The 144,179-nt window shown below is 38.5% G+C and overlaps 2 protein-coding genes across 2 annotated transcripts; one reads left to right on the top strand and one right to left on the bottom strand.

The window, feature by feature from the left end:
• Positions 1 to 47,761: 47,761 nt before the first annotated feature.
• Positions 47,762 to 122,100, bottom strand: LOC114248298 (uncharacterized). Its single transcript, XM_028181503.2, has 9 exons — positions 121,933 to 122,100; positions 87,824 to 88,104; positions 74,776 to 74,876; positions 70,249 to 70,457; positions 58,906 to 59,046; positions 54,395 to 54,597; positions 52,451 to 52,635; positions 50,790 to 50,913; positions 47,762 to 49,696 (listed from the first exon to the last, which is right to left on the bottom strand). The coding sequence occupies exons 2-9, from the start codon at positions 88,004 to 88,006 to the stop codon at positions 49,589 to 49,591; spliced, it is 1,254 nt and encodes a 417-aa protein (XP_028037304.2). The 5' UTR covers positions 88,007 to 88,104; positions 121,933 to 122,100; the 3' UTR covers positions 47,762 to 49,588.
• A 9,240-nt stretch (positions 122,101 to 131,340) lies between these two features.
• LOC114252577 (uncharacterized) lies at positions 131,341 to 133,515 on the top strand. The gene has a single exon (XM_028187108.2). The coding sequence runs from the start codon at positions 131,341 to 131,343 to the stop codon at positions 133,513 to 133,515; it is 2,175 nt and encodes a 724-aa protein (XP_028042909.2).
• Positions 133,516 to 144,179: the final 10,664 nt, after the last annotated feature.

Below are 144,179 nucleotides of genomic sequence, written 5' to 3'. Positions count from 1 at the left end.
TATTTGCTGCTTCTCAGACGTAACTATACTTAACCCGTGATCGATGCCACCAATATTCGGCTGCCAGTTGATCTATTGGGCGGTAGATTTAACCAAGACTATTTGGCGGAATCGTAATATGTTATACCTCTATCTATATTCGTGTTTTCAATAATCAACTTTATGACTCTTCCCGACATCTATTGGCCAATAATAATAATACTATTTTTCATAATTGAGAGCAACTAACTGCTTTAAAGACACAATAACACTAAAGCTATTTCAGCAGATGGCGTTGTTAAGCCATCCGAAGCCAATGAGTGTTTGGTTTTAGGTTAGACCAAGAAAATGAATTGTTTATTTATATTATTTGTGTCTTTTTAACTCACGAGTTCACATAAAAATGCCTAAACGATCTTGGAATATTTCATCATTTTATCAATATATAATTCGTATTTAAATATAATTTCTAAAAAACACAATTAATCAACAACAAAAAAATACCGAGCAAAGCTCGGTCGTCGTCTAGTTAAATTAAAATCATATTTTTGTTGTATCAAAACAGTTTTGTGGTATTGTTTACTTTATTACTGAAAAGCAATGACATTAATCCTCTTTTTTAAATTAGTAGTATTAACGTTTAATTTATTCCGACAGTAAGACATTTCTTAACTTGGCATGTGTAAAATTGACACTTTTCGCAACAATATGTTTACTACGTCTACCAACAACTTGGTCATATCTTTGATTTTCGGCCAAACTTTTTCGGCATCTCCAGTGAAAGCCCATATAACTATTCCAACGTTTAAAGCTACAGGAATCAACGTAAAACAATACATAAAAATGTCTTATTAATGATATAACAAATGAAATCATCGTGGCTTAGATTGAAATCACATAATATTCATACGAAACAATTCTACAGGGATTTGTATGCAATGTTGCTGCTTTCGTGCCGCGTTCGACATGACCGGATGTGCTTTGGTTTCAAATTATGTTATTATATCTATAGAAACAGCGTCAGTGTATCTGATTGGAAATTATTATGGATCTAGCATAGGAGAGTCAGAAACACCTATAAAGATAAAATTTAAACCAAAATTTATCAATAACTGATGAAAATGGCTCAATAACTGATGAAAAACTATCGGACCCTAAGCCGGCTGAAGCATAAAATAACTCAGGTTGGAATCGAAACACGTAATTCTCAAACTCGAATGGAACAAAAGACGCAGTCCTACATATATGACTGTAATTAAATATTATTGTTTGGATTTATTAGAGTAAGTGGACATTAAAGAAAATACATCGATTGATATTTCATGCAATACGTAAAATAATTGTTTTTGGCGTCTACCTCTGTCTATGCTGGTTAATTATATATTTGGTAATAATGTGTTCGGTTAGTGATTAATAATTTCGAGATAAATATCTTTAAATGCTAGGAGATGAAAGAATTATGAGTCTAAAGACCGGACCGGACCTGAGTCTAAGATAAGTCTAAGTCTTCTAATAAGTCTTCTTTCTTTCCTGTTACTCTCGGCTGGGGTATAGGGCTCGATCAAATTTTTCAAAAGTGATATTAAGTTTAATAATTAAATTGTCTTAAATAAAGTAATAGGTACCTATGAAGTTGTTTTACAATCTTGACTATTTGAAACGGAATTTATAATATATGGCTGGCATTAAATACTAATATCAAATGAGTTTATTTAAAAAGTCTGGAATTCTAATTTCATATTCAGTCATTTGTTTATTGTTTGTTCCCAACAAATTGGTCTACTATCTTTTTCATCAGTACAGACACGATAAAAATTCGAGTAATTATAAAATATGAGTTCCGTCGCGATAGTAATACCGCATAAACGGCTCAAAACACTAATATACGCGAACACTAAAAACGAACGCACTACTTCTGATTGGTTTTAAAGCTTTCGGACATGTAAATTTTAATCTAAAAAGTGAACCCCGTGATCGCCCCAAAATTAAAGTCAACCACAACGAATTAAAGGAGACAGTGGAAGCTGACGATATTACTGCTGAGTTAGCGGCGGTTTTTACTTTTAGCAACAAAACATTATTGGTTCATTCGTGTCAAATTGTCAAGGTAACAAAATTTTGATATGTGGATACCGCACGATTTGTACGATCGATAGCGCGACTAGCGCATTGAAGTATGTGGTCTTGCGTTGCACCAGGAGGATGGGCAGCTGCGATCCGCGCTTCCATCGTCCTCGGATGTACTGTTGAAGATCAACCCCGTAGGCGGTGTATCGCGTTCCAACTCGATAGACTGGTGCTATTACCAGCTAACCAGCTAACCCAGCGGGGTATCCCAGAACACCAGCAGCACCGTCTGGGTGGCCTGATGCGCTGCCGGCGTTGGTGGTTGTCGACAATCGCCTCGACAAACCGTCGGTGAGTGGTCCTTGGGATGGCGCCGCGAATTTAGTTGTGGTGTTGACCGCGGGAACTTCCCTACGCTGACGAGAGTTCTGACCCCGAGCAGAGATCGGACGTTGGTTGAGAGACTGCAAGGGGACTTGTTGTGGTGATCTACCAAAATAGACCAAGCCTTTATTTAAGCACATTATTTAATGATGAAGAAAACAAATACATATGTATAAACAATAAGTATGTACAAACATATAAGTGCGTATTTCATTTAAAAAAGGAGAACTTGGCTGCGATACTTGAATACTACTATAGTTACATCGGTCAGTAGGAATACACCAGGGGTCTTCTACTTTAGAGCCACGAAGACCAGACTCTTCCAGTACTTATGTTTTCTGGTAACATTAAGTGGGCTTCCAGTCGTCTGCTCAAGTACACTAAGATAGGAGCAAATCTGATCTCTAATAGCGCCCACATTCCAACTTTGCAAACTGCTCGAAGTAACGTTCAATACTGGTGGTAGGACCTCTTGTGAGTCCGCACGGGTAGGTACCACCACCCTGTCTATTTCAGCCGTGAAGCAGTCATGCGTTTCGGTTTGAAGGGTGGGGCAGCCGTTGTAACTATACTGAGCCCTTAGAACTCATATCTCAAGGTGGGTGGCGGCATTTACGTTATAGATGTCTATGTGCTCTGGTAACATAACACCAGGTAGGCTGTGAGGTCGCAGGCCTATAATGCACCGATCCGTGCAATAAAAATAAAAATAAAGGCCCAATTTCGAATCCTAACGCTAAAAACAAACAAAAAAACTGAAAATATTCATTCGACAGTCACGTCGTGGTACTCATCGCGGACGGTTCGCCTTGCTATCGAAAGCGTGAGCGGACTCACAAACACATAACAAAGGAACATCAGTCACTCAACTCAACAACTCAACTCTTACATCACCTTTGCTACAAATTAAAGATTTTTTTCCTAATTTGGTTGCTAATTACAAATATCCCACAGTCTGTTGTAGACACCGAAACGGGAATGTCGTCTTCCACATTTCTGACACATGGTCAAAGTGTGCCATGCAATAATGAATGTTGTACCAATGGAGCTATTGTTACCAATGGTAGTGTTTTTGAAATAGGGAGAATTGCTTGACGACTTAAACTGATAGGACTTGGAGGAATTCGTATTTGTAACGGGTAGTAACACGTGCATATTACATGAACAGCGAGAGAATTATGTTTCAAGCTAAGGCTAGAGTTGTACTACTGCAAGCCGATGGTAGGGACGAAATGATAGCTGCTAGCTTGGATTTAACTCCCATTTTACAATAACTAGACAGACTTTACCATTATCAAGTATTCTGGCTTCTAATTTTAGAAGAACGCTTTTTTTGAGGAATTTTAAAATGACTACAAAAAGACATGACATTAGTGTCAATTTAATGACTCCGAATTCAATGAACTGTGTCAGAGCAAGTTACAGGACATCATACTTAATAAAATGACTTAATGATACTATTTTTTATTCGAAAACAAAAATCTAAGCATTTACAAAAAAAAATGTTTAATTTATATACATACAGTGATGATCACTGATCGCCTAACTTTCAAAATAAAGGTACGCCAACTTTTTCTGGAGAAACTAAAAACTTAACAATTTGACCTGCAATTTGTGTTCTGTGCAATATACTATTTTCTTGTACTATATATGTATGTATATGTGGTTCTATTTCTTTGTTATATTTTTAAGTTGTGTTTAAGTGTGTATATGAATATGTGAGTATATGATAGAGATTATATATAGATATATGTGGAAATTTTATATTATTATCATGATATAAGATTGTGTACGTTATTTGTGTGATTATATATATATACCGTGTATGTGTTTGTATATTGTATAATGTAGTTTGGTTGTTTCACATTAAGTTATGCACCTACCACAGGATTCTCTACACCACCCTTGGTTAACTGGTAGAGAATGCCTCAGGCATTAAGTCCGCCATTGTACTTATGTGCATTAAGTTGAATAAATAAACAAATAAATACAGGGCTTAAATTTTAATTTTATTGTTATAGGATTTTAGATGTTCTAGGTGTTTTCGACCTTTTTGTGGACATTGAACATTCAATTTTAAACAGGCTTCTGAAGTCGAAACAGGAATAAACTGCTAGCTACCAAAACGAAAAATAATCTTTACCTACCTATTGTAGCTAAACAAAAACACCTGGAATATTAGTTATTTTGAATTTTGTTAACCCGTAATGTGAGGCAAAGCAACTGTCAATCAACCACAGCGTTCCCCCAAGAGCTAAAAAGCCGCGCGTCTGATTCCTAATTGTAGTACACTGCACGCCATAAAAATTGCATAATAAATAATATACTCTGTATACTATAATATATACTTAATATATACTACTATAATAACATAATACTATACCTGTTTCTAAATAAGGTGGTGTGTACAGAAGAGATTTTAATCGTGTCGAAAAAGATGAAAGTTTTATGTTACGTGTTGACGGTAATATTAGCCCAGTGTCTTGTTGTACATAAATTATTTGTGTTGATTTCATTATTGTAATGATTGTAAAACGAAAGATAATTCAAAACAATCTCATGCCTTTATCACAACACCAGATGATAATCAACATAACTTCAACTATCACAGCTTATCTTAATTTCCACTTCATTATATCCGATGTTATGAAAAATCCAGTTTTTGTGCTTGGAAAGGACTAAAGGGCCTCCGTTGACATTTTAATGATTTCAATAATCTATACTAATATTATAAAGAGGAAAGATTTGTTTGTTTGTTTGTTTCGAATAGGCTCCGAAACTACTGGACCGATTTGAAAAATTCTTTTTCCATTAGAAGCCGACATTGTCCCTGATGAACATAGGCTACTTTTTTTAATTTTTTTTTTTATTTTTGGTGTCATGTGTGTTTTAATGTTTCCGAAGCAAAGCGAGGGCGGGTCGCTAGTCATAGAAATAAAGCGATAAAAATAGTTTAAAAACATGTTCATAGCTTGCGAAAACCGAAGAATACCTACGCTAATAGTTAACAATTTAAATAAAAAACGGTTTGCCGCGACCGTATTTTAGAACCGAATTAGAAAGAACTGAAAGATTAGAAAAAGATGGCGAGCTAGTTTTATATGCAAAGTCTAGAATTCGAACACATTAACGTATTGTTCAAACTCAAATTGAACTCGAGACAAAACTAATCTGCAGAAACGAAGAACACAGAAGCTGTAAAGCCATTATCATTAAAGTTTTGCCAGTGAAAGCTCCGTGCCGGATGTGACCCGGTCTTACTCATACGGCCGTAATTGAATCGCACCATACAATTGAAGCGAGCTTAATTTGAATTCGGATAGACCTATTACTTAAATTATTACACACTGTTGCAGTTCTTGTTATTGTCATATTATTAAATTATGCACGTAATATAAACCAATTAAAAAATTAACAGGGAATCAGTCACGAGTTTTCGTGAGTACATTTTATAATAGTTACTAGCGGACCCGACAGACGTAGTTCTGCAAAAATTCATTCAAGTCGATCCAGCCGTTTAGTTCTAGTATCGATAAATAAACTAGATACCGACTGCAGCACCTTCTGCTGGGCTGATTGTGAATCTAAACGATCCAGGGTGCCACCCAAATACATACTAAAAATCATTCAAATCGGTCCAGCCGCTTAGGAGGAGCTCAGTGACAAACACACACACAGAACAAATATATATATAGTATAGTATAGTATAGTATAGTATAGTATAGTATAGTATAGTATAGTATAGTATAGTATAGTATAGTATAGTATAGTATAGTATAGTATAGTATAGTATAGTATAGTATAGTATAGTATAGTATAGTATAGTACAAAGATATTATTCCTATAATATCTTAATAAAAATGCTAGAATTAAAAGTTATCAATTAATCGCTGCTTACTTATTTATATTTCCGCTTAAAAACATATGCATTCTGCAATTAATAATAATTAAATGGATACGTATGAATACAAACTGAATTTATCGGTCAGCGTGGAGCGGGCTGAATTCCAATCGACTACGTTCTAAATATTGCAGGCTACATTGCTAATTAAACCGTTTACTGTAAGTATCTGCGCTAACAAAGTTAATATTACTTGGGTCAGTGCACTTTCCTCGCTCGTATAGAAACGATATCAATAAAAACTTACGTTGAGTTAAAAGAAAAATAACGAAATATACATGGTTTTTATGGTGTGACTTTTACTGCGAGATAAAAACACAGCTGGTACATTGTTACGACAATTTGTTGCAATATTGTTCTATGATTTGCTATTGCACATTACGACGACATACGACGTTATTCTCACATGGTACACTATTATCACCCTTAACTCTGTTCGTGTTTACGATAGAAGAGCGTAAGTGCCTTGTTCATATAATTTAGACTTTAAAAATAATTTAAAAAATTAACATTTGAAAAAAATTACTAAGTTTTTAATCAAATATAATCGGTATCGAGTGTATTGTTGCACATCTTTTAGTTATTACTGTCGAGACTACAAGCTTGTAGACGTCAACAGTTCCATGGGAATAGCTTGAATGCTGGTAGGTATCGGTTCAACTATGCTTCTGGCCCTAGATGGATACTGGTTGTACCGTCTTTGTTCATAAAGAATTAGGTAGTCGTTTTTTTATTTTTTTTATTGCTTATATGGATGGACGAGCTCACAGCCTGTCTTGTGTTAATTGGTTATTGAAGCCCATAGACATCTACAAGGTAAATGCGCCACCCACCTTGATACATGAGATCTAAGGTCTCAGTATAGTTACAACGGCTGCCCCACCCTTCAAACCGAAACGCTTAAAAATAATAATAGTAATTAATTTTCACCGTTAGTAAAGCTGCAACTAACTAATATTAATTTGCTAATTTAAAAATGTCTTGACTTTATTCCGCTTAATAATTAAACAACGTAGGCACGGGTTATTGTTTAAATATCGATGCTTCATTGCCTTTTAAAAAAAAAAAGACGTGTGGCAAAAGCTATTGCAAAGCATTTTTTATCAACTTATGCAAATACAATGAAGACAATAATAATTTAATATTAAAACAGTAATAAAAATAAGACCACGCTATATTTAAAAACATTAACAAAAGCAAAACATTAACTGTCCCCTTCACACTCATAAGCTAGACCGCGTGAGAGATAGATGGGAAGACTTTTCATGATGTTCATGCAGTGCGACTTCACGCCGCGCGCTTATTCACAAACACTACACCAGCGCAACGTGTGAATGTGTTGAACGCGAGCTACATAGTAGGCGTAGTGGGTGTGTCAGGTTATTTTCGTTACGGAATTTCTTGATTCAGTCGCCGCGCTCAATGCCCGCGATAAAAGCTATGCAATAGCTTAACTTGATATATTTTTTATAGTTAAAATGTCTTGCTCAAGACGCTTAAGACACTTCCAGCTAGGTATGGGAATGGCCATATAAAATGAGGCACCATGTGGCGGAACATGGTTCGTTAGTAGTTCTTTCTCGGTACTGGGTACAAATGTCATGATATACAGCCGATTAGAGCGTCTGACATTGTGAACTATAGAATACGTTTTTATTTCCTTACAAGAAAACTCAGATTACATATAATAATTTTAGAGATGGAGTTCGACCCGAGCCCAGCCCCTCGTGGCAGCCTAGTGCTCCGGAAATGTATGTATTTTCTTAACAAAGTATTGGCTTATCAGTCGTCAGAACCGATGACCTCGTCGAACCACACCGGACACGTGAAGTTTAAGTGATAACTTAGGATAGGTGGCTTCAGGGCGAGGATGCGGTAGGAAAAATATGGGATAGCGAAAACGAGTCCGAGAAGTAGTGACAGATGTCAAATCGCGACCAATGTTGCCGTGGTAAAAACTTAAAAACCCACAGATTGGTTTCGAACAGATAGAATTCCTTTATTCGCCGATATCTGTCTTACAAAGAAAACAGCCTCAAGCTCACGTGTTATGGATACCGAAAATACATAAGAGACAATACGTGTAGGTTCTAATTATCTGAAATTTCTTTACCAACTAAACATGATAGGGAATCAAATCAGTATCGCTTCGTTTATAATTCAGGGACACTATCACAAGAACCAGACGATCTATTGTGGTATTTTATGCAAAGGCGCTATTCACATAGCGGCGACGATCTTTTCAGTAAGAAGGGTAATGATAGCTATTAAGCAATGAATTTGATGATGATTTCATGTCACAGGGTCTATTGGCTGGAAGCTTGTCATAAATTAAGAGATAGCTTATCATGTTTAAAAACTTACTTTGAAAACATTGAGAAACATCCCGTATGTTGGGCACTGGCAAATATATACGAATATCTGAATCTTTACTTATCGTAAGAAAAACATTTGTGAAAATTCCATTTTTTTGGTTCTCTGTTCAACGGTGTGTCGCATTTTCTACATAAGAGCGTACGCCGCCATATAAAAATATTTGGCCTCACTTCATTATTTCTCTTTGACTGAGACATTTTTACCGAATAAAATAAATTCGCGAGCCCCATAATTCTCTCGGTACGAAATGTATTTTTGGCGCGAAAGCAACGTTACGAGGTGACTGTTTCCGTTTTAAAATGGATTTGCGTTTCGTGAAAATAAAAAAAAAAAAAAGTGTGTGTGTCCGCTCCGACGCACGACTGGAGTTTACTGGATATAAAAAATTAAACGAAACAATACGAGAAATAGTTCTATATTACGACAACACGATACACAACAGATTATTAACAAATTAACGAGACACAAAACAAACGACTAACAAATATATGAAAATACAATAATGAGAGAAACGCGCGATCAGTACGAGGCTTTGTGGCGGACTGCCGGCGCAGCAGCCCGGCGTCACCTGCGATAACGCGGCCGCGCGTTGGCTCCTGATTGGCGCGCGCACGCATCACGCAATCAGGAGCCAATCAGGCGCATAAAGCATTTCGTGTGACATGCTAGGCGCATAACGCATTTCGTGTGACATGCTAGTACGATTTTGGTCCCCATAATTTTCATACCCCGGGCCTATATATGTAAATCGATTCTAAAGGAGTAAACTCCAAAAATACATTTTAAGGGTGAGCTTTAATAGTTTTTGCCTGTATTTGTAAGGCTTCTCTTCGTATTTATAATAACTTATACATTAATGTATAAGTTATTATAGTATTTTAATTGATATTCACCATCGAAGGTCTGTAATATGTAAGGAACCTTAGAAATATTTTAACTGTTTGGATTTTTCAAATGAATTGAAGTTTTCATACAGGATGGTAGCTTACATATTGCATCTACCCACCAAAATTAATTTATAAGTGTCAACAGTCTTGAAGTTAAACGAAATACAGACAGACTTGACTATAATAATATTATGAGCGCAGTGTGTCCCTGTTTACTCAACAAAATTTTTTTTTATATTGTGCAATTCTCAGAAATCCTAGTGGAAAATCGAATCAAGAACAAAGAATGAAGAAAAACTTAAAAACTAAATAATAACGCTTACAATTCGTTTCCCGTTCATTGTTTTTAATGAGGCAGTGAATCAAACAAAACTCATTGTAACCACGGCTCTATAACTGACATTGAATTCGTTTAAGGAATAATAGTCGTCATTGTATTCGACAATCTACTCTGTCATTATAATTAGTTTTCTTTTTTTCTTTCTCTTATTTTAATCGTCTTCCTCTGTTCGTATAATTGAATGAAACGTTTTCTTTTTATTCGATGATGTCGTCGTCGTGGCCTAAAGGATAAGACGTCCGGTGCAATATTCACTATTGACTTCCACGGTGAAGGAATAACATCGTGTAATAAAAATCAAACCCGCAAAATTATAATTTGCGTAATTACTGGTGGTAGGACCTCTTGTGAGTCCGCGCGGGCAGGTACCACCACCCTGCCTATTTATGCCGTGAAGCAGTAATGCGTTTCGGCTTGAAGGGTGGGGTAGCCGTTGTAACTATACTTGAGACCTTAGAACTAGCAAAGCAATAAAAATAAAATAAAAACATTTTCTTTTCATTGCATGACTTACTTATTATTATTAAAACAAAATCGTTTGACCTTTACGTATGTATTTTCTTTTTAGGGTATTTAGTTTTCCCTTTACCTTAAGTACAACATCGCTATTATTAATAGAGAAGTCTGCTTGTTGTCAAACATATACTGGTACCGGATATCACAACATGAAGGCTTCTGTACACCTTGAAACTAGACACTGAATGCTCAATTAGAATAATATAGATTCTGCCTTTGAAATCGGAATGCATGATTGCTTTACCGCATGTACTCCAAGTCTTGATTCTCTCCAAGAGCGCCAAGAGTACCTCAATGGATTTGAAACGACAAACAATGGTTAAAATAAGCGAAGTGAATAGTATTTTTGTGTAATTTAGACCCTATGGAATTTGAATGCCAGTTCGAATTGTAAATTATGTTTTTTAGATTGATAGTTATTTTAATACCATGCGCTTTCAAGGAGGATTCCCTAGATTCCAAACGCCTACCTTAAAATGAAAAACTTGCAATTAGAAGTAAGCTCTTCACAAGGATACACAATCTAAATTGATAACCCTTCCAAATAGTTTGGTTACCATAAAAATACATTTGAATGACGAAGTTTAGGTTAGTTGATTTTATTAAGCTTTCGAACTAGCTTTTTTATGACATGCAGTGCATTGAGAGCATAGGTACCTAACTGTGATTTTTTTTGATAGAATGGTTTTCTTTATTAAATAAGGTAATCTCAAAAAATGAAATTAAATACACATTCCTGGTATTATTATGTTTCTTACAAAAATCATCATTATACACATATCACGGAGTACAGTCGCTAATAAAAGGAGAATATTATTTAGTTTATTACTTTTTTTTTGCGTCAAACCTAAATCTCTGGCAACAGTCCTTAGTTACGTATACGACCAGCATGAATATAAATCAAATCGTACACAGTTTTTGCGATGGCGTGCGGCAGTCGTGAATTAGTAGTGTGTGTGATTTTTGGTCTGGACTGTACATCTGTCTGCAATGTTACGTAACTTTTTTTTAATAATTAATTATATTTTGTTACTCTGTACAGTAAATACTTACTAATAGTTAATTCGACTCCCACGTATATTTTCGTTCCAATGGACAAGGTTACATACATGCGTGAGTGTTTCTGGTATCAATCAATAGCCCATAGAGACAGCCCATTGGGTTTCTCGCCGGATCTCCTCAGTGGGTCGCGATTCCGATCCGGTGGTAGATTCTGCGAATCACTGCTCTTGCTAGGGCTAGTGTTATAGTTAACAAATTCTTTCAGGTTGCGCTCGTGAGCTCACTGCGTACTGCGGGCGTGGCTGGAATAGCCTACTTAGGGTACTCACGAATAGTTGGGAAAAAATTAAATCAATTTATACATAATATACCTATCCAATATGTCAGAATCGTGACGAAAATACTCATGTTACGTGAACCGCTTATTCTTGTGTTTTTTTTTTAAATTCACGAAGATTTAATGTCTTTACACTTGGAAGGTTTAGCATTGTATTATAATGAATCGGGCAGCTTAGTAAGCTTTGTCGAGCTTTATTACACTTTAACTAATGAATTGACCTTATATCTAAAAGTTTGCGCCTCATTGAGGTTATGACGTCAAGGTATTATGTGCATCAATGATTAAATACCGATTATTTTAAGTAGTCCTAAAAAAGCTTAAGAAATGATTTTTTGGTTTCTTATAAAGTTTTTTTAATCTTTATAAAATCAAAATAATTTTAATTCAATTAAACTTTTAAAGCTACTTTGAAACAGACGTTTACAACCGATCCGGAATACAGTTTACCGACAAAAGTCGGCTCGAAACTTAGAACTTTCGCTGTCCATTCCCAAATATGGATATAATTTTTTTTATTTTTATTGCTTGGATTGGTGGACGAGCTCACAGCCCACCTGTTGTTAAGTGGTTACTTGAATTACTCGGTCGGATGGATCCCTTTTGATTATTTTAAGTTTATTTTATACAAAAGTTTAGGTCTTTTATTTATCGATTGAGGCACTACGAAGTCTGCCGGGTCAGCTAGTACAGAATAACGCAAATGCTAGCAAACGCATCAGGCGACAGTTAACAAGGACGTGATCGCGAATCTTGTTTTATATTGATCTCGATGGCATCTAAAGGCCAGCCACAAACCTTGTACTACCTATAGTAGCTTAGTCCCAACAAAAAACTATTCGATATTCAATAAACGATTCGGATGAAAGCCTTTTTGAACATTTTCCGAGTACCGCTTGCCTCAATTCGTCAATTCAATATAATCGAGTTTTGCGATTCAAGAGGTTTTTGCTCTCTCTAAAATGGCACTAGACTTGACATACATTTATTAGTATTTGGACGATGGGCCACTTCATTGTATGGTATCAAAACTAAGTTTAATCAGGGTCATCTAATTTTTAGTGAATAACGTTGATGCTACAAACAGTATTTTGATTGCTAGTACTATTAAATGCTTACAAGCAGTATGAAATGGGCCAGAACAGAGAAGAAGTGGTAAGCACAAAAATGGGCGGATCTGTAATACTGGGATAGAAAAATCATGGAAGCCAGAGGAAGTGGAATGAATTTTCCTCCCTCCTGCTTCTGAATACTATGACATGTCCTTCTTAATTTGAAGAGGCTCACGACCACCAGCCCTCTCGGTCAGCAGGCTATCCGGAGCCCACCTAGATGGCGCCGGTTAGAATGGGTTATCCTACGGAATACCCCGCTGGATCAGAACCAGCGTGGGTCGATGATAGCCGGCCTTCCATCACCCGGATGCTCTTGCGTAAAACGCGTGCAGAGCAGCTTGCACGTCGTCTTCTTAAGCCCCCTTCGCTGGTTCCCAGACCGACATGTGAAGGGGACTCGAAACACTTAGAGGGCCAGGGCTTGGGCGAGATCCGCCTACCCGGCTCCCACTCGACGGCGGCGGGACGCGTCTCTCACGCGCCCCGCCGCCTCCTTCTGCGAGATGATGCACTCGCAGAAGTCGAGCATCGCTTTAGAAGTCGAGCATCGCCTTTAGCCTTGCATAAGTGATAATGAAGAACAAGAGTGACTAATCACTTGGCCATTTGGCCAACATTTGGCCACACTAGATGGCCATTTGATCGCTTAAAATTTGTTGTATAAGGAAATAACGACGACAAATAACTAGAAATGTCCGTTGACTTTTTAAGTAGCTGATTTATCCAGTTTATATCTGAACACTTCTAGAATACATAAGTTTGATTTATCCGTTATTAAGCTGGTGAGTATTATTGATACTAAGCAGAAGACTAGTCCAATAATCGGATTATCTTATTGAAAACGGAATATTAAATTTTATTGCTACCTACTCTTGGAAAAATAAAATCCAATTTAACAATTCCCGGTGCAACGGTTCAAGTGACATTATGTTGCAGATTAGAAAACACACGGGGAACAAATTTGTTTATTTAGACCTGTTTTAAAGTTTTTAATGATATTAATAGATATATTTATGAAGGCATTAGAAACGATGACCGATTCCGTGGTGCAGTAGTTGCCGGCTCTGACTGCTGTGCCGAGGATCGTGGGTTCGATCCCCATATCGGGCAAGCGTTGTGTGATTAACAAGTTTTTTTGCTCTTTGTCTGGGTGTTTATTATCTATATGGCTATATATTTAAACATATATAAGTATGTTTGTCAGTCTCTGGTACCCATAACACAAATAATTCTAAACCGGGACCGTATGACCGTGCGTGATTTGTTCTCAGAGAAATAAAACATGAATAAGCTACCACATCTATACTGGAATGACTGAAATCTTTTCTGATTACTCTTTTGTTAAATGGTGGTGTGGCAGAAACGAGTGGGCCACAGGGATTTCGAAGCTATAAGCAAGTCCCCAGAACAGATAAAACCAAACGGGCTTGGGCACTTTCTGATTTGACGCCTAACATATTTAAAATTTACAGACTGGTTATATAAAAAAACTCGTCATGGCCTTATGGATAAGACGCACAGTGTATTTGTGGCAAGCGGTGCAATTATGCATATGATTTCTCCGTTAGAGAAACAACATCGTGCTATAAAAACCAAATTCACAAAACGAATTTTATTTCTGCTGCAAAGTTCTATGAGCTTCGGGAATCAATTGATACTAGGTGGAGCTTAAGTTTTTGCAGACCACTATAAAAATCTACAATTAAAACTACACCAAGAAACGTACCAAAAATAAGACATCTAAACGTTTATGGCCTAAAGCTTTATCAGAGAACTATAATTTTCACGGACACAGACTAAATCGGGTATTGAGCACCCACTATCCGAATATGAGGTCGTATTTTCACAAAGTATCATAATTGTTAGTCTCAATCGTCCTACCTTAGGCGAGCACAATTATACTTAAACCGTGTGAAAACAACTCCCCGGACTGAACTGTCGCTTTTACCTCCACACAACTTTATGCAAACTGTGGCCTATTAAATTACTTTAATTAAAAGTCATAATGCGTCCACAGGTAGTTTGTGATGTAGGTTGTATTTGAAGATATAATATCGAAGATTCGTTTGTAAAACAACTGTTAACTCGCCAAATTAACTTGCTATGCTAAGAAAATGGCTGGGATGGTCTTGAAGTCGTCGTGGCCTAATGGATAAGATGACCGGTGCATTCGTATATAGCGATGCAATTTTGTTCGAATCCTGCAGGCGGGTACTAATATTTCTAGTGAAATACGTACTTAACAAACATACTCATGGCTTGGAATACGACCTACCATTAATAGGTAATAGCGTAAATTTCTCGCCGTCGTCTATGTAGTGACCGATTCATTAATGACCAAACAAAATAATGAAGGCTTAATTCTTTGATTGTCAGATTCCGATGTCAAATACAGGCAGGATAGCAGAGCCAACTCACATGAACCGCCAACATGCCAATTAAGTAGCCGAGACGAGATGAGCTTTAAAAAGCTTAATTTTTGGCTAATATCCTTGCAGTGGTTGAGGTAGTAATGATCTTATAGTACATTATCCTATTTATTTCTAATTAGTTAATGCTAATTGATAATATTTAAAAAAAAAATGTATATATATGCATTTGTGTGTATAATGTATATATCTATGGATATGTATTTATTGAAATACGAGTATTTGTATCTATAAATATTATGTATGTCATATATACACATATGTTCAAGTAATATCACTATCACACTACATCTACCAAGGTTCATCTCTGCACCCCCCTAAGGTAGACTGTTAGAGAATGCCTATGGCATTAAGACCGCCTTTATACTGTCTAGTATATAAAGTTATAAATAAATAAACAATCTACTTAACCACTAGTAGTCGAGGAGGGAGGCATGCTGACAAAGCAAATCAGGCTAATTTTGTAATACTAAAATGGCCCAAGTACTAAGTACATTAAACGGAAGTTAGGATGTAGTGATCACCCTATTAAAACCCCGATGACAGAATGGAATGGTATAATCTCGATAGTTTACGAGTAAATGTTAGCAGTGAGCCGTGAGTCTGTCTCTCGATCAAGAAAGAGAGAAAACAAACTAATTAATGCGTATATTGCATTAAGATTAACTGTTCAATAAAGATAAATATTGCAAGCTAGCGGCTACAAAATTTTATAATGCATCGCGTTGGTGATTATTTCAATTTTAAGTTTATAAAGCCATCTAAGCAATACAAAAAAAAAACATACGAAGCAATAAGACACATTATATTTTAAACGCATTATCGAGTTATACTCGTATGTAATAGATGCATGTATGTGTTAAGATTCGGAGAATCCTCGTAACTTTCGTCTTTAGATTTAGCTGATATCAGAAATTGCTTTTTTTTTATTCTGTATTAAAAATTAAATTTGACTCAGCAAGAACTAAATAACACAAAATCTAACGACTAATAAAAACGAACACAATATCTGAAAGGTTGAATGAAGTATACATTTTTATTTAATTAACTTTGTTCACGTCGAAGTTGGACGCGTTTCAATGACTAGAGTTGGAAGAGAATAAATAAAAAGTGTCATTTCTGACAGAGATAAATGATAGTTTGTCTCGTGAGGGGCAAAATGTGAAAATAAAAGGAGAATCATGTTTTAATTTTATATAAAAAATATATAAATTTCTTACTAGGCTCATAAAAGAAGCGGATTAGCAGGGCTGTTACTTGATTTAAAAAAAAAAAAAACTGTTGAAATTGTGATGCGAAAATCAAAATATGCGACTTCTTTAGAATTATAGATAAGAGAATTATCGATCAGAGAAATATGAAGAATCATTGAGAAAAATTATTTGATATATCAAGCCTAAAAATATGTTAAGGGTAGTAAAGTTGAAGAAACGTTTATTAAGCATTGATTTTGTAAATATTGTTATACTCTTTAAACTTAATATGATTTTATATCTGACGGTGACATACGAAGAACTTGTACGAGTTAGTACCACCTTCTTACCTATTTCTCCAGCAAACCAGTCATGCGTTACGTTTTGAAGATTGCGACAGTTGCTAGAACAATTAAGACGACAACCCCAATTTTTGCGGTGGGGGCGTTTATGTTGCGGCTTATTATTGCTTAGATGGGTGGACGAGCTCACAGCCCACCTGGTGTTAAGTGGTTACTGGAGCCCATAGACATCTACAATGTAAATGAGCCACCCACCTTGAGATATAAGTTCTAAGATCTCAGTATAGTTACAACGGCTACCCCACCCTTCAAACCGAAACGCATTACTGCTTCACGGCAGAGATAAGCGGGGTGGTGGTACCTACCCGTGCGGACCCACAAGAGGTCCTACCACCAGTGAGAGGTGAGAGGTGAGAGGTTCCGTAGTCTATGGTCAATATATATCCACTATTCGATGGCATTAAGTTGGAGCTGTGAGCTCAGTTAGCCATCTTGTGCTTATTGATTTAGTAATTAGACGAGCCATAAGGCCCACGTGCTTATGAGTAACTAGCGACCCGCCCTCGCTTCGCTTCGGAAACATTAAAACACACATGAAACCAAAAAAAAAAAAATTTTAAAAAGTAGCCTATGTTCATCAGGGACAATGTCGGCTTCTAATGGAAAAAAAATTTTTCAAATCGGTCCAGTAGTTTCGGAGCCTATTCGAAACAAACAAACAAACAAATCTTTTCTCTTTATAATATTAGTATAGAATAGATGACCGATGTGCATGAATTTCAGCAAGAAAGGAAACAATTGAGCCAATTGAAACAAACAATATCTCTTTTTTAGCTTGACTTGAAGAATGTTATATCTTAGCGATCAGAAAACACCGTGCGGGGAGGGTCTACAGCTGATATTTACAAGACCAAAAAGATGTGAACTTTTGGCCGTCGAGATTGATAAACGATTTTTTATTTATTTTTATTGCTTAGTTGGGTTGACGAGCTCACAGCTCACCTGGTTTTAAGTGGTTACTGGTGCCCATAGACATCTACAGCGTAAATGCGCCACCCACAGCAGTTTGAAGTCGTCGTGGCCTAAAGGATAAGACGTCCGGTGCATTCGTCTTGAAGCGATGCACCGGTGTTCGAATCCCGCAGGCGGGTACCAATTTTTCTAATGAAATATGTACTCAACAAATGTTCACGATTGACTTCCACGGTGAAGGAATAACATCGTGTAATAAAAATAAAAAACGCAAAATTATAATTTGCGTAATTACTGGTGGTAGGACCACTTGTGAGTCCGCGCGGATAGGTGCCACCGCCCTGCTTATTTCTGCCGTGAAGCAGTAATGCGTTTCGGTTTGAAGGGAACTTGTATCTCAAGGTGGGTAGCGCGTCTACGTTGTAGATGTCTATGGGCTCCAGTAACCACTCAACATCAGGTGGGCTGTGAGCTCGTCCACCCATCAAAGCAATAAAAAAAACCCACCTTGAGACAAAGCTCTAAGGTATAGTTACAACGGCTGCCCCGTCCTTCAAACCGAAACGCATTACTGCTTCACGGCAGAAATAATAATAATAACTAAGTTATATTTCACTGATTTCCCCAAAACAGATGTTCGAAGAATATGAAATTAAATGTTTTAAACTCAAACCCGATATTCAAGACAAAATCAGATTATCTATTGAATTATAAATAGCTGAAGGTTTCTGTTTAAATTAAAATGTAACATTTTAATATCCGGCTCTTTTGATTAAAGTTTTTTTTTTTTATTATTATTATTATTATTTTTATTGCTTAGATGGGTGAACGAGCTCACAGCCCACCTGGTGTAAAGTGGTTACTGGAAAACGCATTACTACTTCACGGCAGAAATAGGCAGGGTGGTGGTACCTACCCGCGCGGACTCACAAGAGGTCCTACCACCAGTATTATACTATATTAAAGCGAAAATATTTTTTCAATAAGCGATTCAAAAATGCCTTGGAAAATCATGGAGCCCAACCGCTTCAAGATCATTCTAAGCCAAAGTCGTAAACTATTTTTACCTTTTCATTTATTACCAAAACTTAATATTTAATTTAATAGCATTTTGGCTTTATATAACCATTTATATGGAGTTGGAAAGTTCCAGAACACGAATCGTTTACATATACATCCCTGCAAAACGAATGATCAACAATTCTTCAAAAAAGAAGAAATTACATTTTCTTACCTACACCAGTTTAGTTTAGAAATCCAATAACACTCCGCATATGGCCCTGCGGTTCCCATTTTGTGTATGCCATATTTATCTCTCCGCGTTTAGCGCACGTTTTTGGGATCCCCCGTGAAGATTGCGAAAATGCACCAATTTCCTTACCTTAAATCAAGCTCTGTGAAATATATGTTTATATTAATGTATTCACAGAGCAATTTCTTTAGGTGTCTCAAAAATGTTATGGGAATAAATTTATATTTTTATATATTCTGTTGTTTGTATTGTCCTTTTTTAGACTAACTTAAAAAGAGGAGCATTGGTTAGATATTAAGAATAATTATTGGCTCCTAACAAAATACGCTCTAGTAACAAATACGACTGATAAATACACAATTTATATCTTCATTTCATCCAATATGTCTATGAAATAGCCTGCAATGAATTGGTCTGTTACTTTGAGGGTTGACTTGGCTAAAAGAAGCTGTTTCGAAGTTAATGAAGAATTAATTGGTAGTAAATTTTTTTCATTATTGTATACAATTTATGAATTTATTTGGGTAATTATTGCCCTTGAACTTTTCTTCAATTCACATCGTCTGATTATCTGCTAATGCTGTCCAATAAAAATTTGTAAATAGTAGGTATGCGTTCTCTCATGGGCAATAATAATTATATTGGAAAAAAAAAGTATAACGATTTGTTGTGTCATCTTTAACAATTCTATATCCTTTTTGAATTTTTCCAATGAGCTCCCGGATATTTTTTTTAACTTACAACAAAACGATTATTTCGTCAGATTTAAAAGGTGAGCAAAAATGACTGTCAGGTTTTGCAGTCATGCACGAGCGATGCTAAGCTTTTAACGTCAGATGGGTCGTGTGTTCACTTAAATTTAAAGACATTAAAAACTGCGTTCATAGGTGCTAGGCAACAACCCGTTAGCATGAAGATAAAGAGTGGCCATCAGTAGAGAAACATCGGAAAAGTTTTTATCTATCAGTTGACAAATATATGCTGGTGATGATTAGGGTACTTAATATGATAATTCCATGACGTTTCCTGAGGTCAGATTTAATTTATTACGTAAACGAAGAATATAAATACGGCTTCGAAGGTCTAAAGTCGTGTGATAAAAAATCAGAATTATGCTGATAGTTAAAATTAAATTCTTGCTTCAGTTATTCTAAAGCCGATTTAAGTTCAACCCATTTTACCCTCAAAGAACCCTCAAACTATTGTCTTTAGAAAACATCAGCACATACGCTAGAGATGGCATAGTAATTATTCTTTATTATATCGGTGGTGTCATTTGAAAACTTTTTTGCCTACCAATCTGCCAGTACCCCCGAGGACTATTCTAGCTTCGCCTTGACGAGGGAGCTCACGGGGCTCAGCCTGAAATAATTGGCTAACATCTGTCTTAGTAAGAGTAGTGCTTCGCTAAATCCACTACCTGATCCGATTCTCAACCCACTGGGAAGATCCAGCGTGAAACTCGGTACACTATTTTACTGGTGGTAGGACCTCTTGTGAGTCCGCACGGGTAGGTACCACCGCCCCGCCTATTTCTACCGTGAAGCAGTAAGGCGTCTCGGTTTGAAGGGTGGGGCAGCCGTTGTAACTATACTGAGACCTTAGAACATATACCTCAAGGTGGGTGGCGCATTTACGTCATAGATGTCTATGAGCTCCAGTAACCACTTAACACCAGGTGGGCTGTGAGATCGTCCACCAATCTAAGTAATAAAAAAAAAACTATGTCTGTGGTTTAAGTTGTTTAAGAGAACGGTGATGGTGCTTGGAATGCCTAAAACTACCGAGAGTAGATTGAAAGGATTGAAAAGGAGTTATCTAGGGTAACGCTTGTATCGTTGATGTATCTTATAACTTGCGGCGGCTACAATATGATAATCGTGCCGAGCTGCTTTCTCATAGATTTTTTTTGAATAAACACGTTATTACAAATCGGGGTGTGTGTTCAAGGATTCGGCGAATATATTGGAGAGGCTAGCGGGATATTAATTAATTAATTTTTATATTTTATTTTTGTTTTTTCAATGGTGATGCATAAAAATATAAATAGTTTATTTATATATTTAAACTATCGATACTATCGACAACTTCATATCATTCCATCACTTCGAAGTGTGGTGGCCCAATAAGGGTCCGAAGTGTTTGCACTGCCATGGGTTTTGTGGCTCCATTGAACTTGGGGATTCTGTTTGTCTTGAATCGTAGAGGGCTCTCAGCTATTTGGCAAACAGATTATACAGTGACTTTCGCTCACTTAGATCGTGTTTAAGGGTTCAGCTATGAATTTAAATTTTCGATTACGTCGGTGTAATGATCATTAATATTGTTTCATTTGTATAAAGTGTTTTTAATATTGTTTCATTTATTATTCATTTATATATACTTTGGTTGTAAATGTATTGAATTTGTGACGTGTTATCGAATTGAATGAAAATGAAATGATATGGCGTTGCTTCAAATAATTTATGCTCAATAAAAAGCGCGATGTGACAACACAGAGTATCTTTTTTTTTTTTAGTGCTCTTGTAGGCAGACGAGCATACGGCCCACCTGATGGTGAGTGGTTACCATCGTCCATGGACTTCAGCAATGCCGGGGGCAGAGCCAAGCCGCTGCCTACCAAATCTATCTTATCTTATCGTATCTTATGAACTGCTTTTTTTTTATTGCTTAGATGAGTGGACGAGCTCACAGCCCACCTGGTGTTAAGTGGTTACTGGAGCCCATAGACATCCACAACGTAAATGCGCCACCCACCTTGAGATACAAGTTCTAAGGTCTCAGTATAGTTACAACGGCTGTCCCACCCTTCAAACCGAAACGCATTACTGCTTCACGGTAGACATAGTCAGGGCGGTGGTACCAACCCGCGCGGACTCACAAGAGGTCCTACCACCAGTAATTACGCAAATTATAATTTTGCGGGTTTCATTTTTATTACACGATGTTATTCCTTCACCGTGTAAGTCAATCGTGAACATTTGTTGAGTACGTATTTCATTAGAAAAATTGGTACCCGCCTGAGATTCGAACATCGGTGCATCGCTCAACACGAATGCATCGGACGTCTTATCCGTTAGGCCAATGATCATGAGCTCATCTGCCCATATTAAGTAACAAAAAGGCAAACAATGGCATAAAGTTTAAAAATACGTAGAATGCTTAAAATTAGTCTGAGTATTAAATAAATAAATTATTATATAGGTAAGTATGAGTAGGAAGTAAATATTTACGATTAAAATTTATAAAACAAATAAAAGGAGTTAATTAATATAATATTTTGGTAATTTAATAAGTCGGGATGAGACAACAAAAGCTTAGGTCCTTTTGTCGCACAACGCGGAAACCGGAAAACAATTAACGAATCGCACAATACGTTACTATACTTTGTATTGTTATTATCCACTCCATAACTGGATTATTCAAACAACTGATAACAACAAAATGTTATGTCCAAGCTGAGCGGTAATTTAAGTAGAGTTCTTTATTTATTTGCAGTAGATGAGGGTGATAGTCTGATGATAGTCATAGTCAGTAACGTCAGGAACATAGCCAAGTCGCCGCCTACCGCTGAAGATTCTTTTCATATCTCGTTTAAAGACAGAGATTACGGTGATATCATTGAAGGTTTTGTGACTTTACCATCATACCATTCTCTACTCCCTTCTATCTATAGTAAAACTTTTCCTCCCATTTTAGCACACACGGAGCAAGCTTTTACTTAAAATAGCTAGATGATTTTTTTTTGCAACACGCTACAATTTGCCGCTTCCACAAAATTTGAGTAAAGCGATTGACTCGGTGATTGATAGAAATTGAAAAAGCTGTTTGGATAAATGATTGATCTTCGAACCACCGGAGTGTATCGTAACAAATTAGGAAAAGATTTATTATCGTAATATATTATTTAGGAGCCAACAAGTCAATTTGTATAAAATATTGGCATAAACTTTAAGTCTTACATTTGAAGACTATTCTACTTGTTGTTACCAATGTCAATATTATTTGTTTTATTGTCTTATTTTTCGTTATCTAATAAGCACTTCGGTTTTTTTTTAAGATTTTCGGGAGCCGTGATTAAAATTAATGCTATTACGTATTTAATTACCCCTATTAATATCATCCTAAATACGTATGAAAATTAAGACATTTTGGACTTTTTTTATATGATTAGTTGAAAGATCTTGTGGTCTACCTGGTGTTAGCCCTCCTGACAGACATCATGACGTGGATTCCGCCACTAGATACGGTCGACACTCCGATTTGTTTTGAAAACAGCTGTCATATGCTTTAAACCCAAACACAGGACTCCTTCACAGTAGAAGAGGCCAGGGTGATGGCCCCAACCAATTACCCAGCGGGGGGCCCAGAGCGGAACTCCCGGTGCACCTCAAGACGTTAATTCGTCGGAAGAGGGCACTGAGGAGGCTCTGGGCGACATCTAGGTGTCCCAGGATTAAGCGCGAGCTAAACCGACTTGAGGATGAGCTGGCGACTAAGATGCGGACTTACCGGGGTGACTCCTGGGAGGGGAGACTGTCGGACGCGTCCGACGACCGTACGATGGCCCCCCTTCACCGCATCTGTCGCCGGCTCACAAACAAGCCTTCCCCCACTTGCCCCTTGGAGGACGAGGGGGGAAGACGGTGTTTTACACCGTTGGCTCGTGCTGAAGTCCTGGCCAACTCGCTGGAGCGGCAGTTCACTCCGAATGTCTCTGCACCCTCGATGGTTGCATTCCATCGCGAGGTGTCAGAGGGCGTAATCCAATTCCTCAAACCGGAATCGCCGGGAGTCGAGCTGGGAGATGACGACTTAGTCACTCCCAGCGAGGTGCGCCTCCTCATCAAGCTGATGAAGAGGCGCAAAGCCCCCGGCGAGGACGGTATTCCTCCCCTCGCCCTGAAAAACCTCCCTCCCTCAATTGTTTGTCAAAATCAAATGTTTAATTTCATTCTCCGGGTAGGACACTTCCCTGGAACTTGGAAACTGGGCAAGATCATCGTCTTGCCCAAACCCGACAAGGACAGGAGAAAGCCCTCCACTTACCGACCGATTACCTTGCTTTCGCACGTGGGCAAATTGTTCGAGCGGCTGCTCCTGAGGAGAATATCGCCGTATATTCTCCTCAGGCCGGAGCAATTCGGCTTTAGAAGCGGCCACTCGACGACTCTGCAACTGACCCGTGTCCTGCATCACTTGGCGGACCGGCGAAACTCGGGCCAATACACGGTCGCGGTCCTTCTCGATATATATATATATATATATTTTTTTTTTTTATTTTTTTTTTTTTTTATTTTTTTTTTTTTATTGCTTAGATGTGTGGACGAGCTCACAGCCCACCTGGTGTTAAGTGGTTACTGGAGCCCATAGACATCTACAACGTGAAATGCGCCACACACCTTGAGATATAGTTCTATGGTCTCAGTATACACAGTCACAACGGCTGCCCCACCCTTCAAACCGAAACGCATTACTGCTTCACGGCAGAAATAGGCGGGGCGGTGGTACCTACCCGTGCGGACTCACAAGAGGTCCTACCACCAGTAATTACGCAAATTATAATTTGGCGGGTTTGATTTTTATTGCACGTTGTTATTCCTTCATCGTGGAAGTCAATCGTGAACATTTGTTGAGTACGTATTTCATTAGAAAAATTGGTACCCGCCTGCGGGATTCGAACACCGGTGCATCGCTACATACGAATGCACCAGACGTCTTATCCTTTAGGCCACGACGATATCGAGAAGGCCTTCGACCGTGTGTGGCACGAGGGGCTGGTCCACAAGCTGCGGGACGCGAGCCTACCGCACGCTCACGTGCGACTGCTCAGGTCGTATCTGGAGGGCAGAACCTTCTTTGTCGCGGTCGAGGGCGCACGGTCTTCCGTGCGTCCCATTACGGCCGGGGTTCCCCAGGGTAGTGTCCTATCACCTATCCTATACGCCCTCTACACTAATGACATCCCCACACTGGAGGATCACCTTCGGGCGTGGGAGGAGGACGTGAAGTTGGCCTTGTTCGCTGACGACTCGGCCTACTTCTCGTCCTCTCCGTTCCCCTCTGCAGCCATTATGAGGATGCAGAGGCTTTTGGATTTACTGCCCCAGTGGCTGGACCGTTGGAGAGTCGCGGTCAATGTGGGAAAGACCGCGGCCTTACTCTACGGTCCGGTCCGTATCAGAGTCGTCCCAAAGAAACTCAGCCTCCGAGGTGTGAATGTCGAGTTCAGGACCACGGTCCGGTATCTCGGATGCGACATCGACCGCTCCTTGAGCATGGTCGCGCACGTCAACCGAGTCATCGGTCAGACTCGCGCGGCCAGGTTCTTGTTGCGGCCGGTGTTTGCATCCGGGCTTCCGACCAGGACCAAACTCGCCATTTACAAGACATACGTCCGTTCCCGCCTTACATACGCTGCTGAGGCCTGGTATCACCTGTTGTCGCCGTCCCAGCGATCTAGGTTGCAGGCCCAGCAGAGTCTTTCCCTCCGCATTATCGTCGGGGCCGGGCAGTACGTCAGAAATGACGTTATTGCCCGGGACCTAGGTGTGGAGTCGCTCGTGGAGTTTATGACTAGGCTCGCCCGTAATATGTACGAGCGAGCCGAAAATGGGCCCCATGAGCATCTCCACAACATAGCCCCGCTGCACGCCAGACCACCGGATGGTACGGCGTTGCCGCGGGAGCTATTGGTACCCCCGACGATCATTCGGAGTTAAAGCTCCTCGCCGGCTGTGAGGCCGGGGAGGACCTATAAGCGCCCCTCTCGGAGCTGAGTTTCATCAGCCTCTAGTCCCACGCCTCTTGCCCGTTTGGCGGGTCCCCCGTATGGGGACCGCGGCTGCACCCCGTAGGTGCAGCCTCATTTCCATTAGGGGCTTTGACCCTACCCCCACCCCCTTTTGGGATGGGGTGTTCATACCCGCTACAGTCCTCCCTCCCATCAAAATTGTAACAATGGGGAGAGGGGGGGAGGACTCTAGCGAGGAGTGCGGCTTGTTCTCTCCCCCATGCTAGGTTAGATTAGGCTATGTTAGGTTAAGTTAGATTAGGTTTAGGTTTAGGTGTGACGGCGCGCGCTGCCCCGGCACTCCACGGAGTGCAGGAACGGCGCGCTGCTGTCACTTAGATGTAAGTTAGATTAAGTTAGGTTTACTTTAGGTTAAGTTAGGTTAAGATTAAATTGTAAAAAGGATGGTGGAGAGAAGCGGCCGCCCCCTGTTGACGACGAAGAAGATAGAAGAAAAGGAAGAAAGAAGAAAAAGCGATCCCACCCAACATCACAACTCCAAGCCTGCTTCACTCAGTCCTGCAGCGCACCACCCCTGCCTCGATAGGCGGAGAGTTATATGCCCGGGCAGAGGGGTTTCCCCGAGGCCCGCTCCGTGCCCCCTCAAGGGGGTACGACGACCCCGACTGCCCAACCAATGGGGGTTAAAAGTATGACAAAACACTTGCAATAGCTAAATTTACGAATTTTATCGGTTTTATTTTTATTATCCGCTATAATACTTTGACTGTTGAAGTTTCGCTCGTGGTGGTTATGAATTTACTTAGAAAAAATGGTTAGTGTCCGCCAGATCTAAACACCAACAGTCGCATCTCTCAGTACATGGGAACCGTGCGTCCATTCTATTTACCACAAAAACTTAACTAATAAAACCTCATTCGTTTGCGAGCACGATAATCTCTTAATTGTGTCACCTCCAAACCACATTTGTCAAGTGCTAGCACATTTGAAGTCGTCGTGGCCTGAAGGATAAGACGTCCAGTGCATTCGTATCTAGCGATGCAACAGGGTTCGAATCCCGCAGGCGGGTACCAATTTTTATTCTAATGAAATACGTACTTAACAAATGCTCACGATTAACTTCCATGGTGAACGAATAACATCATGTAATAAAAATCAAACCCGTAAAATTATAATTTGCGTAATTACCGGTGGTAGGACCTCTTGTGAGTCCGTGCGGTTAGATACCACCACCCTGCCTATTTCTGCCGTGAAGCAGTAATGCGTATCGGTTTGAAGGTTGGGTAGCCGTTGTAACTATACTGAGACCTTAGAACTTATATCTCAAGGTGGGTGGCGCATTTACGTTGTAGATGTCTATGGGCTTCAGTAACCACTTAACACCAGGTGGCCTGTGAGCTCGTCTACCCATACAAGCAATAAAAAAAATAGCTCACAATGCGGTCATAGTAATGGAATAATGGAATAAGCTAATATTCAAAAAAATATAGCAAAAAAAAAATAAACACTAAAACTATTTTCTCGTTCTATAAGATTTCTATTTACTGCGGGATATTGGCTCTGTCTCTTTTGTGTGATTCTATATACATTCTCGATTCATTTGGCTAATAAAACACTTTTCGAAGAATTCACTTTTTCGATTGAAAACGCTGTTCTTCGAAATCATTACGTACAATATTGGAAAAAGTTGTAAAACTAAGACGAAATGTATAAAGGATCAGTACTATCAGTATATTTTTTTTAAATCTACACAATATTAATCTAAATTGAAATTTTCCTTACAAAAGCACTCCGGTTACAACGAAAAATAAACCTAACAGCGCAATAATCCTGGACTCCCAATAACAACAGCCACACACGATCCGAAAGCTTAACGAACTGAACTTTAATACATTTATTTTATTTATTTCGTTTAGCAAACGCAGCATGAGAAAAGTTTATTTAATTATCTGATCATACTCTAGACGAATTTATTGTTTAGCACGATAAAAGAATAATGATGAATTTATGTTAATTACAAACTCTGGTACGTGTATTTAGTTTTTTCATCAAATAAATTGAGTTGGATAAATAAATTTTCTTTTTTTGGTAAATATAGTTCCAGAATACGGCCCAGGTCGTGGTGGTTAGATGTCACTGTCGCTAGACATCTGCATTCAGCAGTTCGATTGGAACAGGAACGCTGCTTCCTATCGCTGACGACTCTTTAAATCATTTCTTAAGAATAATGGTCATGGTGCTCCAGAAATATGGGGAGGAATGCACTTCAGAACTGGACTACTAGACTGTCAAACAGGCAATCATTCCATAGTTCATTAATCGAGTTCTGCATTATGTTAAATTCTATTCGAAATATTTTATGAACTCTATTCTCGTGGGTCGAACATTATTTTCTAAATTATTTTCTATAAAAAAAAAATTTTTGTCTATTGAGGCACAGCTAGGGAAACGCATATTCTGAATTGCTTAGGACCGTCGTTTAAATTGTAAGCCTATTTTTTTCTGCCTTTTGCTTATTAAAAATAGACACATTATAAAACATTTATAAATGGAATACTCCTACGCAACTAAATAAAACAAAAATATAAAATTTTAACAACAAATAGAAATTAGACCTGAAAAATAAAATGAGAATACCATTGATATAGTCGATGGCAATGAATATGAAGCCTCCGGGCCACCAGTAATCCTTCAATCATAAAAAAATAAATGAATATGAATTGTTAAGGATAATTAAAAAACTACTGGTCATATTTTAGTAAAATTTGAATGGTGACATGATAAGCACGAGTTTTCAAATAAAAAAAAACAAAATCCGTTCACTTAAAAAAAACACACACACACATAAAAAATACAGTCCTCAAATTTAGTTTCAAATCTGCTAATAAACTAGCCAAACTTTAAATTTAATAACTTCAAATGGCTCGATGCTTAAGTCGTTCAGTTCTAATTTTAAGTTAATAAATTTTAACGCATTCCTTTATAATTTATAATTTACGACATAGGTAGCTCTCGATTCTTTCTTTCCGTGTGTTAAGGAAGCAAGTTTTGCTCCATAAGCGCAATGTCACCGTGATTTTCTCCAAATCTGACGGTAGGATCGGCTGACGTAGCCCCGCGTAATCTCCACTAATGCCCTTAGCGTGGCACCTAGAGTACGTTCTCCTGCACGTTTGAGATAATACCTGAGGACGTCTCGAGTACGGATGTTTGTTTTTTGGGAGTCGAGAGCTTAGAGGTCTTAGTTAAGAGGCCTTGACAGCTGAAGGTTGAAGGTTGACACAAGAATGCTTTATGCGAGTATTACGATATGATACTTGATACGTTGGCAAAATTACCTGATTTAATTGCGAGATTAAGTCAAGCGTTTTATTTGTTTTTAGCCGACTTCAAAAAAGGAGCAGGTTCTCAAGCCGACTATATTTTTTTTTTATGTTATTGTTACCTCATAGCTTTTGAGGGGGTGTATCGATTTTGACGATTCTTTTTTTATTAGAAAGCTGACGCTTCCCTTGTGGTCTCATTTCAATTTAGTCCAGTTCTGATAATGGTAACCATGAAGAAACCATATAAGTCTTAAATTTACATTAAGTACGTGCGCGACAAATAGATAAATAACTCAATATCATGCCAACCGATTTCAATGATTATTGTTTTTAGTGTATATTAATTTGTTTACTTTTTTTTTCTATTTGGAGTCGGTTTCACGAATTGTAAGCCCATACGAATAGGTGTCACTAACCTGAGTATTTCTTCTACTAAGAGTCACATGTTCTTGGTCGAAGACCTAGTATGCTCACGCAGTCGTTTTAATTCGAAAAGTCTAAATCTATATACTTATATATAAAAATGAATTGCTGTTCGTTAGTCTCGCTAAAAATCGAGAACGGCTGGACCGATTTCGCTAATTTTGATCTTGAAGTATTCGTGGAAGTCCAGAGAAGGTTTAGAAAGTGATCATAGTTATATAAAAACAAACAATTTTGTTTTTCCTTTGAAGTGTCCCCTATCGGACGGATTTCTTTTGTTTGTTGTAAGTTTATTTTATACAAAACTTTTTGTCTTTTATTTATCGATTGAGGCACTACGAAGTCTGCCGGAACAGCTAGTTAATTAATAAAATGAAAACAAAAATTCCGAAATTAATCCGTAAAAGTATTTTTAATTACATAATAAGTCGCTTCAAAATCACACTTCGGCGATCAAAAAGAAATAGTTAATACAAGAACATCTAACTGAGTTTAACAAACACAAGATAAAGAAGGATCTCCAAACGTTACGGTTCACTGAATCGATGTAGTCTTGTTAATGCAATTAACTTCTGAGTAATTATCTCGGGTCAGAAATAAGAAACGAGGCTTATAAATTATTTTTATCTTACAACTCAACTAGCAGTGGCAGTTTTAATTTGTTTCATTGTTTCGAAATAGGATTACGTTTAAACAAAATTGAAATGCGTATTTTTATTTTTACTTATTTTTTTCTATTATAAAACTTTTTTTTTTTTTTCCTACCTATGCTGATAGCCTTGAGAGGCTATGTCAGCGTAACCCTAACTTTAGTAGGTGAGCTCACGGGGCTCAACCTGACGATGTTGCTAACACGAACCCTAGCAAGAGCCGTGCTTCGCAGAATCTACCAGCGGATCGGAAACGCGACCCACTGAGAAGATCCGGCGAGAAACTCAGTGGGCTGTGTCTGAGAGTTAGTTTACTCGTCGAGCCCTTCGTCGCAAGCGACGGGTTCGACGAGAACGGTGACCGGTGCTTGAAGTACCTAAAAGCACCGTTAGTGGATCGGGAGGATCCGAGATGACGTGTTTTGGGCGACGTCGACTGCTTTCCATTCTGTCCGCAGGATCGGGAATGGTATAAAACTAAATTACGCTTTTGGCAAATAGAGATATAGCGGCAACTATCATAGAAGGGATAAAATCCACGATCTAACAGAATAGCCCCACTAAATTTTTTCAATAAATACTTTGATGAATAAAATTTCCGAACAACTACATTCAGGTAATCGTTCTTTCGTCGTTTCTTATACAGTTTTCATCTTAGTAATAACTGACTTCTATAATTAGGTTATAAAGCTTCGACGATATTAAAATGCCCATAAAAGCCTATTAGAATTTAAAAAAGAAAGTTTTTAACACGATTTTATTAGCTTGGTATAAATATATGTTTATTTATATGTAGCGTAATGTTTGAACGTTATTTTCATCGACTTTAAGAAGTTCGGCTAACTTGAAAAATTTCACACGCTTCAAGGACCGCTGACAATACAATAATTATATAACTTCACTCTTCGTATGACTGCCTGACCAGGAATCAACATCATACAATAAGATGATGTTGATTGATAGATCTATATTTATATTTTTTGTATTGTGTAAGCGGACAAAATTACATTGACATTACAAGTTGGTTTTTGGAATTTTAATTAAATATTCATGAATTATGTCAGATTCAGAGACTATATGGATCTGACATCTAAATGCTGCTAAAACTATATATTATAAACCCTATCGCAACGTTGGAAAAATTTCAAGTGAAAAACACGATATAAATTCATCGGATTTTTAGCTTCACAATTGTCAAATGAGATGAGTTGATCGAATTCTTTTGACGTATTTGTAGGGGAGTATCGTATAACAATGACCATAACTCAAGTTTACGCGCTATGTCCCAGCTACGGAGCTTTCCTCAATGATTTATGGCTGGCTGAAGATTGTGGCCCAAGAAATAAATCTGCCGGTATTAATACCCTTCGTGGAGTATCACAGGGGTTAAGGTATTATGAAGAATTAAATGTGAAAGATCCTTTGAGAATTAAGAATGTTATCGTGTGTAGTAATGATTTGTATTAGCTATGAGATTATAGTGATTTAAAGATTTTAATGTTTTTTGCACATATTATATTTGTCTTATCATTTACAAAGAATTAAATCGTTTTCGTAATAAGCGTACCACCGCCCTGGCTATTTCTGCCGTGAAGCAGCAATGCGTTTCGGTTTGAAGGGTGGGGCAGCCGTTATAACTATACTGAGATCTTAGAACTCATATCTGGGTGGCATTTACGTTGTAGATTTCTATGGGCTCCAGTAACCACTTAACACCAGGTGGGCTGTGAGCTCGTCCACCCATTAACGCAATAAATAAATAAAGAATTCACATGTTTTTTCTACAAAATTTTCTACAAAAAAATGTTGTATAATTGCTGTAGAGTTGCTACGAGCTAGCGTAGCATTGGAATGAGAGCTACGATAGTGCTACAACATGAGTTAGATACTTGTTACTGATGATTGTTAAAGAATTATATTGAATTATATATGACATTTATAGCATCGTATTTACCGGCACCAAAGTGAAGTTATCTTGGCGTAAAGGATAAGATACTTGGTGTACTCGTTTTGAGCAACCCGACCTTATCTGTGTTTCCATTCCAATATGTAGTAATAAGCAATTTAAAAAAATATATTTATCAAATCAAGGAGTAAAAGGCTATTTAGTTTAACCGACATTTCGCTTCATATGCGACGTTTATCTTTGTAATTATTAAAGTTTCGTTTTATTTGGTATTAGCATCAACAATCTGATGCTTTAAATTGAACTTCCATACCCCGTACAAATGGTTGTAGAAGTTTTATTGCCATTGTATTTTTTATAAATTTTAAACTTTAAATGGTTCTCCTGTAAACCTGCAAAAATATCCGCTTAAACCAAATGTCATTTCGCTCGTCGATGTGATCACGATCGCCTTTGACGACGTTGGCCTAATATCATCATCATCAGCCATAGCAGGCCATTGCTGGACATAGGCCCCTCCAATTGCACGTCACTAAGCATGGTTCTCTATATAGGCCTTACATCGTGTGATAAAAAAAAAAACAATAAATTTGCACTTGGTAGGGCGTAATATGCTCCCCTGTAGGTGGCGGCCTCCCCCCGGTGAAGGTCAAGGGGCGACCTGAGGGGGTGAGGCCGCGCGGCGCGCTACCAGCACTCTAGCGCGCTGCCGTGGAGTGATTAGAGCGACCGGTCGACGGTGTATCGCGTCCCGACCCGGCAGGCTGGTTCTGGTCCAGCGGGGTATTCCGGGACACCAGTGGCACCGTCTGGGCGGCCCGACGGGCTGCCGTACCGAGACGGCCGACGTTTCAGAACCTTCGATTCGCCTCGAAGGCTCCGTCGGCTGGGCGTCCTTGGGGTGAGCCGCGCTGTCTGGTTGTAGTGTTGACCGCGGTAGCCCCCCTACCTCATCCAGGTTCTGACCTCGGAGGGGATCAGACGTCGGGTGTAAGAGTGCAGGAGAGTCGTTTAGTGGGTGGGTCCTAAAATCCTTGGGACCGCGGTCTGCTCACAACACCACGCAGACCGTTGAGTCTCACATACCCCGCGCGCCCCTTTGGCGCGGGGACCTCAATAATAATGATAATAATAATAAAATAATGATTGCCTTTCGTACATATTTAGATCAATACACTTAGATTAAATAAAAGAAAAGAAAAAAGAAAAAAGCAAAAGAAAGTGGCTTAGCTAATGCTGTTCAAAGTCGATAAATCAAACAGCGCTGATTTTCAGTCACCCCCCTTTCCCTTTGATTCATTGCGGGGATCTAGGCTAGGTACGTGTATACTAGACTTAGAACGCGATATAAACTAGTATAAATATAAGAAAAACAAAACAAAATACAAATTAAATGGTGAAACCAAATACAAAACATACATAAATACACACAGTAAAAACAACATGTGGGCAGCCTACACCGAAACAACAAAGAAAATAAAATAAAAGACGATAATACTATTACTGGTAAGCAGCACAACATTTAAACTTATACGGTTATTATTATTATTATTTTTGCCTATTTGAGATCAGCCCTAGACTATGAGCAGATGCGTTGCGTGTACCATCGCGTCGAAGAGGCTCCTCACCAGGAGACTCCTCATTGATCACCATCTGTCACCAACTCTCGGTATATCATGGCGTTTCAGTCGTCTGATGTCACTAACTTTTGTCAACGCATTAGCTAAGGTATTTGGGTGGTTTTCCAGCCGAGTTCTGTGCTTAGTCCCTGTTAGCCTTATCTCTTTCTTAACAGTTCTCATGTTCATGGGTTCATGAATCTCAGTGTTTGTCACAAACCAAGGTACGTTTGCTATGGTTCTTAAGATGCCATTTTGCATTCTTTGTATGATATTTAAACTGGAGTCGCATGTACTTCTCCACACTTGCAATCCATACGTCCGTATTGACGTCAGGATAATTTTGTAAATTAGGAGCTTATTAATTGTGGAAAACTTCGAGTTACGAGCCATCAGCCACTAAATGTTTTTGAACTGCATGTTTAGCTCATCTCATTTAGATTGGATGTGCTTTTTTCCATGACAGTCTTTTGTACATTATTAAAAAGAATTGTATTAAGAGAATTGACAATTTATGAAGATTTTAACAAGCAAGGACTAAACTAGTTTTTGTAAATACTGTAAATTAAATTAGTTTTTGTGAGTCCAATAAAAATGTTTTTCTTTATTTCTTGAATTTCATATTTCGAATTGTAGATTTTTTTCCGTAAATACACGTTATAATCAAGTCATATTTTAGCGTTGTCACGGCTATAACTTACCAGATATCTTCTAAGTATCTTTCTTCAGTTTCATAAATATCCCCAATCTACTTTGTACGGATATAATATAATTTAATGAACAAATTCCATATTTTGTTATTCAAGAAACTTTTTCATTACAGATCTAATAAAAGTGCTTTTCGCCGTCAAATGGAAACGTTTGATGTACCTAGTCAAAGAGAAAGATCTGCATAATTCCTTCTTTATTCTTAATAAAACATCACTTCAAATTCATTCCGATATTAATAATGAATTCTTTCAAATGATCTACATTGCGTATACAGTATTAGGTTATATGAGTCGTAGACATAATTTATACGAATTTGTGATGTTATGAAATAAAAATAAGTATATAAAATATGTAACAGCGCTGCGAGCGAACTGTTTCTTGTCAGCGAAAGATCATCTGTTTAGTCAGTCACTTACTTCCTTATTGACGTCTACTGAGTTTTATTGCTTTAAAGGCTTTGTCCTTGAAAGCCCAAATTGGCCATTGACAATCATAATACCATGCCGCTTAGTAATCTTCTTAAAACTCATTTGAAGAAGTAATGTAATGTTTCATCTGCCGAAGCAGATCAAAAAGATAGAAAAAAATCTTGATCGAGTAGAAGCAAATAATTAATATAATCACTTTAAATATGATTTATATTTAATATCGAATTCAAACAAGCTTACAGCCCACCTGATTGTAGGTAATCACCGTCACGGACATTACTTCAGTCGGAGCAAATTCTAAGCTATCAATCTAAAGTGCTTTTAAGTACCTTCAAAGATTAAAGTTATCAAAGTTCATAATTAGCTTTAAGTGTTACACGCTAATGGAGTTTATAACGGTAAAAGTATCACCGGATGGCTTTCATCAAGGTAAATTAGGTATATCAAACTAACATCATCACAAAAGAAACTTGAGAACATTAAATTAACGACATTTGTTTTAGACGATAAATGGACAAACGATATACCTGTTTTAGGGGTTATCAGAGCCTATAGATCTGTTGATAATCCACCCTGAGGTCTAAGTTTAGACGCATAGCGACTATCTCACTTTTCCTCGTCGAACTCGTCGATCTTGACGAAGAGTTCGACGAGCGAACTAACCCACAGATACAGCCCAGTTTCTCGCTGGATCTTCTCAGTGGGTCGCGATTCCGATTCGGTGGTGGACTCTGCGAAGCACTGCTCTTGCTAGGGCTAGTCTTAACAAACTCTCTCAGGTTGAGCCCATGAGTTCACCTACCCGTCCGGGCGTAGCTTGAATAGCCCCTTAGGCTACCAACGAATAGGAAAAAAAATGTCTGACTTTTCAAAACGAAGATACAGAAAGATATGTTCACATACGGTTTTAACGCAAGCAATTACGAATCTTCTAAATTTTTGGATGTAGCTGGAGGCAGCAGCTTTGTTGTGCATTCCTGACGTCCATGAGCGATGTTAACCACTCACCATGGGGGGAGCCATATAATCATCATCAGCCTGTATCTCTCCACTGCTGGATGTAGGCCTCTTCCATAGTCCGCCACAATGAGCGATCCTCTGCCTTCCGCATCCAATCTTTCCCAGCATATCGCCGCTAGTCATCGGTTCACCGGGAAGGGGGATGCTCAACGCCCAAGGGAAGCCGTAAGCTGCCTATAATGGCAATAAAAAAATTTAATTTTTCACATAACGATGTTATTCTTTCCTAATCGAAGGCTTTAGTCAATACATACTGAGTACGATATGTTTTTCTTCTATACGTTATCAAAATTTCATTCGCCTATATTGACTAAGGTTAGTACAGCTATTTATATCACTACGGTTTCTTGCACAGTACAATCGATGTACGATATTGTGATAAAGTTAGTAATTACAAGAAATCGATGTATTGAAAAATGAATTACATGCACAAAAATCTATCTTCTACGCGTCTTGTTTGTCTTGAAGTTCTCGAAGGCTCCGTCAGCCGGGTATCTTTTAGGTGAGCCGTGGTTGTAGTATTGCCTGCGGTAATCCCCTTACCCCGCCCGGGTTCTGACCTTGGGGGATCGGACGCTTTGGCGAGAGTGCAGGGGCTCGTTTAGCGGATCGAACCCTAAATACCATATTGCGCTACCAAAGTCGGCGTACCTACTAGTTCCTCAAACTCCGTGTGCCTTCTAGGTGTGCCGACCTCGTAGGAGCTTAGGTCCCCAGCCCAAAAAAAAACTCCATTTGTCTCGAAGCATTAATGTTTCTAATACTTTATGGCAATCCCAAACGTTACTGCTTCATATGTTGTAGACGTAGTGTACCAAAAACTTAATAGGCAATTGAATTTAGGGCCGCCCTGTCTTACGGTACGTTCTCGGGGCTATTACCGGTGCGCTACGTAAATCTTGTTAATGCGACGCTGGAAGCCGTTTCCTCGATGGCTAATAATTTTATTTTGTCTTGTTAGTCTCGTGGGTGTGTTATCGAAAGGCTTTTTAATATTACCAATGGGAATTTTAGAAGATTTAATATTCATAACAAACCTTATTAATTTAGAAGCCTTTTTCGAAAATAGCTACGGTACACGGCCAAGCTATCTACGATATGAAAAAGAAATTGCAGTGAATTCGTACCTAGTAATGCGACAGTGTAGATATAAAGGCGTAGGAGTTCTAATTCTATTACAGAATATCTATTAGAACACGGTAACACCCAACAATTCACTCACTGGTGGTAGGACCTCATGCGAGTCCGCACGGGTAGGTACCACCACCGCGCCTATTTCTGCCGTGAAGCAGTAATGCGTTTCGGCTTGAAGGGTGGGACAGCCGTTGTAACTATACTGAGACCTTACAGCTTATATCTCAAGGTGAGTGGCGCATTTACGTTGTAAATGTCTATGGGCTCCAGTAACCCCTTAACACCAGGCGGGCTGTGAGCTCGTCCACCCAACTAAGCAATAAATATATAAAAAAATCGGTTAGGAAAAATACATCATTATATTAAGACAAGATTTTGATATTTTTTTTCATAAGTTCTCAAAAAGTAACTTCGCTTACTTAACTTGACGGTCACGTTTCGTAAAGACATGCACTCTCTCACTTAGAGCATGAAATATGACGTCGTTTCCGGTGCACACCACGCGCCCCGTATTTCCGGTGGTGACTCATACGCTTCTTAGTATGCTATTAAATATATTAACTGTAATAATACTATATAATTTTTTGTTGGATAGACCTTCCAGTCCTCCATCTCTCCAGTATCGTTTTTGCGGGCTTACCATCAGAGCACTGTGGTGCGAGACGAATGTCGACCTACATGACAATCTGGGCATTGAAAAAATCTGAGATCAGCGTCAGAACGGTACTTCGATAAGGCCATGCATCATGCCGCCTCATCGTTGCCGCCGCTGACTACTCCCCAACTACGGCTCACGCAGAACCCGGTCACTGTAGACGCCGTAGACACGTATTTACGAGTCGATCTGATTCATTAACTTTATTATTAGACGCTTGTAATTCTAGCACTAAGAGCAGGCTTAGGGACCCTGGTAGCCGTGCTCTTAGAACTCGCCAAAGAGTTTTACGTGCAATCTAACCCATTCACAAGTACGCTGAGTTTCTTACCGTATCTTCTGAGCGGGTTGCGACTTAGATCCGGTAGTAGAGGCATTCGCGAAGCAGCTGCCCTTGAGTTGTTAACTTTCCTTCAGAGGCGCTCGGGCAGCTGTTATCAAATACCACCTCTCTCCTAGCTAAGCCCGTGCTGGGCCATCTGCCCTGGTGAATCTAAAAAGGCCTACGGGACACAAGTAATCCTTCTTTTACCAGTTAAAATATTTTCTTCCTTATCCTACAAGCTACATTCGCAGAACATCAACGTCTACTTCACGCTCATCATTCAAGTTTCAATCACTACATTAAATACTATTAATAGTCATAATGATCTTAATTTACAATAACAGTACGTATACGACATAACAAGCAACTAACAGCTCCATAAATCGAGTGGGCCGCGTCAGATATCAGCGGCCACGTTACAAATACAAACTGGCCGACTGCCAGAGACATGGCAACAAAGCTGCCGACTTCTGTGCGATAGCGCAAACGAACATGTTGGAATATCTCGTGCTTTTCTGCGGGATTATTGTTGCACAATGCGCAACGTACCGAATAAATTGAAGCTATTTAGCAATTGTTTTACAATGATGAAAGAAATATGGTACTAGAAAAACGACACAAAAGAGCGTGCAAAAGAATGAGATAAAATACTTCTGAAGACTCCACTTCTACCGCACGAGAAATGTACACATGTTTTTTTTGTCTCTAGATGAGTAATCGGTAGTCGAGAGATCAGCGAAATCCACAGATACGACTCTGCGATATTGATGGAATTTATAGTATCCCAGTATTCACAGATAGACTTTTAGTATGTACCCTGTTCGAATACACGATATAGCTTACCCCCAGTAAGGCGGCATTATGGTGTCTATGATGAGCCCCAGTAATCTCTGAGTACCAATCAGGGTGGCTGTTACAGCAATTAAAAAAAAATATACCTAGACAGCCAATTGCTAGTAAACTAACCAAGAGCCATACATGAGCAAACATGGAGCTCTAAAACAAAAGAAGACCTAATAATAAGAAAAAAATCACAAAATCGGTTCCAAAACTGCGCACTCATGGGGCTCAAAAAGTTTACAAGCCCGAATTATGTACATCCCTATCCATATTCATTTAGATAATTTTAAGCCATTACAAGATAGTCTAAAAATCTTCCTTTCAAGATATTTTAAAATATCAGATTAGATAAAAGCTACTCATCGAAAAATCATTTTTTTGCTTCTGAAATATTGGGTGTCCTTCAATAGAAGGGATACTTCACGCGTGGACAAATAAAAAATCACAGGTCTTTTCTCACATGTACTTTTCCTATTTCTAGGACGAAGTTTCTAACTTGTAACAGTACAGTAGCTTAGTAGTTTTTAGTAGTTTAGTAGTTACTAGTAACTTATAACAGTTTTAACAGTGACTTGGGCCATAACAAGTCTTAGCAAACAAGTTTTGAAGAAATCCTTCACTTGTGTTCAAGGTTATTCGTGCATCAGCGACCTTTTTAAATTATAGCTTGTTAATATAACTTATTTAATAATATTATGCGTCAATCTTATGAAAGAAAGAAAGAGCTAAAACCATATGACCTAATTTCATGGAAAAGCGCGAAAGTCGCCACCAATCCGCCAAGTTAAATACTTGGACACGCGCCAGTTATGGCTGAGTGGAACATCGACACATTGTCGAGCTTGTAATTCGATTTCTTATGAGTTATTTGTTGCCACAAATATTCATTTTTTTTATAAATCAGTACTTTCTGAGGCTATGTGGTGAATTGTAGATATGATTACTGGATATTAACAGGTTCTATTACGACGTTACTTGAGGTATTATCCAGGCTGCTTGCGAATCTTTCGGACGGTTTGGGCGATTCCCTTGGCTCTCAGGGTCTGAATCTTCACTATGGACGCTTCGTCTGTATATAATAATAATAATAAATAATAATAATAAATAAATAAATATTTACTAACAACGTCACGTCACGTTAACTGGTCCCGTGGTAAGTTCGTAAAGAACTTGTGTTACAGGAACCAGATAACGGAAATAAATGTAATATTTTTATTATACATATATTTAATATACATCCATAACCCTGGAAAAGACATATTTATATTTATCATACAAATATCCTCCCTTGGCGGGATTCGAACCCGCAACCCCCTTATGTAGGGACCATGTCACTTACCACTACACCAGACGGCCGTGTATGGACTGTATATGGACACATTTACTAGTGGTAGGACGTCTTGTGAGTCCGCACGGGTAGGTACAACTACCCCACCTATTTCTACCGTGAATCAGTAATGCGTTTCGGTTTGTAGGGTGGGGCAGCCGTTATAACTATACTGAGACCTTAGAACTTATATCTCAAGATAGGTGGCGCATTTGCATTGTGTTGGTCTATGGGCTTCAATAACCACTTAACACGAAGTGGGCTGTGAGCTCGTCCACCCATCTAAGCAATAAAAAAAACCGTGGGAGAACACACTTGCCATCTGCAAATATTTAAGAGGTGGTGTCGTATCTTTATTGTGCAAAGCGGTACCGAATGTGTCATATATGCCGATGCTCGACTTCAACAAATCGCGAGCAAGAGCGCTCTTTTCCTTCGGAACCAGCTCGTCGCTGTCGACCTGGATGCCGCATAAGGCTCATGCCCAAAAATCCGCTAAGTCATCAAGTAGTTAAGACTATTTGGTATGGTGAACGTCGAGGGAGAAACGAAAAGATATTGCCTAAGCTGCTCTACATGCGTTTTGCAAAGTAGCGACCGGGTGACCCATGCCGGTTTCTAACTAGTTATTTAGGGTGTGATGAATTAGGTACTTGGCTTAGGCAGGCTTTTGCATAGTCCACCGACTAAGCTTCCTGGTGATCGTGGCGCTGCGACAGTCGTTCGGCGTCTTCTGGGTAGTAGGGCAAAGGGGAGAAATGTGCTCTGCAAAATTCATCGCCTTGCCTCAGCTCAAGTGAGTTCTGTCTAACCGTAAGAACGGACGTGTATTGTTGAGCGATAAGAGTGTATGATCGCTTCCAATGCCGAGGCGAAAGAGCAGTGATATCCTCCTGTTTAAAAAAAGGACATATTATGAACCCCTACCCTTAATATAGTTAACACGTAGTCCATCTTGAGACAAGCTGAAAGTCTCTATAGTATAATATTGCAATGCGTTTATTCTTCTCCTCTAATAGAAGTACAAATATTTTGAGGTAGAAATGCGTAGGACGAGACGCGAAGGAATTAAATTCACAAAAAGTAAATTCACAAAAAAATACCCTATCAGGTTTTCGTCTACGGAATAAAAATAAAATCGGATTTCGATAAACAAATTGATTTTATTTAAGTTCAAACCAGCATAATATCCGTTCGTTAAAATCGAGAATAATTAATGGAATCGTATAACGTACGGCCGAAAAGATGAAATTTCATTTGTTTCAACAAAAACATTTTCATAATCGCTCATTGTTAAATGTAATTACCATTCGATATAATTAAACCAGTGACAGGTACAGAACGGGGCTTCGGGTGACGTAAAACAATGGAGATTGCATTCATTGAAATTACAGGACATATGGAAACGAAAATGCGGGTAAAGTGCATTGTATTTTGTATAATGAACTTAAACAAAAAACCTTTTGCGATAATATCCACCAAACATTTCCACTAACCTTTGTTTTCGGTATTGTATAACAGTTTTATGTTTTCTTTTGCCGTTATAAACAAATATGCATATGACCTACCCGATGATAAGTAATCACCATCGTTCTTGGACATCAGCCACGCCAGGGACACACTCAGCCAAATCGCACCCACTGGTAATCTAACGTACTGCAATGTAGCGTGTATTTTTCGAAATCATTGATCTTTTGTTTTTAATCTTATATGTATTCGTGTCTCCACCATAACCAACTAGAATACGCCGTGGCCTAAAGGATAAGACGTCCGGTGCATTCGTATCTAGAGATGCAACGGTGTTCGAATCCCGCACGCATTTACAAATTTTTCTAATGAAATACGTACTTCATAATTGATCACGATTGACTTCGGCGGTGAAAGAATGACATCGGTGTAATAAAAATCAAACCCGCAAAATTAAAATTTGTATAATTACTGGTGGTAGGACGGGTCCACACGGGTAGGTACCGCCACCCTGCCTATTTCTGCCGTGAAAAAGGCAACCGTTGTACTGTACTTATACCTTAGAACCCTTATTTCAACGTGGGTGGGTGAGTGAAGTCTATGGGCTCCGGTAAAAACCAGGTGGGCCGTGAGCTCGTTAACCCATCTAAGCAACAAATAAATAAATAAAAATTCTGTGAGATATCAGTAATGTCCCTGACTCATAGGCCGAGGATCTCATCGATCACCGTATTGGTGGTATATTTGCTCTTTTTTATGTGTTCAATATCTATTTGTTTTTAATTTTAAACGTAGGTATATGTGTATGTAAGTATGAAATCAGCTTAGTTCTTATAGTATAGGAAATCTTAAATTGTGGCCAAATGCGCGAGTGGGATTTGTTCCCAAATTTTATACATCGCAATATTTGGATCAGAATATACGAGTAATTATTGTTTCATTAAAATCTGATGCTGCAAAAGCTATCGTATTTTTTCCATAATATGACGCGTTGAAAGCTATACAGCAATTAATTTTATATTAACGAACATATCACAGTCTGTCTTTTGTATTTTCACGCTCAAAACATTGAAACTTTTTTAATTAAATTCGATGTGGAAAGATTTTAAGCCCCAGTTCAGAAAGCCTTTCATCTCATCTTTGAGCTCGGGTCTCCCTGGCGATATAAAGTGCACTGTTGACGGAAACATAAATATATTAAAAAAAAAAAATGATTTGCATTAAAAGAGAAAAGAAACTAACTAGAAACGAGAAACAAGCGAGGTGTTTTTTTAATGAGAAACAACGCTGAAGATGAACAAAAACCATTAAGTTCATTCATTAAAACTTAGTAACTATTTAAGTTATACTCATTGTTTGTTGAAAACAATTTTGCTACGTAATCAGTGCTGCTCCCGAGGAAATTAACTTTAATCTACTCAGTCATCCAATTAGCGGGCTTATATTTTATTCAGTGGCGTCATGATGGTGATATCTTGTTTATTTTTCGTAAATAGAAACTTGCCCACAAGAATGATGCCATTTTTTAAGCTATTGTATAGCTTTTATCGCGGGCTTTGAGCGCGACGACCGAATCAAGAAATTCTGTAACGAAAATAAAACCTAACGCCCCCACTCCGCCTACCATGTAGCTCGCGTTCAACACATTCACACGTTGCGCTTGTGTAGTGTTTGTGAATAAGCGCGCGGCGTGACGTCGCACTGCATGCGCATCATGAAAAGTGCCCATCTCTCTCACGTGCGGTCTAGCTTATGAATGTGACGGGCCAGTTAATGTTTTGCTTTTGTTAATGTTTATAAATATAGCGTGGTCTTATTTTATTATTGTTTTAATATTAAATTATTAATGTCTAATTATAATTGCATAAGTTGATAAAAAATGCTATGCCATAGCTTTACCGCGGCAGTCCCCGAGTACCACACGTAGTTTTTTTTTTGTAAACAGCTGATACCGTAATTTCGTATACCTTTGAATCGTTGAGATTTATAACAAACTGTAGTTTTGTTATTTTTTGTTTTGATTCGTTATAATTTTACACTTATATTACTATGAATGTAGAAGGCTTTAGAGGAAGAAGTAGAACTAAGAAAAAATGGGTGGATTGCGTGAAAGACGATTTGTATAAGAGGAGAGTGATCGAAGAAATGGTATATGATAGAGAAGTATGGAAGGAGAAAACATGTTGCGCCGACCACAGGTGACTGAGAGAAGGGCAGGAAAATGATGATGAGATTGTTTAAACGCCTATAATTCTTATAATTATTAAAAGTATGCATTAATACTTAAACTATTCGTCACTGGATAGTGGCGAGCTTTGGGGGAGGCCTATGTCCAGCAGTGGACTGCCGCAGGCTGATGATGTGACTTAAACTATTTTGTTCATAGGCAATAATTTTCATTTGAATCCACTCAATAAACTTATTTAGGAACATCGCACAGAAAGTACTCAGGCAATATTTCCTACATTACTCGGGTCAGAAAATCCATCAGTATCTCAATATTTTTCTTAAGATTATTTATTAGGCAGTTTCTGAAAGCTTTTTGCGTTTAATTTTTTGTCGAAAACTCTAGTTAACAATTTAGTACTCCAAGCATTATTGATGTTATTATTTTTTCCAATTTTCCAACTAATATCATACTATAGTAATCTTATTAAGTCTAAAAACGCGTTCTTAATGAAAAGAGCTTTATGGAGTATTTTCATTCTTCCAATTGTTGTACACAACATGAATTCTGCCAAAATTTTATATCAAATTATGATATAACTGCGAATGCCAAATCATATATTAATAGCCTTTCAAACTGGAATTGACAAACGCTTCCCTGCAGATCAGATACAGGGAGTTCGATGTCACCGGTCCATGCGGGTTCATAACATCAGAGTACTAGCATACACAAAATCAATATTACGGGTCACTCGATGAATTAAAAAACCAGAATCTAGTGTACGTAAATTTGGTGTGTTCACTTGCACTTGTCGGTTAGCGCTATATTATTTATTGATTTAAAGAAGCTACAAGACGAAAGATGAGTTTAAATGAGCCTTCTTATCCAGGGCCAGATTGATATCTCGCAGAAGGAGGCAATAGCCTGTGCAAACGCCTCAAAGTTTTTGGAGGTATCGGCAAAGGCGGAGATCTTCAATCGAGCAAGTGATATTACTCAGTAGATCAACAGTCCGTATGATCATCAGATGGGTCGCATATTCGTTTGCCTAAAGGATAAACAAAAAAAAAACTTCCACTTCAAGTTCTTTCTCCCTTAAGGCTCAACATTTTTCTATCACAAATCACATTGCCAATACATATAGTGATGATCCAAAAGATTAACTAACATAATCTTCAAGTCTCAAGGCTGTTGTAAGTCCTTTGACGGGATAATATTGAAAGATTCTAGAATGTCTATAGTCAATAATAAGGTTGTGACGATTCGTTTTGTTTTCAAATCGTACTGGATTGCGCGTGCCGTTGTATTTTCAAAGATCAAATTCATCACACCACATTCAATGCAAACCACACGTCATGACCACGTCATTAATATCGTAGATGATATATCAGTTGCATTGAATAAATTGTCAACCCTAACTTATAAGCTTGTATAGAAAATTATTTGCAGTGGAAACAGAAGCAAACCCTATTGTACAAGAAGGGATTACATATTTATGGACAACACGGATACGAGAAATATGAACAGTTTTAAATCCAATCGCACAGTTTACTACTTGTAAAACTGTTAAAACAGAACAGCGTTAAATTCGAGTATTGCAGTATCGATGTTCGACTTTCGGCACGTTTCGATCATAAATACGCCCAGATTTAGGAGGCTTTGGAACTCTCGAGAAATCTAATAATAAATGTTAGTAAAACGCGTAAGTGAAATACACGTATAGAAGGTAGCTGGAAGTACTAAGCATTCTAACCGCGTTAGTATTCGAACTATCTGTTACTTTAAGTGAAAATTCATCCATTATAGTTCACCTAGTTAATTCGTGACTTTAACCACATTCGCTAAATTCAAATCTCGAATTTTTATTGCATTGAGCAAGAGCATTGCATCAGGAGTTCAGTATATTTTTTAAACCTTCATTTTTTATCCGAGTTTATGTGTTCCTGTCATATTTTCGTTCAATACATTTTCATAGAGAGAAAACTCATCAAATAAACAATAACTTATACATATATAACTTTGATATTATCATTAAAACACAGAAAAATTCATAAAATTGGATATTTATCTGAATTTGATCTTTTACTGAATTTGATCTTTTAGTATTCGAGAATCTAAATCTTAGTCCAACACTCTATAATAATAAAATACAAATCATAGAACCAAAAACTGTTGAAGTAAAAGGAATACCAAAAGAAGAAGCAGAAACTCCCTCCCTCTGAGACGTTGCATTGGAGATTTAAACCAAGGAGGATTGGCGTCAAGAATTTGGTCGGTCGTAAAACTCATGCTGAATCCCAATGCAGCATGACAAGATAAATGATGCGCCGACCACACGAAATGTGGGATAAGGGCAAAAGGAAGAAGAAGAAGTACTTATGTGTTATTGTCTCTGTTTTTTCCGCCCATAACACTGTGACGAACCTCGAGATATGCCAATACTGGACGTCTTAATGCAGATAATGATAATATAAAATTAAGCGCGTAATAGACGTCAAAGTGGTCAAACTCTGTGCAAAATACTACTTGTATTTTTTGTAACGATTTATATGCACATATGTATATACTTATTCTACACTATTTACATGATTAGTTACCAATATTAATTTTCATCCTAACTGTTTCAGCTCAAGAAATATTTTCTCTAAGACTTAAAACAATTCGACCGGTACAATTTTGGTCTAGTTATGCCAAATTTTTTTTGTTTTTCTTTTTTCCTATGGTAGCCTTGAAAGGCTAGTTCAGCTTCGCCCTAACATTTAGGGGAGCTCACGGGGCTCAAGCCTAGCCAGAGCAGTGCTTCGCAGAATTTAGCGCCGGATCGAAAACGCGACCCACTGAGAAGATCCGGTATGCTTATAACACATTTAATACACAATGGGCCATAAACAAGAATCCATATACTTACTAAACTTACGACACAAACTTCAATTGTAATGAAAATAATTAAAACTGTTTTTAAGCACGCAAGATTCCTTCCCATGCGCAGAAATAAGCCATTAATATATGCAATCATAGCATCTTTGTCCACCAAAATACCATCGGGTTCTGATGTCGTTTCCAGCTGACTCAGCGCAATTGGATTACACAAGTAGGTTTAACTTAGAATTCTCATCACGAAAGCCTCCATAGTAATTGGAATTCTCGGAGAGATTGCGATCTCAGGAACCGAGATCGGTGTCAGATAAATCACGTGTTTAGATGAGTTTCAGATCGTAATTTTGAGCTTTTATGAGTTTAAATGAGTTCCACTTGTCGAGCTCGTTTTCATGTTAGGGTTGAGATTTCCACGATTTTTATTAATACATTGTTTTTGTTTGGGTTTCGCGATCTAAAATCAACTCAAATTCAGTTATATTATATACAAAAATAAATAAATAATGAAATGGAGTTTAAAGGTTGATACCTATTCGCCGATATTTGTATTTTTATTTCCTTGGTTGTGCGTTCGAGAGTTATCTAAGTACTGGGGACTGGGGATAGTGGACGGATAGCACCATCCCACATGTCAGACCGTACGGACTAACAATAAGCCCGACCACCAATTATTTGTCATTATCCAACAACTAGGCATATAGAAAATTTCAAAGGGTGATTTGGGTCATGCTCATGCATCACATAATCTTTTGTCTTTTTGGTAATTGGTTCAAAAAATGATTCTATGACGACAACTTTATATTAAATTATTGAATAAAGTAAATTTAAGTTATAACAGGTCTTTATTGCATTATTGTACCCCAGTTGCCCAGCTGTATACATTTAAATACTTGTACCGTCTAACGGTGTTTTCATTATGTGTATTAATCCTTTATTATTGACGTCACAATCGCAGTAGCAACATCTATAGATGTGGCCCAAAAAGTAGTATAAAAACAGTGTGAAGAATTGATCTAGAGAATTCCAGTAGAGTGTTGGTTACTGACCTTATTTTTATTAAATTTAAATAAAACGCAAAAGAATGTGTTTACCTCTTTATTTTATTATTCAAAGATAAATACAAACAAAGGTTATTCAACAACACAAGAATACAGAAACTATGAAAGCTGCTAAGATTCACCTAATTATATTTATGTGAATTTATAGTCTAAGATTGTCAGAGAGTGTGTCTATTATTATACTGACGGGAAAATAAATGAATCTAGTATAACAATTAACTTTTTTATTCCTTAGATGAGAAGACGAGCTCACCGCCTTTCTGGTGTTAAGTGGTTACCGGAGCCCGTAGAAATCTACAACGTAAGTACCGTCACCCACCTGAGATATGAGTTCTAATGTCTCAGTTTTAGTTACAGTCCAACGGCTGCCCCACCCTTCGAGCCGAAATGCATTGTTGCTTTACGCCAGAAATAAGCAGGGTAGTGGTACCGACCCGTATGGACTCACAAGATGTCTTACCAGCAGTAAAAAACTGATAGTGATGCACAAAGTCCATGGACAGCTCGGAGGGTTGTTATTATTGGAATCGCAAATTCGTTTCCTAAGTGGAAGGGGCTTAGGATCCAAATTGATCTACATTAAAAATATACGCTTCAAGGTTTGATCTTGGTTCGTATAAAAATAAACAATAACAAATAAAAATCCTTGAAAAATTAAGATATTTAACAATTTTTCTTAGTAATAAAATTATTGAAACAAATAACGTCCCTTCAAAGAAACTAACATATTGTTTCAAAATAATTCACTAAGTAGGATTAAAAATATTTTATAACTACAATACATATAATTCTGTCGTCCACGATCCTCCATCAAAGATGTATTTACACTAATTTAGGCCTGTTTTATATTAATTCAAAAATAATATTCATGGGCCATCAGAATATTTGTCTAATAAAAAGGGGGCTTTTATTAAATTTCGACAACACAGTTTATGTGACTGTAAAATGATGTCTAATAACTTTTAAGTTTGTTCATAAATAAATTTCATAATATTATCTAATATAAATAATCTCGAATGAATACGAAGCATATTATACAAAGCATTTTTTAATTGATATTGACGCCGACCGACTTCTTTTTAGTACATACATACATTATTTCATTACACTATACGGATGAGTAGACGGTTTTAAATGACCATCTTGAGGCATTAGGTCTAATCTCAATAATGCCTGTATATAATAATATTATATTATAGTAACTCTGAAAATTAAATACAATCAAATAAACGCATTGACTCAAGTCTTTCACCGCTATTCCATAAATGTATCTATTTTTACATAATATATTAGCAATAAATTTTAAATAATTTCACTTACAATCTATGTACCTATTTCTAGAGTACTTTCGTCTTCTTTCTCCAATTATCTCAGAGTCTATATACAATAACACTTAATTAAAACATTAAGCATTTAAGGACGAACGAAATGATTTTTTCGGAATTATACAATGAATTTTAATTAATGAGGCGTCTATTAATTAATTAATTAATGTACAAAATTGACATGTGCTCGAAATATATTTTGAATGGCACGTTGAAATAAAAAGTAAAAAATTATAATATACAGTAGTACAATAATGTTAAACATTAGCTCATAGTGTTTGTATTGTTTCATTTTTAAAATACGGTTTTGTAATGATTCTAATATTGAACTACAAATATCAAATGAAATTGTAAGCTTCTGAATCAAACTATTGAAACGTGTTACATTTTTGATAATGAAAACAAAATAATTACTTAATTTATCGAAGCTTAATAATAACTTAACGAATACAATTCCAGTACATGGGAATATAATCGATAGACATTCCTATTTATGTTGTCGGTGTATCCAGAAAACGAACATGCTAGTCGCCGTCTGTGACGTAAGGTGTCAATACCCCTGAAACTTGGCTCGAGCATTGCTTCTGGGCTTGTCCGGCTTTTGGCACCAGCACTAACTGTTCTAAATCGCCCTGCCATTAAAATATAATATTATGTTAGTATCGGGTTTGGCGCGGGCTTAAGTGCTTGATACTGAGGCGACGTAATGTATGAATGGACTCAACGACTAGTGGTAGCTTAGTAGCTAGCGGCTTAGTAAGAGACAGAGTATATCGATCACAAATTAGAGCATATGACGTGGATATGATGACGTCACGTCATTTTGACTTCAGGTGTCATGCAAATTTTTTTTTATAAAACCGCTGACCAGACCCTCTACATGAGCGTGGACATGGGATCAAAATCTTAAGGTACTGTTTCTGGAATACCTACGGTTCTATCCGCCAAACTCAGTCCTTCGCGGCTTAAAAGAGCGGGATAGTGGTACCTACTGTAATAATTATTATACAATAAATTAATTCATGAGGTACAAATTTAATATGAACTCTTAAATTATTGATAAACAGACATTAGTACCTGTAATCAGTCGTATCACTCGAAATGAGTATACAGGTGTCTCAAGCATTAGGGACAAGAAGTTTTAAAAGAACATGGAAACTTAAATATTAATTCTTTGTGGGCCCCAGTAACTCTGCCACATTCCATTAAAGCAATAGTGAAAAACAATTAAAAACATTTCACGAACGTAAACAAGAATGAAATGCCTAAAGTATACAAATATACAGTAAATGAAAGCAGAAAGAACATAATATGTAAAAGCAAATTAAACGCTCGTCCTATGTAAATATTTGGTGAGTCCTTAAGCGAGCCACTTCGGCTCATTTTTAAATACACACGAAATGTATTTCAAAGCTAAATGCTAGTCAAATGTTTATATACGTTGGTGAAAAAAAATACTCTGATTTTTCGTATTTCGAATCATGCTATCGATCATTATCGCCGTCAAATCTGATTGAATCTTACATCAACTATAACGCTTTTGATTTATCGAACACAAAATGACGACACTATTCAGCTAATACTAACTCGGATGCTAAAGGAACACAAATCGATATTCGGTGCACACTTACAAAACGCGATCACGTCCAAACCACTTCGCCCCTTATAAAACCGGTTACTAAAATAAGAAAACTTGCCAGGGAAAGTGTTATGTAAACAACTTACCGAGAACAGATAACCGATAATAAGGTCGGCGTCCCTTGGCGTGTCAAGAGCGTCCTTCTCAAGGACATCGGTCCTCAACCAACGGCAGTCCACGAAAGCACGTACTGTGTTGTCATCGTGCACACTAAAAGAATAACGGAGTTCACTCAAATGACGAAAATAAATAATGTTAAATATATTTCGGAGCTTTTCATTATTTGCTTTTAGATAAATTTTTTATGAAAGTTTTTTTCCCCGTGTAGGCAGACGAGCATACGGCCCACCTGATGGTGAGTGGTTATAGTCGCTCATAGACGTCAGCAATGCCAGGGGCAGAGCCAAGCTTCTGCCTACCGCCAAAAAGTGTTTTTATTTTGTATCTTCAATCGTTATTGAATTTTTTTTCTTGTATTCGCCTCAAACCAATAGGAATCAGTTTTGTAATTATTAACACCAATTTATACTTCTGAATTATAAATTGGTGTCTGAGTCTTACTGAAGTATACATAAAAAAGATGTTCGCTTAATAGAATCACCTAAAACAATTCTCAGGTATGGATATTTAACGTATAGGGTAAGGTTTGAGATATAATACTCGGTTGTTATCCTATAATATTATTGCTTACGAGGCAAAAATTGGAACATCAAACAGGCCATACCGCGATCTCTCGCAATCATCATTTCTTGATATTTAATTTTATTCTAAGATAAAATATATTCAGCTTAGACTCTCGTGTGTTTTATTTATGTTTTCTCCATTACTTTTCCATAACAAATAATTCTTACGTCTTTAATTAAATATCTAATTACGGGAAATGAAAATTTGAACTGAAATTTTAAATATCTAATTACGTCATGCTTTTCACGATTCTTTCAAAAGATTGAGACTGTAATTAATAATTAATTGAAAACGAATTAAGGAAAAGTTCGAATTAGAAAATTTTATATATTATCCATCGTATCTTTCACTTTCCTAATTAACGTTGTTATTCTTATACAACGGTTCGTTTTCTTAATGCCTTACAAGTTATTAAAAAGGTGAGATAATTAAAAATCCGATGCAGCTAAAACATTAGAGGAAGCTTTAGTATTGTGCAGAAAAAAAAATTCCCTCGCTTTGATGATTAAATATGCAGAGCTTTCATAAGGGTTGAAGCAGGCAGGGCGACCCCGCGTCCGTTTTCTGGACCGTGTCGAGGTTATCCACTTCTTATCTTAATTTGTTGACATATGACCGGATCTAAAACTGACGCTTCAGCATATTGCTTGCGTTTTTTATTGCAATAAACAGCCATTTCACCAAATGGCCTAACTGGGCTTAAAGAATCCATACAATGGGAATGTCCTCACCCACTTTAAGATATGATATTCAAGTTCCAATAGTATTGTATTAGCGGCTGTCCTACATATTGGAACGCTTCACAGCTCTACGGGAAAAATAGATAGGAAGATGCTCAATTATAACTTCTATTTGTCGACGCATGTACTCACCACTCATTTGATGCCAAACTCATACTCACCTTCAGTCCTAAGTTCTAGCTCTCATAATACAGGGGTTATACCAACACAACAGAAATAAGCAGCGGTAGTACCTACGCGTGCGCGCTCAAAAAATGTACTAAGCACAGCTGTTTTTTTTTTTTATGCAACTACATCATGTTTCTAGACGAAATATCCTTTACCTGATTGCTATGTGATGCCAACGGAAGTCGTAAAGTGGTACTGCTAAGTAAATAGACCTTGAGGTTCCAGCTCCAGCATGGACCAGTCTAGCTGCACCCCGGCCGGCTAGTTCCAGTGAAAGAAACGAACCAGTGCGGCGTCTTGATCGGAGCGAAAACAGCGTCCCTTGCCCGTATCCACCACTCTATTAGGAGAAAACAGTAATACTAATACAATATACTGCCTAATCTAAGGTATTCTTATTGTGACGTAAAACAATAAGATAAGCTAGACGTCAATATATTATAATATACATATATACAATACAATACAATAAAATAAAGGCTTCTTGGATGCAAAGTAACCATATAAAATATCGGAGAAAATAGAGAAAACTCTAGCGGTAATAAAAATAGTTATATTGTACATAAAATTACGGATCTGGTAGTTGGTGCAACACTCAAATGTCAACCGATTCTTAACACCTGTATCGTCCGAGTCCAGAAATACGTTAATTATTCGAAATGTCGGAATTTTCAGAATGAAAATAATCGACGCGCGATTAAACCATAAAGTCTGTGTCATTTACTTATTATAAACTGAATCAAAATAAGAAATATATTTAAAATGTTCTTTTGTTACATCTGTTTGTGGCATTTTGTTTATTATCATTCACATTTACTATGCTTATGCTGCATTGACACAAAAAGACTGTTATACATGTAACCTACACATATTTCGTGAAATATTCATATGCCAAATAACTATCTATATAATTAATATTACTATCTGAAATGGATTCAACATTTTTATATACTTTATTTTTCACTGCTATAAATGAAAAGGAAACCCACTGGCAAATAATTAAACCTAAATTAGCGTTACTTTTTTTAATTACCTGGTCTGCGACCTTCATGTAAAATTACGAAACATCATTTATTACGAGCGGAAAATGTAATTAAAGAAGAAAAAACACACAGATCCTACAAAAATATAACAAAAAAAGCTTACTATGAAATTTATAATAATAATCAAAGTTTTTGCGTTCCAATCTATCTCCGAGCAATCCATTACTCATCTTAATTTAAATACTGTTTTGTTGTATTCAAGTTGTACGATTTCAGCCCTAAAGTTTGACAGTTTTTGTGCTGGAATTTAAATCGAAATAAATAATCAAGCTATTTCAAATATTCTAGACAAAATTTAACTGGGTATTCATTCTCAAATATTATTCTTGATCAAATTTCTCTTTTCTGATCTGATTGTTTTATAAGTTTTATAAGCTTATCAGCAGACGGAGCATACGACCCGTCTGTGTGCGAGTGGTTACCGTCACTCGTTATCATCGGCAATGCCAACGGCATAGCCAATCCACTGCCTACCTGCCTGAAGATTTGTGGTGGCATTCACACTAGGATATCCTATGCTTTACAGTAAATACTTAAGATCCATCACGAGGGAAAAAACCTTCATCTATTCCATTCAATTCAAGGATCTGGTGATTTGGCAGTCAAATATCTACTGCTTCACTTCCTCACAATAAGAATACCCGCACTATGATTTCAATATTTGTCATCATTTATAACCGTTACATAAATTAGCAAAGGTAAAAAAAAAACTACGGTAATGTTTTCCTCAGTTTGTCATTCAATTTCCTTTATTTCTGTGTTATTTATATTAATTCTAGTAGCTATGGACAAGCTTTTGATGTAATTAACCAATTTGGTATTGGATTGGATTTCGAAACGGTTTTTTTAGGTTATTACCGGAAAAATATAGGAAACCAAAGAAAACCGAATTACAAAAAAATAATCAATATCTCGGAATTTTCAATGATTTCAATGATGATAATGTCTTATGTGTCCTTGATTTTCATTTTCATTTTGAAAACAATGCATAAATGAATGAATTAATAAAAAAAAATTAAGCTTAAAGTAAAATATGAAACAAGAAATTCCACATACCTCTGGTCTAAGCCTCAATGATATAAAAAGGGTGAATTCTCTGGGAAAAGTTTTTCCGTTATTGAAGAGCTCCGATGATGCAATCCAGATGTACGAGTTTGGCCTTAGGCTGAAAGCATGAGGTCTGTCTTGCACTGGGCCCCACCTGGCTTGGGCCGGGTGGAAGTTTCTTCTTGCACCTGGTGCTAAAGGGTTTATTGTACCTGTGGAAAAACAGTAGTTTTGACCACTGAAAATAATAAGATTTTCAAATTTCAGGGATGAACTGTATGTAATTTGAAATGCTATTAGAGTATATTTAGAAATTCGATCGACCAATAATTAGTTGGGTACCACGGTCCAGAGCTGTGTTTTATTTTGAAAATAAACAAATAGTCCGTTTCTATTGAATTCGAAAAGAAAACTTTTCTTTATTTCATAGTATTGTAACCTGGTAACACGCCGTTGATACTATATATGTGTATGTGTGAAGTGTATAAAAAACACTTATCTACCGGCTTAGCGGCTAGCTCCACTTGTCGTACCGAGATGGTACTGACAAAAATCTTCCCTGAAGTACCAACAACAACTGTACAAAGTTTCAAATAGATCGGATAAAAGAGGCACGCACAACCTCATGTAACATGAACAAAGTAATATGCAAACCGAAACGCATTTATTTGTGTACATTAGATTCATGGAATTTTGTCAACAGAAAATATGTGATATAAACCAAAGGAATATGTCAATGTGATATAAATCATAGTACTTCTGATCCACGTACTGATTGTGAATTTTTTTATTTACCGACAGTTTTGATAGTGACACATCACTAAAACACCTACCAATGGATGATAAATGAAAGTTTCAATAGATAACGTTTATTAATCTATCCATGACACAAGAAAATCTTTTAAAATGTAATGTAAGATAAAAAGAGCCTAGGAAAAATAAAGAAGATGAAAAAGTTTAATGAGAAAAAAGTATTAAAACAAAGAAAAGGTTTGCTAAAAAATTACATGCGCTAAAATTGGTTATTGCTTTCGAAAAGATTCTTTAAAAACGAACCATTCAAAAGTACATTGGCCATTTTAATGGCCGATTAAATTTTTAAACACACAACTCAACACTTCCTCGTGAACGTGCGAACGTTCATGCCGTCCATTAACAATCGAGTCATATTTTACGTCGCCAGTTACATTGCTCTCATAAATCTTGATATCCCAGCGGGGAGCGAAACACAATAACAACGTGCTTTTATACCTGTCCGGAGTATGTGTGATGTGTAATTACAGCGGAAACTGTCATGACGATTGTTTGGAGAAACAATAGTTATTAGATTGGATCTTGTGAATTGAGGCGTATAAAAACCTTACTCTGAAGTCTTACGACCAAACTAATATTGATAAAAGTTCTTTCAACCAAAAAATCAAACTTCACGCTAACCTGCTATAGAATAAATGAGTACTAGCTGATAAATTATTATTTTTAAATTTTGAAAAACATTTCAAATTACGGAGTATTTCTTTCTCAAAACATAATAATGTTTATCCGCATTTAAGTAGATAAAGTTTATCCACACTATACAAGACCAAGTAACAATTGGTATTTATTAGTCTTTTTTTTCATTAGTTTAAGGTCTTTTAAGCTAACTATTGACGTTGTTGTTGTTGATGCTGAAAGCCCTACTCTTGACGAATAGCATGAAAATGCTCTGACTACTGATACAGGATTCGCGAATATGCGGGTGCAATAATTCGTACTGAGATTCACGGTAGGCAGCGGTTTCGCTTTATCTCATTTGTACTAGGCTGGCAGTGTTGTATTTGTCTAAAACGGCACCACGCCATTTCGTCCTGTGGGTGTCGTATAAGGGGACTAAGGAATTTGGGATTCGACCTCTATCCAGGGTTTACCCTCCGCGATTCATTCTCCTGCCCTTCTCCCAGTCACCTTGGGCCGGCGCAACATGTTTTTTCTCCTTCCATACTTCTCTATCACATATTATTTCTTCGCTCACTCCCCTCTTACACAAATCGTATTTCATGCAATTCATCCATTTTTCTTAGTTCTACCTCTTCCTCTAACCTCTAGCTCTTTTTCTAAAGCCTTCCACTTTCATAGTTAAAACTCTCTTAACAACGTCACTGTCATTTTGTCTCATCACATGTCCATACTATCCCAAACGCGCACTTCTCAACTTCTCTGTCACAGGTGCCACTTTTAGACTTCCTAACATATTCATTCCGTATTCTATCCATTCTCGTTACTCCACACATCCATCGCAACATTCGCGTCTCTGCTGCATACAATTTGTTGAATAAGCATTACAACGCTAGCTAGCCTTACTCGTAGTAATATGTTGTAATAAATTAGTAGTAATATTAGCTAGTGACCTGGCTGTGTCACTGGAGTTGTTGATGTCCACGGACGACGGTGACTACTCACCCTGAGTTGGGCCAAATTCTCGTCTACCTACATAAACAATAAGAAAATGTGTACTGCAGTGCAGTAGTATACAGGATTGATAAGAACTGATATTTCACGTTATATGCTATGAATAGGATATCATTAATTACTTAATATTATGTTTTTGGAGACTGAGTCGTACCGTCATATTAGCTGGTATCTTTGTTGATCACTGAGACGTTTATTTTATAGATTCATTGATGTTTTTATGTTTATTTAAACCAGTAAACATCGGAATTTAAAAAATATATATATCAACGTTTCATAAAAACTTTTATGCTTTTAAGCCATCAACTTTGTTGTATTTTCGCTAAAAAAAACTTTCACTTCAATGTGATTTTCTTTCAATTTATCAACACGTCAACTGGAACGTGCATGTGACGGAAGTAGTTTGGGAATTTGAAGCACCCATCGGATGCAGGGTAGATTGCTAACGAGATGCTCCTTGAATATAAAATACGTATTTTTAATTTTTATGCTTTAATAGGTATGACTTTGTCATAAAAACTATGGACTTTTTTTTTATATGCTTAGATGGGTGGACGAGCTTTCAGCCCACCTGCTGTTAAGTGGTCACTGGAGCCCATAGACATCTACGACGTAAATGCGCCACCCACCTTGAGGTATAAGTTCTAAGGTCTCAGTATAGTTACAACGGCTGCCCCACCCTTTAAACCGAAACGCATTACTGCTTCACGGTAGAAATAGGCGGGGTGGTGGTACCTACCCGCGCGGACTCACAAGAGGTCCTACCACCAGTAGACTTCGTAAGAAGTTCTTATAACGAAAAAGTCCTGTACACCATTGAACTTGTCACTTTATAATACAATAATTTGAGCAATTAAGGAATATATGCTCAAAATATAAACAGTCGATTTTCGATAAGAGTTTTAAATTCACCATAATACTGTTCTTATTTCTTTATAGTTTCCACTAAAGCCCGGCTTAAGCTATTTACTCAGAAACTAACTTAATTCCCCGTGATTGGAGTTTCGATCTGATGAAACGAACTTTTAAGCTCTCCGATTAGCAACCTTCGGTCAGTTTTCCAGATCTAAAGCACGAACTGAATATTCCAGTGCAATTCAGTTACAAATCGATAAGTTTCCTTTTTATTTTATTTTCTGAATGCACTAGAATTTGAATTTCATAGTTGATCTGAGATTTTAATGCGACAGTTTCTTTTCAAATAACTTGTTACTCCGATAATTTGATTCTTCGTTGACAGAAATATTATTATGTTTTAAAAATTATTTTACTTTAGTTAACTTACCAGAAGCGATCACAAGTTAAGTGCCAATACCCACTTTTGAGACTTAGAGATTGACATGTCTTTAAACGTTTATTTTTATTGCTTTGATGGATGGACGAGCTCACAGCCCACCTTGTGTTAAGTGGTTACTGGAGCCCATAGACATCTACAACGTAAATGCCGCCACCCACCCCGAGATATAAGTTCTAAGGTCTTAAGTATAGTAGTTACAACGGCTGCCCCACCCTTCAAACCCAAACGCATTACTGCTTCACGGCGGAAATAGGCGGGGTGGTGGTACCTACCCGTGCGGACTCCCAAGAGGTCCTACCACCAGTTATAATAATAACGCAAATTGTATTATGAATTTTTCGGATTTGATTTTTATTACACGATACCAATATTTTCCTTCGGAAGTCTTTAGCGTATATCTCAATAGTAATTTTTTTTTATCTGCCTGCCGGATTTGAACACTGGAAAAGTCGCATCACCTGGTATACCAAGCTATTTATCCTCTAAGCCACAATGACTTTAACTTTTTATTCAAATATAATTTTTGGTTGACCAATATCACGGCTCACCTGGTTTTACTGGTTATCTGGTTATCGGAACAAATAAACATCGTGCTTATAACACGTCGAATTCTGTTTTGTTCGTAATTATATAACAATTGTCTCATCGGCCTTGGAATAAGTCCGGAAAATTAACAGTCGAATTAATTTTTAAATTTTAGCATTCGGATTCCTTGAACGACAAATTAACTGAGATAAAAATGTGAAACATTCAAACAACATTACACAATTGAACTCACCTTCGCAATCAAAGGAATTACACGATCTCGCTTGTTCGCCATACCCCTCGCAGGTGGCCCTCGAGCAGTATCTTCTTCGGGTTTGCCTCCCACCCCCACAAGTTCTGCTGCAGGGCCCCCACTCGCCCCAGCCGCCCCACCCTGCAATATTGATAAATGAACTCGACCGCTTCATTAGTATGTCCGAGCGTTGTGGTTTCATAAAAAAAATTATACCGTGTTGCAGTTATCATTTAAGGTCCTTAATTTGTTATGACCTTTAAATGATTCGGATTAAATGTCATAATTCAACTTCTTACCAAACTTTTTATTTAATGGTCATTTGGATATAATTAAATTTCCTGGAATTTTTATTATATTTAACTTCATTACTATCGGGAACTGATCCGATAGCAAAAATAAATAAATCCTATAAAGGTTATAAATTAATTCTAGATTTACAAGATACAAAGTTTAATGTAGCATAACAAACTTAACTTAACAACAATATTGTCTTTTTAAAATGATTAAATAAATAAATGAATAATGAACACAGTTTTATAGTATGCAGTTTTATAATTTCAACGTAAAACTGGAAATCTCTTTGTATATTACACACATCAAGATATGATGTTCCGAGCCCATTACGCAACGAATTAAATTGCACTATCATTTAGTTTTATGGACACCCTACAAAACTCCGACGGACATTATTGCAATAGTTTCACGGTCTACTGTATTGTTTCCGGGAAACTTTTCGCAAAACAGATGCTATAAAATTTTAATGTTTGTTCCTGAATTGGCTTTGTTTTAAATCATATTGTCAGTTAGTTGATTTTGTTTCAGACGATGTGAAAATTATATGAGTTTCAGACTGATAGATTAAATATTGAACAAGACTGTTTTCTGTAACCAATATTTATGATTGTTTTGTTTTAACAAATATGCTTAACGCAATCAACAATTTAGATACAATCTTAAATAATTCACAGCAAAAAACGATCTGATTGTAAAGAATCTGATAAAAGCCGTAAAACCATAGTGTATGGTTATATCTAAAATATTTAACTTAGGAGAGCAATTCAAATTACAATGAAATTTTACATTGAAGTCGGAAAAAACCTCAACTCTAAGTTTAAGTAGACAGTCCACGGTTTAGTATTCACTATATATCTATCTAAAATATTGACAGAACCAGATAAGCTTTTTTTTTTTTTTTTTATGATTGAAAATTTACTGGTGGCCCGAAGGCCTTTCCAGTTTCACCAGGACAGGTGGGCGAGCAAAGGCTCAGCCAAGAGGGGTGGGATTTGCTAACAACTGCCCGAGCGCCTCCGAAGGAGACCTAACAACTCAAGAGCAATTGTTTCGCGAATGAATCTACTACCGGATCGGAATCGCGACCCGCTGAGAAGATCCGGCGAGAAACTCAGCGGGCTGATGCATGGGTTAGGTTGCACGTCGACCTCTTTGTCGAGTTCGACGAGTACGGTTACCGGGGTCCCTAAGCCTGCCCCTAGTATTAGAGCTGAAGGCATCTAATGCAAAGGTTATTGGATCTGTAGGCTTAGTGCGAGTTTCAAAAATCGAATCGAATGACTCGCATCGAGTGTACGCTCTTCACGGTGAAACGTGCGGAGCTCTGAGTGCGAGTTACTCGATTTGCAGGACGTTTATTCATCTTTAGAAGCAATAATTTTTTCTTTTATGTTGGTAGCATGCAAGTTTTTTTTTTTTAGGCGTTTAATTGAAATGCCAAGCTTTCTAACGATATTTATAATTAGTCGGGTAATGGGTAATGTACCTGTGCTTAGTGCGAGTTTTTTTAATTACTCAGTCGATGTTAATGTTATGTTTAATTTGTGTGAGTTTGTATCAGTGCCACCTAGTGGTAAGCTTATGAATCTCATTTTGTGGGAGAGAGAAGGTTTGTTTATGTTGCTGTCTCATGTATCGAATAGCTTTACCGAAGTGAGCCTCTCGATTATTGTATGTGCGAGTGCGAGTTACAAATTAATGGATTTTGAGAGTATTTCTTCACTTTCAAGCAAGTTAAGTAGTCACTAAAAATTTTGCCGTGAAACCAATACAATATCAAGATTTTTTCTTTCGTTTTTAATAATAATGTTGTTTTTTAAGGTTTTATCTATTCTAATGGTTTATACACATATTTTTTCGGTTACAAAATTTTATAGACGTCTAGCTAGTTGTAAATACATATTAATTCTTTGCTTTTTCATTTAATTCTTATTAAATCATTGCTTTTTTTTAAAGAGTTGTTTGATGAGAGAGAGAGAGCGAGATAGAGTTGTTTTTTTTTTATTGCTTAGATAAATGGACGAGCTCACAGCCCACCTGATGTTAAGTGGTTACTGGAGCCCATAGACATCTACAACGTAAATGCGCCACCCACCTCGAGATATAAGTTCTAAGGTCTCAGTATAGTTACAACGGCTACCCCACCCTTCGAACCGAAACGCATTATTGCTTCACGGCGGAAATAGGCGGGGTGGTGGTACCTACCCGTGTGGACTCCCAAGAGGTCCTACCACCAGTGAAAGAGTATTCTTTATTGTACACAAAATGAATAAATATTGTGAAACATGTTTTCTTGGTCTTATCGCTAGGAGTGATCTCTTCCAGACAACCATTAGATGGGCAAGAATAATTTCGAAATGAATTGCACACTGTGTATCTATCTATTATAGAAATATATACACACACGCACATACACACGCGTACACACACACACACACACACGCGCGCGCAATATACATATTTACAGGTACATACGTACAGATTTATATTTATAAATTATATAGAAATTTGAACAATGTAATAATAATTTTGCTTCTTTACACATTTATAAATAAGGATGGATGCTCGTAATAATTTTAGTATATTTGGGCCACCTAATGAAGATCATCAACACTATTACCGTAAATACAATCATTTTATAAACGTTCAACGGGTAAAAGATTAAACCTATGTAAAACATAATTTCTTTAATTAAAAAAAGCTGAAATAATTACCTATTCCAAGATTAATTATGTTAAGTATGTCTAAATATGTAATTACAATTAAATAAATTCTATAATAAACTTCTAATTCTAATACTTCTATTAAAGTTACTAAAAAAATATGTTTATGCTGGGCAGTTTTCGTGTATTTTAAAGGTTACGCCATTACGGCAAAGTTTGTTTACGAAATTGCACCCTTAGAATGGAAGTGGTATAACTAAAAAATTTAAGATTAGTTTTATATTTCAAAACACTTATGTATTATTATTAAGAACCTACATTTTAAGTAGGTAATACGTGCAGCAAAAATGTTGGACTCCTTTTCACGAAAATTGCGCGGACGGAGAGGTATGAAATTTCCCACACTCATAGAGAATATAGAGAAGTAGTGCAGATTGCTATTTTTTTTTAATTGTGCATAAACAATATAAAAATAAACTAAATGAATAAAAAAACCTTACACACATTACCATGTATTTGACACACACACACGCACACACACGTGCATTTATACTTTTTTTGTTTATTGATTTATCAATCTGTGGTCAAATTGAGAATAGATTAATATTTTTTGTCTTTAATATTATTTTTCTATAATGTAGCCTTGGCGACATAGAGCAATGATTATTATAGAAATGATGATAATAGAAAGGTGACAATAGAACTATAATAATGTTCAAACTTAAAAATTTAAATAAATTATGGTCAAATTTCGACCACTGGACTACCATTAGTAGATAATAATAAAATCATTTATTGCCTTTCACACAGATTTAGATTATTACAGGCAGCCTACAAGGAAACAACAAAAAAACAAAACACTATTATATCATTTCTGGCAAGCAGCTCAACATTTGCACTTGTATATTATTAATAGGAATTTTATTAAGAATATTGACAATTTATGAGGAATTTGACAAGTACGGATTAGTTATAGATATATGTAGTTACATATTGTAAATTAAATTAGTTTTATAAGTGCAATAAAAAATAATTTAAATGATAAAATGATAAAGCCATACCTTTTTCCAATGTGACGATTAGAGGGTATCCTATTATTCTTTTCTATATTATTCTATCAGCTTATAAAATTAAACAGTCTCTTTTAGTCTAGAAAAGGACAAAGTACTCTTTCTGTCTTTTTCAAATAAAATGGCATGCCTTAAAGTGTTTAAACCGAAAAACTAAAAAAATACAATTATTGTATTACAATATTGAAGTTTACCAGAAACTAAGAATTTTGGGTTGAGCCACTTCTAAACGTACAAAATAGTATTGAACACGTGACATTACCCGAATAATTTTGAAAGTAGTAGGTTCCCATTAAAATGCTGTTAAAATGCGTTGTATTTCATTTAGACGGTCTAATGCCAAAACATCACGTGCTACCAATATACGAGAAATAATATTATTGCTGCTCTCGGTGAATAAACGCCCTGCGAAGCGAGTAGCATATCTCAACTCACACTCACAATTCTTCATTTTTCACCGTATAGAACGTAAACTCGATTTGATTTTGATTTATTCATTACAATTGAACAACTAGGAAAAAAAGATGAAAAGACATTTTGGAGGGACCGCGAGGAGCTAAATTGTGTGAATTGTTTTATTTTGTCTATTTAATGTTTCTTAGTTAATGCGTATTTAATATTTCTTCGTGTATAAGTGTAATTTTGAGACCGTCCTGGCCTAAAGGTTAAGGCGTCCGGTGTATTCGTATCTTGCAATGCACCGGTGTTCTAATCCCGCCGGCGGGTATCAATTTTTCTAATGAAATACGTACTTATCAAATGTTTACGATTGACTTTCACTGTAAAGGAATAGCATCATGTAATAAAAATCAAACCCGCAAAATTAATTTTTGTAATTACTGGTGGTAGGACGTCTTGTGAGTTCGCACGGGTAGGTATCACCACCCTGCCTATTTTTGCCGTGAAGCAGTAATGCGTTTCGGTTTGAAGGGTGGGACAACCGTTGTAACTATACTGAGACCTTAGAACTAATATCTCAAGGTGGGAGGCGGCATTTGCGTTGTAGATGTCTATGGGCTCCGGTAACCACTTAAGATTAGGTGGGCCGGGAGCTCGTCCACCCATCTGTGCAATAACAAAGTAACGTGGGTTTATTAACTGTTTAGTATCTGTGAAAGTGCGAAAATTTAAAAAAATTAAACAAAACCGCTGGACGTAGCTTCTCGAAGTCTTCGAAAAGGTCCACTGAAAAAAATCTCAGTATATAATCAGCATTTTGCAGAGATTATATTTTATCCCATATTATCTGATCTCATTTCATTTCATTCCATGCCAATTGATTAATGCTTCAAATTAATCAAATCCATTTCACTCCATATTATCATTTTTCATAAAAAAAGATTAGGCTCTATGGCATGATATTTTTGCCTCTCTAGTTGGAAAAATAAAACTACTAAAGAAATACTCGATCGAAACGTTAAAATCCACTAATTTGTAACACGCACTCGCACAAATGTCATTCGTAGTACTCATTTCGGTAAAATTACTCGGTTACGAGATCACAACGTTAATATGAACTCGCACTCACAAAATAACACCGAGTACGTTTGCCGCTAGGGGCGCTGTTCCAATTGCATACAAATTTGAGCAAACTGGCTCGCTAGTGAGAACGTTACAAAACTCGCACTAAGCACACTGATGGATCCGTAAGGACGTGTCTAGGGCGTCGACGGTGACTGGCTCCTGCATGATCAGGATTCGGGGAGTAGTCAGCGGCGGCAACGATAAGGCGATTATCATGACGCATAGCCTTATCGAAGTATCGTTCCGACGCTGACTTCATGTATTTCCGAATTTATTCGAGGCCCAGGTCGTCGTGTAGGTCAACGTTCCTCACGAACCACGGAGCCCCGACAGCTAACCTGCAAAAGCGGGATTGTAGGGATTGGAGGGTGTCTATGTGTGTGCAGGCCGCGTGAGCGAACACCACACTCGCGTAAGTCATGACGGGCCTTATGCAAGTTTTGTAAAGTGTCACCTTGTTCCGAAGGGACATTTTACTCCGCTTACAGATCATGGGGTAGAGTCTACCGAGAATAAACGCGGCACGGTCACGGACTGATTTTATATGCGGGCGGAATGTCATCGATGCATCCAGGGTAACGCCCAGGTACTTGACCTTCCTGGCCCAGGGTATGGGTTGTCTAAAGAGAGTAATCGGTGTGAGATTCCTCCTCCTAATCCGGGAGGAAATCCGTGTGGAGCTTCCCCTCTGAAATAGCACCGCAGTACTTTTCGCTGGGTTGATGTCTATGCGCCATTTTCGGAACCACTGTCCTAGGGCTAGGGCTGCGCTCTGAAGCTTCTTCGCGATTAGGGACTTGTTTCTACTGGAATAGTAAACAGTCGTGTCGTCGGCGAATAAAGCTAAATGGGTCGGCGGCGACCGGGGAATATCGTTGACGAATAAGCTAAATAGGAGGGGTGAGAGGACAGAGCCTTGCGGGACTCCAGCTGTGAGAGGTCGTGGGGAGGAGCGGGTTCCCTCGACTCGATATCGAAAAGAGCGGTTCGACAAGAAGTCCCGTATGATGAGCACGAGACTATCCGGCACGCCCATGTTGAATAGTTTGAAAATCAAACCATTGTGCCAGACTTTGTCGAACGCTTTTGCGACGTCGAAGAAGAGAGCTCCCGTGTATAACGGTTTTGGTCGATTAAGCCCCACAAGAATGTGCTCCGTGAGGCGGTGCACCTGTTGAACGCATGAGTGATTTGTACGGAATCCGAATTGTTCATCGATGAGAATGCCCTTGGATGAGACGAAATCTCTGAGGCGCTTGTAGAGCAGACGCTCATATAGCTTGCCTAGAGACATGAGGAGGCTAATCGGGCGGTAGCTCGTCGGATGATTTTTTGGTTTACCGGGTTTATGTATGCCGATAACGTCCGCTTCTTTCCACACCGCGGGAAAGATACAGTTCGCCATAGCGGCATTGAAAATAGATGCCAACATCACGATGAGTTGGACGGGTAGAAGTTTAATAACGCGGTTAGATATACCGTCGGAACCGGGAGCCTTGCGAGGACGTAGGTCTTTGATCAAGTCTTTAACTTCCATCGGGGTGACGGGTGGTAACGCATCCGAGGGTGGCAAGGAGGCTCCGCGTTCTACCTCACTGTCTACTAATTCTACATGAACGGGGTCCACGGATTGAGTGCTGGGCGTGCACTGGGTTTGCAATGTATCGGCCAGCAGCTCTGCTTTTTCGTCATCATCAAAGGCCGCGAGTCGGCCTGAGGGGCCTACGAGGGGGGGCATAGTTACTACCGTATCCGATTTGAGAGTACGAGCTAAGCGGTAGTAAGACCTTTGGGAGGGCGCGAGTCCTTCTAAGAAATCAGACCATCTGGCATCTCGGACTTCGGCGATGCGAGACTTTACGTCGCGTTGTAGGGCACGCATTCGAATACGATTTTCCGCGGTAGGATACCTGTCGTAGGCGCGTATCGAGGCGTTCTTAGCTCTAAGGAGTTCCCTAATATCATCGGACAATTTGAAGCGGTGAAGGAAGTCCTCCGCTACAACTTGTTTCGATGACCTATCTAATGTCGAGGTGATGTGTGATGTTAAGATGTCTATGGCTTCAGCGGTATCCTGAGGAGACGGGGTAGAGTCCGGGTTAAACGGGAGCGATGGTGGATCAGATTCAGCCAGGCTGATGCCCAGCGTGTGCCAATCCACCACAGTCCTCGTGACGGGAACGGAATCGGGAGCGCGACCGAGCTTCATAACGACGGGACGGTGGTCTGAATCTAACTCTGAAACTACTTCGATGGAGTGTAAGCGCAGAGTTACGTTTTTTAATAACGCTATGTCGAGTATATCCGGGCGATGCGCGATATTTAGCGGGTAGTGAGTCGGGGTTAACGGAGCGACGATATCGAAGGCGAGATCAGCGACTAACGCGTCAAGCCGCCTGCCATTCGGGGTTGTGGTGTGTGAGTTCCACCTGATGTGTTTACAATTTAGGTCGCCCGCCAGAATGACAGAGCTCCCCATACCGAGCAGCGCCTCGATATCACTGCTTAGAACGATCTTATCCGGTGGAAGATAAACGGACGCGATAACGATCGGCGCGTGTCCCGTCAGTGAGATTCGGCACACTGATGCTTCGATATTAGCGAGCGCGGGAGGATCGAGCGGGACGCAATGCAGGGCTCTTCTATAGTAAATGACGGTACCACCACCACGGGCAGAGAGCCTGTCGTTCCTGACCATGTTATAGTTCGCGATTTTAGGGTCACGGCGCGCGGGCTCAAGTAGGGTCTCCTGCACTAAAAAGATATCAATTTGATGGTCACGCAAAAAGTCAGAAACCTGATCACGTTGATTTGTGAGACCGTAAGCGTTAAAAAATCCTATCGTCACGGATAGGGGCTTTATTCTACTTATATACGCCATTGATTACCGGCGGAGTGAGGGGAGGACGTACGTATTTAATGACGCGTATACGTCGGCGTATTCCTGCACAACGGCGATAAAGTGTTGTGCAGTGGAGGCAGCGCGAATGGCGTCGCCCAAAGCGTTAACGCGCTCAAAGTTGATCAACTGAAAGAAGTCGATCGCTAAAGCGAGATTTTCGGACGCGGTCGGAGGGCAAGTCGCGGGAGAGGGACGAGTCGCGGGGGCGGGACGAATCGCGGAGGAGGAAGTTGTAGCCGTGTTCGTGTACGGCAGCGGTTTCGCCCAGGCCGAGACACTGGGCACCGCCGCCGGAACGAACGCTGGCTAAGCCTGCGTTGTAGAGGGTGCCGAGGCTTTGATGTCTGGGCCGGAAGCTCGGAGGCGGTTTTGGCGGGCGACGCGGTGATTTATTTTCGGGGCTCGGGGGCATCCGCGGTAACTTGCGGGGTGACCCTGTGTTCGACACAGGACGCAGCTAGGCGGTTCCGTCGCGGCTTTTTGATCGCGAGTGCATAGGGCCGTCGCGTGATCGCCTAAACATTTGACGCATCGGGGGCGCGCGTGACAGTTACGGGAAGAGTGCCCATACAATTGACAGTTATGGCACTGGCTAGGAGTGCCTTTTTTATGGGGAGCTTCGACAGCGATACCAGAGAGCCTACAGACGGTCTGTGTGTTAAAGATTTTCTTACCCTCGGGGGTAGGCTGGAGAGCGACTAGAACCATATTATATGGCTCCCTACCGCGACCGGTGTGCATACGGTGCACAGAATTCACTGGTAGGCCTTGTTCTAACAGGTCGACTTTTACGAGCTCTACATCTAACTCTTTAGGGATTCCGCGTATTACAACGCGGAGTTCGCGCTCCTCCTGAAGCGTATAAGTGTGGAAGCTTATACGCTCCTTACGGAGGTAAGAGGTGAGGGCCCTATGGTCATCAGATGAATGCACCTTTATTTGGATGCCGTTCGCGAGGTTACGGGCATTCGTGAAATTGATATTTTTGGCCTTAAGGGCCAGGGAAACTCGATCCCAAGCTGCCTTCTCTTGAAGGATTACCGGAGGAGGGGACTGGGTTTTATTTTGTGCCACCGGACGCGGCGACGGACTGGCACGGGCTGGAGGCGCAACGGGAGTCTGGGGGCGGGGGCGCGACGCGTTTGCGGCTTTGCTAATTTTAGCGGCCGCGGGAGCTCGAGACTCCGCGGCACGCTTCTTACCCTTTTGTACCAGGGTAAATCCATCCGTCGATGAGGCGGGGGCGAGGTCGACCTCCATCTCCGAGTCAGAGTCGGAGGACGAGGAGGCGGGCGCAGGTGACCTACGAGCAGGTGTTTTGGAGGGCGCGACGGAGGCCGCGGATGATCGCACAGCTGGAACGGTGGCCACGGCGGACGACGCAGCAGTTTTACTCGCCAGTATAGGCGACGCGGGAACGGCAGGCACGACGGAGGCTGCGGTGGTCGATGTAGAAGCTTTGCACGCAGGTACAGGCGACGCAGGAGCAGCGAGCACGGCGGAGTCTTCGAGAGAGCTCGCAGTGTGATTGGCCTTGAAAGCCAGAAACTCTGAGGCGAGCTGTGGATGACGAAGTCGGAGGAATTCCGCGAATACAGCGTCCATGATCGCTGAGTGCCCAGGTGGGGCGGCCCTGGGTCTTGAAAACACTCGCCTTGCGGCGAGGCCCCAACTTCTCGGACCTGAGCGGTTCTATTGAACACAGGTGGCGATGCAGCGCGATTACTACAGGACAAAGAAAAAACACAACAAAACGGAAATAACAAAAAGAAACAAAACAATTAAACACTTCCAGGAAAGCAGTTTGTCGGCAGATGTACCACGAACACAGAAATAACGAAAGGAAACAAAACAAATAAAAACTTCCAGGAAAAACACTTGGTCGGCAGATGTACCACGAACACAGGCCGCGCGAACAATGGCCGGACTAACAAAAGCCGGGCGAACAAAGGCCGGGCGATCGAGTGGTCGATGGGCACGTCCGCACGTGACGGGTGCCTCTATCGGAATGACCAGATAAGCTTCAAAGAAGTCGTAGTGACTGTAAGGATTAAGCTTCCGTTGAATTCGTGTTCTTTAAGGGGTAGAGCAAGAGTTATACTGTTACAATTGAGACTTTGACCTCAAGCCTCAAGGTGGCTGGTGGGTTCCACGTTGCCATGTCAATCAACTCCGGTAACCATTTAACACTATGAAATAAAAAAGTAAATCTCTTTGAGAAAAATAAAACGTTTGTTTTTTCAGTTAAGCTCTCAAAAGCTTTCAAAGTAAATTGATATTGAAAAGCTAATTCTTAAAGGATTACTATTCTCTGTCTCTTAAAATAAATTATTAAACTACTAGGTAAAGAAATGGCTTAATGAAAGCTGAGGCTTAAATTCATCTGTTCTCTAAAAAAGAAATATAATTACTCGTAAAAAATAAAAAAGCCATCAGGATTATATTTGTTAAATAAATTGAAGATTCATTAATATGTATATTTTACCTGGTGTTAAGTGGTTATTGGAGCCTATAGACATCTACAACGTAAATGCGCAACCCACCTTGAGATATAGGTCTCAAGTACAGTTACAACGGCTGCCCCACCCTTCAAACCGAAACGCATTACTGCTTCACGCCAGAAATAGGCAGGGTGGTGGTACCTACTCATGCGGACTCCCAAGAGGTCCTACCGCCAGTAAAAAATATATTTTCACTTATTAGTTACATTTATTAGTATATTATATGGCGGCACATCGTGAGACGCATCAAGTCTGCCCCTTCCAACACTACATGACGGTCACGACACTCTGTCAGGAGTGACACGATTGAGAAGAAGAAGAATTATATATAATTATATTATAAGTATATATAACTATATATTTAAAGCTTATTGTACCAGACTTACCTACAGCATTCCATATAGCGATATCCACACCTAGAGTCCAAGGTACCGCTGCCGCAGTCGCCTCCAACCATGGACCATCAGGAGGGGTGGTTTCTAAATCTACTGCCGGTGCACTGATCCTTGCGAAGACCACCAGCTCACTTTGGGAAGGTTCCATGCTCCAATTAAAGCAACCACTAAGTTGTGGACTTATTTTAAAGTTCACCTGTCTGTAAACAATTTTACATTATGTTAATTATAAAAGTAATTTAATTAATTTATTTATTCGGACTCATATTATATTTAGCCTGACCAGTGGTTTTCTCGACCTAGGACTTCATTAAGCCAGAAATTTGAGACCACGTACAAATTTCGAAATAAAATTTTCAGAGTAAACATGTCATTGAACCTTTACCCGATCCGGTGGACCGAATGGTAAACAATCGACGTCGCCCTAAGCACGTCATTACGGATCCTCCCGATCCATTAACGGTGCTTTTAGGTACCTCAAACACCGGTGACCGTCCTCGCCGAACCCGACACTTGCGACGAAGGACTCGACGAGTAAATTAACCCATAGACACAGCTCACTGAGTTTCTCGCCGATCTTCTCAGTGGGTCGCGTTTCCTATCCGGTGGTAGATTCTGCGAAGCGCTGCTCTTGCTAGAGCCAATGTTAGCAACACTCCCGGTTTGAGCCCCGAGCGCTCACCTACTAACTTTGTGAATCTAGAATAACCCCTTGACGTTACTAAAATAGGTAGGAAAAATAATAATTGAGCCAATAAAAAATATCTTCAAGTTTTTTGTTACTCTACATTATTTTGGTAATGTAATTCATAGCATTTACATTCATTTGCAGCGGTTTTTTTTTAAATTCCAACGAAACAATTATTAAAATACTATTTATCATCTCAACTATCAAAGTTAAAATACACCAGGGCAGTCAAAAGCCACAGGCGATAAGCATTGACGTCTTCGCGTCGATTCCGATCACGCAGCACTTTTGCTAAGAAATTTAATTATACGGATCGCGACCTCCCCGAAACTCGACTCCTTTAATTGAGTTCCGTACAAATCTTTAACTTGCCTCCACTGAATAATGTGGGACAAGGTAGAAGAGGTGTGGTTAATGGTGATTGTAATTATATATTTAGCAGGGGAATTGGCCCGAGGCACCGGAAATTGTTTTACAGGAACAGAAATTTTAAGGAATAAGTAAATTCATTTGTCGAGTGTAATTCTGGTTGATTCAACAAAGAATACTAACTAGTTAAGTTTATAAATGAGGATTTGTATTTGAATAATATTTTCTTAAGGTAATTTATGAATTACGTTTTCCTTTTCTATGAAGATTTGTTAGAAATAGATAGAATATTCTCGAATTTCATGAATGTCAATCAAAACAGTGATAGCCTTTTGATCGATGGTGGATTAATTTAAACATTAAATTTGTTTTATTTTATTTTTGTGCTTTAATACCTTAAATTTTAAGGTTCCGAGCCAATTTCAGTGATATAAAGATACTCTTACACAAATTACTGTAATATACGCATTGACCTTTATCAAATAAACATCATTTACACCTTGTTTTCCGGCGAACTATGCTGACTAATTACGCGAAAGGAAAGAAAGACGAACCACTGTGTCTTTGATTGGTTAGGTTTAGGCTAATTTTAGAACTCCATTCCAGAAACTAACTAAATTTCTAAAGATCAAGGACCACATTTGCTATTTTATTACCTGTTTCAAAGTCATAGTCAACTTTATGCAGATCAAATAATAGCATTTAGTTTATTTTGGTATTTTGTTTCCTCAAAATACCCTTGCGTCCGCATAAAACGATTTTTTTTAGTACGTAAAATTTTACAAACATATAGTTTCTTTACTTAGCATAATGTTTAGGATTAAACAAAAATATGGCTATTTTATCACCGTTAAATGGTCAATTTCGTAAAACATCACGTTAAACATTTTGTTTTTCAATATAATAGGGTCATCTGATCACCTGTCAAAAGAATAAATACCTTATTTGTGTATGTAACAAACATTCCCAGAATCACAGTGCGTGTATACTCCGTACTATTTATGTTGTTACTCAAAAATCTTAACAGAAGAAAGAAATCAGTAAGAAAATTATAAGTACTGCAAAAAAAAAAAACATTATGCAGATTAACTAAACAATAAAATTATGTATCATTTAACTTCAAATACGAATCCGTGTAATAAAAAATTTAAAAGCATCTTATTAATGACTTGCTTTTCGGCTTCGAAATTCACTGTGACAAATTCTCTACTTAGATTCAATTTTCGAAGGACCCCTTTTTTATTTTTCTCTTCTTTATTAATTTCGGTCGTAATTCTTTTAAATGAAACAACATAAACCCCTTTAAGGGCCAAAGCACGCTCGACCTACTTTTCTAATAAGCTTTTTAGAGTATTTATATATAATAATATCAGGTATAGGGAGTGCGCAGACAATTCCTTTTACACTTTGAGACATGAAGTCAATCTATTAGAATGCTTTCTCTTTCAAGACACGATTACGTTTTCGCAATTTTTTTTATTGCTTAGATGGGTGGACGAGCTCACAGCCCACCTGGTGTTAAGTGGTTACTGAAACCTATAGACATCTACAACGTAAATGCGCCACCCACCTTGAGAGATAAGTTCTAAAGGTCTCAAGTATAGTTACAACGGCTGCCCCACATTGCAAACCGAAATGCATTACTGCTTCACGGCAGAAATAGGCAGCGTGGTGGTACCTACCCGTGCGGACTCACAAGAGGTCCTACCACCAGTAATTACGCAAATTATAATTTTGTGGGTTTGATTTTTATTACACAATGTTATTCCTTCACCATGGATGTCAATCGTGAACGTTCTTGAGTACGTATTTCATTAGAAAAATTGGTACCCGCCTGGGATTCTTATCTTTTAGGCCACGACGACTTGCTATGATGAAGATGATTAAATGAAAATTCCTGTAATATCCACCTTCTGTTAGTCTCGTGATCACGAAAACTGTGAAGTATTTAAAATGTCCGAAATAATAAAATGTCAATTAAAAACGTAAGATTAAGCCATAGAAGCAGGCAGCAAAAAGGTATTATACTATAAATCAGCACTAAATTTTCCAAGCAGATTGATTGGTTTTCCCGATTAAACATTATCTTTTTCAATATGAAGAAACACGCAACAAAGGCACAATGAAAACCGAAGTACCCAGAAACAACAAGTCGATTCGTGCCGCTATTGACCGAAAATAGTTTTAAAGGCCCCAAACTTTACTAATCCGAAATCGCTCATCACTTGACCTGCGTCAAAGAACTTGTGCGTGCTCTGAACACTCAAAGCAAACTCCAGCACTTTCATTACCACAGCGGCTTTCACTTAGTTTGTTTTGTGAGCCATTTTAGTCTGATACACCTTTATATTGACATTGAAAGGAAATGTGTATCGATCTTCGATGGTAAGTGGTTGAGCAGTGGCCTCGTCCGGAAGAAGTTCTTCGGTAACGTATCGTTTTCTCTAATATGTAGCTATTCTGTGGTGAATAGTTGTGATATTGAGAGCAACACTAATATTGCGTTAAGGATATATAATAATTATAGTTGTTAAGTGATGAAATTTATAACTGGTGACACTGATAAGTATGTTTAAAAAAACTACGAACGGATAAACAATTTATTGACCTTTTTTACCGACTTCAAAAAGGCGGGTGTTTTCAATTCGACTCTTTTTTTACGTGTGCTACTACAAAACGTTTTTTCTATGTGAATCGATTTTGATGATTCTTTTTTTATTTGAAAGCTTTCTTTTTAATGTAGCCCCATTTAAATATTACCATGTGGTATGTATTCATGTATGTGTATACTAGTAGTTACGTATTTATTTATGAATCATCATCATCATCATTTCAGCCTATCGCCGTCCACTGCTCCACATAGGCCTCTCCAATAGATTTCCAGTGCGACCGGTCCATTGCCACCTGCATCCAACGAGACCCAGCGCTTTTTACTAGGTCGTCTTTTTACTATTTTATTTATGAATGCTTACACCTAATATAATATATTATATACATTGTATTCATTTTCCGATTTTCGTACACTTATTCCCTCTCTCATTTATGGCATATTAGTACCAGTTAAGTAGTTTTATTTTCGTACGTTGCACGTAACCTTTTGTAATGAAATATTTAAATCACTTTTATTGAAAACTACGTACATACAACAAATGATAAAGATCTAATGAAAACTGCGACAAAATGAATGCGACTGCATACCTTGAAATATTTGGTCGAAGTTTGAATTCTTTTGGACGAAGACTTTTCGAGCCAGAATTTAAAAAAAAAATTGAGGCTGTGATTGGTGGTACCCGAATGGGCTCATTAAACATTCTACCTCTATCAAATAACATTTGGTTACAATATGCTGGTATGATACACAGTCTTCAGTCGATCTTTAAAATCCTCTTTAAGACACTCACGGAAAGAAATGGGTTGGCAATATTTTGTGCCAGTGTTAAAATTTTGAGAATATAACTTACCTATCCGTGGTATTGTATGGTGATCCCATATATTGGCTCACGGACGCTAATTCCAAACCACCCCTGTATATGGACACCAGCGCCAAATCTAATGTCTTCCGCTAAAACAAACATAAAAATATACGTAGATTAAAAATCAAAGAACACTTTTAGCAATAGCAAACCGAACTAACAATTAGTTTCATCTTTTTTATATCCTGTTGATATTGGTCAGGTTATTAGAGAGTTGAATTGTTGCATTATTATCTGTCCTTGATACGTGTGCAAAATATCTAGTTCATCTAACGTCTTGAAGACGATGAAAATTACATCTTTATTGGCGGTAGGTAGTCTTGTGAGCACGCACGGGTGAATGCCATCACACTGCCTCCTACCGTACAGCAATAATTTATTTCGGGGAAAGTTTAGGGCAGCCGTGGCACTGTACAATTTTTTTTATCGCCCTTGTAGGCAGACGAACATACGGCCCACCTGATGGTGAATGGTTACCGTCGCCCATGGACTTTAGCAATGCCAGGGGCAGAGCCAAGCCGCTGCCTACCTACCTGCCTACTTAGAACTCAATTTTTTTATGTCTATGGGCTTCAGCAACCACTTAATACTCAAGAGGGCTGTGAGCTCGTTCATATAAATAGTAAAGAAAAAACAAATTGAAATATTTTCTTTTAAGTGATAGTTTTAGGTCAATACAGTGCCATTGTTTATTTTTGATCAAAAAAACGTATTGCATTCCCAAGAGACGTGGCCAGAGCCGCGGTTAATAGCTCTCTATATTCAGATAGCTATATTCCTATTAATTGTCTGAGAATGTTTATCAATAACTCTTCCTCTTTATGCAGTTCAATACTATGTAAGCATACTCTTACTTCTTACATAATATTCGTGAACACCTGTCACAAAACTTATATCACTCGAAATACATTTCTAAATACTTTAACCTCAATCTAAAAACATTGGCTTGTAATGTGACATTTCATAACACATGAAAAAACAACAGAACGTGTTATTAGAAAACCAATTCAGACGATTATTCGCGTTGGAATAATACGTAGTTACCGTAAAATAATATGAGCCTACATAAGGCCGTGTAGTTATCACCCTTTCCGATAATGATGGCCTGATATTAGCCTTACGACTTTCGTATTAAAGTCGTGAACTGGAAATTGCCCGCGATAATATCCTCGCTATATTCGTTTTGGATTACCTGGAAGTAACGCGCGAGGTTTGTGTTTCAAATGAAATGATTTTCGCAATTTTAGTGTGTGCATATTTTACTTTTTCTAAATTAGTTGATTTTTATAGAACACCAAAGCAGAAGAAAGCTTTGCATAACTGAGAGGTTATATTTCTTGATATATTGATTTAATGTTTTCTTCGAAGATTTTTTTATGGCAGTCAATAAAGCTCAAACAAACAAACAGACACAATAAAAATACAAATGGCGAGGCTTAAGTTTGAATTTTCCTCTGGGACTTCTAATGTCCATGAGCAACTTTTAGTCATTATTTTATTGTGTTATATAACTATATCTATACTAATATATAAACCTACAGTAGTTTTTAGAGATGTTCCGTTATAACTACTGAACCATGCATCCGATTGACTTGAAACTTGGTATCCATGTAGAAAATATATGTACTGAATGGATAGGCTAATATTTATATGATTGTTGGACTGCCTAATAATAATGACAATAAATAATAATGTTAATTTTAAATGCCCAGCGAAGCGGGCGAGTACGGCTAGTACTATATATGGACTCTCATACTCACCTACGCAGTAAAAATCATCTACAGCTCATTCTTGGTGCGATTTTTTTTTATTTTCATGGTTATCATTGGCCCTTCAATAATTTAATAAATTTTACGAATAACATTTTTTATTTTGCTTGTGTCACAGTTTGAAGAAAAAAAACCTATTTTCGATTTTCTTTTATTGTTAGCTTTAAAACTCGTCAATAGTTCGAAAACAAAAAAAAAAATCAGTTGATAAGAGGTAGATAAAATTGTACTCGACTTGTTTTTTTGAATGGAAGTATCACTTCTAGTTCGGAGACCTTGCTTAGTTAGGGCGGATAGGCGAACTAAACGGCTTAGGCAGGATGGTACTCAATTGTTCGTCTTTGCCTCTTAATAAATATAACATGAATGAGGCTAATACTAAAATATACTCTACTAATAATGAAAACTAATTACAATTTGAAAATTTCGTGTAATTCGTATTTTTTTAAAAACAGAGACATAAAAACCGTGTTTATTTTTACTACGTAAAGCTCAGGGACAATCACCAACCTACAGTTTGAATTTCGCTAATCTAGAATGATCTAGAATAGTTACGTTGAATGTTATTTACGAAGTGGGTGTCTGAGTGATTGAGTTAATAAATAGATCTTGTACGTTAATTCGAATTCGAAGTCAGCATATTGTCTATTATCTATGATCTTGTGAGCTATTTGAAAAGATCTATTGTACTAAAATAATTCGGCAGTTTAAATTAGTTTCTACATTGATTTACACAAACGATCTTTCATAATACATCGCCTGATCTGCTTTTAGCTACAAGATGTGGGTGCCGGATATGTTATGCCGGAAACAACAATTAACAAGGAGCTACCAATAATTATACATAAATAAAAATACTATGTACAATTTACAATTTTAGAGCTGTGTTATTTTATCTGATAAAGAATTTTATGCCAATACTATGTAATTTATCAATAATCTAGTTACCTATTGTATTCTAATATACAACAATATTTGACGTAAAACCTTGGCATGTTACAGATTTGCCCCGCCATTTATCTTTCAAAAGATCCCGCATATAATGCAAGAATCCGCGTTATTGAAAAAGTGATTTGTAGAATCTCATGTAGGTATACAACGGACCATGATATTTTGATTAAGGTATTGTGTGAAATCAAAGATAGATCGTCATAAATTAGGAATAGAAAGTTCGGAATCTGACAAACGCTGACTACGCGTTCCATGCAACTACAGTGCACGTTGGCAATGAGTTATTATTAAAGTTCACGTTTATATACCTACTAAGATTTGTTAATTACTAATTTCTTTTGAAGCTATATATAGCGTTTATCGCGGGCTTTGAGCGCGGCGACCGAATCAAGAAATTCCGTAGCGGGGAAAAACCTAACTCTCCCCACTCCGCCTACCATGTAGCTCGCCTTCAACACATTCACACGTTGCGCTTGTGTAGTGTTTGTGAATAAGCGCGCGGCGTGACGTCGCACTGCATGCGCATCATGAAAAGTCTGCCCATCTCTCTCACGTGCGGTCTAGCTTATGAATGTGACGGGCCAGTTAATGTTTTGCTTTTGTTAATGTTTATAAATATAGCGTGGTCTTATTTTATTATTGTTTTAATATTAAATTATTAATGTCTATTTATAATTGCATAAGTTGATAAAAAATGCTATGTAATAAATAGCTTTACCGCGGCAATCCCCGAGTGCCACACGTGTTTTTTTTTAACTTAAGATGTTTGTTACTAACTTTTTACATCATTACCACAATTAATACAATTAATTTTTATTGAGCAATTTAGTGTTCACATGACTTGATTACACAGAAAAACCTAAAATTCCCAAATGGCTCAATTCTAATTTGTTTAAGCAGCCAATTAATATTTTAACCTATAACCTTTACAATTTTGTATTTTTTCGTTACGAGCATGTATTATTACTATAAAATTGATTACTACTAATATGAGTATTAATAAAATAGAGGCTTTTAAAGTCAAATGCCTGTTAGTCCGCATGAGTAGTTTCCACCGCCCTGTTTATTTCTGCCGTGACACAGTAATGGGTGTTCGGTTTGAAGCATGGGACAGCCGTTGGACTATAGAACTGAAATCCAGAACGGATACCTCAAAGCGGGTGGTGGCATTTATTTTTTTGATATCTATGGGCTCCGGTAATGACTAAATAACTTTATTAAAAAAATGCCGTACTCGCCCGCTTCGCCACGCATTTAAAATTAGCATTATTTTTTATTGTCATTATTATTAGGGAGTCCAACACTCATATAAATATTAGCCTATCCATTAAGTACATGTATTTTCTACAAGGATACCAAGTTTCAAGTCAATCGGACACATGGTTCAGTAGTTATAACGGAACATCCATAAAAACCACTGTAGATTTATATATTAGTATAGATAAAAAGTGTAAAAATGTATAAATCATGAGTTCGACATATTATCCTAATAAACAACAGTAACAAAGCAATTAAAACTAAGCCTACGTGTTAAATGTTATTTGTTTTCAATAAATTATTGGAAAATGTCAAAGACTCTCCTTGAAAAGCGACTGGCTATCGTGTCTACTTTGATATTTATGGTTAGCAGGCATCCATTACTCCTAAGTGAGCCATTAACTGCCAATCTACGTAGTAAACAGGTACACGGGAGAATTGGGTAAGCATACTAATGGCCTAGCTACTTGATGGATAAGTCATAGGCCTTTACCTCAGTAAATATAGCATCTTTGTAAAGATAGTTTTTGAGGTTTTCGAAGCTGTGAAGTCGTAATTATATTTGATAAAAACTGATTGATATTCCACATTAATAACATTCATCTTATTTTAGGAGCAAGTAAAAAAGTAGGATCCTATAAAATCCAATGAATTAGAAAACACAAAATTTTGATATTTCGTTTGTACCTCATATTATAAGTACCTACTCTTCTTTCTTTATTTCACCTTATCCCACTAGGTGGGGTCGGCACAGCTATTTTTTCTCTTCCATTCTCTTCTGTCAGCCGTCAGCTCAACACTCACTGATCGCTCTCTCTCATATCGTCATTCACACATTCCATCCATGTCTTCTTCGGTCGACCTCTTTCCCCTCTACCTTGCACTACCATTTCCTATATATACCTATCATATATGCATTATTATAGTATCTCATATTATTATCATATTACAGTAGCTGTATATATATATATATATATATATATGAGTAGATGAGCTTACTGCCTACTTGATACTAAGTGCTTTTTTTGTTTGTTTTATTGCTTATATGGTTGGACAAGCTCACAGTCCAACTGGTGTTAAGTGGTTACTGGAGTCCATAGACATCTACAACGTAAATGCGCCACCCACCACCCACCTTGAGATATAAGTTCTAAGGTCTCAAGTATAGTTACAACGGCTGCCCCACCCTTCAAACCGAAAGGCATTACTGCTTCACGGCAGAAATAGGCAGGGTGGTGGTACCTACCCGTGCGGACTCACAAGAGGTCCTACCACCAGTGCTTACCAAAGGCCACATAAATTACAACATGACGTCATCTACTGTCCAACCTTTCAAACTAAAATATATATGTATAAGCTCTGCGATTAAAATAGGTCAGTTGGGAGCAACCGTCCGTGCGGGCTCGTAATATGGGCTCACACCAGTAAATGCCGATTGGTGATCGTAGTGTACCGGCATAGAGGTCAGAGAACACTTTTGGCGTTCTCCTGTACATCTTATGAGCACATTTATGACAGCCACGGAAGGAAATGGTTTAATACATGTTCATCTATCCAAAAACGTGCAGCCAAGGCTTAAAAAAATCTCAAATATTCCAATTATGGGTAGGTGGTTTATTTTAAAATATGGCAACAAGCTTTTTTCTTTATTAAAATAGCCGTAATTTCAAACAAAACTTCATGCAACGCTGTGTAATGGAAATAAGTGCCACTTGTTTGTTTACCGGGGTTCGCAAATTTGGGATAACATTGCCTTGCCAAAGAATAGACGGTTTGAAACTACGGATTTTACTATTAACGTAGGGATGGGATACTGTTTGGATTATTCACTGAGATCCGTATTATGTATTTACTTTTTTACTTTTTATGACAGTTTGATTTTATCTAACTATATTAATTTTATCATAGTTTTGTGCTCTACCATCAACTAAAAATATCTGGATATTTAAAAACCAAGTCCACTGCGGAAATGCTTTAACAGTTTGTTTCCACAATTTTCAATTACCTATTTGAGAACTTTGCAGTGGATTAAGTGAGCATTACTATATCGATTGCCTTTTCCATCCGTGCTGATGATCATCATCATTTTTCATTATAATCCTATTGCACTTGAACACTAGTTTAATGAAACTTGTCTTTTGTTCATTAAGAGCTATTTTTTGGCATCGATGTAATTGCTAATTAATATGAATAGTTTTATGTGCCAATCAATATAATTAATGCAATTCTTTTGGAAGAGAGACAGACGTCATTCAAGGAAACTGCAATTAGTCTGGTCAAAATGATGGAGCATCGGTACTGTGGCCCGACCTAACTTACCATTCCTCAATAATGCTCATTATTAATGAATTAATTTAAAGAACCACGCGTAAGCTCAATCGCATGCTTGTAACAACCAATAATAGAACTATGTTATTTACTGTAGAGTTGAAGTTCACCAGCTACTTCGACTAACAAAGATTAAAATGGACTCTCCCAATCTTAATAGCAGAATATAACAATCTCTGATTAGAATGAATATTGCGGGTAAACTCCAAAATTATCCTACTCCCACCCCTATCTAAAGTGTTGGCTATAAAGCTAGTCCGTATCTGGCAAATGAAAAACAATAATGAGGCAATTTGTCCCGAGGCGACTCGGGTAGGGTTACCGTGGTATAATTAGGATTTAGTTCCTATGAAACCCGAGAGACCGCTTCAAGCTCATCGTAAGAGGATTTTGCATTGGTTTATTTTACTAAGAAAAAAGTTTCATTTCAAAAGTTTGGATAATAATACGAGATTATCGGATTTATTAGTGAATTTTGTTAAAAAATAAGTGTACAGTCGACAAAATAAAAATGGGGAATCGTTCAACATACTACTCACTAGGTGACAGTTTTAATAATAAATAATATTAGCTAAATGAAATACAAATTAAACCAAATTTCTGATAAATTATATAGTAAATGTAGGTACATAAAAATGACGGAACAAATATATTGATTTAATTTACGATAATGGAATACAAATAAATTAATAGACAGGAATTAATACAGGACAGGACAGGAATTAATTAATAGGAATTAATAGACATTCTGTATATTTTTTAGCATGCAATCAGTCTGCAACATTTTTAAATAAAACAACTATATAGAAAGTCAATCTGAGTAAATAGTTATTATTTTAAATATTGAAATAAATAAACATCACACTCATGTAAAATGTGAATAAATTTTTAAACAAGCAGTTCGTATTTTGTACGTCAACTGGGTAACCTAAAAAACACAGATATGAAAAAATCTAATACAAACGATAAATCACAATAACCATGTACTTGTCGATCAAACTGCCACAAAATTGGGGTAACTCAAATAAACGCGCATCGGAGCATATAAAGGTAAACTTCAACAAATCGTGATTCTCGGTAAAGCACCATAAATGCTCACTTATGTGTTTATTTACTTGAATATTTCCTTAGTTGTTTTTACTTTGATGGTTGTGCTTTTATAGAAAAATGTTTACATTTTTTTGTTACGCTGATGTATGAACGAGTGATCATACATACGGCCCATAGTAGAGGTGAAATTCGAGGTAAAATCTTAATTGTGTTGTACAAAAGTCCCGCCCTTCTTTCCAACCATTCGTCCCAACTATAACGCATTGCTTTGCAGTAGACTTTAGCAGTAGTGTGATATTTATCCGTGCGAGCCCTCAAAATGCTCTACCATCAGGGAATTATCGATCACAGTGTCCTGGTTTAAAAGTCAGAGAACATTGCTCAACATTCTCTGGTAAATTCCGTCACCGCCCTTTACGATGCGGAAAGAGATGCTGTGGCACTATTCTATTCTTCTTGCGATTCTAGACATACACTACACGTCTTGAAATGATTGGTACTAATATAATTGTAAATAGACATGCTTTAACAAAAACCGACTTCAAATAGAAAAAAAAGATATTCCAAAACAAATTAATATACACTAAAAACAATAATCATCGAAATCGGTTGGCGTGATATTGAGTTATTGAGTTATTCATCTATTTGTCGCGCACGTCGTCGTTCGTTAATGCAAATTTAAGACATATGGTTTTCTTATGGATACCATTATCAAAACTGGACTAAATTGAAATGGGACCACATGGGAATCGTCAGCTTTCTAATAAATAAAAAGAATCATCAAAATCGATTCACCCAGTCAAAAGCTATAAGGTAACAAACATAAAAAAAACATACAGTCGAATTGAGAACCTCCTCCTTCTTAGAAGTCGGTTAATAAATTAGATAAATTAGTTCGACTCACCAAAATGCTGGTTTTAAGCAGAAACAACCAACCAATAGAGCCCACAAAAACTAAAATGAATACAAAGTTTTTTTTAGAGCCAAGTTAATTCAGATATTAGCTAATTGTAGCATGATTTTTGCTGGCCATAGGGTGGATTACAAGCACGTACAGGTTGATACCACGATCCTGCCTATTTCTGCCATTTTCTGACTAAAGTTCAGTTCATAGATTCGATTTTCTTAAGGCCGTTGTTTTTTTATAAAAATAATCTAATATGGCTTGAGCCATTCAAGGCCCATACCAAGTAAAACCCTAATATTACTCTTCGAATAACCATGTTGAAGATTCAGGGATCGAACGTTAATTGGATGTCCATTGTATCCTCCAAGCCCTGTAAAGGCGCATTAATTGGACACAATAATCAATTTTGATCCCGCCCGATTTCTATGAGCTGTATTAATAGCTAAATCTTCTTATGGTCCACATTTCTTTTATACTCCTTGTAGCCCTCATTATAATTAATACACGCATCTAATCTTCTCAGAATCGGTTATTATTTGAAATCATGCTTCCATTATCAGAAATAGATTAATCCAATAACCGTTTGAATAAGTTAGGGAAAGTTGATGAAATGGATAAGCTCTCTTTGAAATTCATACATTGGATTTTCGTAAATGAATAGCCAGATTATATAAGCTTGTTCTTTTTTTAAAAGAGACAATATATTCGGTAATAATCTTAAAAGAAAATTATCAAAATCATTCCTACGCCAATAAGACAGTCCGTCACGATTGTGTGTTTTACAGGTGAGTGAAATTTTTGTTAGATAAATTTACTATATTTTTCATTCATTCTGGAGTATTTGATATCATTATAAGTATAATATAATAACCTTATAAATAGTTATATACTATATTATAGGTATTACGATAGGAGTACTTTGAATTTAAAGATGTATTGCAACTTCAGCTATTAGATATTCAAAACTATGGAGTGTCCCACTAAAGTTGGAAAACACTCTGCAAAAATACTTTTTCCGCATTTACATTTACAAAAAATCAATATGTGTCTGGTCTATGTTGCCTGTCACTAAAATAGTCGAGCAAATGATGTGTGTTTGAGATTCGCTTGCAATGGAAATCCTATAAGCGATGAGGTCGTTAATAATTCGACGTGCATTCCTAATGGATTGTACTAAATGCGGGCTCGTGAACTATGTCAAAGCGACGTGTATATCGTAATTCTAATCCTCTTACTCATATGATATACAATGTGTGCAAACAACCCACCGTATTGTTACGCGCTGGGTTTCGGGATAAATAAAATTCTACCGAATTACAAGTTAACACTGTATTCGATACTCAGAGCACTTAAAACACTTTAAAATTCTCAATTTGCTTCTTCCGCTTCGCTTCAGGTGATCCGTTCGCTGTTTCGCTTCGAGTAGTTCCGATTACTAACTGACTGCGTGCCATCTCTGTAACGCTTTTATAGTCGAGACAAATTCCCTAGAATCGTCGAGAATATTTCACACAAGTCGAGTATTGTGTGTCCAACATCTGACAATAGATGGCGTTGTACTTCTCGAGCGTTCTAGATGCTACTAGATCCTTCAATATTCGGCGATAGACGGCGCTACTCTTACCGGCGAAACAGTAATAAGCAGTTAACGTTAAAGTAAAAATGAAGATGCCGCCCAACTAAAAAACTAAGACTATTTAGTACGATATTAGTATTTTTTCTATAACCGTTCAAACCGAAAGGCGGTAGAGATATGTAGGATTGTGGAAATTCAACCAAGCGGCTCTACGATAGGGCATTAAGCTGGAAAAATAGATGCGTGTGATAGATAGTAAGAATAAGGAATTGGAATAAGGAACAGGTTATTGAATTATTTTACCACAGAGAAGCTGTACCAGTCGGAAGTGATGTCTTTTTATAAATCGCAGTCTTGCTAACTAGTATCAGTAGTGGATCTTATGACTCAAAATACTACATATCTGTATCTTTTTGAAAGATATGTATGATCTATATGCTCACTCACGTTAGATTTTATTTATTTTGGTCATCAAAAATCATGGCAACTGTATTAAGCCAAAAGTTGCATGTTCTTTTTTTTGTTTTGGATAGTTATGTTGTGGAAGGTGTTAGCGACTACAAATATCACCTACTCATCCTCAAGGCGTGGGACAGTTGTCCACGTAACGACCGTTGGTTTTCTAGTTTGGGTAGCTATTTGTCGGTCATTCCTACTCAATCAACTGTTTCGTTTTTATTCACATTTGGCTATAGAATCCTTAATTGCTTAGGTTGGTGGATGGCCCACCTGATGTTAAGTGGTTACCGGAACCCATAGACATCTAGAGATATGAGTTCTTAGGTCTCAGTATAGTTACAACAGCTGCTCCACCCCTCAAACCGAAACGCATTACTGCTTCACGGCAGAAATAGGCTGGGTGGTGGTACCTACCCGTGCGGACTCACAAGACGTCCTAACACCAGTAATTACGCAAATTATAATTTTGCGGGTATGATTTTTACTACACGATGTTACGATATTCCTTTAACGTGAAAGTCAATCGTGAACAATTGTTAAGTACGTATTTCATTAGAAAAATTGGTACCCGCCTGCGGGATTCGAACACCGGTGCATCGCAAGATACGAATGCGAATGCGAAACAGGACGTCTTATCCTTTAGGCCACGACGACTTTTATAGACGCTTTTGATAAAATAATTTTAGTATAATTTAAGTAAGCATGTGTTTAGCAATAAAAACTTAACAATGTACTAACAACTTAGTTGGTTTTTTTTATTTTTTTATTGCTTATATGGGTGGATGAGCTCACAGCCCACCTGGTGTTAAGTGGTTACTGGAGCCCATAGACGTCTACAACGTAAATGCGCCATCCACCTTGAGATATAAGTTGTAAGGTCTCAGTATAGTCACAACGGCTGCCCCACCCTTCAAACCGAAATGCATTACTGCTTCACGGCAGAAATAGGCAGGGCGGTGGTACCTACCCGCGCGGACTCACAACAGGTCCTACCACCAGTAATTACGCAAATTATAATTTTGCGGGTTTCACTTTTATTACACGATGTTATTCCTTCACCGTGGAAGTCAATCGTGAACATTTGTTGAGTACGTATTTCATCAGAAAAATTGGTACCCGCCTGCGGGATTCGAACACCGGTGCATCACTTCAACACGAATGCACCGGACGTCTTATCTTTTAGGCCACGACGACTTCAAATGGATACATGGTATGGTGCTCTGGGAATTTATATATTCCAAATACATAAATCAAGTCTCCGGAAAGTTTATAGTTTATCATTCAGTGCAGCTGTAAGTCGTGTCTTCGCATAATATTAGGTGACACAAACATTTTGCAACAACAAACAATTACATTTTGTTGTTTCGTCATGATAAACGCAAACGCTAAGGTACAAATCGTGTTAGGAAAGTGAATATTCTCGTAAGGATTAAAATGTATAGAACATTGGGAGCTATAACTATATTAACAACTAGCTTTTGCCCACGACTTCGTCCGCGTGGAATAGTTCACAAATAAATATGCAAAATTAAATGTATATTTTTCAATATTTCTGAGAGATTTTCTTAATATTTGTTTCCGTAAGAACCTTGTACAGAGTATTAGAAAACTACAAAAAAAAAAAAAGCCAAATCGGTCAAGCCGTTTTCATGTTATGTCGTGACAACGGAAAACGGGTTTCATTTTTATATATTTAGATTAATTAATTTCTGCTCGTTTGTATTTCAAGTGGTCCAATTATCCTAGTTGTATGTGTGCGTGTGTGCATGCGCGTGTGCGCGTGTGTGTGAGAGTGCGCGCGCGTGTGTATGTGTAAATGTGGACTGTAAAGTGTCGACTGCTATCTTATTGGGATTTTAAGGCCATTTTGGGATTCCTTGATCTAGATAAAAAAATCGTTGTCAAACAAATTCGATCGGAAAATTTAGAATCCCATAATGTATAATATAACCATGTATTAACATTTATTTTTAAACATTCCGAAAATTCCTCATACAGATTAAGTTAATTCCAATAGTTTCAGCTCGACAGCAATTAATTCACGGCGAAATGAGCTTGCGATTTTTCATTTACATTCCATTAAAATTAAATAAATCTCATGAGTAATTTTCGTGGAATGAATTCAGATTTGAATAATGTGCATTATTATTTACTTTTGTGTATAGGTGTATACTGAATGTGATTACTTTTTAGTTGAAATTGTTTCTAGTTTATCACCTGGCGTCACTACCTGATAAAGTTTCCCACCTTGAGACATTAATAAAATGAATGAAAGTCTGAATTCTTTTGTAAAATATTTAGGCCTTTATATTATTTTTATGTTATTGACATATGAGCTCTGTTTAAGCAAAGACAGTATAGTTAAACACCTTGTCTATTCAGCTTGTATTCCTATTGACTTTCTCTTTTTGTTTTTTAGTATATTATTATATTATCGGTAAGATTAAGTGTTATCCGTTTTTTTTAAGTCCGGAATGAAACAAAAAAAAACATATTAAAATAAATGGTATTCGATACACAATTCTGATTACGTTCGAATTTAAATCATTGCTGTTTCCATGTATTCTCTTACAATAATTTCGCTTCAACAAACATTCCCTTTCGAAATAGATTTGCTTAATTTAAAACAATATGTAATCGTTTCACGTTGTTTCTGCTATCACAATTTTTAGTTTAAAAAAATGCAATTAACTTTAGACTACAGGCTAATTTAAAATTGAATCAAAATTAAAAATGTACCTGAAAATGCGTCTGGACAACGACAGCTCTGAAGACGATCGAAGCGTCTTGAACCCTCGTCTCCAAAGGTTTCCCAGCAAACTTCGGACACTGACTGTCACAAACTATTGTCCGGCAAAACAACAGAACTAACACTAAGAGATCCCTGTTCGTGATGCCCATCGTTGGGCTAACAAACGCCATTTTGCTTAATGCGAAATCACATTATATTTAGCGTCCAACGCACCGCCATTTGTCTTGGTCTTCGCTTCCTTTGACGTTTCCTCGCTTGCATTTTTTATCTGAAACAACGAAAGAAAATATCACTTAACACATAACACATATGGGCTCTGCATATGTCGGAGCGACCCACAATATTATCAATATCTTGGCCGCTCATCGTGAGTTCGATTCAGGGATTCGGACGACAAATTATTATGTCCTTGATATTTCGAGTTCACAATTGATGACGACACACAACACAGTTCTTGGGTGTACTATGATCAACTCAAGACTTACAAGACAAGACAAGACAAGACAACAACTTACAAGACGTCTTACCATCATATCATCATTCTACTGCCCTCCTCCCAATCACCTAAGGGTTGGTGCAACATGTTTTCTCCTTCCACACTCCTGTATCATATATCAACGTTCTCTATAACTCCTTTATCATATCATATCGTATCACAACAATCTTTTTATGGTGGGAAACTTAGTATCACAACTTTGTTGTGATCTGTAAAATGTTTTGTGTTCTGTGATGGGTACTTGCTAAACGTCTACTAATCTAAGCCAAAAATTGTTGTTTGCTGTTTAAATTACTTTGGTTGGTAAAAATATTTTTACAACCCGCACATCTGGCGGCGTCAGATCATTTGTTTGACCATAACTCGTATGGTTAATGCCTCGGAAAATACGCTGAGTCGAAACAAGGGGTGCGCTATCCGTCAATCACATCCCCATAAAATATGTTCATAACTTATTTTATTTTTTTGACATCAGTCACGTTTTTTTTGCGAATTTCGATTTTGTGAAACTTTTCATTAGAATTTTCAAAGAATCTTGAAGTGAAACTTCTTTAGGTGCGTTGAGAGTAAAATTTTAATTCGCGACAGATTCGTTACGGCTAGAGAGAAAAAATACAATTTAGGATGAGCGAGAGTGAGAAAATAAACAAAGTGTCTCGCTAACCACATCGACCAAGGAGACAGGGAAAGAACAAACCTAGCTAGATCGTTTCTCTTATACACAGCATTCCCTATTACAAGAGAAATCTGATTTAAGGATAAAAAATGAAGAAAACCATAATATTACACACCGCAAAAGAAGTTTCACTTCTTTCACGTGCACCAAGCTTGCACCATTTTTTTAGTATGGTAAGACTTAGGTTATGGATACGTACGGACAGCTGGGCTACCCGGCTCACGTCCGACACGGTGCTAAATACTTACCAGAGTCCATAAACTTAACATCGAACAATACCTGCAGAAATAGCCAATTTGCTGTACCTATCTATGCGGGCTCTCGATGTCACTAGTGAATAGAAGCTGTCATCATACATACAGCACTCAAAGAACCAATTTCGCTAGTTCCTATTTTAACCGACATAAAAAAAAGTTTTTCTATACGACTGCATATTTTTATGTAAGTTACTTCTAAACAGTTTTTCTTGGCGAATCGATTGGGATATATATATATGTACCTAGTCAGGTCATAAATTCTGTCACATGTTTAATGTAAAATAATTGAAACAAGTTTATTCATTATGTAACCATTTATATACCAAAATGAACTTAACAAAACATAGATTCTTAGGACACTAAAGTTTATTCAAAATGAAATCCGTGATTTTGAGTACAGGCCTTCAATCTGCGCGGCCAGTCGTCTATCGCAGCACGAACGAGGTCCATGTCAATATCGGCGGCTGCCTTAATCAAAGATGTCTTCATTGACTCCAAATTGGGATGAGGCTTTGAGCACGCCTTTTCCTCCAAGTGTTGCCATATCTTGTAATCTAACGGATTCAAATCTGGACTGGAGGAGGGCCAGTCTTCGTGCCGGATGAAGTCGATTTCACGCGCCGCCAGCCAGTCTTATGTGCTCTTCGCTCTATGAGCTGGCGCCGAATCTTATTGGAATACCCAGTGCCTGTTATTGAACATGGTATGAGAAACAGGTTCCACAAGGTTCGTCAGGACTGTATTTTGATACACAACTGCATTCGTTTTTACACCTTTCTCACAAAAATGTACCTCTGTTAAGCCCCAATAAGAAACTCCCAACCATACCATGAGCGAGGATGGAAAATGACCTCGTTGGACACGCGGAATACGGTTGCTCGCTTCTTCACTGCTGTGTGCGTACACCTTATCATTTTGTTTGTTGTAGCTCTCTTCTACGGTAAAAATTTTTTCATCCGAAAAAAGAATTTCCCGATATTTTTTTCCCGCGTACCGCTTCAACAAAGCGCGGCATCTCTTCAATCTCAGGTCCATTAGACGAGCATTCAAACGATGTCCTGTTTTTCTTCAATATGCTCGAAGCCCTAAGTCTTCATTTAACACCCTTTTCACCGTGGTTCTTCTTAACCCCATCTGAAGGGCCAACAGTTTCTGCTTACGTTTGGGATTTCTTTGAATGCGCGCCTTCACAGCTTTTATCACTGCTGGAGTCCTAACAGACCGAGGGCGACCACTTCTTGACCTGTCATCTACACTAGAGTCTTCATTGTATCGTTTGATGTTACGATAAACGAATATTTTGGTTATATTAAATTTTTTCAGTATGTTAAAAATTTGAATTGGCGCGTAACCGCAACGATGCAACGCAATAACTGCAACACGGTCTTCTTTAAGAGTCCACTCCATATTTAAAAATGAGTAAAAATTCTAAAAGTATACATTTTTATTTTCATGAACAATTCGAAATTCGAATTCAATAAACTCTTTTGTGGCCAGCATTCTAAAAGAAAAGTTTTTACTGTGTGGCAATACTTATGACCTGACTAGGTATATAATATATTTTGGAAACTGTTGCTTCTAATATAATCCTATTAGAGTTTTATCAATATTTGACTCGTGGTTTTTGAGTTATTCTTGATAATGCATAATATTTAATTTTAATTGTCTTCGACTACATTGACGATAACCTCATTTGATGTTGTTAAAGTGGGTTCAATTTTTATTAATATATTGTATTAAAAAAGAATAGATTCTTTGTTTATTTTTGTTTTCAAAGATTGATGTGCCCCATGTCATATGATGCGTAAATCGTAATTTATGCTGCAGCAGATCCGCCGAGAAATCGCAAACAACACAACAACAACAAACTTATTTACTCCAGCTAATACCTACATCATCACACGTGTTCTAGAATTTGTAAGTATTCATACATTATTAAAATGAAATCTGTTTTTTCATAGCGATTCTTCATATAATTCTTTCGTTGTCTGTTAGTCTTCTATTTATTATTTTATCATATAATATTAAACTAGACAATGTAACGAAATTACTTCAAAAGTAAGAACTAAGGTCGATACGTCTTGTCTTGATGAAGTGTTATTAAATATCTTTTTTCTATATAATATTGTGAACGTTTCATGGAACGTAAAAAGTAAAAAAATGTATGTAATTTAATTTCTTTTGCTTTATGTCGATTCTATTTGTTTTTTATTTTAGTAAATTTGAGTTAGTTTATTTTAATGTTTTAAAAACGTAGCTTAATAACATAACAATAAGAGCCAAACTAGGATTTCCTGTACTATGGGAATCAGAGATTGACAAACATACATATTAATACATACTGAATGGATGTGATGCTGGTGCAGGTTAGCTCAAAACGTGTAATTAAATTTTAATTAAACTTCTTCCAAGTCGTACACTCTTGACAGAGTGGTCGTGGTCATGCATAAGTCGAATCCTGCGATACCGATGCTCTCGCGATGCAAGGCCTTGTGGCACGATATTTCGCAGAGTGAGAGCATTCATTTATGTTGGAGTGAATTACAGATTTTATGAGGTCGGTCCATCGTGTTGGAGATCTTCCGTGAGATCTTTTCTTTTTTCTTCTTTTAATTAAATAGCAATTAAAATTAAATTTACAAAATTTATGTAGTGACGGGATTGTTGTTATAATAAACCAGAACGGAGATAGATATCAACGATATTGTCTATATCTGTCCATGATAACATCCAATTTATAGACAATGATAGCTATAATGCAACTGGATTTTTGCCTGTCTGATGTTGGCCTAGAATTTCACCTCTTCATTTCTCCGCTTAGGTGTCGAAAAGCAAATAAGGAATTTACTGGATCATACTGCGGTCGCCAACCGGTATTTTTTAACCTTACTATATGTGATATTGGTACGTATACTAAGCCCTTCTAACAGTAATAATTCAGTAGTTATATTCAATTTTCTAAGTTTGATATTTAATACACCACGTCCTTACGGACCTATCAGATCCAATAACCCTTTCATTAGACGGCTTCAGCTCTAATACTATGAGTAGGGACCCCGGTAACCGTACTCGTCGAACTCAGCAAAGAGTTCGAGGTGAAACCTAACCCAAATATGAGCCCGCTGAGTTTCTCGTCGGATCACGATGGGATCTGGTATTCAATTATTTTGAAAACTTTTCTAAACACATAAAATTCTGAGTTGAGTAATTCTAGGCCAATAAATAAAATTTTGCTGTACATTTGATTCAAAGAGATCGGTATTTCCCTGAAAACCTCATTTTCGTTAAATTTGACTACCTGAATTTAATACCCACGTCATCTTTATCATTCTCCTGCCCATCTCCCAGTCTCCTGGGGTCAGCGCAATATGTTTTCTCCTTCCATACTCCTCTATCATATACCATTTCTTCGCTCACTGCCCTCTTACACATATCGTCTTTCATGCAAGTCAACAATTTTTTCTTAGGTCTACCTCTTCCTCTAATATTAATCTCGAATTTAATACACACGTATCTATCAAAATACTTTCAATCTTATAGAACGGCACAAGGAAGTGAATTAAGTCACGTCTTGTTTCCCTCGCGTGTGCGGTTGCGGGTTCGCTTGAATATTACGTATGCGAATGTAGTACGCGTCAGTTGATAACTGGGTCGCGTCAGAAATTCCAAGAACAGCTTTAATTTGTTAAAAAAGTTGTGATCAAGACTTAGTTTTTTTTTTGTTCTTTCTTATTCGTTATTGAATTCCTTCTTTTGTAATTTTGTATATGAATTACTATTATGGTATGCACGTTTGTTCGTATCACCCCTTTACCGGACGCGGGATCGGATCCGTGTGTATTTGGATAATATGATTCTGTCACTTACTACTGTAACAAAATATTCGTGAGTTTAAGTAGGTTACAATTTACTAGGTTACGGTTAAGTAGGGGTACGACCCAAAAAAACCTAAAAGATCAAAAAGATCAAAGTGTCCGTTCCTAATAGTACCAAAGGAACAAATGTTTTCCTAAAAAAATATTTATATCTTATTTGATCTATCGAAGGACCCGCAGTCGTCGTTTCTAACATCTGTTTCCCCTACTCACTGCCACTTCATCCAAATCCTGTAGGCCATTATGATGACTTTCTTTGTATTACGAATTTTCTCATACCTGATTCCTGATGTTTATGTACTAGGCTGCACCAAAAGTATCGGGAATGGAATATTTCCACTGTTCCTGTCATATTAAAATCGTTTTAACTGAAAACTCCTTGGTTTTAAAAATCGAATACCATTTATTTATTTAAAAAAAGATTCTCGGTCTTGTCACGAGGTTTTGTCAAACTTGTTTAGTCGTTGAGAAAATGGAATTGACTCGAGAAAATTCAAGAGCGATGATTTATTATGACTTTCGAAGTGGTTTAACACAAAAAAAGTGTGTTGACCGGATTATTTCTGCATTTGGTGATGAAGCCCCATCCAAAACCACAATTTATCGCTGGTTTGCTGAGTTTCAACGTGGACGTGTCAATCTCAGTGATGATCCCCGTCAAGGTCGTCTAAAAACTGCAGTCACCCAAGAAAACGTTGATGCTGTGCGTAAGCTGATTGAGGAAGATCGACATGTGACATACCGCGAAATTCAGGCAACTTTAGACATTGGCATGAGTCAAATACAAATAATCTTGCATGAACAATTGGGTGTAAAAAAGTTGTTTTCCCGATGGATACCGCATTCGGTCTGTGAAGAGCAAAAAGCGGCTCGCGTTACTTGGTGCGTCAGAACTCTCGAAAGATTCCACGCAGGATCCTCAAATGCTGTATACAACATTGTATCAGGTGACGAACCTTGGATATACGCGTACGAACCCGAAACAAAAAACCAGTCACGAGTTTGGGTGTTCGAAAATGAGTTTGAAGTTTTGAAGTCGTCGTGGTCTAACGGATAAGACGTCCGGTGCATTCGCGTTGAGCGCGATGCACCAGTGTTCGAATCCCGCAGGCGGGTACCAATTTTTCTAATGAAATATGTACTCAACAAATGTTCACGATTGACTTCCACGGTGAAGGAATAACATCGTGTAATAAAAGTGAAACCCGCAAAATTATAATTTGCGTAATTACTGGTGGTAGGACCTGTTGTGAGTCCGCGCGGGTAGGTACCACCGCCCTGTCTATTTCTGCCGTGAAGCAGTAATGCGTTTCGGTTTGAAGGGTGGGGGAAGCCGTTGTAACTATACTGAGACCTTAGAACTTATATCTCAAGGTGGGTGGCGCATTTACGTTGTAGATGTCTATGGGCTCCAGTAACCACTTATCACCAGGTGGGCTGTGAGCTCGTCCACACATCTAAGCAATAAAAAAAAAAAAAAAAAAAGTTAAAGCCAACAAAAATTGTTCGTTCACGGAGTGTTGCAAAAAAAACGGTGGCCACGTTTGTCTCCAAAACCGGCCATGTTACGACTATTCCTCTTGAGGGACAAAGAACGGTTAATGCAGAATGGTATGCTAGCGTTTGTTTGCCACAGGTCGTTTCTGAACTCCGTAAAGAGAACTGCAACTGCCGCATCATCCTCCATAACGACAATACGAGTTCTCACACCGTGCACAGAACAAAAGAGTTTTTAGAGCAAGAAAACATAGAATTATTAGACCATCCGCCGTACAGCCCCGACCTAAGCCCTAATGATTTCTATACTTTCCCTAAAATAAAGAATAAATTGCGTGGACAGAGATTTTCATCACCTGAAGAAGCTGTGGACGCCTACAAAACGGCCATTTTGGAGACCCCAACCTCCGAATGGAATGGTTGCTTTAATGATTGGTTCCATCGTATGGAAAAATGTGTCAAATTTCGCGGAGAATACTTCGAAAAGCAATAAATACATTTTTTAATAGTAATGTTGTGTCACTTCGTTAATTCCCAAAATGTTCAGTGCCGCCCTCGTATTGGCATCGGAGGCAAGCCTTCTTTAGATGAGGATTCAAGAGGGCGTGATGGTGGAGGGTGTTTTTAGCATTAGAAAGTAGCTCTGATTGAAAAGTTAAGTTGTGGCAGCTACAGTTGGGCATTGGTAGTGCCAATGGCAGGGGCAGGATAGTCGTTGACTACCGTTAAGAAGCTGCCGTGTTGCTTATGTTAAATGATTATTTTGAATTGTAATGAAAATAATTATATTACATAATGTATGTAATTGGAAATTTAAATACAGAGATCAGACTATTTGTAATCATGTATTTTTATTCCACGAAAATTTGCCTTTAGTTAAACTCTGATTCAATACACGTTTGAAAATTCAATATTCCTCGCATTTCGTTTTAAGCCGTCGTAACCTAGTTTTTAGTGAGGAGAGCTGTTTTATTAAAAAATGATGGCTAAGTCTACCTATTCAAGTGGTAAGTATTATTGTTTTAGAACCTTAATATTCTCTAGAAGAGCAGGGGCTATAAAGCCGGTACTGTGAGGTATAATGAATACTATTTAAGTTACCAGAGTGCCGACTTTCAGGAAAAGACTGAAAATTAACCGGCAAATGTGGACACTTCAGTCCCGATTCAGCCTCAAACCGGAAACTTGTCGCGCAAGAAAGACGAACCTTCTCTCATTGTCTTTATAATAGATATTTCTGTTACAATTCTTTTACGAAGTGCCATTAAAATAGTCGATAAAAAGATATGTATCTTCATAATAGTATGAGACGTATAGTGACCACTACTTACAAAAACTACTGGTAACAGCCCAGAGGTCATGGGACTCTTCGAACTGGTAGAAAAGATTAACATAAGAACTAATCCAAACTACATTAAAATTTTCGCCGGATCTTTTTTTTATAGCTTCGTTGGGTGGACGAACTTACGGCCCACCTGGTGTTAAGTGGTAATCGAAGCTCATAGATATCTAAATCGTAAATGCCACCACTCATCTCGAGACATGAGTAATAAAATCTCAGTTTTATTAGTACAACGGCTGCCCCACACCAAAACGCGTTACTACCACACGGCAGAAATAGGCAGGGTGGTGGTACCTACCCGTGGGGACTTAAAGGACGTCCTACCACCAGTAAATCTTCCCAGTTGATCTTCCCAGTGGATGGCGATTCCGATGCGATTGTAAATGCATTCGAGGAGCAGGAACCCTTAAGCTCACAGGCCTCCTTCGGCAGAGTTCGGGCAGTTATTAGCAAATCCAATCCCTCCTGATTTAACCCATGCTCGCCCAGCTGCCCTGGTGACAGAAAGCTAGAAAGACTTCTAAGACACCAGAAATTCCAATCCATCCCAAACAAAATGTGTTCAAGGCTGTATTATCTGAACATCTGCCAGATAAGTTCTGTTTTCAGAACAAACCAATTTATATCGGACCGCAATTCCCAAATTTTTGGTTCATAATTGAATAAAAGACCAGCCACTTTTAATTTACCCTAATCGAGGTCTTTTGTTATGCTGTTCACGATTTACAAAACAAAACACTCGAGCTGTTCCAAAACGTTTTGAGAGTTTGGAAAACCGCTTTATATGTAGGTGCTTATTGTTCAAGTTGGAACGTTTGATAATAATTGAAAAACTTATTGAATGGACCTGGGAAGGCTTTACAGCGGAATATTCATGAGACGACTCGCGATATAAATTACGTGAACGCGTTCTGGTGAAACAATGAGGATTGCGTTCGCTCTTGATTGTTATTTTATGACTTCTTCGTCGGCTTTACAATTCTTAATGGGCATAGTTCTTTGCGTTCTAGAAAATTCGTTTCATACTTATTCGAGTATTCTGGAAATCGGTTGCCCTTTATATAATAGACTAAAATATTTGTATTCTAAGCCCACTGAGTCTTTCGCCGGATCTTGTAAGTGGGTTGCGATTCCGATCTAGTGGTAGATTCAGCGAAGCATTATTCTTAATAGGACTTGTTTAGCAAATTTGCCAGGTTGAGCCCAGTAAGTTCGTCTACACGTCAAACTAGTATATTATAACCCCATGAGGCTACTAGCATAGGTTACAAGTAAGAAAAAAAATTGAATTCTAAAGTGAATATTTCTTTTGGTACCTCTAATTTTATGAATGTTAGTTCCATGATATTGCTAATTACTTCAGGGTGCATGATTCCATTCAAGTAACGATTTCCCATTCATTCAGATTTAAGTTCAAAATCGGCTCACGTCAGAAACAGATAATATTGCGGTACCAACCAGTAAGGTTTAATGGTATAACTAACCGTCTCTTTTTAAAACCTTCTCTTCTAGCTTAAAGGGTACGGCAGCCGTTGTTCAATTGTTGACTTCATACTCCAAGGTGGGTGATGGCATCAACGATGCGATGTATGTGGTTTCCAATAACTACTTCCAACAGATGAACCCTGAGCTCAATCAACCAACGAACTCGCTTTTACTTTTTTAATTATTTTAATTCTATAGTGCCAGTAATAATCAGTAAGACATTACGGTTAACAGAAGGGGATGGACATTATACAATAACATTGATATTTTAACTTCATAACTCCACATCAGTCAAGATTATAGGACTCTATTTTCCTACTTGTACTGTGAAGTAAGAAAGTAGAGTCCTATAGTCTTAGTCCTATAGTCCTTATCATCACCGGCAAATTGGAAGGAAAGACGCCTAGGGGGTTTAGGCCCATGCGCTGGTTCAATCAGATTAAGACGACTTTGGACTCCAGCATCAATGTCGCTATCCACTGCGCGGAGGACAGGAAGGAATGGAGGAACATAGTCCTAACAAAAGTGTTCCATAAAGGTCACGATCCTCAACACTGAGGATGCACGGAGGAGGACCGTGAAGTAACTCGGTCAACCTGCGAGTAAAAGGTTATCTCTCAAACTTGATAGTGGCCTTATAGTTGTGGTCTATAGTCACGTTTTACCGCTTAATATCAGGTCGACGGTAAGTTCGTTTCATTTTAACAAAAAACACTAACAGCAATTCTTAATCAAAGCTTTGATTCCGTTCTCGATAGGTGGTAAATCTCTCCTTAATATACTAAAAAAAATAGAAAAATATTAAAGCCGTATGCCTCCTTAAGTACTTTTTTTATCCTTATTGCGTAGATGGGTGAATGAGCTCACAGACCACCTGGCGTTAAGTGGTTACCGGAGCCTATAGATATTTACAACGTAAATTTACCCTTCAAACCGAAACGCATTACTGTCTCACGGCTGAAATAGGCTGGGTACCTACCGGTGCGGACTCACAAGAGATCCTACAACTAGTAAGTATATATCAATAAGTGTTTTTATTTTAAGCTAGTATTATGATACTTAATAATATTTTCAACATAGTTTTCCGTCAGCAGCTTTGTGTGGACTGCGCTTATTTATGTCGCGTGGGCAGAGATCCGTAGGTTGAAAAGTAGCCCGTATTATTCTTTCCCAGTCTGCATAATATTTTCATACCGTGCTTCGTTAAAATCGGCCCAGTGGCTTGGGCGTGAAAACTTAACTTACTTTCGTATTAATGACTATGTAACTAGAAAAGAAAATTTCATGAACCGTAAATGATAATTGCTCTTACACAATCCGATTTTAGTGAAATACAACCAATGCTTTGCCAAAGATACAAACAGACAGAGAAGAAATCAAAAATCTCTGGTACTATTAATCTTTTTGAGTTACGTGCTTTCTATTTTCATCGCACAAACACACCAGATGCTGGTTTTATTATATTTAAATATATAATTCATGACACGAAATCCGGCTTAATAACTCGAAAACATTGAAGAACTTTTATATATTTAAAGAGGAAGATTACCTTTCTCTCCACCTGTTACGGAACAATATTTGCATAACTCGGATGTCGTACAAGACTGCGTAATGTTAGGGATTTATTTCAAGGCAACATTTTTGTTTGTATTCCATTTGTTAGGAACATTTGACTCGTAATAACCTAGCTAATCTTTGAATGTTTTCTTCTGATTTCAAAGGTAGTTCTGTTCGGTAGAAATTTGTTTTATTTGCAATGAAAAATTGAATATGGATTTTTATGGATTTCATAGTTTAATTTTAAACTTTGTCTGACAAATAAACCAGTCGCCGGTTCTATTGAGCATATTATAGTTTTGGATAAAAAGTGAAAACAAGAATAATTTTTCAATAGTTTCTTGCCCATTCTTCTCGATGCTGAAAATCAATTTCCAATTGTTGGTAAAGAAAGTAATGGCGACTTTAAAGAGTCTATGAGACCCTATCTGACTAAAAAAAAATTTATTTATTTCACATTACCAAATAACATATTGCTTAATAATGAGTTAAAAATGTCCTTTTCTCTATCAAGAGCTCTGGTTTTAGAACAAATTCTCATTCTTTTTTTTTATTGCTTAGAAGGCTGAACAAGCTCACCACCTATCTGGTGTTAAGGGGTTACTGGAGCCCATAGACGTCTACGACGTAAAAGCGTCACCCACCTTGAGATATAAGTTCTAAGGTCTCAAATATAGTTACAAAGGCTGCAAATATAGCTACAAACGCATTACTGCTTCACGGCATTCATGGTGTTTACATTGCGTACCCTTGATGTTGTTGACAAAAATCCGTGAACCCGCCTTTTGAGGGTAACAACAAAGGGAAGATCTACCAAGCGGGCGAAAAATTTTCGGTAGACCGACGACTCATAATCAGAACTTGTATGTAGAAATTATTGTTATTGATTTCTAGAGTTTACGATTGATCAATAATAAGGCTGCCCGCAAACCGTTCGTCGCTTTTATTTCATTCTACCCTGTCGCCTAGATTCTGGATACGTTTACAGCGTTTGTTTGGTCGTAAAAATTTGTACACATGACCCTGATACGAGACATATTTATTCTATTCTATATATTCAATTATATATATATATATATATATGTATATAGAATTAAAAAATATATATAACGGCCGTCTGGTGTAGTGGTAAGTGACATGGTCACTACACAAGGGGTCGCGGGTTCGAATCCCGCCAAGGGAGGATATTTGTATGATAAATATAAAACGTCTTTTCCAAGGTTATGGATGAATAATAAATATATGTATGTACATAATAAAAATCTTACATTTATTTCCGTTATCTGGTATCTGTAACACAAGTTCTTTACCAACTTAGCACGGGACCAGTTAACGTGGCGTAATCGTTAGTAAATATTTATTATTTATTTATTATATAGAAAGATATATAGAAATTCAATTCTGTATTTAAATAAAGAATTTGTAATATTAAACTGAAAATTATATATATATATGACATAGCAATGCATAAGTTACATAAGTCACATAGGCCCATAGGTCATCATAACATCAATATTGTCTACCTTCAGACAGATTGGTGTTACAGTCCTCATAGAATAACATGCAGCTTTTTTTATTTTTATTGCTTAGATGGATGGACGAGCTAACAGCCAACCTGGTGTTAAGTGGTTACTGAAGCCCATAGACATCTACAACGTAAATGCGCCACCCACCTCGAGATATAAGTTCTAAGGTCTCAGTATAGTTACAACGGCTACCCCACCCTTCGAACCGAAACGCATTACTGCTTCACGGCGGAAATAGGCGGGGTGGTGGTACCTACCCGTGCGGACTCCCAAGAGGTCCTACCACCAGTGGAAAAGCTTCGCGATAAGTAGGCGGATTTCGAACCGACCCGTAAAGTCATGACGATTCAAAAGTTCTCCTGAAAGCCTTGTTGAATTAAAAACTTTTTGATTTATCATCTGACGAACAGCTGAGAATACTGTAGGATCCACGACGATCGAAACGATGACAGACAATTTTCAGTGGTATTCAAAGAATTCCATATATACCCACAAATCTTTTAAATAAATAATAATAATAAATAAATATTTACTAACAATCACGCCAAGTTAACTGGTCCCGTGATAAGTTCGTAAAGAACTTGTGTTACAGGTACCAGATAATGGATATAAATGTAAGATTTTTATTATACACATACATATATTTAATATACATCCATAACCCTGGAAAAGACATTGATATTTATCATACAAATATCTTCCCTTGGCGGGATTCGAACCCGCGACCCCCTTGTGTAGTGACCATGTCACTTACCACTACACCAGACGGCCGTTATACTATTAAATCTGATTATACTATTACCATTTCTTTATTTTCTCGATCTAATTTGCTTAAGTTGTTATCGAGTTCTAATTTGATAGTTGTAGTGTTACCAAATAAGTAATTATATCGATCGCATATATGTATTATGTTTTGAATAAAGACAAATACAACAAAAACATTCAAATATATTTTTTTACGGAGATTTACGAAGGATGGTTTAAAGAAATGGTGCAATCTCTGGAAGAACCGTCGATAATTATTATGAACAACGCTACATACCTAGGCGGCACTGAAAATTTCGGGAATTAACGAAATGACACAACATTACTATTTAAAAATGTATTTATTGCTTTTCGAAGTATTCTCCGCGAAATTGGACACATTTTTCCATACGATGGAACCAATCATTGAAGCAACCATTCCATTCGGAAGTTGGGGTCTCCCAAATGGCCGTTTTGTAGGCGTCCACAGCTTCTTCAGGTGATGAAAATCTCGGTCCGCGCAATTTATTCTTTATTTTAGGGAAAGTATAGAAATCATTAGGGCTGAGGTCGGGGCTGTACGGCAGATGGTCTAATAATTCTATGTTTTCTTGCTCTAAAAACTTTTTTGTTCTGGGCGCGGTGTGAGAACTCGCATTGTCGTGATGGAGGATGATGCGGCGGTTGCAGTTCTCTTTATGGAGTTCAGAAACGACCTGTGGCAAACAAATGCTAGTATACCATTCTACATTAACCGTTCTTTGTCCCTCAAGAGGAATAGTCGTAACATGGCCGGTTTTGGAGACAAACGTGGCCACCATTTTTTTTGCAACACTCCAACAACGAACAATTTTTGTTGGCTTTAACTCATTTTCGAACACCCAAACTCGTGACTGGTTTTTTGTTTCGGGTTCGTACGCGTATATCCAGGATTCGTCACCTGATACAATGTTGTATACAGCATTTGAGGATCCTGCGTGGAATCTTTCGAGAGTTCTGACGCACCAAGTAACGCGAGCCGCTTTTTGCTCTTCACAGACCGAATGCGGTATCCATCGGGAAAACAACTTTTTTACACCTAATTGTTCATGCAAGATTATTTGTATTTGACTCATGCCAATGTCTAAAGTTGCCTGAATTTCGCGGTATGTCACATGTCGATCTTCCTCAATCAGCTTACGCACAGCATCAACGTTTTCTTGGGTGACTACAGTTTTTAGACGACCTTGACGGGGATCATCACTGAGCATGACACGTCCACATTGAAATTCAGCAAACCAGCGATAAATTGTGGTTTTGGATGGGGCTTCATCACCAAATGCAGAAATCATCCGGTCAACACACTGTTTTTGTGTTAAACCACTTCGAAAGTCATAATAAATCATCGCTCTTGAATTTTCTCGAGTCAATTCCATTTTCTCAACGACTAAACAAGTTTGACAAAACCTCGTGACAAGACCGAGAATCTTTTTTTAAATAAATAAATTGTATTCGATTTTTAGAACCAAGGAGTTTTCAATTAAAAACATTTTAATATGACAGGAACAGTGGAAATATTCCATTCCCGATACTTTTAGTGCAGCCCTCGTATCACTCCAGATAAATTGACAAAATGCCGACGCAGGTCAATAAAAAACAAGAGATAATTGACTGACTTCAACGTCATGGCGAAAATGTGGATAATACTATATTAAAAGTACAATCCGTGAATATTTTAAAATCGAAAAAAAAGCCTCCCTAAAAGATGTATCAACTTCTTATGTATCCAACTTCTTAAGTATCTTGAGGATCGCCAGCTGATCAGTGACCGGCAGTACGGTTTCCGTCATGGTCGCTCAGCTGGCGATCTTCTTGTATACCTCACACATAAATGGGCTGAAGCCTTGGAAAGCAAGGGCGAGGCTCTCGCTGTGAGCCTTGACATCGCGAAGGCCTTCGACAGGGTCTGGCATAGGGCACTTCTATCGAAGCTTCCAGCATACGGGATCCCTGAGGGACTCTGCAAGTGGATCGCTAGCTTTTTGGATGGACGGAGCATCGCAGTTGTCGTCGACGGCTGCTGCTCCGATACCATGACCATCAACGCTGGTGTTCCACAAGGTTCGGTGCTCTCCCCCACGCTTTTCATACTGCATATCAATGACATGCTATCTATTGATGGCATGCATTGTTATGCGGATGACAGCACGGGGGATGCGCGATATATCGGCCATCAGAGTCTCTCTCGAAGCGTTGTACACGAGAGGCGATTAAAACTTGTGTCTGAAGTGGAGAACTCTTTGGGGCGGGTCTCCAAGTGGGGTGAACTGAATTCAGTTCAGTTCAACCCATTGAAGATACAGGTTTGCGCGTTCACTGCGAAGAAGGACCCTTTTGTCATGGCGCCGGAATTTCAAGGAGTATCCCTGCAGCTTTCCGCGAGTATCGGGATTCTGGGGGTCGATATTTCGAGCGATGTCCAGTTTCGGAGTCGTTTGGAAGGTAAAGCCAAATTGGCCTCTAAAATGTTGGGAGTTCTCAACAGAGCGAAGCGGTATTTCACGCCTGGACAGAGACTTGCGCTTTATAAAGCGCAGGTCCGACCTCGCGTGGAGTACTGCTCTCACCTCTGGGCCGGGGCTCCCAAATACCAGCTACTTCCATTTGACTCCATACAGAAACGGGCTGTTCGGATGGTCGATAGTCCTGCTCTCGCGGATCGCTTGGAACCTCTGGGTCTACGGAGGGACTTCGGTTCTCTCTGTGTTTTATACCGCATGGTCCATGGGGAATGCTCTGAGGAATTATTCGAGATGATTCCCTCATCTCCTTTTTATCATCGCACCTCCCGCCATCGGAACAGAGTTCATCCATATTATCTGGAACCGCTGCGTTCATCGACAGTGCGTTTCCAAAGATCTTTTTTGCCACGTACCATCCGGCTTTGGAATGAACTCCCCTCCACGGTGTTTTCCGAGCGCTATGACATGTCCTTCTTCAAACGAGGCTTGCGGAGAGTTCTTTATGGTAGGCAGCGGCTTGGCTCTGCCCCTGGCATTGCTGACGTCCATGAGCGACGGTGACCACTTACCATCAGGTGGGCCGTATGCTCGTCTGCCTACAAAGGCAATAAAAAAAAATAAAAAAAAATGTATTACCGACGAAATAGCTGCCGAATGCGGTCATTGGGTTCTTTGACTTCCGTCGTATCATTGCCAGTACAATGCTATAGAACTAATATGGGCACAAATCAAAGGACTCGCCGCTTGAAACAATACCCATCCCTCTTTTACGGCAAACGAGATGTTAGATTTATTAAAAAATGCATGTGCGGAAGTAACCGCCGAAAATGATTGGGAAAAAATTGTTAGAAGAACCCAAAACATTATAGCGTCGGATACGGAAATTTATGTGGCATTCGATAATATAGAAGTACAGGAACTTATAATAAATGTTGGGGAGAGTGTCGAGAATGTCGAGTGACAGTGACGATTCTTCAGATTTTGATTAAAATAAATAAATGAAATATCAACATAATCTAATTACATCTTGTAATGAAATGTATAATTGTATAATGCCTAATGGATAAGGCGTCGGACTTCGGATCAGAAGATTCCAGGTTCGAATCCTGGCAGGGTCGCCATGCGGTGTGCGGGGTTCGCGGGATATAATAAAATGCACGTCTTAATTGCACAACGCTATATTTCTGACTGACTTACTACTAAGTTACACACTACAAATAAATTTGTACAAAATTATCCGACAATAGTTTAGTTTCTTAAACTTTGTAAAAAAATATCGGGTCTGTTATCGTGTTACGTTTATCGATAGCTCCATCCCTATCAGTTTCTATGTATACATAATGTAAAAAGTCGCTCGTTCAAGTTTCCATAGGAACTGTTATCGAGAAAATAAAGAAATGGAATTAGTATAATAGCCACATTGAGGTAAAGCTCACAGACATAACAAAATAAACTGGCTTTGAGACTAACCGACCCTTCAAATTGGAATGTGTAACTGCTTCGTCACAAAGAGTAGGGGCTTAATATACCCTATCACCATCTATAATTATCCAAATATATGTGCTGTGGTATAGCAATACAAATATGTAAATTGGGCAGCTAATTTATAAGCATAGTACGAATCTTGCACGAATTTTATGTACTCACAAACAAAAAGTCAATACATACTAGTAAACTTTCATTGAATATTTAACTTTATAAATGTGACGTACCCTGTAATTTTCCTCTAATGATTAATCGATATACTTTTTCATTGTACTTGTAATATAATTAGTACGTTCCTTTTTTACTTAAAGTACACCCAATTTTCTATAAAAGTGGCTGATTTCACCAAACTTTGAGCGAGGTATCGTCTACCGCCCCAGATACTGAATTAAAGTAATTAATAACCCTAGTTTTAATTGAGGTTGTGATATGGTTTTTCAATAACCTGAATAAAATGAAAGCTCAATGTATTTTAAATTTGCTTGTTTCGGTGACACTTAGCGATAGAATAATTTGAAGGTTCTGCCATTGTGGCGATTTAAAATTTGATATGAAGTGGAAAACACAGTTTTCAAATCTAATCATAAACTAGGTATTGTCGTGAGTTTTTTTTTTTTTTTACTAGCAGCCAGCTCCGGCTCCGCTCGGGTCTTTAACAAAAATTTCAACGATATTTGACGTTGTTTTATTTTTTTTTAACAAAAGAACACTTATTGCGGCATAACTATAATAGTTGAACATATTCTGTCGCGACACCTTTTGTAAATAATAATGTGTTCTACAAAGTCGTAGTACATTATTTTATTCTATCATAAATAGTTTTCGCAGGGCACGCGATGTAAAGAATATTTGAGGTAATTTTCTTACACATTGGGTTACATTATTGGAGTTTTTTCACGGCAAAAACAAGCAGTATTACCATCATTCATACTACCCGGAAACTCTTACGAAAGTATTATAAATTTACGGAAGTTAAATAATTAAATACGCTTATAGAGGCTACTTTCTCGTACTACAAAGTTCTAGACCGGATTCCTCACCACTTTGTTATGTAGTCCTCTTAGCGCAATGACATATCCCTGTTCAAAGTTAAAATTCAAGGAAATTTATATATATCACACGTCAGTCTTCGAAAAAAATAACTAAGTCATTAACACAAAAGGTGATATTAAAATCTCTCTAGTGAAACTCGTCATACGAGTATAATGAAAAACAATTATTATCGTATCGTATAACGCCATATCGTAATTTTTTGATGCAAATATCTTCAACGTAGAAACACATTATTACTACAGTTTAAATTATAATAGTATTCGTATTTAAATAGCCCGGTGGCCCATTGTCAAAATATTAAAATATAATAATATAAAAGAGTGATCGTTATGTCATATTATTCAGGACATTTACGATTCACGGATATATATATGTTTTACAAAAAGGTCATAGATGTGCTCCGCACTAAACGCTTCACTATCCCCCTTTGCCTTTTCATGGGTTCTGTCTCATGCGAGGTTCGGACGCGGGTTGTTGAGGGATAGGAGGTTTTAGTCAGTTCGACTCCGACATGCCCCGCCCTCTATCCCCAGGGAAGGGCGGAAGTCCGGCGATTTCCTCCTGACCAAAAAAAAAATGCCTCTATCATATGTATATGATTTAGGAAAGTCTATATACTTCTGCTCAATAACCTCCATTTGATTCAAACCGGTATCCACGACTACTTCGCCGCACAAGCGGGTAGCATATTTAAAATTACTCATGCGAATTTCCCCCTTATGGTATTACCGCAAATTTGTACACTTTCAACGTTTAATTTGTGTATTTATTTGTTTACACGATGTTGTTCCTTCATCGTAGTCCTTCATAAAATCGTATATTATATACGTGCTTATATATAAAGTTTAGTAGCTAGAGACAATACCGTCTTTACCATAAGGGCACACGGGGCCCGTGCCCAGGGCCCCCATTCTCAGAGGCCCCCGAAAGACCGACAATTTCTCTCACACGTTTATTCTCAAAACATTTTTGTTAAGCACATTATACTTTTTTCACAAATCAGTAATCAGAAGGTGTTTACAAGGCATATACTATGCCTATAATAGAAGATTTTGCTCGACAGAAATCCCGAAAGAAACCGTTATCGAAATCGTAACCAAAAAACCAGCAGCATTCTAATATCATTAATTACATATTATATCATACTGTATTTGATTACCTATAATAAACGGTCTCATACTCAGTAAAAAAATGTTATTATAATTCGCTTTTTTTACTTTCCAAAAGGGCCTCAAATTCCTGTGTGCCCAAGGGCCCCATCCTAGTTTAAGACGTCCCTGGCTGGAGACCCATTCCGAGGCTCGGCACACTTGCATCATTTCATACGAACGAACTATGCGTCTTGCCCATTAAGCCAGGACTATTTTAAATAGCGTTACAAATAAAAAGATATGTGGTGTCGTGGGACACCGCATAGGAACGAAGTTCCTTATTATAAAAATATTAATTTTAAGTTCTATTCGAAGTATAAAGATGATAATTATTCCGGTATACTATTTTTATTATGAGTTTTTATTGATAAAAAAATAACTACTTTACAAAGTTATCAACTTTATTTCATTCACAATAATTTATAAAAAAATTATAATAAAAAAAAAAGTGTGTGTGTCCGCTCCGACGCACGACTGGAGTTTACTGGATATAAATAAAAAATTAAACGAAACAATACGAGAAATAGTTCTATATTACGACAACACGATACACTACAGATTATTAACAAATTAACGAGACACAAAACAAACGACTAACAAATATATGAAAATACAATAATGAGAGAAACGCGCGATCAGTACGAGGCTTTGTGGCGGACTGCCGGCGCAGCAGCCCGGCGCGCATTTCGTGTGACATGCGCATAACGCATTTCGTGTGACATGCTAGTACGATTTTGGTCCCCATAATTTTCATACCCCGGGCCTATATATGTAAATCGATTCTAAAGGAGTAAACTCCAAAAATGATATTTTTTGTACGCTATTACAAAGTTAAGTCGTACACTGTGTGCATTACTAATAAAAGTCTTACGTTACGGACGTTTTTTCCTGGTACCCCCCGCATCGTTCCATAAGGAACTTCGTTTCAAAATTAAAACAAACATATTTCAGTTACGAATGGAAAGCGATAAAAGCACCCGTCGGAAGCTTTTAGTGGTTCGATCCTGTGTTTTTGTTCAAACATTAAAGCGGATCCAAAATAAAATATTCGATTCGACCCGCCGCTGATCGCCGAGTCCGGAACAAACTCATCGGAACTTCGTATCAGCTATATTAATTGGGATTAACTTTAATATACTAGTTATTTTTGTTTTGTTATTCGTGTAATTTTGTAACTAGGTGATTCCATGTTAAGTTTTTTTATTTTATTTTTATTGCTTAGATGGGTTGACGAGCTCACAGCCCACCTTATTTTAAGTAGTTACTGGAGCCCATACATATTTACAATGCAAATGCGCCACCCACCTTGAAATATAAGTTCTAGGGTCTCAGTATAGTTACAATGGCTGCCCCACCCTTCAAGCCGAAACGCATAACTGCTTCACGGGAGAAATAGGCGGGATGGTGGTACCTACCCGTGCGGACTCACAAGAGGTCCTGCCACCAGTGGTTACGCAAATTATATTTTTGCGGGTTTATATAAATAAGAGACGATTGCACTGGCACAGACATTGGCACAGAAATAGTTCTGTGTCAATGACCAAAATCTCAGTTATATTATAAGAACGGCTGTTACGCCCTTCAAATGACAAGGCATCGATGTCGCAGTAGATATAGTGTGGGTGTATATACGCTGGACGGCAGTACGGCTTCACTATATAATATACTCCAAACCTTGGCTTCATATAATATCTATTTTGGGATATAGGCAAAGAGATCTTCCACCGAGAGGGTGAAATTGTTCATAAGTCCGATTGTTTTTTTTTTTTAGGAACGAAGAATTACTGTTGGCCCGGAAGCCTTTTTAGTTTCACCAGGACTCGCGGACGAGCACGGGCTCAGACAGGAGAGGTGGGATTTGCTAACAGCTGTCCGAGCGCCACCGAAGGAGACTTAAGAACACAAAGCAAGCTAGTTCGCGAATGAATCTACTACCGGATCGGAATCGCGATCCGCTGAGAAGATCCGGCGAGAAACTCAACGGGCTACTTTATTGGATAGGTGGCAGGCTTAGGGTCCCTAGGCCTGCTCCTAATACTAGAGCTGCAGGCATTTAATAATAGAGTTAGTGAGTCGGTTGCATCCTTAAATTGTTCGGATTTTATATATACACAAACTAATCGTGAAAATATAGCTAGCGAAATTCGGCCATCTGTCAAATTTCTTATGTTCGGCGATAGCTACCCTCTACATCTATTTAAATTTGCGAAACCTCAAGACATACGAGTACTTAGATCTACGTATACCCCAGATGATCTTAATTACACAAAAGACGATGCGTAAACAGAATTATCATTACCGGATCCTGAGGATAATCTAACATAGAATCTGAGCCACAAACCAAATCTACATAAGTCGTTGTATCTTGTCGTTTAAGCGTTTAATCCATCATGAGTGACAATCGAGATGCGAATAATTAAATCCTTGAATACACACAATATTGTTGTGTCTCATGTTAACAGATTTCGCTGAATTACCGAACCCATTAGCTTCTGATAAGTGCTTACCAAAATTGTACTATTCTGTGGTCAGAATTTTTTACTGCATCTTGTCCTCGTGTCGTTTCTTCACTGCTGATTGTCGTGACCATCATGTTTAGACAGGATTTTATTGTTTCCAGGGTTTCCGATCATTGACCGTGTGAAGATCTTGATCGCATGAAGAGGAATGGGGCTTCTAGTATTATTATCTATATTCTATTCTATTCGAATTGAACATACAATACTATTTTTATATACAAGTATTTCGCGAGTGCCTGTTATGTAAACTTCTTACACTATGTGTGGAAATAAATACCTTTAATAATGTAGACGTTACATTAAAATTTTAGTGTACTTAGATTGTAGAGAAAATTTGTTTTTAGTGTGCAATTGGGCTCTTTATTCATTTAATATTCGACTGAGCAGAGCGTGATCGTTGACCCTACATCTTACTACTTCATACGGAACTAAGTACTTCCTATCTTAATTTATCAAAAACGCTTACCATAAAAGGCAAACATACTTATCATTCTTATAAGCGGGAAATAACGCTGATTTCTCCTTTTGCGTTATTACCGGGGAAATCCCGCTCTTATCCCGTTTCAAACAGTATAATAAATGACAGTTATTAAGTCAACAAAGACTTCTGGAGAGGTCCGCTGTATGACGTCATTTAGCGTTCTTGGTCCATTGAGAAATACACCTTGATTTATTTAAGAAAAAGCTTACAGGACATTCGCTTTTAACAAATGCTACATTTTTTTTTGCTGCCGCTTTGTTCGCGTTGTTGGTTCAGTGAGTTAATAATAAATTATATAAGTCCAAATTTTAATTCTTATTATGTTTGTGAAATATATTTGGTAGACATCCTTACTTTTTTTTTTGTCTCATACGCGGTTTTCGCATCGGTAACATGTGACAAATTCCTACTTTTAATGTTTTTGTGTATTCAAGAACAGAGTTTAGTCTATTTTATTGTGTTGACAACATTAATTTTTATATTCGTCGAAAATAAATCTGGAAAATGTCGAAATAACTATTAATCGAAACAAACATACTCAGAATTCAACGAATAACCAAACTATTACGTTGTATCAAAGCGAAAGTCAAACACAATGTATTTGTGAAATTGGGTTGTCGAGATTGTAAGCGAAGCCATACGAATTAATGGACGGAACGAGAGATTTCCAAATCGACTACGAATCTAATGGAAATATTTATACAGATTCACATATCGTAGATATTAATACATTTAACAGGGAATACGATATGTTGTTGGAAAATTTTCGTTTTTCCGTTCTTTGTTAACTCTCTACTCAGCCATATATTACATCTATTAGAGTTCGGGATGGGCTTTTGACACCGATATCAAGATTATGAGCGATGAATCTATATATATATACATATAAATGAATTGCTGTTCGTTAGTCTCGCTAAAACTCAAGAACGGCTGGACCGATTTGGCTAATTTTGGTCTTGAATTGTTTGTGGAAGTCCAGAGAAGGTTTAAAAGATAGATACATTTGAAAAAGCTCGGAATTAAATAAAAATAACAATTTTGTTTTTCCTTTGATGTGTCCCCCGTCGAACGTATTCCTTTTGTTTGTTTTAAGTTTATTTTATACAAAAGTTTAGATCTTCTATTTATCGATTACTATAATATACGATTTATCGATACGAAGTCTGCCGGGTCAGCTAGTAAATAATAATAATCATTTTCGACGTTTCAAACACGTAATAGTTTTCGTGATCACGGAGGAATGAATATTCTAATTTCTAGTTCTGAATTTATGACAGATCAGAGAAATGTTCGTTGAAATACCAAATCAATTGGTGTCTGTGCGTATCGTATAAAAAGTACCTTTTACGGTAATTCTTGCAAATCCTCTTTTATAAAATATCCATCTTCTTCTTCTTCTAGCTCTTATCCCACACCATGTGGACTCGGCGCAGCATGTCCTCTTATCATGCCGCATAGGATTTGGCATGAGTTTTACGTTCTACCTGATGTCAACCTCTTCTTGGGCTATATCTCTATATTATATCCATCGCAACGTGCGGAGGGAATTTCGCTGTTTCTTCTTTTGTTGTTTCTTTTAATTCATCCGTTTTTTATTTTATGGTAAATATTCTTTATTATACAAAACATTCTTTGTTAAACTTATATGGCATTAAGAATCATATGGCAACAATATTACTATTTGAATGGGTTTCCCTCATTGGTGTATTTTATAGCGTCATTCATTTTGGGCCAATCACTTGCATCCAAGACTATCACGTACTTCTCAATAAGAAAGTGACTACAAAAAAAAAAAACGCTTGTGATAAATTCGATGAAAAAGGTGCTGCAGTAAAAGAAGAGTAAAAACCCGTCTGCTAACTCGTCGGATTACGCTTTCGGCGCAAATGCGAAATCTGTAATCAGTTTTCTGATCGGAATTTGCTTTGCATTTTTATGAAGCCGCGAACTCAGTTCTTTCTGCAGTAATCGTGGATTAGGAAGATTGAAAAACGGTATGCTGCATATATTTTAGACCATCGATGAGTGTGCATTGAAATTTAAATTTCGTTGGGAAAACGCTTCGAGTGGCGATTGAAAATTTCTTGTTACGAGATTCGATGAGAATTCTTTTTCGAGTTTGAGCGGTTTACAAATGTTTCTAAATGTCTTTTTTGTTTGTTACACTTCATAATACAATTCACTGACTGAACAACGTATTTACATATTCACACACACAAAACTGGTACGTAGCATCACATGTAAGTATATCTTATAAACACAATAATTCCTAAATCCAAACGGGATTCATTTGATTAATCAAAATTCACGTACTCGTAAAATAAATGAGAAAAAGCTTTATACTTTATTTTATGACAAGCTTTTGCCCGCGACTCCATCTGCGTGGAATAGCTACTTTGGCATAACGCTAAATGTTACCCCCCACTTCATTTACGTAGAAAGTGAAAATATTTTCGAATTATAGAATGTTAAGGAAGCTATTTAAACCCCTGTTTTGAAACATTCCTTATTGGTGCTCTACTTGTATTGGTCTTAGCATGATGCTATGTAGCCTATAGCTTTTCTCAATAAATGGGCTATCTAACACTGAAAGAATTTTTCAAATCGGACCAGTAGTTTTTGAGATTAGCGCGTTCAAACAAACAAACTCTTCCCCTTTATAATATTAGTATAGGTGAGATTCGTTTGGTTATTGTTAGATACATCATTACCTACCATCGCATACACTTAAGTACGTTGTTTGTTGTTTTTTAATAATAAGCTGTAATTATTATCATCATCAAAAGTAGCACAGACATTTATGAGTCTTTGATTACTCCAATTTTTTAACAAACATGATTAGTGATTAGTGACACCGTCCTCCAATTTCTCACTTCACGATAACTTCAGCGTCCCCGTTAATGTATGACACATTGTAATTAATTATAGGTACTAATGAAACCTGCTTCTTTTTACGTAAGACGGATTACTGATGGCCCGCTGGCCTTTCCTGTTTCACCAGGACAGATGAGCGAGCATAGGCACAGCCAGCATGGGTGGGAACTGCTAATAATTGCTCGAGCGCCTCCGAAGGAGACCTGACAACTCAAGAACAGCTTCGCGAATGAAGAAAATCAGCGGGCTGATGTATGAGTTAGGTTTCACGAGTACGGTTACCAGGATCCCTAAGCTTGCTCTTAGTGCTAGAGTTGCAGGTGTTTAATAAGGCTGGTAAATAAGTAAGAGGGGTCTTCGCACGGAACGGGCTTCGAGGCAAACCCCATTGTCCGGGTAAAAGCTCCCTGCCATAAAAGGCAGGAGTGAAGGTAATGCTGGGAGGACTGGAGAGAGGGTTCGTACATATGTTTGGTGCACTTTACATCGACAATAATAATTATAATACAATAATATATACATATATATTATAATACAATAATATATAAATAGATATAATAATGTCGGGCTTGGTTGAGCAGCGAAGAGATGCCCGAAGACGGGGCACCCCTGCACTGACTGCTGTCATCTGGTGGACCTGTTAGATTCTTATGGACGTGAAAACCCGTTTACGCTTCGCTGTGGTTAATCGATGTTCGATTTCTAAAACTACTCGAACGCTATCTATCGCCCGCTTACGGTAATACAGCAGAAACCTTTCCTAGATTACCGATATCTGAGGTGTAACAAACTACTTTACCTACAAAACAATTGAATGAAATCTTAGTAGCAAACACACACACACACACAATAATTAATTATATTTGTATAGCTATTGATAGAACTGAAAATATGTAGTTCGTCGGTCTTTTACTTAATTTTTGAAAAGATATGCGAAAATGAATACGTATTATATCCCGTAAAAATAATTATATACTACATATTTAGATAAGATAAATTCCATGTGTTTATTTTCAAAGTGTTGATTACTTTACACCATTCATTTAAAAGTCACACACTTTACAGTCAAAGATCACGCTTTACAACTTTGTAAAGCGTGATCTTGACTTAAAAAAAAAAAACACGTGTTGCACTCGGGGACTGCCGCGGTAAAGCTATTGCATAGCATTTTTTATCAACTTATGCAATTATAATTAGAAAATAATAATTTAATATTAAAACAATAATAAAATAAGACCACGCTATATTTATAAACAATCACAAAAGCAAAACATTAACTGCTCCCTTCACACTCCCAAGCTAGACCGCCCTAGAGAGAGAGAGATGGGCATATTTTTCATGGTGCGCATGCAGTGCGACGTCCCGCCGTGCACTTATTCACAAACACTACACAAGCGCAACGTGTGTGAATGTGTTGAACGCGAGCTACATGGTAGACGGAATGGGGGGGGGTGTTAGGTTTTATTTTCGTTACGAAATTTCTCGATTCGGTCACCGCGCTCAAAGCCCGCGATAAAAGCTATGATGCAATAGCTTAAAAACCACTATACTAGCTATCATATTGTAAATATCACTGGAGTTAGCCTGTGCTCATCACAATAAGTATGAATTCCACGTCTTTGTATACCATGCGATTTACCGCGATTTTTTTTTATAATGTTTATTATTTTGTATTTTTATAAACATCCGGCCTATCATAAATAACATTATAGCTCAGAGCCGTTGTGAGTTGAACGATCTAATCAATTTCTAGACTCTTCTAAGACTATTGACGAAGTTATTTTTCCATCGATCAACGACAGATACGGAGCGCAACTTTTTCCGTGTGACTCGAAACTAGGTATTTCTATACTTCTGTGCAAGTATCCGACGGCTCAGTTAGTGAGAGATTGAACGTAAAAAAAAGAAGGGATAATTTTCATTCTCACGCAGACTTTAATGGCGGGCGCAAATTAAAAGCGGTGAGATTTTAATCAAAGTCTAGCTCCCATTTTATAGCACACGATTTTAGTCCTAAAGTGCTCAATGAGGACTTAGCGTCTCGTTCGTGCTAAATTTTTTTTGTGTTCGGTTTAATTGAATCCCTTTCGGGTTTCATAGTAAGAGTACATATTTATTTTTTATTTAATTTACGATTGAGTCGTAGTTTGACGCACATGAAACTTCGGCTAGTACTTTTAAGGTCGTAGATGATCAAACCAGAACTCGGCCAGTACGGGAGGCGACCTTGAAATATTACAACTGAATAGTATTTGGATGACAATATAGTATCAAACTGGGAAGAATAGTTTTGAACCGAGACGCGGGTTGGTATTGAGAGTCGTACTCAGATACAATTATATCAGTAAGTTCCTTTACAGCTACTAATTGAGCTATATTATCATATTTGAAGCTAAATAGTTTTGACGATACTGAATGATTTCATTTTAATGGATTTGATTAAGGTCCATAGTGATACTGAACGTATCCACTCTCAAAATGCGCGAAATAGCGTGGCAGTAAATTCGCAATGAAAACACGAAAATAAACAAAAACAATCGTCCGTGACCACTCAATCAAATCAATTAAATTAGACAGTTTCATGAATGCGATTTACCATATTCATTAAATACGCATGATTAGCGGTGAAGCATATTTTAAGCCCGCGTGAGCAGGTATCGCTATCCTGCTTGCTTGTGCTACAAAGCAATCTGGCGTGAGTGAAACAGCTGCGACCTCACGTCTCAGATTGGATGGCATTCACGGTGCCTGTGTACTCCGGTAATCACTTCATGTCATACGGATCATAGGCCCGTTTTCTTAAAGCAACAAAGAGCCAAATAAATTAAATCAATTAAACATTCGAAGAACACTAGATATTATAGAATCAAATTTCTACAATGGACGTTTAAATTCGGCAATTAAACTTATTAATCTCGGTTCAAGTGTAATTTATTACGTGCAAAGCAACCATTGTCTCTTCTGGGAAACGGTCCAGGCTCGAACAATAATAGCCATTGTGATATTAGAAACTCAAAGACTTCAGACTAAACGAAACTGAGCTACAGTTTGTTTCAATGTACAAAGGAGTTTAATTTAGATTTATTTTAATCTAGATTTGCCGGTGAAAAAATTGAAAATTCCTGGATCTACTTCGAATCCGGGATTAATAATTTTTTTTCATTAGATCGATGACTGATTCTCAACCTGAGAGAATTTGCTAACACTAGCCCTAGCAAGAGCAATGCTGCGCACAGTCTACCAACGGATCGGAATCGCGACCGACAGAGAAAATCTGACGAGAAACTCAGTGGGCTGTCTATGGGTTAGTTCGCCGTTACCCACCTTGAAATGTGAGTTCTAAGGTATAGTACAACGGCTGCCCCACCCTTCAAACTGAAACGCATTACTGCTTCACGGCACGAATAGGCAGGGTGGTGCAATCTACCCGTGCGGACTCACAAGACGTTCTACCACAATGTGTCTACAAGCATTTGCTAACCGTTGAAATTAAATGGTGAATACGATGATTGCGCAGTATACAATACATTTATGTATCTTAATATGAAAGTTCATAAACATTTTTAGTTTGAAAACCATTAGAGCAATGGTCGAACATAAATGACTTTAAATTGTTCCGACTATCGGTTCGCATGTATCGAATAAAGCCGACGTCAAATGTAAAATTAATCGCTCTCCAAGTAAAAAATTCAAAAAAAGACCAAGATCGACTTGTAATTACTCGTTTTATATCCGTGATTAATTACAGGTTTTACATCCATAATTACTTATACGTTTAAACTCCATTAATTTTTTTTTATTGCACTAAATGTATTGTCGTGTTTACAGGCTATTTAGTGCTAAGAGGATTAAGCGTTAAGTGAATTTATTTAATTACTATAGCGTTTTGGAAGCTTCCCAAGTTGTTTCTACCCTGCCTATTTACGCCATCAAGCAGGAAGCCCATATCTCAAAGTGGGTAGCAGCATCCACATTGTATGCTCCAATATCTACTTCTTAGTTGGTGGATTATCTCGTTGCCCAATATAACATGAAAAAATCGATACTTTTAACTAAACCTTAGATAAAGCCACAATTGTTACTTTGCATCACACATTGCCAGCCTATAGCAGTCCAGTCCTGGACATAGGCCTTTCCAATTCGACACCGCCGCTGAGCTTTTCTTTTTAATTATAACTAGCTGACCCTTCAGACTTCGTAGTGCCTCAATCGATAAATAAAAGACCTAAACTTTGGTATAAAATAAACTTAAAACAAACAAAAGGAATCCATGTTGAAGGAATTGCTATTTTTATTTAATTCCGAGCATTTTCATATTTATCTACCTTTGAAACCTTCTCTGGACTTCCACAAATAATTCAAGACAAAAATTAGCCAAATCGGTCCAGCCGTTCTCGAGTTTAGGCGAGATTATCGAACAGCAATTAATTTATATATATATAGATAGAAGATAGATTATAAAAGTCATTTAGTATGGTATAAATCCTCTTCCTCCTTCAGTCGATCGCTCATTTGTGAGAATCGTGATGCGCCCACCTGTGACCTTTTTTGTGATTTTAAGCCACTTAGGTCCGTCAGTTACAGAGTGAAGTACGTAGTTCAATCTAGTGTCCAGATGCTTGGACACTTGGTCACTAAGATTACTAATACCACATTCTAATATCGGAAATAACATTATTATCCACTTATTCCTTGTTGGGCCAGTGGTCAATTGAAATTATAGTTTTTTTTTTTATTCCTTAGATGGGTGAACGAGCTCATAGCCCACCTGTCGTTAAGTGGTTACTGGAGTCCATAGACATCTACAATGTAAATGCGCCACCCACCTAGAGATATAAGTTCTAAGGTCTCAAGTATAGTTACAACGGCTGCCCTACCCTTCAAACAGAAACGCGTTACTGCTTCACGGCAGAAATTGGCAAGATGGTGTTACCTACCCGTGCGGACTCACAAGAAGCCTTACCACCAGTAATTACGCATATTGGAAATTAATAGAATACATTATAAAGTTTACAATAACAGTGATGTCTACGCAGCGTAGCGTTTGTGACAAATTATTGATATGTCCCTGGTAAAACCCGGATACGCAACATTGATTTCTTAGAACTACCCGCGTCGTAGATCATCCATTAATGGCATTACGAGAGAGACCTTATTTGGAGTACCAACAACAACTGTACTAAGTTGTATTACAATGCGACTGGCTTAGGAACGTGTGGCGATAGCCATCATTAAACATAAGATATTTGACAGACGCCTGAATCTCAGGTTAGCTTGTATATAGAAATACCGAGTCCTAGCAAGCTCTACTGATTAATATCACCCGCTCGGCGGAAGATCTTCCCTTCGTCCCCATAAACGCAAAGAGAATAAACACAAAAATATTTATGCTTATAATGATTACCGAATAAGTCGTGATATAACGGGACGCGCGCGTAAAACTAATCAGTAGAATTGGCGAATCTAATCTAAGAGACGTGATTTACAACGTAACAAATAAATAATTCTTTCATCGTGGTCACGTTGTTTCCACAAAATCGACATTCCTGGAATCGTTTATTTCGTTAATGTCAAATGGTGTAACGACACGCGAACTTGATATTTCGAACGCTGTTACGCAGAAAATACAATGATAATCTATACTAATATTATAAAGAGGAAAGATTTGTTTGTTTGTTTGTTTCGAATAGGCTCCGAAACTACTGGACCGATTTGAAAAATTCTTTTTCCATTAGAAGCCGACATTGTCCCTGATGAACATAGGCTACGTTTTTAAAAAAAAATATTTTATTTTTTTGGTTTCATGTGTGTTTTAATGTTTCCGAAGCGAAGCGAGGGCGGGTCGCTAGTCTCAATATATAATTTGAGCCGTTCAATTCTCCATGTTCGGGGATTCTATTTAATTTCTATTGTGTAATAAAGTAGTCAAATCTGGATAGTCTTCATTATCGCAGATTGTAAAAGAAATATAAGTTTCTTTAAATTACTCAAGCGCCCCCTATTGTCTTTTTTTTATTGCTTAGATGGGTGGACGAGCTCACAGCCCACCTGGTGTTAAGTGGTTACCGGAGCCCATAGACTTCTACAATATAAATGCCGCCACCCACCTTGAGACATGAGTTCTAAGGTCTCAAGTTCAGTACAACGGCTGCCCTACCCTTCAAACCGAAACGCATTACTATATTTCCATCTATTCAATAAAATAATTATGATCATCATGCCTTTCCATGGTCTGTGAAGAAATATAAATGGTATTTTTTTTGGCAGTCCATGTTAACATTGCGGTACATACTAGTATCACGAAATCACATCAGCGATTGACTTCAGTCTTAGAATGATTTAACTGAGCGAGCAAAGGTTCGTGTCTAATATTTTTCTAATGAAATACGTACTTAACAAATGTTCACGATTGACTTCCACGGTGAAGGAATAACATCGTGTAATAAAAACGAAACCTGCAAAATTATAATTTGCGTAATTACTGGTGATAGGACCTCTTGTGAGTCCGCACGGGTAGGTACCACCACCCTACCTATTTCTGCCGTGAAGCAGTAATGCGTTAGGTTTGAAGGATAGGGCCGCCGTTGTTACTTTGTAACTACACTGATACTTTAGAACTTATATCTCAAAGCGGGTGGCGCATTTACGTTGTAGATATCTATGGGCTCCAGTAACCACTTAACACCAGGTGGGCTGCGAGCTCGTCTACACACCTAAGCAAAAAAACACAAGCATACAACGCGTATTCGAATCGATATATGAACTGTACCGACAACATCAATGACTTTAACACTGAGTTTTTCGCGGGATCTCCTGAACGGGTCGCGATTCCGATCCGGTGATAGATTCAGCGAAGCACTGCGGTGCTTGCTTCTTGCTAGGGCAGATGTTAACAAATTCTCTCAGGCTGACCCTCGTGAGCTAGAATAGCCCCTCGAAGCTACTACTGGCAGATACGTAGGCAAAGCAAGAGACCATTATGAACTAATGATACAATAAGTTCAATTATAATTTCAAAATAATTATTCAGTATCTTAATATTAACTGTTAACTTTATCAGCAATAGCTACTCGATACACCATACACAATGTTTAATTCGGGTTTTATAAAGGAACTTATTTAAGTTTTGGGCTTAAATATTATGCTACCAAAATACTGCTTCGTTTTCTATCACAGGGAACCACTTTACATAAAACTGATTTTAGTACTATACTGTTAAATTGTAAATTACTGTTTAAGTTCCAGCATGTATTACATTTGCTGACAAGTCTCAACTCTTTGCTCTCAAGTCTCAAGTGACAGATGGTCTCATGATAAGACTAGAAAGTAGACAATAAAATCCTTGTATCTATATATTAATACGTGAAGCAAAAACTTTGTATCCCTTTTTACGAAAATTGCACTGACGAAGGAGTATGCAATTTTCTACACTTATAGAGAATATAGAGAAGAAGTGCACAAAGCTAATTTTTTTTTAAAATAGTGCATAAAAGATACATTAAATCAATAAAGAAAACATTACACACACTACATACCATGTATTTGACGCACACACGCATGCATACTATTTATTGTCAAACTTTTGTTCTTGACGTCTGTTGTCAAATTGAGAATAGATTAAATATTGTTTGTCTTTGTTAATATTTTTTATAGTGTAGTCTTGGCGAAATTTGTGATTATAGAAGTGTAAAATACAATCATAATAGTGTACAAACTTACAATTCCAATTAATTATAGTCGAATTTCGACTACTGCGGGACCTCTAGTATCTATTAATAAACTAATTTTGTAAGGGCTCGTTATACATATTTATCTCAATAAGTTCTCAAATAAGTTCTTTTGATTGTTAAAATGATGTCTTTTGTTTAGTCGTATAAAATTGATTTTCGATATATGAAAATATAATATATTTTAAAGTATCTATGACTGAGCTGAAGTTGTGACTATAACTTCCAGTTATAAATTTTTAGCAAAATCAATGCTATAAATATTTACCTCCTCTTCTTTACAAGATTAACTTGTGTGTATTATATGGCTTATGTCAGGGTATACTCCGGCGACATTAAAATGCCATCCCGTATCCCTCGAAAATCGCAGACTTTTACCATAAACTACCATAACACAACTAATTATGCTGATGGTATTTCGCCAGTCAATACGGCAATTTGATAATGAGGCACACGGGTATTTATTTTCAGAATTAAATTCTCCATACGAGTACGAAGACTAAATCAAATGGCAAACAAAAATTAAATACCATTATTATTAATTCAACTAACTTAAATTTTTAATAATGAAAACAAAGTGACCTGAAAATTAAAGAGAGAGAGTGTGCTCAAAATTAATAAAAGTATTTTTTTAACAAATACATTAGTTCAAAACAGAATTAAATATTCACGAACGACGCAACACAAATGATTATTCTTAAAAAGACAAAAGCGATAAAAGCACCCCGTTCAACCCGAAAATGAGGCATAATTTCACCGGCCATCTCAACATAATAAATAAATGTCCGCCCTTAATTACCCACAACCCACATCCACGTATGAAATTAACGAAAACATATATTTTACTTACAAAAAATTATGTTTCTTTTTTCAAACACAAACAGTAAATTTTCCACAAACTCACATCTATAAATTATTTCACAGTGAAAAATTCACACGACTGTCCTTACTCTCGATTGAAAAAAATATTTGTTGCTTTTGGAGTAGCAACGTATAGCTCCACCGGCGGCCGAGAGAGAACTGAGTCGCCTATCCTATACTCATGCTCGTATAAACTCATAGAGCCTTCAATAGTAGGGTGAGAGCTTGTAAATTCGAAAATGTCGTATGTTTTTATGGTCTTCAAAAAATCTGTTTTACTATTCAATTGACGCAAATTTGATTTGATTTTATAAAATTATAATAATAAAAAGTATCTGGATATTTAAGTTTGTTTAAGACGAAGAGTTCGACGTGCGAATTATATTAATTTATAGACAGAACCTACTGAGTTTCTCGCCGGATTTTCTCAGTGGATTGTGATTCCGAGCCAGTGGTAGATTTAGCGAAGCAGTGCTCTTGCTAGAGCCAGTGTTAGAAACCCTCTCAGGTTGAGACCGTGAACTCACTTACCAGTTCGTGAGTAGTTGGAATGGCCTCTTAAGCTACCAGCGTTTAGGTTGAGGAAACAGCCCTATCTAATGTGGCGGTAGCCATCACAGAACACAAGATATTTGACAAATGCCTGAATCTCGCTTACGACATTTTCTGAACAACAACATTCAGACCGTTAATCTACTGAGCAATATCACCCGCTCGGCGGAAGATCTTCCCTTTGTCATATATCCCCACAACTAACTGCAAACGAACCGAAGGCCCTCCTTATCTTTACCATTACCTTAAGACATTGGAATTATTTTCTTTAACAGAGGACGATGGTTTTCTGACGATGATCACTGAAAATTCGGAAGGCAGACGTTGTCTACTGCAAAGGACTCTTTTCACACTTTTTCATGATGGTATATGGTAAACTTACTTCTGATAGTGATGAGTGAAACTTACTTCCGGCAGTGATCTGTGAGTATGCGAAGTGGTTTCAAGTAGTAGGGCTGAGATTTGCTCTTGCTGAAAGTCGTCGTGGCCTAAAGGATAAGACGTCCGGTGTATTCGTATCTAGCGATGCACCGATGTTCGAATCCCACAGGCGGGTAACAATTTTTCTAATTAAATACGTGCTTATCAAATGTTCACACGATTGACTTCCACGGTGAATGAATAACATCGTGTAATAAAAATCAAACCCACAAAATTATAATTTGCGTAATTACTGATGGTAGGACCTCTTGTGAGTCCGGACGGGTAGATACCACCGCTTTGCCTATTTCTGCCGTGAAGCAGTAATGCGTTTCGGTTTGAAGGGTGGGGCAGCCGTTATAACTATACTGAGACCTTAGAACTTATATCTCAAGGTGGGTGGTATTTATAAAATATTCTAAAATTACCTTTGGAGTAGATTTATTTATTGCTACGGTCTTCTAGCACCGTGCTACAAATCATCTACGAGATAGAAACGTATATTGAATCATTCTGCAAAACCTCAGAGATTTTTACGTTTTAGTGGTGAAATGATTTCATCTGCAGGAATTTCAATCATTAAGAAATTGTATAAATGAATAGAGACATCATCTAGACAATTATTGGTTTTTTGTATCAACTGAATGCTTCTTTGTACAAGCTTAGAAATTTGACATTAGTAGCAGCTCATAAAGTGGATAAGAACATAAAATCTACCTTTATAATATAATAAACCACATTTTTTTTGCTATTAAATATTACGATTGTTATGAAATAAATACATACAAATAAATTTCGAAGAGTAAGCATAATCTTGCTTTTTTATATTCGGCATATTGTTCTGAGATTTGTGTGAATTGTGTTCGCAGGTGCAAAATTTTAAGCGTTACTTAGTTTTTCTCACAGAATACAATAATAGATTCTCCGATTCCATGTCTCGGGGTGTGCGATGGAATACAAACAGGCCTACAAGTAAACCCAGTCAAAAAACTCGTAACTTGCCATTTGATAGATAAACAATTCTAGCACAAGATCGTTTAAGTAACACGATATTTTTAGAAATTTCATCTAAAATCTGTGACTAGTGGCTTGTTCGTCAACTGTTTGTTTAGGCTAAGCAAATATTTGTAACGAAAGAAGGCAACTTAGTAAAATATTATTGTAATGTTTGTCACCCGTCGGTTTTGTTTGGTGACCGGTACGGTCTTTGCTTAGTTATTAACTTTGTTTATTTAGAAAGTCCATATCATATTATGATTATTTTAGTGAGTAGTCTGAGATTGATAAGAAAAAGGCATTTGGTAAAAACAGTGTACGGCTTTTTAAGTTTTCGTCAATTTTTTTTGTTTTATTGCCTTTGTAGGCAGACGAGCATACGGCCCACCTGATAGTGAGTGGTTACCGTCGCCCATGGACTTCAGCAATGCCAAGGGCAGAGCCAAGCCACTGCCTACCGCTAAAGTCAATTCTAGAACCTTGTCAGTCTCTTGGATGTTGTTCTGTAAAATCGCCTGTCGATAATTTTAGGTATGATTTTGAAAAACCCGGTACCATTCGGTGCTTAATATTTACAAACACATAGATGCTCTCTATTCTGTTCGAAACTGTGTCTAATTCATTTAGCAATTTAAAAACGTCCTTCATTATAAGTATATTTAAATTATCAAACATGTATCACAGAAGTCTAGTCCTGGCCATAAGCCAAGGTTTGCCATAATGGTCAGTTTTGTTCTACTTGCAACCATCGGATGCAATCTTTAGCTAGTCCTCGGTGCACCACGCAGAAGACTTGCCACGCTGCATTTTTCGGCGCGAAGTCGGAACATGAGAAGTTTTTGGCCTTTGAGAACTTTATCTATTCTACTAGCAATTATGCCAGCTAATCAGCTTAGCTTGCTATACCGGATTGTTTCAGAACTCTTTTAAAACTGAACACAGAATTCAAATTTAATATTGTTATAATCAAGCGCGATATCATGATATCTAAACCATACCATGGAACTTCTGAATCTCTCTGAGTTGCATTATAAGATCGAACCTATTAATTAATTTATTTATATTTGATGTCTTTCAGATAACAAATTTGAGGCATTATATTAAATGAAAGTTGCACCAATTTGTTTAACAAAATCTTTAAAGAATAAATAAATATGTTCAATGGATATCACTGACTTAATAACCACTAGGTTTTAACCCTAACACTGAATTTATTATTGTCAGTAAAAGTAACCAAACACAGCGCGGTATAAGGACCCTAGCTTACAGGGTGTTTTGTTTCTTATTATCATGCTTAAATGGACTATCAGTTCGACGTCCTTTTTATTTTGTTATGAAAAACAAAGTGAGGTACCTTCGTTTCATTATTAATAAAGCTACGAATTACTCATTGAAACAAATCAAACCCAATTAACAATGTAAACTCTCCGTAACGATTTTTTTATATTGCCCCTGTAGACAGGCGAGCATACTAGCCACCTGATGGTGAGTGGTTACTGTCGCTCATGGACGTCAGCAATGGCAAGTTCAGAGCCAAGCCGCTGCCTACATTTTACTGATTTTTTTGTTGTTGCTTAGATGGGTAGACGAGCTCACAGCCTACCTTGTGTTAAGTGGTTACTGGAGCAAATAGACATCTACAACGTAAATGCACCACCCACCTTGAGATATAAGTTCTAAGGTCTCAAGTATACTTACAACGGCTGTCCTACCCTTCAAACCGAAACGCATTACTGCTTCACGGCAGAAATAGGCAGGGTGGTGGTACCTACCCGCGCGGACTCACAAGAGGTCCTACCACCAGTAAGAAATATATTGCGTTAACCGTAAAACCTTGAAGATAATGAGTTTAGCAAGTACCTGCTATACTTATAAATCTTCTATTGTGTTCTCATAAGTTCTACACGTATCATATTAATTACTCATACATCTTCGCGCTAACGGCCCCGATGGTGAGATAGAGGGAAATTAGGCTAAGTTCTAATTAGTCGCATGGCACTGGGTTATCTGGGCTCGGTTAGTTTCATTGTTTATGTTCTAAGTGTAGCGACATCTTGTTTGCTTGGTGCTGGAAATGTATGTTAGCTTCATTAGCATATTTCCTTTACACTATGCCGTGTGTTCTATATTCATATTTATTTCAATTCGGTGTTAAATTATTATTTAATCCTGTTAATCATTTTCATTCAGGATTTTTAGGAAGCTTTGCTAATCGACAATAAATCATTGATGATGCTGCTGTGGCATTTGACTTCAGCAACCAGCTTATAGCCCTTATTCGAGGATATATATGTGACTGGGCGAAACAATTTCAAATAACCAAAAAGAAGTGTATGGTTAATTCCCACACTTAAACAACAACTTAGGGCGATGAAGAGACAACGTAATTTTATTCCCAAATCGTAAAGCGTAAAAAGAATGTCTTCTAGTTGCGACATCATAGGATTTGTAGTTAGATATATGACAAAGGGAAGATCTTCCACCGAGCGGGTGATATTGCTCGGTAGACCGACGGTCCGAATGCTGTTGTTCGGAACTTGTATACATGCAAGCTTATCTTGAAAATATCGTAAGCTATATTCAGGTATCTGTCAAATCATCATACGTTGTATGATGGCTACCGCTACAGATTAAACGCTTAGCTTGGAAATAATATAGCTTTTTTATTTTATTTTTTTATTGCTTAGATGGGTGGACGAGCTCACAGCCCACCTGGTGTTAAGTGGTTACTGGATCCCATAGACATCCATAACGTAAATGCGCCACCCACCTTGAGATATAAGTTCTAAGGTCTCAAGTATAGTTACAACGGCTGCCCCGCCATTCAAACCGAAACGCATTACTGCTTCACGGCAGAAATAGGCAGGGTGGCGGTACCCACCCGCGCGGACTCACAAAAGGTGAAACCAGTGAAAATTTATTTTTTACAATGCAGGTTTATACTATGTTATGATTAAAAGCATTTATCATAATTGCTTTTATAAGCAAACTCAAAAACAATACTTTTAAGTGGTATAAAAGAGAGAAGCATTGAAATGGTGCATCTTGCATTATTGTTGGCGTTTCGGATTTTAGAATGGTTTTTAGCACACTATATCTATTCTATTGTAGTCAAAACGAAAGATGTTTTTATGTGAAAGTATTGATCCACCTTTTGCTTGTTGTAACCAGAGATATCTGAAGAAAATTTCTGAAAGTGCACATAAAAATAACTAGGTTTCTTTGGGAACTTTGATCAAGTAGAGAATTGAGATCCTTTCTGGCGAAGGTTAATAAGTATAAGTCATAGTCCCTCGACATCTGATACACTATGCATGTCAGAGAATAAGAAAATATTGTGATTAAAACTTCGACATTGTCTTTTTTTTTTTTTTTTTATTGCTTTGCTGTGTGGACGAGCTCACAGCCCACCTGATGTTAAGTGGTTACTGGAGCCCATAGACATCTACAACGTAAATGCGCCACACACCTTGAGATATAGTTCTAAGGTCTCATATAGTCACAACGGCTGCCCCACCCTTCAAACCGAAACGCATTACTGCTTCACGGCAGAAATAGGCGGGGCGGTGGTACCTACCCGTGCGGACTCACAAGAGGTCCTACCACCAGTAATTACGCAAATTATAATTTTGCGGGTTTCATTTTTATTACACGATGTTATTCCTTCACCGTGGAAGTCAATCGTGAACATTTGTTGAGTACGTATTTCATTAGAAAAATTGGTACCCGCCTGCGGGATTCGAACACCGGTGCATCGCTTCAACACGAATGCACCGGACATGTCTTGAGCTTGAAGGGAATTCTAGTCTATAGGAGGCTCGCCTAGCACTACGCGATAAGCTCATCGGTCCGTCTTCACTAATAAAACAATAGTAATTAATAACCTAAAGTACTTACAGGCGAAATATTTGGAGAATTTACATAGACAGGAAAATTCTGAATATATTTTGAGAGGAATGCCCGTTTCCGTGTGTAGCGTAGCGTGTTACATACTCACTGTGTCTCTGCTCGAGTTTCGGACGTGTTCCTTTGTATTGCAGGATTTAAGTATTAATTTGCAGTAAAGTTCCGTTTAGTTCGCACGTGAGATTGTCGCTTAAGTTAAAGTATAAAAGGGTATTCTTTGTTAGGTTTTTAGGGTACCGTATGCAGGTTTTTGAAATGATACTTCTTTAGGTGCGTTATGAAAAATTGATGAGAGTGAAATTTTACGATGCGCGCGCACCGTGACACAAAATTAACAGAATGAACTTGCCCACTAAATCGCTCATTACAATACGACCGACGTAACTTGGCGAGTCTGAATATAGCCGCAGGTCAACTTTCGCGCATGTACACTCGTAAAAAAAAGTGTTATTAGCATTAATTTTTTAGTAATATAAATGATAAAATTATTATTTAATATAATTCATACTAAATATTTATTAAATTATTAACGTGAAATATTAATTATTAATTATTTAATATTAAAAAAAAAGAAGAAATAAATTTAATAAAAATAAAATGTAACTTCTTACGCGCGTACATAAGTACACGCACCCTTTTTTTATGAACAAATACTGTTACATAAAAACAATGACCTTTTATAGTTAAATATAAGCCGTCGAATACACAATCTATCTAGCGTTTCCATCGATGTCCACTGACACAATAATGTAAACACCGCGCCTTCAAGAAACAAGTATCGAAGTCGAAGTATCGGGTAAGGTACTATGTCTACTAACTAATTGCTCGACTATATGAAGTCACATTTTATTTTTCAAATATTGCAAAGACGAAAATAGGAAACATTTCTATATCTGAGAAATCTTCAACAATCTGAAGAGATCAAAAGTTTATAGACAGTCTGCCATATGATGCTAAAACTAACAAAAATAAGACCGAGAGATTGAATAGAACCGTATGAAGCAAATACATGAGGAGACCCGATCCTAACTAAAATAGTATGAGAGATGGACTTAAATTAAATCTATAAACATGCTATGAACCAGTTATATAATAGAATGTAAAGAAGGAAATCACTTTAAACATACACTTGAACATGCAATTTAACCTTCAACATAAAGTTATCTTGCTAGGACAGCACGATACGACTTGTTTTGATCACACGTGAATGGTTCGTTCCAATTTTATCAGTTGGATAGCTAATAAAATTGAGACGGTAGCACTCTCGTTCGTCTATAGCTTCTGGTAAGCAATTAAAACTGTATAGAACTTCTCTATCAACTACTGCAATAAAGCAAGAATAAAAAGTTCAGCAGTTAAAATTATAGATGGAAAGTTAAGTGAAAAAAAAGTAATGTTAGTTACGCGATTACTGAACCGTTGCGCCGAAAAGCCGACTTTTTCCCAAAAAAAAAGGCCGCGTCATTCTTATCGAGTCACTTCCATCGAACACAATAAACAGGAACGTACAAAACGTTAGGGGAGATAGCCGTATCAATAAAGTACGATTTCGTTACGATAGCGTGACGATGTCAGTCGCGTAAGTTCAATGGGCGACGACGTTCACAATGCTTACTAATCGCGGCTAACGCTGATTAGGAGTCGCTCGAAATTTTTTCTGGTGGTAGGACCTCTTGTGAGTCCGCGCGGGTGGGTACCACCACCCTGCCTATTTCTGCCCTGAAGCAGTAATGCGTTTCGGTTTGAAGGGTGGGGCAGCCGTCGTTACTATACTTGAGACCTTAGAACTTGTATCTCAAGGTGGGTGGCGCATTTACGTTGTGGATGTCTATGGGCTCCAGTAACCACTTAACATCAGGTGGGCTGTGAGCTCGTCCACGCATCTAAGCAATAAAAAAAAAAAAAAAAAAAAAAATAGCGCAGGCTAGTTTAACGGTCGGTACATAGTTTTGGAAACGAATGGAGATTTTGATGTCAAGCGCGAAATGGTCAAAATTTTGCACCTGCGAAGTTAATTCACACAAATCTCAGAACAATATGCCAAATATAAAAAAAGCAAGTTTAGGCTTATGCTTCGAAATTTACTTGTAACAATCATAACATTTAATAGCAAAAAAAGTGTGGTTTACTATACTAAAAAGGTAGATTTTATGTTTTTATCCACTTTATGAGCTGATACTAATGTCAAATTTCTAAGCAAATCTATTTTACTGGGGGTAGGACCTCTTGTGAGTCCGCGCGGATAGGTACCACCGCCCTGCCTATTTCTGCCGTGAATTAGTAATGCGTTTCGGTTTGAAGGGTGGGGCAGCCGTCGTTACTATACTTGAGACCTTAGAACTTGTATCTCAAGGTGGGTGGCGCATTTACGTTGTGGATGTCTATGGGCTCCAGTAACCACTTAACATCAGGTGGGCTGTGAGCTCGTCCACCCATCTAAGCAATAAAAAAAAAAAAAAAAAAAAAAAAATAGCGCAGGCTAGTTTAACGGTCGGTACATAGTTTTGGAATACGAATGGAGATTTTGATGTCAAGCGCGAAATGGTCAAAATTTTGCACCTGCGAAGTTAATTCACACAAATCTCAGAACAATATGCCAAATATAAAAAAGCAAGTTTAGGCTTATGCTTCGAAATTTACTTGTAACAATCATAAAATTTAATAGCAAAAAAAGTGTGGTTTACTATACTAAAAAGGTAGATTTTATGTTTTTATCCACTTTATGAGCTGATACTAATGTCAAATTTCTAAGCAAGTCTATTTTACTGGGGGTAGGACCTCTTGTGAGTCCGCGCGGATAGGTACCACCGCCCTGCCTATTTCTGCCGTGAAGCAGTAATGCGTTTCGGTTTGATGGGTGGGGCAGTCGTTGTAACTATACTTGAGACCTTAGAACTTATATTTCAAGGTGGGTGGCGCATTTACATTGTAGATGTCTATGGGCTCCAGTAACCACTTAACACCAGGTGGGCTATGAGCTCCCGCGGGAGTTGCTGGACTCCTACCGGGCGCGTCCGTAGGTGGCGTATAACGGGCCTCTGGGCACCATTCCCAGAGGCATCGTTCCGTCTCTCTCGTTTTGTTACAACGAGAGAGACCGAACGACGTGGACCAAAACCAGCTCTGGGGGTTCCAAGCTCTCCTCCCCCTTCACTTGTTGAAGGGGGGTCTTCCTGGAGAAGCGTGGGCCTCTACCTTTTATCCTTTTCCCTTTGATTATTTCGTTATTTTACTAACTGTCTTTTTGTTATCTTAATTTGTTTAATTTATATTTTGAGTTGTAATCTGTCTCTTTCTTCTTTTCACTTTTTGGTTTATCGTTTTGTGTTATTCTTTATCCTGTCTTTCTTTGCCTTTCGTTTTATTTTTGGTTTCTTTTGTTTTATTTTCTTCTTCTCTTTATTTCAATCCTAATCCTAAGCTTTGACACCTGGTGAGAGGATGCATGGCCGGTGGGTGACCGGTCACTAGGGTGTCCCAGGGGACCACACCTCGGGTTAAAAATAAAGGGAAACCAATGAAGATGTCCAGTTTGCAAAGAGTAATACCCCAGGAGGGTACCCGCCAAGCGGGAGAATCCCTCCGTACTACCGACTCGTCGGTGGTGCGCAGCCCCTCGTATTCTGGGGGGGGCACAAACTGCACTGAGATAAGGTCCGGGAAGGACGGGGTTAAAAAAGGAGTAGGGTCCGGGAAGGACGTAAGTAGGAAGAACGGGTCCGCGAAGGACGTAGTAGCAGAAGGGTCTGTTAAGGACAGTGAGGGGAGATCGTCCAGAACCACTCTTGTGTCGGATGATAGCATGACCACAGCTGGGTCGGCCCACTCGTCAGCCCGCTCTTCGCCGACACGCAGACAGCGAAAAAGAGTCCTGACGATCAGCAGTGATGAGTTTGTAAGCAGCTCCGGCTCGGATGAAACAGCTACTACTGGTAAATGTGGTGTTAAGCCGCAATCGAAGAGAGGTCGCGGTCGTCCGACGACCACTGGTCAGTACGGTCTGACTGCGGACGAACAGGTGTATCTTAAAGCTCAGCGCTCTGAGATAAAGGATGCCGGTAGCATGCGTAGTATGCGCGAATTAAGAAGCGCAAAAATCATGGAAGGGAGCTCTAAGAAAGATCCCGAGTGTCGTCTGAAGGAGAGTGCCGCGATGGCTCTGAAGGTATGTAGTAAGCCCGGAAACCTGAAGGGCACGTATCAACGTGTCCTCAAGGAATTGGCGGTGACAATAACGGAAGTCACAGAAGAACTGGCGAACCGCCCCGCGACCGAAGAGATGGAAAAGCTGCGTGCGGTAAACGCCTGTCAGCAGGAAGAGATTTTACAGCTCCGGCAGGAGCTGCAGAAGGTGCATAAGGAGCTGGCGCGCATATCACAGGCATTGACGTTGTCCAATCCAGTCGAAACCCCAGCCCCAGCTTCAACCACAGAGGACCAGGAGGAGTTGCGTGTCCAACGCATTATGCGTGCCGTTGGCACCATGCTTGACGCTCGCATTGCGAGTCTGGAGATGCGGCTACCCCCGGAGCCTCGCATCAGGCCACCCTTAGCGGCGGATAAGCGGAAGAGCTGTGAGAAATCGCCGAATTCTCCTCTCCTTGTTGACACTACGCTGGAGTCGACAACGGCACAAGCAGCACTACCGTCCACGGTGAACAAGAAGACACGAGGCCCTAGACAAAAGGCCACAGTGTTAGCGCCTCCACCCGAACCGTATGCCTTCCCTCCGGCTCCAGCTGTCGTAACCGAAAGCTGGTCTACGGTCACCCGTAGGCGCGCTAAGCCGAGGGGGGAGACCGTGAGAACGGCCACAGCCGTTCCACCCACTAGGGTGTCGGAGAAAGTCCCGTCTTCAAAGAAGAGGACAAAGAAGCGGCTTCGAGCTCCGCGTTCTCAGGCTGTGGTATTAAAACTACAGCCTGAGGCGATAAATAGCGGTCTCACATATCGGTTCATCCTTGCGGACGCGAGGGCGAAGCTCGACCTAGAATCGCTGGGTATCCCGCTCCAGAGGATCCGATCCTCTCTGACAGGTGCCAAGGTCCTGGTGGTGGACGGAGACGATCAAGTGGAGAAGGCCAACCTCCTGGCGAGCAAACTGAAAGAGATTCTGCCCGCTGAGGGCGTCGAGGTCTCCAGGCCATTGGTGACTGCAGCGATGCGCATCAGTGGCCTCGACGACTCGATATCGCGTGAAGAAATCGCTGATGAGCTCGCCAAAATTGGGGGGTGTCCACCCGAGATTATCAAGATCGGGGAAATAAAAACCGGTCCAGGCGGGATGGGACAAGTCTTAGTTCGTTGTCCGATCTCAACAGCGGCGAAAATCGCAGCAGTTCCCAAGCTAAGGATTGGCTGGAGCGTGCTCCGCGCTCATTTGCTGGAGGCCAGGAGGCTGCAGTGTTTCCGGTGCCACGAGTTGGGCCACGTGAGCGCTCGTTGCCCGTCGTCGGTCGATCGCAGCCGGGAATGCTACCGATGCGGCCAGGCCGGTCACGTGGCTTCTGGCTGCTCGCTGGCGCCGCGCTGCACTGTTTGTGTCTCCGCCGGCAGACCAGCGGACCACGTTTCCGGGGGCAAGGCCTGTGCCAAGCCCCCGAGACAGAGACAACGTCGGCAGGATCTCGCGTCGCTTGAGGGCGTGCGTAATCGGCCCGGTATGGCCTCGGTGACACCGATGGATGCTCAGATATGACAGACGTCCTTCGTTTCCTCCAGGGGAACCTCAATCACTCCGCCAGAGCTCAAGATCTTTTGTTTCAGAGCATGGCGGAAGGGTTGACTCACCTTGCGGTGGTCGCAGAGCCGTACCGGGTCCTTTTGGGTCCCGATTGGGCAGGTGACCTTGACGGCCGGGTTGCCATTGTCAGGCGTGGCTGTGTGGGTGCTCCGCCCGGATTCGACCTCGTTGAAAGGGGTCGCGGCTTCGTGGCCGTCCTCTGGGCCGAGATGATCGTGGTGGGAGTATACTTCTCCCCCAACAGGACGCTCGCCGAGTTTGAGGGCCTCCTCCTTGAGCTCGGTCGTGTCATTGGGAGGTCACATTCCCGTCGGATTCTCGTCCATGGGGACCTCAATGCCAAGTCATTGGCTTGGGGTTCCTCGAGGACGTGCCCCAGAGGAACGGCGGTGGAGGAGTGGCTGGTCGGAGGCGGCCTCGTTATTCTCAACCGTGGCACGGAACTTACGTGCGTGAGACGATTAGGCGGGTCCGTGGTGGACGTCACGTTCGCATCTCCCGATGTCGCGAGTCGCATCCGTGGTTGGACGGTGATGGTTGGTGAGGAGACGCTTTCCGACCATCGCTACATCCGTTTCAGCATTGCTGTAGCCCCAGAAGTGACATCAACTTATTTATTCTGCGGCGGCGGCGTGGAGGGTCCTCGTTGGGCCCAGAAGCGCCTCGATGTCGAACGGCTGAATGAGGCGGCTGTCGTCCAGGCCTGGCGCCTCGATTCCCTCGGTGAGCCGATGAATGTAAGCGTGGGGGCGGAGCGTATGCGCGAGGCAATGTCGCGGGTATGCGATGCCGCAATGCCTCGCGTCAGAACTCTTGCTCCTAAGCGCCGCGTATACTGGTGGACTGATGAGATCGCCAGCCTGCGTCAGTCCTGCGACGTCAGTCGACGTGCGTACCAACGAAGCCGACGTCGAAGGACGCATCGTGACCCTGAGGAGGAGGACCGCCTTTATGAGGTGTACAGGACGGAGGTGAGGGCCCTTTGCACAGCCATCAGAGAGGCGAAGGAAACCGCTTGGAATGATCTGCTCGCCTCGCTTGATCGTGATCCGTGGGGGCGGCTCTACAGGCTAGCGCGCAATGCGCTTCGCCCATGGGCTCCCCCTACGACCAGCACACTGCCGCCCGAGACATTGCACCGGGTGGTCGGGGGTCTATTTCCGGACTCATCCCGAACGGCCTTCATCCCCCCTGTAATGGCAACGGCGCAGGTCGCTGACGGCGGAGAGCTGGAAGGTGTGTCCCAGGCGGAATTTGAGGCGGCAGTGGCGAGGATGCGCGTGAAGCGTACAGCACCAGGCCCCGACGGCCTGTCGAGTCGAGCATGGGCTCTCGCTTTAACTGAGGATGGTTTGGGACCTGCACTTCGAAGGCTGTTTAGCAGGTGCCTCCGCGAGGGCAGGTTCCCGGAGCCGTGGCGCACGGGCCGGCTGGTGCTTATCCCGAAGGACGGTCGCCCTAGAGACGAGCCCTCCGGGTATCGCCCGATAGTAGTGTTGGACGAGGCCGGTAAGCTCCTTGAGCGTGTGGTTGCCGGGCGTCTTGTTCAGCACCTGGAGAACATTGGGCCGGATCTCGCGTCCAACCAATATGGCTTCCGGAGAGGTCGGTCGACCGTGGACGCGGTCTTACGGGTCCGTGATCTTTCCGACCAGGCGTGCTCTGGGGGAGGTGTACTGTTGGCTGTATCGATTGATATTGCCAACGCTTTCAACACGATCCCCTGGAGCACGATCGTGGAGTCATTACGGTTTCACCGCGTCCCCACCGGTCTCCGTAATTTGATTGAGGATTATCTCTCAGGGCGGGCGGTGATCTTCCCCGAGCGGAGTGGGTGGGGACGAAAAACAGTGTCGCGTGGGGTTCCACAAGGGTCGGTACTGGGTCCACTCCTTTGGAATATAGGCTTTGACTGGGTCCTCCGCGGGGCTAACCTGCCTGGCGTCGAAGTGGTTTGCTACGCTGACGACACGCTGGTGACGGCTCGCGGAGACGACTACCGGTCAGCAGCCGTCCTGGTTGTGGCTGCAGTGGCAACTGTGGTAAGACGAATAAAGAGACTCGGCCTCGAGGTGGCCCTCCAAAAATCCGAAGCAGTGTGCTTCCACTCAGCTCGGAAAGGGCCACCTCAAGGCGCGAATCTCGTAGTCGGGGGTGTCACCATTGCTGTCCAGCCGAAGCTCAAGTATTTGGGCCTCGTGCTGGACAGCAAATGGAGATTCGACCACCATTTTAAGGCGCTGGTTCCGAGGCTCATGGGGGCGGCAGGTGCGCTGACCCGTCTTCTTCCCAACGTCGGAGGATGCAGCGCCGGTACTCGGCGACTGTACCTTGGGGTGGTGCGCAGTATGGCCCTGTACGGTGCTCCCGTGTGGTCGCCCGCACTCTCCGCGAGAAACGCGGCTCTGCTGCATAGAGCTCAGCGGGCGCTTGCGGTGAGGGTCATCAGGGGGTACCGCACCATCTCTCAAGATGTGGCCTGCGCTCTCGCCGGATCCCTACCCTGGGACCTCGAGGCCGAAATCTTGGCTGCGGTATATCGGCGTAAGGCGCAGGCCTTGAGTCGGAGGCGGTCGCCCGGCCTGTCGGCTGTCGGTCGGTGGAAGCGTGCTGCGCGTCATGTAGCATACGCTAAGTGGAGAGAGCGATTGCTGAAAGAACTTGGCCAAACTTCGGCCACCCGCCGGCGCACCCTCGGGGCCCTGGTGCCCGTGCTGGAGGCATGGTCGGATCGGCGTCACGGCGTACTCTCCTTTCACCTTGCGCAGGTCCTCTCGGGACATGGCTGTTTCGGGAGGTACCTGTGGAAGGTCTGCAGGAGAGAGCCACACCCGGGCTGCCACCAGTGCGGGCACCCGGACGATGACGCGCAGCACGCGCTCGAAACGTGCCCGCGTTGGGAGCACTCGCGGCGAGATCTCGTCGCGGTGCTGGGGAGAAACCTCTCCCTGCGGGCTGTCGTCGCCCGCATGTTAGAGGATCAGGGCTCGTGGGAGGCCATGGCCAGGTTTTGTGACCTGGTAATGGCGTCCCGTGAGGCTGAGGAGCGTGAAAGGGAGTGGGATCCCTCTTCAGCACCTCAGCGCAGAAGGCGGGATGGCCGGCGCGGGCGTGAAGCTCCCGCTCAGCCCCCGTAGGGACTATCAGGTGGCGGGTGCGGGGGCGCCCGGTACTCGACTGTCGGTCCAGTGGTGGGGCGGTGCAAGGTGGCTCCTGTGCGCCGCCCACGGTGTATCTCCCGAAATGACGTCCTTCGGGATTATCCCGGAGATGAAATCCCGTCTTATCATCAGGACGGGTACCGGCGAAGGCAGACTTTCGGCGCGCACTGCGGTACCGTATGTCTGGTGTAGCCGGTGTGGTGGAGCTCGATGGGGTTTAGTCGGTAGTCGTTCTGCGGGGCAAGTGCTTCGCGCGCCTTTTTCAAGGCGTAGTCTCTTGCGAGGAATTCGGGGAGGTGGAGGACCTTCTCGTCCCCCTCTTCCTCTCAGGAGGCGCCGGAGTCCGACATAACCCGGTTCGTTACCCCCCCCGGACCGGGTATCCGTAAATGGATTCCCCAGCGTTAAAAAAAAAAAAAAAAAAAAGGTGGGCTATGAGCTCGCCCACCCATCTAAGGAATAAAAAAAAAATAAAAAAATACATGTGTGCAGTTCACACGTGGTAGAAGTGAAACCTTCAAAAATTAAAATACAATTATCCTAAATGTCTAAGTATATGTAAAGTTTTGTCATTAGTAAATAATTGTAAATCATCTTTTATAGTATGAGGTAGCGCCCTCTCCGAAGTAATATTTTAACTTCACGTATGTTCTATCTCATTCTCTCGCCGGCTGAATCATTTATGTGTTTGTGTCTCTGGGGACTTATTTTATCGTTTCATCGACTTTGAAATCACAACAATTCTAAAGAAGTTTCACTTCAAAAAACACAGCTTATTGATGAGGCAACATCCGCGAGAGTATCAGCAAAATGATATTTGTTGATAATTATCCATCACAACTAATGGCTGTGCGTGTAATGCGCCTGCAAGAGTACATACTACCTTTCCACCTATTACTGCCGCTAAGTAGCCATAGGCTTCGACTTGAGGGCTAGGATTTTTGAACGTCTATAAGCTATGATAACTCTGGTAAGGACTGGATTCGCATTCCATCGCAGCGAAAGGTAAGAAGACCGAAACGAATGGAGTGAATATAAAGAGACCTACACTCAATATTGGGTAGATAAAGATTGGCCATGATCTCACTTACCCATCATAATGCAATGCAACGATTTTATTATGCAATAATATAATTAAAAAAAAAAATTGTAGCTAAGTATTATTTTTTTGTTTCAATTTCATTGCCGGTATAACTTTGTGACCGCATAGTTGATAGTACTGATACAAAAAAAATACTACATTTTTTTCCGTTAAAATCTCAGTTGTATGAAATCGTCTTGTGTCACCACAAGTCATTCGCTGATGGCCGTACAATGCATAGAAAGTAGGTGCCGTGTTACCTCGGGGACATAAATTTCGTCGCTCTGACAGTTCGTAAAATAAAATTGTCCCCTTCACTTTTACGAGATGTTCATGAGCTCTTCGTTTTTTGAAGAAATGATTACGAATCCAGATGATATTTAATATAAAATACCTTTCGAGATACCTACAACTGTCACTGTTAATGTTTATTGACATAATCCTAGTCAGCATTTTACCTTTTAAAAAAGTGTATTCGACGCATATAAAATTTCTTTACTTAGAATTTTTTTTAAGCTATTGGATAGCTTTTATCGCAGGCTTTGAGTGCGGTGACCGAATCAAGAAATTCCGTAACGAAAATAAAACCTAACACCCCCACTCCGACTACCGTGTAGCTCGCGTTCAACACATTCACACGTTGCGCTTCTGTGGTGTTTGTAAATAAGCGCGCGGCGTGACGTCCCACTGCATGCGCATCATGAAAAGTCTGCCCATCTCTTTCGCGCGGTCTAGCTTATGAGTGTGAAGGGGACAGTTAATGTTTTGCTGTTGTTAATGTTTATAAGTATAGCGTGGTCTTATGTTATTATTATTGTTTTAATATTAAATTAGTACTGCTTAATTATAATTGCATAAGTAGATAAAAAGTGTTATGCATTGGAAATTTATTGGAATAATATATTGGAAATAATATGCTTATTACTATTACATAAAATGACATCACGTGTAAACAAGGAAGTCTTACACTGGAACAATTTAATATAATAATTTTATAGTGAAGAGTGCTATTAACACTTTATACTAAGTGAAATGCTAAACTGTTTACAATACTAGAATGAAAATATCACATTTATTTGCTTTCGAAAAAGCTAACTCCTTCTATTTGCTCTGAAATACGATAACGAATATTCGTGAGTTTGTTTGCCGTGCTTATTGTATTCGCGTCATTTATCCGATTCAATTGGAGCTTTGATATGTGGCGTGCAAAATTTTGTTATGATAATTTGTTTTCTATTGCTTAGATGGGTGGACGAGCTACGGGCCACGTGATATTAAGTGATTACCGGAACCTATGGACATCAACAGCTGCCCAGCTTGAGAAACGAATTCAGTGTCTCAATTTTGGAGTTCAACGGCTGTCCCAGCCTTCGGACCAAAACGGCGTCACGGCAAAAATAAGCAAGGTGGTGATGCCTATCGGTGCGTTCACACAAAACGCCCTACCACCAGTAATTACATATATCATAATTTTTGCTAGAAATGTAATTCACTAGAAATACTAGTACGTGCCTGCGGGATTTGGACACTGACATAGTCGCTTCAACCGATACGAGTGCTCCAGGCGTCTGAGCCCTTAAGCTACGACGACCTCCAAAACAATCATATGTCAGCCAAGCCCAGAATATAGGACTTGCGATGAATTATAATAATTCGAAAATAATAAAGCCAATTTCTATGTTCCGAATCAACCTCAGGCGCTGTCCTAAAAAAACATCTCTCCAACGATAGGCCACCAATCTTCGAGAAAGCCGTAACAAAAACCTTTCGCTAAAGGCTCAATTTTTTCTTCTGATTGATCAGTATCGAAGGAGATAACGCCGTACCGAGATTATGCAATCGATCTTAATACATGATGAGAAGCAAAAAATGTAGTGTCGCAAGGCCAGAAGTTTTAGTGTGAGTTCGTTGGAGATTTTTTCGAGATAATTTAAATCATTTCCATTTGCCATTACACCAACCAGCACTCTTGTAAAGCTCACTATAAAATTGTATTCAATCATTGACATATCTTTACACACACATAACATATATTATCCTTTTTCAAACAAGGCTTGTGGAGAGTTCTTTACGGTAGGCAGCAGCTTGACTCTGCCCCTGGCGTTGCTGAAGTCTATGGGCGACGGTAACCACTCACCATCAGGTAGGCCGTATGCTCATCTGCTTACAAGGACAATAAAAAAAAACCTTCTTAGGATGTTCATGAGTAATTGGAAACATTTACTATTTGGTTGCAAATTCGTATAAAAATACCGTATACTAATTGGTTTAAGATGTGTAGTCGCATTTTGGAACATTGTGGCGGTTAGCCATCATGAAACACAAGATATTTGACAGATGTCTGGATCCCGCCTAGGACTTCTCAAAATACGACGCATATATACAATTTCCGAAGAACATTCGGTGCGTCAGTCTACCGAGCCATTTCACCCGTTGGTGAAAGATCTTCCCTTTGCCATTTAACTTCTTAAAATAGGAGCACATTTATTTCATTTTTAATAAGCTTGTAACCAAAATAGATTTATTGAAAAGCTCATTGTAGTTATATTGAGAATGGAATCAAACATGCGTGTATTTATATTATTACCTTTATCGGATTAAACGATTTTTTTGAAACATCAAAGTAAACTGAAAGTATAGCTTGAACCTTACCGCGTGGATATAACGACTAGAATCATTAAATACGATACTAATTCTTTGAAGATTGTTAGCGAGGCACTTAGACTGAGGGGAGCAGCTTACGTTTAAAATCATGTTGCCATCAGGTTTTTATTTAGTAAGAAAAGAGTTAGGGTTCATAAAAGAAGGTAAATGGTTCAGCACAAAAAACAACAAATTATAAGTAATCTATAAGGACTTTTACGCTTGGGTTATGCACTTGAATTTTCATAATCACTTGCTGACTAGATTTGCCGAAACAACATATACAATGCTAATCCAGTCCAGTGTTGAGATGATACCTCTTAGTTAATCACGCGTATTAGGAAAAACCGTGTGCAGAGAAGTCTGGACTGAAGATAAATTATACGCGCACTACAGTATAACCGATGCATCTATTGAAAATTTATTCAATGATCCGTTTGTGAAATGCCATTACAAGCTATCGACAAAATAGCATTTACATTTATACTTACAGAAATATTCATATGTCTCAGAGAGAAAAATACAGCCCTCTATGAGTTCAAAGGGGCTTTTTTTCAATGCCCCCTATGACATCTTACTGGGAATGGAGCGATGTGGCATGAATACAGAACTTCTGTTTTAATCAGATGTCTAAATAATCTAGCAAATCATTTTAACTGAGACGGTGAAGAGAGCAGAAGAGATTACTTAGGGACTTTAATAGAATCTAGAATCTACAACATAAATACATTCATTTTTCAGAACAGTACATACACATTTTTCAGAACAAGAACGGTTTATCAAGTATAAAAAGACATTATTTAAAAGTCGCCTGATACCAAAGCACGTCACGAGGTAATATTAATACATTCTGAAGAACAAAGAGATTTAAAATAATCACTACGCCTAAATTTTAATAATTTATATTAATTAGTAACTTTACGAAGTAAATGTGAAATAGCAAAAAAAGACCAGAATATTAGAAAGCCTATAAAAATATATAACTATATTTAATGATGTGAGTAGGCTATTATAAAAAAAAGTATGAATTCACTTAATAGTTTGTAGTAAGTAACCCAGATATAAATAACTAGAAGAAATATAAAAAATAATAATACCGTATATTTTTAAGTTTATTTATCTCAAACATTTGCCGACACCAGAAACAAGGCAGATCCTTTAAAATAAAATTTTCAGAGTGCCTTTAATAGCAGAACCCAAATGGAAAGGTTTTTAAAACCCTGTCATAATTTTGTCGGGTTATAAATTTAGAATACTAAAAGCAAAATAAATATTTTGTGGTTTTCATATTAATTAAAAAATTTCCTCCAAATTTGTGTATTATAAATGCCACGTAATGAATTACCCATAATATTTTAAAGATGAGCGTCTATTTTCGATTTGCCAATTTTTTTTGTTTACCATCGCCGTCCCTATTATGGAATAAGAGGCGTGTTCAATTTTGATTTTAACTTATGAAAATAATTCGAAAGCAATCTATACTGCCCTTATGTATCTTAACTACTAGGCCAGATTAGAGGCCTAACGCCTTCAGCTACTAAAAAAGGTCGTAAATGGAAATTCCATATTTTTTCCATTATGTTTTGTCAACAAGTCAGTGTCGTGGTCGCGTAGATATGACGCCCATGGTATTTATTATCATATTTTGCGGTATACAGTTATCGAATCTTCGATTACGTTCGTTGTGGACTTTGAGGCTCATTGACTGTTCTTCGGATACCAGCCTATGGCCAGTAAAGTATTTAATTATATGTATTGTAGTTGCCACCGAGGCTCATGGGCTTTACTGATTTCATAGCTTTATATAACAATCATATCAAATATTTGTTCTATTTGAGTTGATTTGTTAATTGCATCTGCATGGTTCAGAAATCGTTTCACAATTCCTCAAAAACCATCAAAATCCTAAAGGAATATAGTGAAGCAAGTATTTCGTGTAGCAAAAACTTTCTTTCTCTAGTGCCCTACAAATTCATCTCTTTCCACTAGCGCTGTGAACAAGTCGAGATTAAAAGTGAGGTTGAAGATGCCTAGAACAAAGGACCATCCCTTTTAATCAACGCTGCGGCACACTGAAGGTATTGTACTTCGGAAATTAAATTTTCTAGCAGGCGTGCCGTAATAGGATGTAATAGTATCAAAGTGTTTTTTTTTAACTCAGTTGCTGAGCAAGCTACTGTAATTTTGTGGGATATTTACGTTTAGGTTGTTCTGAAGCATTCCACTTACAGTTTTTATTTTTTATTTAAGCCTGCAATTGTAATCATATGATCGAGTTTGACCATTTAAAAGAATAAATAAATTGTACAGTTATCGGACCTTGATAGGTGTACAAAATTATATGGAAGGATTTTGTTAAATAGATAGTTGATACTCAAGCTAATAAAACAAGAAAAAAGACACACTAAAAGTAACCCTAAGCTTAGGTTCTTAATATTCATGAATGTAATCTCATAAAGCATGAATCTAGTTTTAGGAAAAGGATTGTCCAAGTGTGTTAAAGTATATCTTGGCGATGGCCTTCTTCGATGATGGACGGAACTCCAGTGCACCGCAGAGATAGCATCAAGTGGTCGATTACCAGTTAGTTGATTCTGTATCGGACTCCAACCTGGAAGGTTCATTCTCATCCTGCGGGGTATTCTGCGACACCACGGACACGGCCCAAGCGGCTGGACGAGTTGCCGAGGGGCATGTTAGCATCGTTAAGAGGATTCATTTAGCAGGCAACAATGGCAGTCTCACTTACCTCACGCGCTCTATTGATGCGGAATCTCACGCGGAGATATGTCTCCTAACGCAATAAAAGTGTCTAAAATTATCACTTATCTACAGTATGTAGACTGATGAAAAGCACCAAACGAATTGAGTACTGTTAGTTAAATTCAAATGATATCATGAATTCCAAATCTAACTGCCTTAACACAGTATGGTACAAACCATGTCCTACGAATTTCAGTACACGTTGGCAACGAATAATGATTGTTAGAGAACCCTTTAATTAATCCACGGAAACCGGGGTAGGTGTGCGAAGTTTCAGAAGTTTGTAATAACTTTGTTACAAGTTCAGAGTTTGAGTGTGATTTACAACCTCGGAAGAATCACGTTGTGTAAACGCGAATGACTAGGGTCGCCTGGTTTGCATATAGCGTAGCATTCGTACGTATAACTCAACTTTTACCGAAATTTCCGGCGCAGAGAAATCGTTCCTTGTGATATAATGAAACGAACAGAAGTACAAATTTACTCAATGGAGAATCTGCTACTTTTCTGATATGTGACAAATGTTTAATGGTTTTAGAGCATCTTGTGAGTTTGCTCGGGGGGATATAAAAAAGAGCTACCACCACCGCGCCCATTAATGCGCGCGATGTAATGCGCATTAATGCGTTCCAATTCGAAGACCGGTGTATTCGTTGAAATATAGAACTGTTTTTTTTATTGCCTTTGTAGGCAGACGAACGTATGGCCCACCTGACGGTAAGTGGTTACCGTCGCCCATGGACTTCAGCAATGCCAGAAGCAGAGCCAAGCCGCTGCCTACCGCTTAATACTCTTCACAAGCCTCGTTTGAAGAAGGACATTTCCTCAGGTGGGTGCCAGCACTTACGTTGTTGAAAAATATTAAGCAAAAATTAAGAAACTTAAATAAGACTGTACAGGCGGACAAGCTCACACTCTATCTTATATTAAACGAAGTTGAAATATACCACAAAATCAAAAGAAAAAAAAAA

This window comes from Bombyx mandarina, chromosome 23 (assembly GCF_030267445.1).
Source record: "Bombyx mandarina strain Sakado chromosome 23, ASM3026744v2".
Taxonomy (NCBI): Eukaryota; Metazoa; Arthropoda; class Insecta; order Lepidoptera; family Bombycidae; genus Bombyx; species Bombyx mandarina.
This window is presented reverse-complemented; position numbering and strand designations above follow the sequence as displayed.

Excerpts from the sequence above, each read along its gene's own strand:
- LOC114248298 (XM_028181503.2), bottom strand. The coding sequence starts at position 88,006 with ATGGCGTTTGTTAGCCCAACGATGGGCATCACGAACAGGGATCTCTTA. Across the intron at positions 70,458-74,775 it reads CCATACAATACCACGGATAG|ACAGGTGAACTTTAAAATAA; the intron begins GTAAGTTATATT and ends AATTGTTTACAG. Across the intron at positions 54,598-58,905 it reads TAATTCCTTTGATTGCGAAG|GTACAATAAACCCTTTAGCA; the intron begins GTGAGTTCAATT and ends GTTTTTCCACAG.
- LOC114252577 (XM_028187108.2), top strand. The coding sequence starts at position 131,341 with ATGTCCAGTTTGCAAAGAGTAATACCCCAGGAGGGTACCCGCCAAGCG.